Source organism: Puntigrus tetrazona, chromosome 17, assembly GCF_018831695.1.
Source record: "Puntigrus tetrazona isolate hp1 chromosome 17, ASM1883169v1, whole genome shotgun sequence".
In the NCBI taxonomy this organism is placed as follows: domain Eukaryota; kingdom Metazoa; phylum Chordata; class Actinopteri; order Cypriniformes; family Cyprinidae; genus Puntigrus; species Puntigrus tetrazona.
Window position 1 is genome coordinate 20725700 of NC_056715.1, and position 142318 is coordinate 20868017.

The window sequence follows — 142318 nt, forward strand, 5'->3', positions numbered from 1 at the left end:
ATCAACTGTACCCATATAAAGTACAGTTGAAACAGTGCCAAGGGACTCATTGCAAATGTATTAAAGTACAGTGTGCGTTTTTTGTTTCTTTTAAAGATATATTTATTTGTTTTAAAAACAAACAAAAACAAATTTAGATTCAGTTAATAAAAAAAGTAGGAACAAGATATTTTAAAAACACATAACATACAATTATAAGTCACTTTCTGTTGTATACATATTTATATTTCATACTCTCTGTTATATGCAGTTTCATGCACAAAATGTATGCACTTTTAAAGTCTAAATCTAAATTCATACTTTTTTTTTTAATTAGCTCTTATTTGATAGTCTTAAGTGTTTTTCCTTTGCATGTATTATATTTTTATTCCATTGTTTTCTGTGCAAAGTACCTTGAGGACCTGCTGGCACTTAATGATAAAATAAAGTTGTTGTTTTTATTATTATTATTACTATTATTATTATTATTATTATTATTATTATTAAATATAATTTCTTTATTTTGATTGTTGCACATTTGTATTTGCACATTCTTTAGCAGGGCATCCTGTAACAGCAATAGCACAAACATAAAGTTCACTCTCTGACCACATTGCAAACTCTAACACACATGCAAAACAAACACATGGAGCTATTCCTATATTAAAATGACATTACATAAGTGTAGTGTTTTTTATATTGTACATACAGTATATTTTATCCCCATACATACATACCTGTATAATCTTTAACCCAATAATCTATAGACTACCCATCACTTAAAACATTTTGTTTTTACATGTTAATCATTCTATGATGGAACTGTTACTGTATATATATCAACTGTACCCACTCTACTACTATATTTTACAAAATGCTACGTTATCCTTTTAATATTCATATTAGAAAACATGTCCATTAATAATGGACAGTTAAAATATCACAAATAGACAAAAGATCTTCCGTGGCACAAAATCATAAAACACGTCTATTTATAGACCACAGAGTAACATTTGCAATGATATATGTAAAGTTTAACAATCATTAACAGGGACATGGTCAAATTAAAATCTAAAATCTTTCCTTGCAAAAAAACCCCAAAAACTTTTGTCAATGCCTTCTGAGAGGAAAGAAGCAAACCTTTCAAACGTTCCACATTCAAAAAGGTTGCAAAAAGGTTATTGTGCATGCAAGTTAAGGTGCTTCTGTCACGCGTGTGGTAAGCAGGAGAGCACGCAACTCGTATGAGGGTAACAAAAAGGCTTTAATCTCCTCAGAGATTAAAATAAACTATATAATTACAGGCAGGCAGGCAGGCAGGCAGGCAGGCAGATAGACAGGACAAAATCACACACAAATAAAGACGAGATCGGACAAACAGAACTGAAATCACAGGACTTAAATACACCGGGTAAATAACTAAATTAACTACACACAGCTGAAGACAATAAACTAAAAGTAGGTCAAACAGAACACACGGCACACGACAAAAACAATAACAAAGTCCAGAGAACGTGACAGCTTCAACTGTACAAATGTCTCAAATGTACTCAGTCTACCCTAAACACAGTACTTGTGGACGTAAGCAAGTACTTCAGTACAACATATTTTGTTGTGAATAGTACATTTTCGAAAAAACGTCTTCCATTTGTTGCTACTATTTAAACAAGGAAATAAAAAATTGAATGTGCTTAATTCTAAATCGGTGGCCATGATATTTTCTCACAGTTTTACATTAATGTTAAACAGGCGATTTTTAAATAAGAAAAATAAAAGTACAGGATCACAATGAACACATATGTATCGATTTGTAGAGATTTTTATTTATTTGTTTTTTGGGCGTCCTTGCTTACGGTCTCTTCAATTGTCTGACTGGGGATTGTTCCTGCCCAGCTGGACAGAAAAACCACCCTCTATAAGACGTGCATGAACACCAGCATGTAGTATTTTGCACAGTTCCTCCTACACAAAGATCTTAGACCAGCATCTGCAATCTGTTTCCCAACTGTTTCCATGAAAGTACAGCTGGAACAGAAGACCCCCTTTCTAAGGACAATGTTCTTGAATAGCTCACAATACACAATGTATTGTGAAGCAATCTGGTTTTGAAATCACATGAAATTCCCGTCGTCTTGCATTGCTTCCATCTCTTCCATCTTTTTTTTTTTTTTAATTACTCACAAAGTTATTGGTCAAAGATGGTCGGAGTGATCTTGATTTGAATATCTTGATATCACCAGATTACAGTCTTGCCTATAGATCCATATCTGAAAATATATCCCCCCTAACATCAGTATCTTTTGAGATAGATATACGAATATTTAATAGATGCAAAAAAATAGTGGAGCTCTGCAGCCATCTACTGGTAAAAATGCTATTTTTTTTCATTTTAAAACTGCATTTTCCAAAAGATCGGCAAAACTTCCAAACATTCCAAATGACATTCCAAAAGACTTTTTTAATAAAAAGTTTAACTTTATCCTTGGGAGTCATTGTCGAGACATATTTCTCCAAACTCATGGGAGCAATATTAGTTCTATTTTATTAGTTCTACACAACTAAGAATTTTAGAAATAAATGGTATACTTGAAATGGGTCTGTTATTTACCAGTTCACTAGGATCTAGTAGTGGTTTCTTAATAACCGCCCTCTTGAATGGTTTTGCGACATGACCTAGAAATAATAATGAGTTAATAATACTGAGAAGCAGTTTTTCTGCTACAGGTAACAACTCTTTCAGTAATTTATTGGGTACAGGGTCTAATAGGCTGCATTTACACATTAACTTTAGACACAACAGGTATCCAGTGTTTAACTGTACTCCACAGGATGAATATTCAGTGAAATTAGTCTTTGAGAAAAGTAAGGTAAAATAAACTACACGACGACCTACATTAAGCACAATTGACTTATGCAGGTGCTTGCAGCATTTATTGTGGTACTGTCTTTTATAACAATCTGCATCAACATCAACAACAAATTTCTCTTAATCTGCTATTATTTATTATTACTGGTGTGTCCACTACTCAGAGACTTCGTTTATATATCGTTTAACATATTGTTCTACATGTTTAAATACTCTGTATCGTTGTACATTTGTTTATATTATAATTCATCATCAATTTTTATTTAGTTTTTGGTTTTTTTCCGCTATATTCCCTCTGTTTTCTCGTTTTTCTTCATCCCACTCTTTTTTTATTTCCCACCCCCAAACAGATTATTGCTCCCCAGTTTATTTATTGAAAGGATACACTGTCGACTGTTTTTTTAAAAATAGTCCCAAACACAGATTACAGCAGAACACACACAACACACAGAGCAGCGGTGTTTTGTTGTTGAATGATTCGCGGTTTTGAAGCTTGAATCATTTGAGTCAACGGTTCATTCAGGCACTTGCACTAGTACTGAATGTATCGGCCGTCTGAACAAATCGTTTGAGGGCTTCAATGACTCAGTTCCCTCAAGTTCAGAGAAGGGTGAGCGCGGTAACCCCTTTGAGGAGACGTATATGACTCGCAAATCAGACAGTATAGCGGAGCGAGAAGTGCCTCCCGGTTCCATGGCAGCTGCAAGCCATTGTTCACATTCAGAAAGCATGACTTCGCTGGATCGAGATTCCGAGGCAAGAAGTGTGCTGATAATAAACACCGGCGGAACCATAGGCATGACTGCTCATAATAATGGTAAACAACAACGTCAGCGCTCAATTTTACCTATTTTATTATTATTATTATTATTCATATTATTATTGCCATAATATGTGATGCATTTTAAACAAAGTGGCATCTATAAACAAATGATGTTAGGCATTGGGGATTGGGCAATATAGACCACCACCCAAGCCGAGTAAGATGATACTGCAATATTGGATGAGAGATAAGGGGACAACTAATAAACAAAATGTGTAATTTACTCTATATTTAAATTAGTGTTTCATACAAACTATAAACTTCATTTCATAGATAATATGCTCTGTTTTAATATTCGAAACAGAAATATTAATACGTTGAAAAGACCACGCCCAGTTATTGGAGTCGTTTCATAGCTACAGCTGTCTCTGACTCAGCAGCAGCTCGACCACATATAAGGAATAAAATTGTTTAGATGATTGAATAGGGATTGTAATCCGACTATTTAAACGTTAAACAAAAGCTGCAAAGAAAAGTTATACAAAAACATAGTTAAGAATAAATAAAGTAATTATAATACCACTGTACTAAAATTGCAGGGAGGCCTGTTGACATGCAGTGAGAAATTACTATCAATTCTTAGAAAAGGATTTATTATTAATGATTAAATTATTATGATAAAAAATAATCCTTTTAATTTCTTAAGAGAAAACGTCTGTGATGAAAACATATGTATTTGGATGTTTACCTCCCGATTTCTTTAGAGAAAAGTGTTATGAGAATTAGTGAGAACACATGAAATGTAATTCATTCATACTCTTTTCTAGACTCTTTTCTGCAAGATGATGTTTAGCGGTTTACCTTAAATTCGAATAGATCAGCCGATCGTTAATAGTTCTATAACTTTCCACTGATCTGATGATTTTCATACTACTAATATAGGCCACATCATTCCTCTTGGTGGTGTCCTCTCCTGAGTAATAGATGCTGTGGTCCCCCGACCGAAAACAACCCACTCCGATCCAATGAAGTTAACTTATCCTCAAGATATCGATCTTCATTTGGTGCATTTAATTTTTGACAATCTGTAACTTTTTAAAGATGATAGTTTGTCAAAATGAATTTGATGCATTTGTTACTATGTTGTTGTTATAATTTTTGTTGTTCTGTATTTGTAGTTCTGTCTCCAAAAGAAAATGCTTTTGTCGAATCTCTACGCCAACTTCCCGTTCTGCATGATGCGGAGTACGCACAAAGATTGTATGACGAGGCTCCAGGAAACACACTGGTGCTGCCGTAAGTTTCCCTTACATTATTAGAGTAGGAGAAAGTTACTTTTAAAAGTAATGCTTTACAATGTTCCATTACTCCTTTAAAAATAACTAATCACATTACTTCATTGAGTTACTCTTTATTTAAAGTAATCCTAAATCCTTAAATAGATGATCCACAAATAAATGTAAAGATATTAATAAAAAATGAAACATATTAACAAATAAATAGAATTAGATCCTGATAAACTTGATAAACGTGATATAATTTCAGTTCTATTGCTTTTATATGAATATAAATATATTAACAAGACACTCAAAGTGATATTTAAAAAATTAAATGCACATGTATCATCCATTTCTACTTTGATACAAAAATATATTTTAAACCTGTATAGAAATATGACAACGATAACATCTCACAATATTGGAAATATTCATGCATAATTTAAATGCATAATTGCATTAATAAAAAAAAAAATTAAGAAAATGCAGCATTGATTATCTGAGCCAGCGAGCATTAAGCTATGTCAGTCGACAGTCGTTTCCCATCATGCTTTAGGTCAGTGCAGTTGGTGGAGAGCAACTGCACTCAACTGCACAATCCAACACAGCCATATGTTAAGGAAGGATCAAGGTGGAATTAATTAATTCGGGCTTAATTTGAACCAGGAACAAGCCGGATCCAGATCCTACACCGCCTAAATCTGATCCGTCACCTCATTTTAGCGGCTTCCCCCTCCTCACGCACCAATGGAAAAAGTTCACTCTGATCTCTAGCTTGCATATATTCCCTGAAAATCTACATTTAAAAATAATAAACTTGAGCATGTAAAAAACATGACGTGGGAAACAAATGGGATGCAAATGCGTTTTTTTTCTCAACTGTTTACTTAACGACTGCATTTTTAATACCTTCCATGTCCTTTTGTGTGTATTCAGCCTTAACAAACTACTCAATGAACGGTCATCTTATCAAATGTTTTAAAATACAGTTTTAAAGATAAAAAAAACTGTCTTGTGAACAGTTGTGAAGATGTGAACTGTCTTGAAATCACTAGCTATGTTTATATGTTTTCACCCTGTTGTAATGCAAATTTTGAAGTATCGCATGAGAATCTAGTGATGAAAACGCTTACATTTTGATAAGCGTAATAACGAAAGATAGAAATGCATTTTGCAAATAAATTCCTCCAAGTGCACCAAAAATGCATTACTTTCTGTATGGAAAATGTTTTCTTAGTGATATTTAGTGCCAGTTTACCAGGAAGTGGTGTTTTTTTGTTGTTGTTGTCTTTGACTAGTTGGATTGAAACAAAAAATTAAATTTGCAATTTTGGATGTAATTAATTTTCAACAGCAACAGCATAAACTAATCTTACTGCACATGCATGCTTTTATGGCCTTAACTTCTGGTAGGCTTACACATAGAATCAATTACAACAGCCAAGGCCGTCTAGGGTAGAATCTTTTTTGATAGCAAGCAAAGTATGTTTAAAAAAATGCTAATTCATTCACTGCTAGCAGGAGGTGCATTAATGCAGGAGAAATAAAGTTTGCCCGGCAACAGCTGTAACCAAAGCAAAACTGACCTTACAAACGCTGATTTATTAGGCATATAACATTCAAAGATAAATGAAAATAACATAAAACTTTTCTTAAGACAGTCTTCCTTTAGGAAAACAGTGTTAGAAAAACATCCAAAGGCTTGAAAAAAAAACATGGTTGAACAATAATATAAAATGTGAAAGAGACATTTAAATATGACTGACTTAAATACATGACTTAATCATGAACACACTGAGCATCTATTATGTGTCTAATGTACATTTAACAATTCAATAACCATTTACTTAGACTTCCTGGCGCATAAATAACAATGATTTAATTTTATATATACAGTATACATACTCAAGAACAAGGTGTTTATAGATGCACCTGTAAACTGCTTACTAATGCATAATATGGTTATGGTTGCTACATGATTGAACAATAATGTTGCACATTGCACATGTATGCACATGTTAGAAATTTTGCACCAATCCATAACTTATATGCCAACAGGGTTCAAAAGTCTGCTGCATCCAAACATTTACACCCAATTTTTGCTTTAAATAAACGAGATGCCATCACAGAAAAATAATGCATTTAGATATAGCAAAACTTTATGTTTGCTTACAGTATATATGGTCACTTGTTTAAATAAGACATTTCATTTTACTTTGAGAGCTTGCTGTTTTTGTATTCATTAAACATAAAAAATTTTCAAGGTTGTTTTATTTTGGTTTTTTTAAACCGCAGACTGTCCAAACAGAACAAGAGGATTGTATACACAGTTTTAGAGTACTCTCCCCTCCTCGACTCCTGCAATATGACCACAGATGACTGGATCAAAATTGGAAAAGACATTGAGGTGCTTTCTCTTTTTTTACAGTTTTTACGCTTGGCTTTAGGCTGCACAGTTGCTTTTCTTACATTTTTTATATTTGGCTGTGTAAAACATAAATATCAACATTTCTGTTTTGCTTTAGTTATGTCCAATAGTCATTCAGTCCCTTGTTTCCTTTTGTATTTATACTTGTAACACCTAACCAGCAGAGGGAGCCCTCGTCCGAGTACTAGCTGGGCACCCACTTTCAGCTTCTTCTGGTCTCATTTCCTGTTTGAAGGCCTTTATATTCAGAGGCCCTCCAACAGAACGATGCAAAGTATTGCCAGTATATGTGCCTTACCGAGCGTTCTATATCTGACATTTACCGGCCTTGTATATGATCTTTGCCTGTTTATCTGTTTCACTTTGGACGTATTGGATTGCTGTTTTGATTCTGACCTACTGCCTGTTCACCCGTTAATGATTATTGCCTCAGCTCTAATAAAACTACAGCAAATGGATTCTAACAATGCCTCCGCGTCCTTGTTACGAATCTGCAAGTGGCGTTCAACTATCAGGGCAAACTCCTGAAGAGTTTTCAGGAACAACTCACCAAGCTGCAGTCAGTAAATTAACAATCTAACCCACATCATCCGAGCATTTCCTCCACCCTCACTAAAATCGGTAAGCTTTGCCCTACCTGATCATTTTGATGGCAATGCGGAGCAATGTCAGGGCTTTGTTCGACAAGTTAAGTTATACTTAGACCATCAAGGGGATAAATATGAATCAGAGGAGAAGAAGTGCGCCTACCTCATGACACTATTGACCGGCAGGGCTATTGATTAGGCTGCAGCTGTAGGATTCGGATTCCCGCTTAAGATATTCAGTTGAATACTTTTTCAACATCTCCAAGAAGGTTTTGAATACCCCTCCGGGGAGAAAGACATTTTGACTCTGATTATTAACCTGTCCCAGGGGAGTCGACCCGCCTCTGAATATGCCATTGAGCTTCGCTCACTAGCGGCACAGAGCGATTGGAATGATATTGCACTAAAGACCGTTTGAATCCTGATCTCCAAACAGAGCTGGCTTGTAGAGGAGAGGAATTGTCATTCTCCGATTTCATCACTCTCACTATAAAGATCGATGACATCATGAGGCAAACACCCAGCAAAAAGAATCTACTCACTACCGCTGTACCAGTTCTAGTTAACTCACGTCAAAAGAATGAGCCTATGCAACTCAATGTATCCCGAATCTTGAAAAGAAAGAGAGACGCCAGCTTAACAGTTTATGTTTCAACTGTGGTGTTTCAACTGCACAGGACATCGCAGCCTAGGATGTCCACAGAAGTCCAAAACTCCCATGGTGAATATTGATCACTTTGCTTTGCTCAGTAACAAAATCCTCACGTTACCCAATACCCTTAAGATTAACAAACTCTTCATTAATCTCACAGCCATGATCGACTCAGGAGCCGCTCTGAATCTGATTGACCAGAGTAATATCACCAAGTTCAATGTTCCTATCCTGTAATCCTCCCATCAGAATTAAAGCCATCAATGATTCCCTCATTGGAGGAGGCATCACTCACCAAACTCAAACCCCCACCCTTCACGTTGGAGTACTACACCAAGAATCTGTCTCTCTATATGTCGTAGACTCCCCTAAACATGAAGTCATCTTGGGATTTCTTTGGCTCTCCACTCACGACCCCGACATCTCATGGTCACATGTGTGAACTCAGAAAATGGTCTCCTATCTGTTGCGATCACTGCCTCCCTAGCAAGCCTACTCCATGTCTTACAACCAGTATTGAAAGTCCAGAGACCAACAAACCTGTTCAAATTCCTTCTTGTTATAATGATTTATCTGACGTGTTTAGCAAAAACCAATTGCCCCCTCACTGACCTTGGGATTGTGCCATCGACCTGCTTCCTAACGCCATGCCTCCCAAGAGCAAAGTCTACCCCCTTTCCAGAATTGAGAGTCAGGCCATGGAGGAGTACATATCAGAAGTCCTCAAATCAGATTTTATCCATCCTTCCATCTTTCCGGCAACAGCAGGGTTCTTCTTTGTGGAGAAGAAAGATGGAGGGTTGAGACCATGAATCGATTATCGAGGGCTCATTAACGTCACTGTCAAGTTCCATTACCCACTTCCTCTCGTGCCATCTACGTTGGAACAACTACGAGAAGCCACTATTTATACCAAGCTTGACTTAAGAAGCGCCTATAATCTAATCGGAATAAAGTAAGGAGACAAATAGAAAACAGCCTTCCTCACCACTAGGCACTATGAATATCAGGTTATGCCCTACGGACTTGCCAACTCTCCTGCCATCTTCCAATCTTTCATAAATGAAATCTTTAAGGACATCATAATCGAGTTTGTGATCGTTTACATCGACAACATCCTTATTTACTTTAAATCCGAAGCTGAATACATTAACCATGTCAGAATCATCCTATCTCGACCCCCTAAGACCTCCTTTCTGGGTTACCACATCAGTCACCACGAGAAATTACATTACAAATTACAGCCTAGTCGCTTCCCCACTAACTTCTCTACTCAAGGGAAAACCCGCGGAGCTAACCAAGCCTTTTTTGCATTGAAGGAAAAGTTTACTTCAGCCCATATTCTAAAGCAACCTGACCCTGACCTCCCCTTCATAGTTGATTTGTCTGACTGCAAGACAGCAAGGCAGATGCTCTTTCCCACCGCTATGATCACCTCATTGATCACCAAGATCCTGAAACCACTCTTCCTCTATTCGTAATCCTAGCTCCAGTGTCGTGGGACATTATGGAGGATTTACAACAAGCCAACCAATAACCCCCACCAGGACAATATCCCCCGAACAAACACTACATTCCCTCCAATTTAAGGCAGCGCATCATGCAGTGGGTCCATACCTCCCTCAATGCAGGACACTCAGGTATTTCTCGAACCATTCACCTTGTACAAAACTCATTTTGGTGGCCTGAGATAACTAAAGAGATCACAACAAATGTCAAGTCATGTCAGGTCTGCTCACAATCTAAAACGTCGAAAGAATTATCCTCCGGTTTCCTCAAACCACTCCCCATCCCATAATGACCCTGGTCTTACCTCTCGATCGACTTTGTTACTGACCTACCACCTTCCAATAACTTCACCACCATATTAGTCATCATCGATCGCTTATCCAAATTCTGCCTTCTGATATCTCTGAAAGGACTCCCCACAGCCATGGAAACAGCTCAGCTTACGGGCTACCGGAGGACATTGTCAGTGATCGAGGTACCCAGTTCACATATCAAGTTTGGAGAGCTTTTTGCAGACAGATCGAAATCATTGTCAGTCTCACCTCCGGTTACCATCCCCAATCTAATGGCCAAGTCGAACTCTTAAATATCTGCCAATCTTTTTTTTAAGGACATACTGCCGCAGAGACCAACATAGGTGGTCTGAGTTTTTACCCTGGGCTGAATATGCCCAAACTCCCTTACCCACTCATCTACAGGCCTCACTCAATGAGTCCTGGGGTTCCAACCTCCACTGTTCCCATGATCTGGAGAATTGTCCTCGGTTCCAGCAGTGGATGACTGGATACGTCGTAGTGAGAGGGTGTGGGACAGTGCTCACGTCCGGCTTCAATGAGCCATCAGGACTCAGGAATTTCAAGCCAATAGATGATGCCGCCCACACCCTCCCTACCAACCGGGTCAACGGTCTGGTTCTCTACAAGGGATATCAAGTTGCGGCTACCAAGCAGGAAGCTCAGTCCCAGGTATGTTGGCCCATATAAAATTCTAGAAAGAACTAATGACGTCACAAACAAGTTAGAGCATCCTGCTAACTATCGTATCTCTCCATCCTTTCATGTCTCACACCTGTGCCAATTGTTTGAGTCTTCATTTTGTGCTGCATTGGATCTACTGATTATCTTGTGTTCCCTGTGGATTTATTATTAAAAGACCATTATATATTATTTCACAGGACCATTATACTTTATTTATTAAGGCACAAGCATGACAGTAACAGTGTATGCGCATTTTCATGGTACCTATTTTTTTCCAAAGCTGCATGCAGTATTTGATAAATCATTTGATTCTGTTGTTATTGTAATTATTATTATGTAGATAATCTTTAAATTCATTCAATATATAGATTTTCAAACAATTTTTACAGGAAAACTATGAGAAATATGATGGTTTTGTAATCCTGCACGGCACAGACACAATGGCTTACACTGCCTCTGCCTTATCCTTCATATGTGAGAACCTGGGAAAACCTGTAATCCTCACCGGCTCGCAGGTAACATATTTTAAAAGCACAGATTACTCCAAAATCGTTTCTTTGTCCTTATGTTGTTCCAATGCCTTTTGCCTTTTTTATTTCAATAAGATCAGATTGAGGACTATTAGCTTCACAACCCTTTTTTATATGGCAGGTGCCCATATTTGAGCTGAGAAATGATGGGAGGGAAAACCTCTTGGGGGCACTGTTGATAGCAGGACAGTTTGTTATCCCTGAGGTGGGTTTTGTTTGTTATTTGTTTGTTTTGTTGTTGTTTTTACAGACACCATTCAACATTTTGGAGACTGCAGTTATAAAATGAAAAATTTCATTATGAAATAATTTTAGCATTCAAATATTTTGATTTAGATTATAATTATTTTGATTTATATATCATATATAACTAAAACTGATAAGATTATTGTAATAAGTATAATACAAAATTTTTATTGTAAACAAATGATTATTAAGCAATTTCATTTGAATGAGGTGCAAGAAAAAGCGTCGTTTCTTTCTTTCTTTCTTAACAGGTTTGCCTCTATTTTCATTATAAACTGTACAGAGGAAACCGTGTCACCAAAGTGGATTGTGAAAGCTTTGATGCATTTTCCTCACCAAACCTGCTGCCATTAGCCAAAGCTGAAGTCGACATCAAAAGTGATTCCAACACTTATACTTTTAGTCTTTTAAAATATTATTTTATGAAAAAGGGAAAATTTTGTCTACTAATGTAAGAAATAACAAAAAACATGTTACAAGTGTTGAGTAGATGTAATTTAAATTTGGCATAAAACAAAAAAAAAAAAAAAATCTGCATTGAGTATCTGACAAAAAATGTATTTCTTGCTCATTAGTTAACTGGGATAATGTGTGGCAGAACAATACATCTGGCAAATTCACTGTCAACAAACAGATGGACCGTAATGTGGGTCTCCTGCGACTCTTCCCAGGAATTACTGCTGAAACAGTAAGGCCGTGTAATAATGTCTGCCATTTTTTGCTGCATGTTTTTGACAAATCTTTTCATTCAGCACATGCTAATGCTCATTGTTTATTATTAATATAAATAATTACAATAACAAGTAACAAATAGCAAATACGTTTATGACTAATTATTCCTTTTAAGAGGGTTTAGATGTTTACATCTATTCTCTCCTCAGGTCAGTGCTTTCTTGAAGCCTCCTATAAATGGGATCGTACTGGAGACGTACGGCAGCGTAACGCTCCTGATAAGCATGCTGACCTCCTGGATAAAATCCGTAAAGCGACCGAAAGAGGAGTCATCATAGTAAACTGCACCCAGTGCCTCAGGGGCTCGGTCACAACTTCATATGCCACCGGCCAGGTATGGGTGTTTGCTTGAGAAAACACATGTGGGTGTATTCTAGCTGTATGTAAGCTTTTAATGTTCTCTCCCAGGCTCTGAGTGATGCTGGTTTAGTCTCTGGGTGTGATATGACCCCGGAAGCTGCTCTTTCAAAACTTTCCTATGTGCTGGCAAAACAAAACCTCAATACAGAGGAAAAGAAGAAGGTATGCAAAAATGTTTCTTAAAAAATACATTAAAACTACATACTGCCAGTGTCATTCAGTTCTGAGTTTGTTTTTGTTTGTTTTTTTCATGGTTTTTTTTTGCACTGTTTGCTTCTTTGTTCTCTCTGTTTCTGTTCAGTTTGTCCGGTCTTGTTCATGTTACCTCTTTGCTACCTGTGCTTGTATTGCCTGTGTGTTAGATTAAAGATTTTTACATTCATACATGATGAGTGGACCCAGAAGTGATTTACAGTGGCTGTTTTTGAGTGCCTTTTTGTTTTTGTTAAATGATTGTGTATTGAGCAAGAAAACACTCCCTCTGAGAACATTTAGAAGAATTTCTCCATTCTGGACCATCAGCCATCCTTCCCTACCAACTGCTTCTGCACATTTTTATTCATGGGACTTAAAAACAACACAAAGCAACTGAAACCATCAAATATGGGCCAGCACCAGTGGGCACGACTGAGTAGAACTTCAACTCAGCATCAGACTCACAGCAGGTGTGCAAGCAAGCTGCATTATTCTAGTGGCTTATAAAGGCAAGTTGGTTCCTGGACATGGGGATCCCTTGGCTCTGCCTCTGGCCTCAGTTCCCATGATTCTACCTTGACCCTTTTCCCTGACACAGCTGCCTTTGTTCCTTCTTCCCTTGACTCCAGCAGTGACCATCGAGCATCAGGCTCATACGGTTCAGTCGCTTCACCTGGGTCAGACATTTATTAAACCTCACCACAGATTTTGGACTATCTACTACTCTCTGGCCTTCCACCCCTTCAACTCTATCTCCATCCTCCCTCAGGCTCCATCTCTGATATCTGTTTTTCCAGCTTCACGTCAGCCCTCCAGTACCCTGCTTCCATCTTAGGGTGCTGCCACTGCCTCCTTCAGCATCACTCCTTTGGCTGTCTGTCAGCACTAAGGGCTTCTACTCCATTGCTCTGATGCCTCGACTCATCCCCATGGTGGCTTTGAGACCCTCACCATCATGGCTCCTCATCATGGATTTCTCTCTGTAAAAAGGCCTAATCCACAGGGGCATGGAGGTGGGTAAAAGGTTGGTGGTGTTGCCCCCCTTCGCACTGACCGATTTTGTAGACCAGGTTTTAAGCGGTTCTTAATTCCAGTCCTCGCATACCTCGCTCTGCACATTTTGTATGTTTCTCTTATCATTTCAAACGTTTGTTCTATTCAAACGTAAGTGCCTTGTGAAGTGGACAAGTGGACATTAGGATATTCTGCCATGATTGCAGTTTGAAGCAAACATATATACAAAGTGCACTGAAGCTTGCAAGAAATGAATTTAAATGTTATTTATTTACAGAGTATATGATGTCTCACTCATGTGTGAAGACGCTTATCCATGAATAAATTCCGAAATTACTTGTTACGAAGTGAAGTAAACGTTTCCTCTGCTCAGGGAGTAGGAAGCAAAGAACACTGTGTAGGAACCATGTGAACAGGAATACAGTTCATGCACAGAGCACACTTCTAACCATTTGATTTTCGGAATCAGGTGTGTTAAATAAGAGACATGCAAAATATCCAGAGCAGGGGTACGTGAGTACTGGAATTGTGAACCGCTGGTCTAAGGAGGTTTTCTCTGAACTCTAAAATGAAGAAATTAAAACTAATATTATTAATATCTACAATATTGAATGTTTAATTAAGAATAAGTTGACAATGTCAATTGTTTTTTTTATCTCAAATATTCTGGTGGGTCTCAAATAGATTATACTTGTCTAGGTGGGTCATATTTAGGAACCCCTGCTCTAGACCCAATCTCCTCACACCTTCACAAAGCAATCTATCTACATTATTATCAGCACTCACACACATCATCAACACATTTCTCCTCAAATATATTTTCCCCACCTCATTTAAACAGTCTTGGGTAACCTCACTGATCAAAAAAATTTACATTGTCCGCTTGTTCCATCCAGCCGCCCTGAATGCCCGCTGGTTCCGTCCAGCCGTCTTGAGTCCCTGTCCCCAAGGGCGCCCCCCAGAGACTGTTCCCCAAGGGTGCTCGCCAGAGACTGTTACCCAAGAGCTCCCTCCAGTGCCCGCGCAGCCAGCGCCGCCTCTAGTGTCTATGCTCCAAGTTTTTCCACGCTTACCATCCACTGTCGATGTCTTCCAGCAGCCCTGTGTCTTGTTAATTTAGTCAATTACTTTGTGTATTTATTCCCTGTGTGTCCCATCGTCGTTGTTTATATGTGTGGTTTTTGTTCGGTCTGCCTGCCTGTCTGCCTGTTTGTAACTATATTTTTTATTTTGTTTATAGAAGATTATTTACTTGTTTATAAAAGACTATTTACGTTATATTTTTGTCTAGCACTCCTTCTCTCGCAAATCACACCATGACAACAGGTTCCTCTGGGATCAGTTCTTCAACTTCTCCTCTTCTCCATATAAACTACATCATATGTACTGGGATCTATCATACAGGGTTTGAACTTATAAAAGTTTCAATGCAGCTTCAAAGGGCTGAATCTTAAAATTTTATAGGGAATTTTAACAGAATCTCAAAAAAAACGTAACAGTAATGGCAAGAAAAGAGCATAGGCTAAAAATCTAGGCTAAGAGTGCAAATTCTAATTTCTATTGCAATAATATGATACATTTGATTAAGAAATGATTGGAAGAATCTTTTCAAGCAAGAAGATTAAAACACACAAATACCAAGCATGAATATAGACCTATAAACCATTCAATGGTTATTCAAAATGCACAGTCAGTTGTTCTCCTGTCATGGTCCTCTTTGTGGAATTGTTCTGTTTGAATCTTAAATTTTCTGATTCTCACTGATACCTTACAGGGCTCTGAATAATCTTAACGAAGGACGAAAGGTCTCATTTATTTAAACTATATGTCATTCTCTAAAATAAAAAATATGTATTTTTTAACCTCAAATGTAAGGTTGTAACCCTTGTTCCCTGATGGAGGGAACAGAGACACTGTGTTGTATCGACAGACTGGGGTCTTGCTTGGAGCCCTTTATTAGCTCTAATAAGAGCTCTGATACTTGAAATTTGGCAAGTGGTTAATTAATTCTTTGCCCCTCCCTGTCATGTGGTATAAATAAGAGACAAGTGTAACCACTCATCAGATTGCTGAAAAGTCAAAAGTTTGAAGTTGTGGAAAGGGGACATAACGTCTCTGTTCCCTCCATCAGGGAACGAGGGTTATGTATGTGACCGAAACATTCCTGTCTGTCATTCGACAGACTGGGGTCCAATGGAAAATGCCACAAGAGGGTGCTAACCTCTTCTTTTTTTGATAGGTTGCTATGGAACCCACATCCTGACCGGGTGTGGGGGGTGGGTGGGTTGACATGTGGAAACTAATATGTACTGACCTCAGGATGGGGCAGTGAGCATACAACTTATCTCTGGTCCTATCCCAAGATAGAGAGGAAAGAATGGCAGCAGAAACAGAAAAGTCTGACAAGGGAAGACACGGGTCCACAAGAAGAAACCTTATCATGGAAGATACACATATAGGATGTCCTTGGAGAATCAGCTATATGTAGCACCTAACCAAGTACAGACGTGGACAAAATTGTTGGTACCCTTTGGTCAATGAAAGAAAAAGTCACAATGGTCACAGAAATAACTGTTATCTGACAAAAGTAATAATAAATAAAAATTCTATAAATGTTAACCAATGAAAGTCAGACATTGTTTTTCAACCATGCTTCAACAGAATTATTTAAAAAAATAAACTCACGAAACAGGCATGGACAAAAATGATGGTACCCCTAGAAAACACTGAAAATAATGTGACCAAAGGGACATGTTAATTCAAGGTGTGTCCACTAATTAGCATCACAGGTGTCTACAACCTTGTAATCAGCCATTGGGCCTATATATATGGCTCCAGGTAATCACTGTGTTGTTTGGTGATATGGTGTGTACCACACTCGACATGGACCAGAGGAAGCAAAGGAAAGAGTTGTCTCAAGAGATCAGAAAGAAAATTATAGACAAGCATGTTAAAGGTAAAGGCTATAAGACCATCTCCAAGCAACTAGATGTTCCTGTGACTACAGTTGCACATATTATTCAGAAGTTTAAGATCCATGGGACTGTAGCCAACCTCCTGGATGTGGCCGCAGGAGGAAAATTGATGACAAATCTAAGAGACGGATAATCCGAATGGTAACAAAAGAGCCTAGAAAGACTTCTAAAGAGATTCAAGGTGAACTTCATGCTCAAGGAACATCAGTGTCAGATCGCACCATCCGTCGTTGTTTGAGCCAAAGTGGACTACATGGAGACGACCAAGGAGGACACCATTGTTGAAAACGAATCATAAAAAGCAAGACTGGAATATGCCAAACTACATGTTGACAAGCCACAAAGCTTCTGGGAGAATGTCCTGTGGACAGATGAGACAAAAATCGAAGTTTTTGCCAAGGCACATCAGCTGTATGTTCACAGACGAAAAAATGAAGCATATCAAGAAAAGAACACTGTCCCTACTGTGAAACATGGAGGAGGCTCTGTTATGTTCTGGGGCTGCTTTGCTGCGTCTGGCACAGGGTGTCTTGAATCTGTGCAGGGTACAATGAAATCTCAAGACTATCAAGGAATTCTAGAGAGAAATGTACTAGCCAGTGTCAGAAAGCTTGGTCTCAGTCGCAGGTCATGGGTCTTGCAACAGGACAATGACCCAAAACACACCGCTAAAAACACCCAAGAATGGCTAAGAGGAAAAAATTGGACTATTGTAAAGTGGCCTTCTATGAGCCCTGACCTCAATCCTATTGAGCATCTTTGGAAGGAGCTGAAACATGCAGTCTGGAAAAGGCACCCTTCAAACCGGACACAACTGGAGCAGTTTGCTCATGAGGAGTGGGCCAAAATACCTGCTGAGAGGTGCAGAAGTCTCATTGACAGTTACAGGAAGCGTTTGATTGCAGTGATTGCCTCAAAAGGTTGCGCAACAAAATATTAAGTTAGGGTACCATCATTTTTGTCCAGGTCTGTTTCATGAGTTTATTTTTTTTTAATAATTCTGTTGAAGCATGGTTGAAAAACAATGTCTGACTTTCATTGGTTAACATTTATAGAATTTTTATTTATTATTACTTTTGTCAGATAACAGTTATTTCTGTGACCATTGTGACTTTTTCTTTCATTGACCAAAGGGTACCAACAATTTTGTCCACGTCTGTACATAGTATCACCAGAACTGGGCAAGCTACGTGTGGCTCAACCAACAGGACCTGTTCCTTTTCTTCCCTGACCTTGCACAGAGTCTGTGTGAGCAGTGGGTCTCACTGCGGGGAATGCGTATTTGCATTGCCACCATGTCTGTGCCAAAAGGAGTCTCAGTTAGGGAATAGCTGGAACATCAACAAATCAGCTGGAACATCTCAGAGTCGCCATTCTCTGGGGAAGGTGAGTTGTCATCCCCTAATCGTCGTCTCTTGGCCACTGACAATAGGGGGCACTGTGGGAGAGAATGAGGAGGAAGCTATGCGTCGCACACTGTCACACTACAGACCCGAGGGCCCTTGGGTGTGTGGCGGAACAAAAAGAAAATGAAACTCTGGGCCATTCATGTCAGGGTCTCTTTGTCGTCTTTCTAGAGGACTTGGAGGCTACCTGCGGCTGAACAGGCGCCACCCTCCTGCGTGATGCTTGGCTTGACGGCCTTGACGGGGTCTCAGCACGAGACGGAGCAGATGTTGTTGCCACTGGTGGTGCCCCCTGTGACAAGCAAGCAGAGGCGAAACCCGCAGTGGAGTGGTGGCAGCTGGAGGAACACGCCAGGGTAGGATGTGCTGAATCGCCTCGGTCTGCTGCTGTACTGCCGAGAACTGCTTAGTGATGTCCTCAACAGTGTCGCCAAATAGCTCAGCCTGGGAAATGGGAGCATCAAAGAAGCGAATCTTGTCAGCATCATGCATCTCGGCCATGTTGAGCAATAGATGGCATTCTTGGGCCACCAAGGTAGACATCGCCTTCCTGAGGGACCGTGTTGTGACCTTCGTTGCCTGTAGAGCGAAGTCAGTTACTATTATGGGCAGCACCCAGGAACCAATCATCCAGCTTATGGGCTCAGGGCTGTGGACACCTCCAGCCCAATACTCATGGCAACCGGGGCAAGCATGGCTAGCAGCTCCGGATCTGACTCTGCGGGAGACCCCCTGCGGGAGGAATGAGTGGTCCACGGAGTTGGAACCAGCATAGCGGCACTCGCTGTAGCCCTCAGTTCCCACAGTGTGTCAGCCAGTGATCCTCTGCTAGCCACAGAGAACCCCGGGTTGGGTGACAACAGTCCATCCTTTGGAATGCCGGTCCATCCCAAAGGATAGAAAGTCGGGATCACAGCACTGTCAGGGTCATGGCCTCGCAATGAGGACATGTTCCCACCCCAAACATGTCTTCAGCATGCTGAACCCCCAGACACTGAAGACATGAAGCCTCTTGAAAAAGACATGAAACCACCGTACACAGAAATTGCTCTTTTAGGTGAGACAAGGGGAATTGCTGGAACACATAGATACAGCTGATTGTGTTGTCAACGCCACCCAGAACAGCTTCTGTTTCAGCTTCTCCTTATTCTGTAGCACTTCAGGAATGAAATTCATGAGATTGTTGGCTCCAAAGCAAAATCTGATGAGGTTATACCTGTGATGGGGAGGGGCTCAGGATTAGTTAACCACCTACCAAATTTCATTGGTGCTTTCTCTTATCAGAGCTAATAAGGGCTCCAAGCAAGACCCCAGTTTGTTGTCATGATAGAACTCGTAGTGACTGACAGAAAGGGAACAGGATCCTATAGTCCCCCTACCCAATGCTTTTAGTCTTTCTACAGGTGTCTCTTATATGATGTGCCTCTCTTGTTGAAATATTTAAATACTTAAGATATGGTCAGGTGGGCTTCAGAATGTATTCACTACACAGTGCCTGCCTGAAGTGTATGTGGGTGCAGATAACTAAGGGAATAAATTTAACTGTCTGCAAAAAGGGGGAAAGAAAAGAAAAAGGTATACTCTGTTCAGTCCTTTTAAACAAACTTTGACAGCCAATGAGAATCCGTCCTATTCTCACGAGAGCGAGTGGCAGGCGCAGAGTGCGCTTAGAAAAAACTAAATATTGTTTACCATTGTGGACGCTTATATCATTATCTATACCTGTTAAAAATATGTATTGAATGTTATCTGTGTTTTATTTTAACTGCTGCAGTAATATGAACTTTTATAGACATCCATTAGGTCATTAACTCAATATTAACTTAAGCATCCTGATGCAGTTTTCAGCACGAAAGATTTACGACTAAAAGACCAACATGCTACTTCAGGTCTCTCCAATACGGTAGGAAGTTAAATAAAATATGGAGGATGTTAACTGTGACAAGATGATCGACATGTGAGTTTACAAAGTCAGGGTGCATGTAATAGGTGCAACATAGCGGTCAGTTAAAGAAGCAGTGGTGTGATATGACAGTATGTCCCAAATCCTGCGTACTCTCCTACTACACATTCAAACATACATACTTTTTCTTTACCAAAAAAGTACATACTTTAAGGAGGCGAAATGGGATGCAGCAAATCTTCTGTCTGCTTTTCTCAAGCACACATACTGAATGGTGGCCCCCCTTGTTAAATTATATGGATATTACATTGTATTGAGATATTTCCTGAAATGTTTTCCTCAAAAAAAATGATTTACAACTGAAAAAGGAAGACAAGTGGGTGAGTACATTATCTGTAGATTTTTGGTTCTAGAAGTGAACAATTTTTTTTAGTTTAGTTTAGTTTAGTTTATTTTTGTGATAAGCTGAAAGTTATTTTACTTTAATTAATGGTTAAATAAAACTGTTGTTTGTTCATAAGATGTTGAAGTGCAATCTGCGTGGTGAGATGCTTTCTGACCCAGGAGGAGCGAGACTTTCTCTCGATGACAGTCGCTTTGTTCAGGTCATCGGCAAGTCCTTCAGCAGTAGCTGTAAAGAGGTAATGAAATCTGCAGTTGCTCTGTTTCTGTCATTGTTTTTAATATAGGAGAAGGGGTGTGCCATATAGAGAATACAAACTAATGTCACCTGCCCACTGTGACATGACCCTAAACAGGACTGCGTGGCAAAACATCCTGCAACATGAAATTGTAAAATTGGAGTAAAATTATTCAGTATCTGCATAAATTAAAGACAGTTAAAGTTACATTTCAAGTAAAATTCTCCTCCCTCATCCAAAAACATACTCCCAAATATTATAGATTTAACTGTTTTGCTCCTATAGTGTGGTGTGCCACAATATAACAAGATTGTACACCCCAGACAAAGGGTCCCGAATCAGCTCGCTTTCTGACTGGATATCGTTTTGTTTCGCATGTTAATATTTAGTTTTAAATAAAAGATCAAAAGGATTGACAGTGCAAATTATTTTTCAAAGCCTTCTTATATTTACCAATAATATATATAATTATATAACATATATAATATGCCAATATCAATGATCAAAACTGTACAAGTATACTACTAGAAAATTCAGCTGAAAAATCAGCTTTTGTTTTATCCAGTCCCACAGTCTATGAAAAAAGTCTATGAGATCTCTTTCCTTAGTATATGATTTTAAAATTAAGTCACATTCTCATTTTTTTACTCTTGACTTTAATTTGTTATAATTTCATAATTTCATTTATTTTTTTATGTATTTTTGTGTGTTAAGTGTTTCGTTTCTTCTTTCCACAGCACAATGGTCAACTCTTGTGTTTATTTGTGCTCTATAAGTAAATAAATGAAATGAAAATGAAATGAAATACACACATTAAGAATAGTAAAAAGGAATGAAACTGCTCAGACGATGTTAAAACCTATTAAAATACAAATATACATAAAATCATTATAATATATTGAGCAGGTTAAAACGTGTGTCCTGTGCGAAAATAAACTAAATCAACTAAACAAAAAATAAATAAATAAATTCTTGTGGTACACATGCACAACTAATTAATAACTAATAATAAATATTAAAACAGAAGTCAAAGTTACAAGAAATTTGCAACGAAAACCTAATACCTGGAAACAAGAAAGAAAAAAGGGGAAAAGTAGATAACCTAAAAGAATAAATTGAAATCAAGTTACAAAATCAGCTGCAATCAGCCACAACCAGTATCCCAAACACAAAAAAAAAACTCTTAAAATATATACTAACATTCAACTAACAATGGGACGCCATGCTAAATTAATCACTCAAACTTGAAAAGAGGAGAAAATCTAGTTCTCTACTTACCAACAAGTTGTTGCGATACAGCAAACCGCTAACAGTAAACTGATACTGTACTGTACTAAAACAAATCTGTGGATGTCTGAAAAAAAAAAATCCTTGGAGGTTTTGTTGATGGAGTAAATCCCGTGTTTGCATCTGGCTAGTATTTTCTTTCCAACTATATGTGGGAATCAGTGGAGCTAAAAAATCCGCTTGCTTATATGTCAAATGGTTAGTTGAAAAAAAATGTTGATTTATCATTTAATGACCCCTTTACCTATAGGTTATGTGATTTGAGAGTGTTTGCACTTTTGAAGCATGATGAATTTAGTGCAGATCTGATGTGGGAATAAATAATGCTCTCAGAGGGCACGATTCATTCTCCATAGTGATCATCGATATTATTATTTATGTGCGCAGGAGCTTGAAGATGCAATAACGCCCAACCTGGCTTGTGCTTCTGCTAAGATCGGAGACGTTAAGGCTTTAGATTCCTTATGGGCAAAGGTAAGATATTGATACCTGTTCACACCTCAAAGGGGTTTTATAGGATTGAGAGAGAGAGAGAAAGAGAGAGAGAGAGAAAGATGACAGCTGTGTGTAGGTTACCTGGATTTGTTTGTTCACTTTACAACAGCCACCTTGCTGCTGACTAATATAATGAAGCGATAGGCTATTTTATTATTAAAATATGGGGGACACATTGACAAGTTTCTGTGTGCAACGCAATCTGCAATCTCTCTCTCTCTCTCTCTCTCTCTTGACAAATGTATTACAATTTGAAGGTGGTTTATGAGGACACTGCCTCGTAATTCAAAATACTTATTACACATCCCAGAAACATATTCCATTTTTTGCAACAAAAAAAAACTAAGTGCATAAAGTTTCCTATAAGGGGAAGGTTTAGGTGTAAGGTTGGTGGTGTAGGACAATAACATAAAAACCAGTACACCTATGGAAAGTCCTCATAAACCACAAATACCAATGTGTGTGTGTGTTTGCAAGTTTGTGTGCACCAGTTAAAGCGTTGAACTAATATAAAACAGTGATTACATGGACTTGGAGATTTGCAGACTAAGAATTCAGAGCTAAAAATCTGAAAATGCATTTTTATTACAAAATAATAACACATTTGTTTTCATTTTAAATATTTTAAATGTTCAATATTCAAGTATTCAAATGTTTTTTTTTTTGTTTTTTTTTAAATGTTATTCAGAACTATGGTTAAATGGCAAATGTATCGTACGAGTCGGACGCGTGCGGATCCATTTGTAGTATTTACACAATGTCGAACAGGCAGCGACATGGGCCACACAGAATATCCACACACATAAAACGGTAAGCAGGCTGAGGCCGGTGCAGGCATCAAACATATCCATATAGCCAGGCAGCAAACAATCAACACAAGAATGAAAAACGCTCTACAATGGAAGACTTCACGACGTGTGAGAGCGAATAACGGTTTACGTAGCGCTAATGAGCAACACCTGGGCAGATAATCAGTGTTAGCCGTGGGGTGATGTGGGAAATGGAGTTTCTGAGAGCATGGTAATGTTCTGGCGGGAGTGCCCTCTGGCGGAGCTTGTCGGGAACTCCAGCTGGATTTTGTGACAATTTATAGCATATTTTGTTATACAAAATCCGAATCCATTTAGGAAAAAGTCCAAAATGGATTAAATACATTATTTGGTAACACTTTATTTTGATGGTTCCTTATGAACATTCTGCTGGCAATAAGTAACTTTGCGCCTACATGTCAACTAACTTTCATTAGAGTATAAGTAGACTAATTATTATCTATTATTAACTCTTCATTGTGATGATCTCCCAACAGACATTCTACTGACTATAGGTAGCTTTTCAAGAACATGCCAACTCATTCTAACCCTAACCCTACCAGTCTACTAATACTCTACTAGCACTCATTATTTTCACTCAGATTCAAAACAATACTCCATAATGAGAGAAGTTTGTTTAAAATCTTTGCAAATCTATTCGAAATAAGTAAAAAAACATGTTAATAAGTACTCACAGCCTTTGTCATGACGATCAAAATTCACCTCAGGTGCATCCTGTTTTCTCTGATCATCTTCGAGATGTTTCTACAGCTTGTTTGTAGTCCACCTGTGGTAGATCCAGTTGATTGAACATGATTTGGAAAGGCACACACCTGTTTATATAAGGTCCCACTGTTAACAGTGCATTTCAGAGCACAAACAAAGCTGTGATGTCCAAGGAATTGTCTGTATTATATTGAGGCACAGATCTGCGGAAGGGTAGCGAAATATTTCTGCAGCATTGAAGGTCCTGCACTGAACCTAACTGAACATCTCGAGAGATTTTAAAAATGATGCTCCCCATCCAACCTAATGGAGCTTGAGAGGTACTGCAAGATGAATAATAATAATAAATTTGCAAAGATTTTATGCTGTTATGGGGTATTGTTTTAGAATTTTGGGGAAAATGGAATATGAATAAAAAAATTGGAATAATGTTGTAAAATGGGGGGACAAATGGAAAAAAATGAAGCTCTGGGAATGATTTTCATGTGCATTGTATTATATCATAATATACCATGTATAACAGTTAGGATCGATGCATTACATTTAAGAGGTTTAAGTATTGTATAACATGGGTAGCTCTCAGCCAGTATAATTTTTTTTTTTGAATGGAAAAAATGTTAGAGACCCTTGCCTCAATTGGTAAGGTTACATTCATTGTTGTATCACAAACCGTCTTCACTATGTATAAAGTTCTGTAAATGGATATGAATAAGGATTAATCCGATGATCTGAGTTTTCAGTTCTAAATTCAATCTAGCAAAACAAAATCACTCGGGATGTGATTCATGTCCTTCAGGGGGCTAACTTAAGCAATGCAGATTATAGTGGCTGCACTCCTCTTCACGTCGCCGCATGTGAGGGTCATCTCGAAGTAGTGAAGTATCTGCTGGAGAAAAGGGCCAATGTCGACGCCAAAGATCGCTTTGGAAATACACCTCTTCAAAATGCTGTTCACTTCAGGTAAGGTTGATTGAAACATAGATCACTCAAAATGAACATTTTGTCATCATTTACTCACCCTCATGTTATTCCAAACATGTTACGAATTTCTTTTATTCTGCTGAACTTTTGGAAAAATGATGGGATTATTTTGTCCATAATGGGACTTATTTGGTTAGAGTAAATGATGGTAGAAATGTTCCTTTTTAGATTAAGTATCTCTTCAAGCGTCCACATACTTCCAACGTTTTGAATGAACTATTTGCTGTATAATTTATTCATAAATTCAACATGAACCAGAACTAGTAATCTTAGATTTGGTGGAACGCAATTCAAAAATGAGTCATGAATGTGTTTTAACAGAGCTGTAGATGGCAGGGAAAAAAGCAATGCTAAATGCATCTTGCCATATACTGGGGTTGATCATAGTTTGGATGGCATTTATTCACCAAAACAATATGGCTTACTATTTCTGCAAGTCATGTTGAGACGCAAACGTTAACTGAACGGTTAAATCAATAAACCACCAGTTTCTCTATCACTTTTCTATATCCGTAGGCATGAGAATGTTGTGAAACTGCTGACTAAGTATGGAGCTCACTTTTCTGAAGATGATATGGAGGCTGCTGGAACAGAGTTGTGCAGGTCTCCTTTACCTACTCATTTCTTCACGATCTCTCTTTCTCTTCTTGCTTTTATTAACTTAAAGACACAGCAATTTGATCAATGGCTTAAATCTTTTATTAATATTCATTAGTTGCAATAATAGTATTACAATTTTTTTTTTATTACGACAGTTTATTAGTAATAACTTATAACTCGAATTACAGAAATTTGGGAAACTTTTTTCAAATTGCATGAGCCAATGTTTTATTCAAAACCGAACAGAGGAGAATGGGACTTTCAGGTTGGACATTGACAAGATGGCAACATAGAGCTAGCTTTTCCGATTAGAGTAGTTTTGAAAACTCATTAAGCTAGTGATCTAAATCACAAAACTTAAAGGGGATGCAATAAAAACTGGATGGGCAAAACAATTTGCAAATTAAAGAAAATTACACAATCTACAGTAAAAAAGACAAGAAGCCATTATGAACCATTAGAAACCATAATGTTTAACACAGAGAGATGAGGAGATGGACGCAATTCCAATCACTAAAGAGATACTATGGACTTAATCAAAGTGACTTCTATAGATATCAAGTGAGACGCTACACCTAATGCAATATCAAACCAAAAATTATGAATGGATTATAAAGTGTTCTCATCCGCACGTGAGGATCGATCATGTATAAGATTATTTCAAAATTCTATAATGGATTTTTCCAAACTGTATCCGAAAACACATTTTTATTTTAGAGACAAATGGGAAAATGGATGTGATTTTTAATGTTTCAGGTCAGGATTGAGGGGCACAAAAACAACTAAAAACTGTAAACACAATAGAAATCTTTGTGGCTCAGTGGTGTAAAGAGAATTTTGTTGGTTTTTAGGTTCTTTTCAGGTTCTTTTTTAGGACCGTTTCAATGTGAAAAATGTTCTATGGTCAGACAAGTCCAAATTTGACATTGGTGTTTGGACGCTGTCCATAGCTTGCACGTTTTGGAAGGCATTATAAAATATTGGCTCATCTGATTTGAAATTCTTTTCGTTTACATTTTACACTCCTTTTCAGATATGTCCCGGATCTCCGGAATTCGTATTATATAAAGTTCAGCAGATATGTCCTTGCAAATCAAATTTATTGAACGCATAAAGAACTGTCCGACTTCCTGTGTTAGGATTGATTCACGTACCCTAATGTGTGTTTTGCAGTCTTGCGGCAAGGGGAGACTTGGAAGGACTGAAGATTTGGCATTCAGCCGGGGTAAATTGGAAAGTGGTCGGTTATGATGGACGGACGCCCATTAAAGTGGTGAGTTAATGCAGATATTTGGGTTACACTTTAGAATACGGTTCCATCATTAATGAATAACTACACACACAAGAACATAGGAGTAATGCAATATTAGCATTCTAGTAACTACTACTAGCTAACAAGAAATTGATTAATGAATCAGTAAGTAATAGTACTTAGTCGAATGTAGTAGTTCACTATTAGCTAATTAATAAATTATTTTTTTTTCATACCGTCCCAAGAACTAAGAATTACTCTATAATAGTTCATAATTAATATGAATAATACTTCATGTGTAATTCATTCTAAACTGAAAGTTATGGTAATGACTCGAGTATTACAAAATTATTAGGATCGGTATTCTAAAGTGAAGATTGATTTCTGAAATCTTTGTAAGCTTTTGAGGTTTTTGTAAGGTTCTGGTTAGTAATTTACTGCTACAAGTAGGTTACCGTGATCTCCACTTCTCCAGATAACTAGTAGTTTCTTCGGAAGGATGTAGTAACACTTGATGCATCACTATCCAAAACCTTGCATACATCCCAAAAGCTTCAATTTATGTCAGCTCATATTACTGAATTATGATGATCTTCACTTTAGAATACCGATCCAAGTAATTCTTAGTTCCTTTTAGGAGGATTTGATAATACTTCAGTCATTTCTAGTGGGTTATTATCTTAATTTTGGAATTATTATGCATAATTCACATTAAATTATGAACCTATATACACAGTAGTTCTTAGGAGTTCTCCAGAATATATGAAAAGAAGTGTAGTTTTTCATTAGCTAATTGTGAACCACCAATTTCAAATGAGTGCTATTACTTACTAAATTGTTGAAGTTACTACAATGTTACTAGTGCACTATTCATTTGTTCCTGTGTATTTATTCATTAACGACGGAACAGTATTCTAAAGTGTTAGCGATCTTTGCGTGTGGAATACAGAAGTGTGACCAAACAGCTGATGTCATCAGTGATTTTATTCATTTTGGATGATTTAAAGTTACAAAACACTGGCATTTGGTAAATAATGTGTCTTCTGTGTCGTCTAATCAATGTCCTTATGTTAATAAATGTCACAACTGCATCCTGTGATCTTTCATGAATGGGTTTCTCTCATCTTCAGGCAAAAGCCACTAGACGTGAGGATGTAGTTAACTTCTTAAAGCAAGCTCCGCTCCAAAACGAGGTAGGGAAAATGAGCTAATATACGGGACACTGTCACTTTTTTTCCGTATCTATTAATTTATACTAAATTAAATGAGAATCCTCCAAACGTAGTCGTTCTTCCTGCAAGCACGTATGTGACTTTGAGCCTGTCCTCCGAGAAATCACCTTTTTATGACCTGTATTTAAATTTTAAAGTTAGGCGCCCTGTAGCGGGCTTAAAAATAATGAGAGCGTCGTTAAGTCCGTCATCATAAAATGACTTATGACTATCATTAGCGATTAAAATGGTTGTTTCGCTTAAATGCACTGTGTGGACTTTTTACACCAATCTTATGGTAATTATGCAATCTTATCATTTGTAATGCATAAATATTTTACACGCGTGTGCATTTTCAGAGCTCAAGTCTCATTGTTTAACACCGTGCTCTACCAACTGAGCTGACGCCACGGAGTACAAAACATTAATATGAAAAATGCCCTGTGGCCGACAGGAGCGCATTTGCGGTGTATGCTTTGATGGGTTGTATTTTGGACACATTGGTTGGAGGACGGGTTGTATGTTTTCTGGATGACATGAATTGTTAGAAGTGCATGCGTTCCATTAAAGCTGCATTTGTAAGGAATGTGTTGTTTGAAATATTTATAAAACCAGGACGTATGTTTCAGAATAACTGTTTTATGTACTTGTTTGTTTAATATTTGATTTGTTAACTGAGACTTTTTCAATTTTCAGCATCAGACACAGAGTAGCGAGGTAAAGACCATTTCATAAACGTTATTTTCATCACAGTAAGTGAAAACGCAGTAACTTTCTCTCTCTCTCTCTCTAACTACATATAGGCTATACAAATATCTCAAACACGTATTCATGAAAACTGCTGCAAAGTGACTTGGAATTGCTTGGCTTGTAAGTGAAACGGGAATCGTCGTGATAAAGACACGCCAGGTAATGTGCTCATGAAATGTTCGGTCTTTGGTGTATGATTGGCGTGTATCTGAATTTACCAAAGAATTTTAAGTTAACAAAATAATGCTCGTCTTTTTCATGCAGCCAGTATTTGAGGAGGATGAGGAGGTAAACCGTGCATTGAGCTGCTTTCAGCACACTTGATGTTGAGTCGTGCTGTGATCTGACAATGTTTTGACTAATTTCATGTTCAAGATTAAAAAAAAAAAACAACTAAACTTAAAGGTGGAAATTTTTTTTAAATGGGTTGTGAAAAAGCATTGATATTTTTTAGATTGAAACTCCGATCTGAGTGTTGAAAACGTGAAGGTTTTCAAAAAGATACTGGACAACTGTTAAACATTAACGCATGTATCCTGTCAATCCTTATTAAAATAACTTTTTATCACTGAAATCTGCTTTTTTTTTTCTCTCAATTTGGACGTATTACTGCTTTATCTGCATGAAAACTACAGACGTCTGCTTACATTTATTGTCTTTCTGTTTTTTCTTTAGAATGGCAGATATATCAAGTCCTGCTTTCTGTCACTTCCTGCCATTACTTGGATAAACATACTCTTAAAAGGCAAAGAGCTTAAGCCATGCTTTTTAACGTCGTCCCTCCAAGCAGTCAACAAAAAAAAAAAAAAAAAGTTACTTGAATGTATAGTGTTGTTGACAGTAAAATGCACGCCACTGATGAATAATACATACTACTCATTTATGCACAAGCATATTATTCAGACTCTGATATAGTACAGGAGTCTTGCTAATACAATATGATATGCCATAATTTCAATGTGAAGTATTTATTGTATCAGTCCAGAGTGAATATAGATATTTGAAACCGTTAGGACTACTAGCTGTTATTCCTTCATTGTAATGTTGTTGTTGTTGTTGTTGTTTTTTTTTTTTTTTTTGTTTAGTTTTTTTCCCATGTGTTTGCATGCTGAATCTGCTGCTACCTTTTTAAAGTGGAATTCGATGTTTAAAAAAAAAAACGCCAGCCGATTATCCTGTGAGTAACTATAACACAACTGACAGTAAACCAAAATGCATATTAAAGTAAAGGAACGTCTGTGTTGTTCCTTGTTCTTTAGTAAATGGTGGTTGTTGTTGTTGTTCCTATTAGTAATTTTAATAGTGTAACTTCCTCCAGCGCACACACAGACACAAGCTGTTCTCCTACTACAGGTTTATTTGAAGGCTTTTCTTCAAAATCCACCGTGAAAACTAAACAAGTATTTACAATAAAATAAAGTTTCACACAACGTAAAAAACTAAACGAACAATAACTAAATACCTGACTGCATGCTGTGAAAAAGAGAAACGGTCTTTAAATGTTCTTGGTAATTGTTCAAGTCCTTTTCGACGAGAGCAAACTTTTAGGAGACTATACGCGACATGTAGCTAGTTGAAAGAAAAATCTCGCACCCGCGTGAGCGTTTGCGTACATGCGCCAGAAACGAGATGTCAAAATAAAAGTCTCATAACGTACAATGGACGAAATGGAACATAAATGTACACATAACGAACAAAGAAATGTAAATTATGAAAGTGACCAAATATAATTACATAAATTATATAAACAACAAAAAAAGAAAGCAGTTACAAGTAGGGGTAGGCAATATGATCTTGTTTCAGGTTATAAAAATCGATATTACAATCATAAACGCAGCAACGTAAGAATGTGTTTATTAATTCAAAATACAAACAATAAGACATATACAATATAAATAAACAAATGAAATGAGATGACGTTTTTTAGCTAGTACAGAGATGGCTAAGATGAGCCCAGTACTGCAAAGTTTTGCTCTAGTATTTTCATGACTTTTAGAAATAAAAGTTTATTCATAATTTACATAATGTGAAAAATGTTGATATACTGCATTCCTGCCTAAAACAAATCGGACACCCTGTATTCAGTACAGGGTAATAACTGATTAATCCGATTGAGTAATTATAATTGTACATTATTATAATTAATTACAGTATATCGCAATGCTCACAATCAGAACAATACTGTACAGTAAATTATACATAATTTACTGAGTCATCCTAAATCTTCTTTGTAAATTCTTTTGTAACTTTCATGTAAATAAGTGTGTGATCTTTCTAAATGTTGGGTAAAAATAGCACCCCTTCCCACCCTTCACTACACAACCTCCATGTCCTAATTAAAGATGGGTGGCTTTCCCTTAAAGTGCCATATTTACATTTCATGTGAGTCAACCATGTGAACAGATGAGCTAATAGAGTTATGTGGCTATATGAAAAGACATATACTCTAGGAGGTTGCAGGCTTGGCTTTCTTCAGTTGAATATATATATATATAAATCCTGTAATTGCAAATCTGATATCTATCATTACTTCATCAGTACTGACAATGGTAGTGCTTCTCAATACTTTCAAGGAAAATTGGTTTATTGACTCCATCATATTTATTTTAGGGTCTATTTGAGGAACATTTTGGAAAGATAAAGAAATAGCTTCCTACTTGGGCTACAGAGGATAAACACCGCTAATAATGTTTGTTTATCCAATAAGGTCGAACTTCTCTGCAGTATCATTACAAACAGAATTTCAAAAAATAATGACTTCCGTTTTCGATCTGATTTATTGAACACTGCCCCGTCTTCCGCTGCAATACAGAACGAGCCTTTTCAGGACAATCGGCCTTTGCATCATTAGAGAATGAGACACGAGACATTTGTAGAAATTTATTGTACACTTTTGCAAAAGAAAATACTTTTTGCCTTTCATTGTCAAAAGGCCGTGCAGACATGACAGTCAAATGCAGCCAAAGCATAAACATATGCTTTTGTAACATCAAAAAAAAAAAAACATTTAAAAAAAATCTATTAAATTGAAAGCTTTTCTGAGGTGAACTAAAATTCAATTTTTCATTATGAAACTCAGAATTACAGACAAACACAGGAAAAAAATTGGTGTTCTGCAAACTTTTGGATTACAAACACATAATTATGTTAGCTGTGATATAACAGGAACACTCTCTGGGTGTGTGGATTGTCTGAAGCCCAAACAGACTTACATCAATTCATTGGCTGATGGTGAAGTCACCTGCTCCTCAGATTCCATTATACTGAGACGGTTTTTTTTTTGTTTGCTACAACCCTGTAAAACCATCCTTTCTCTTCACTGTGGTTACAACTGTAGTCGTTTTTTTTTAAAAACACATTCACATTTAGGATCACCATTATGACCACATTGAATCGGACGCATTAAAAACACTGAAGGACGCTTCAAATATCTGAACTTATTCTAAATCTAAACAATGAATACATCACATTCAAACGGGGACGTATTATAATGTTGGACATCATCTGAATCATTTGCTTGTACATAAATAGTATGTATGATAGTCACGATACATTCATAACTGATTGCTTACTGTTTTTGAGGTTTGGTTTGTGCTCTTTAGGTTTTGAGAGGATGCTAGTTCAAGTAAAATAAGAAACTTGGATGGACAATAGCGGCAGGAAGTGACAGCTCGTAGGACGGCCTCCTCAGGATCTTGGACAAGCTGTAAACTCCGTATACTCGACATTCTAGAGAACAGAAAAAAAAATGAATCATTGAAAGCACACAGTTATGCATCGTTACAGATTGAAAACACGGTATGTATTACTAGAAGAAATGATCTGGATGCACATTTGAATGTTTAGCAACTGTCCGATATCTTGCGGTTTCCAAAACTATTCTCTGTTCTGTCCAGACCACCGTCTCCATTTGTGAAGTATCAATGCGTGAATATTCATATGAACATAAAAATGGCCAAATATTGTTTGATGACTTCAAACACATGTCACAACGGTAAGACTGTACTTGAACAGTTAAACATCAAGTGCGCTGAATGCCATCCAGCTCAACACTCAATTTACCTCATCCTCCTCAAATACTGGCTGCAAGAAAAAAGACGAGAGGTTTCTTGTTAACGTCAAGCGGTTGATTTTTGCCAGATTCTCTTACACACCAATCATGCCACAAAGACATTTCATCAGCACATTAATTACAAGTCATCACAGCGATGGATGTTTTGGACCGTTTACTGATTGTGCATCTAAAAGTGAAGAAAGATGTCTTTCTGTATTGTTTTTTTTAATCAACTCACAACCATGCCATTGAGACATGCAGCATGCATATTTCTGAAGCATGCATTTTTTTAAAACAGTATATACTGTGTGTGTGTGTGTGTGTGTGTGTGTACTGGTTTTTGTCTGGGGAAACGGAAAAATGTGTTTAATGAAATGGTTATGACAGAGGTATTATGTGTGTCCATGTAAAAAAAAAAACAACATACCATAGTTTTTTTTAAATCTAAAAATCTAAAAAGGGGTAGGGTTAGATGTTGGGTTGGTATAGGATGATAGAAAATACAGTTTGTATGTAGAGTCCCCATAAACCACAAATACCAACGTGTGTGTGTGTGTGTGTGGTTTTTTCTACATGAAATGAAACAACAGATGTATTTTCATTTTACTCAAATGAGTAAAATATCTTAAACTTTTGTTACCTCATTACTGTCAGCATCTGTCTCATGCTGAAAAGTGAAGAGCATTAGTAAACAGAACAATATATATATTTAATATATATTAAAATGCCCCCATTATGCCATTTTTAAGGGTCCTGATATTGTTTTGGGAGTCTTGTACAACAGGTTTACATGCATGCAAAGTGAAAAACCCCTGCCGCCCGTGAACCTACTCTACTCTGATTGGTCTGTTTTGATTGGTCTACTACGTACAGCACGTTGGAAGCGTCTTGGTGGGCAGGGTCCAGTTGTTTGTGGCCGGCCAATGGAAAACACAGATGGGAATTATGCAAATGTGTTATGCTGTGATGCGTAGCCGTAACAGAAATGGGATTTAATTTACTAACGACTGTATATAGAGTTCATTCTTTATTTTGGGAGACAATAACTTTGTTTATTGTGCATTTTCAGATTTACAACTTTGCAGATTGTTTGCATTACACACTTTATGAAAGGTAATATTGCAAATGGCATAACAGGGGCACTTTTTTTTGTTTGTATTATTGTCACTGTTGGTATTCAGAATACCGTGTATACTATACAGTGTACCTGATAAATATTGCCTATTTATCAGAAGCATGCTTAATATTTATTAGTCTGTGGAAAGGTAGACATACAGTATATTTTCAGTTGCAAAAACTCTTTTGTGAGGTTGACGTATACATAACTTACGTTAGCTATGCACATGCTTTAGAAATAAACAGCATATTCATTATGCATGCAGCTATAATAAAAATACACACACTTACAAAGAACCATAAAATACCATATATACCACAGAACCAGAAAATTGTCAAAAAAGTAACTTTTATATAACATAACTTCAAATGGAATTTGAAATTGTTGTCTGAGCATCCAGTAAAAGATAATAACATTTTTATAAATGTGGGTATTTTTTAAAATGCCTTTTCATTTTTATAGTTTATTTTTCATACCTGAGCTTGGTACATAGTAGCCTGCTTTAAGAACTCAACAACCTCCTCACATCCAGTGGCTCTTGCCTGAAGATGAAAACACAGAAGAACTTGTTTTTGCCGATATAAATGTACACCAAAATGTCAAAAAATACAACAAAATAAGAAAACGTTGAACATATTCATCCTGATGCATCTTAATACATCATCTTACTTCCTTCTGGAGCATCAGTGAGCGTTTGAACCCGTTTTAATAGTTGTGTTTGAGTCCCTAAACTGTCCTCAGTGTGAAAAAATCATAAAGTTACTGCTGGAAATGGTTTAAACACGCAAAAGATGCTGGAAAACTGAAGAATTCACTCCAAATGGGGATATATTTTTTTTTTTTTTTTTTTTTAAATCCCTTTTCAAGAACTACACCAATGGCCTACAGAGGTTTGGACTAAAGAGGTGTTTTCCTTTATTTGTGATGTCTCAATGTGGTCCATTAGAATACCATTAAAGTAATTCCTGCCTACTGAAATTGAAATGGTTGGTGGTGAGGAGGAGTAAGGTTGTGGTCGGGACGCTTCAGACGAGACGGCGTAGCATCAAGTCATTACACATGTACGTGAATAATGTGTGTAAATATGAAAACGTTTTTAGAAAATCGCTGACCGTGAAGTAATCAGTATTTATCAGACCACCACAAATAAATTTTCCAAAAGGCTTTGACATAAGCACTACACAATTCAAAAAGCCACTGCGGGTGTTTTTAAATCACTGTATTTCTGAAGGAAACCGACTGTCTTCAGAAAATTTTGGATGCCATTTTCGTTTCATCCTGCATGCAATGTTTTACAAAAGTACAGATTCACCGGGAAACCTCTATCTCTCCCATTCCTGCTTGTAGAGAACCAATTTGCATATCCGCCGCAACGAACCGTGATTTAGCCAAGAAAAACGATAACGTTAACACTTTGATATGTCTTGCGATATTCGTGTGTGCAAAGGTTCTGCGCGAACCTCCTGTTCAATATTCTATGGGAGTTTTACAAAGGGCGAGCAGTAATGAAACATCTGAGCTGATTGGCCGATCGCAGTTCACTGGGGCAGCTAACCAATCTCAACACGTGAAGGCGGGCCAACATCAAAACCCGGAAATAATCGAGCCGTTTGTACCAGGCTGGGGAGGAAGGTATTGCAGTAATGTTAATTAGGTTTTCGAACCCGCAGGCATGAGAGCATTTTCTACTAAGCTCCAAAACAAACTTTGTAAAAGTCATACAAATACCCTGTTAACTCACCACTTCAATGGGCGTCTGTCCATCATAACTGCACATGGTCATATCCACCCCAGCTAAATGCCAAATCTCCAATCCTTCCAAGTCGCCACTTGCCGCAAGACTGGAAAACACACATGAGAAGCTCTAAATGGGCAATCATCAACCCTAACGTAATCACAGGAGACAAAAAGTTGATTTGACCTGATCATCATAAAAAAAATAAATAAATAAAAAAAAATTACTATTGTTAAACTGTATGTTAATGTGTCGTTTGCAAATACAAAGTGTAAGAATGGTATTAAAAATATGTTATTAATAATAATAATAATAATAACATTTGCTATCTATTTTTTTTCCCAAATGTTTGTATATGAAATGTGTATATGTATACGACACCTGCACAACTCTGTTCCAGCATCCTCCATTTCTTCCCAGGAAAAATGAGCTCCAGTCTTCCTCAGCAGTTTCACAACGTCCTTATGCCTACAAACATAGAAAGGTTACACATACGTCTTAATTGAACTTAACTTGTAATTGATCGTGTGTGTTTCATGGAAGAAAGTAAGTCATATTGTTTTGGATTGTCATGAACTATGAATGATGATATGGTGAGTTGCATTTGGCACTGCAAAACAGACTTTTTGGGTTACAACCCATCAGTTAAAAACTAGTCTAGTTTGTCTTAAAAACTGACTTACAAAAACTACTTCTGCTGGCCTCAAAAAGCATCAGTCTCACCTGAAGCGAACAGCATTGCGAAGAGGTGTGTCACCAAAGCGATCCCTGGCATAGACGGTGGCCCCTTTACTCAGCAGGTACTCCACCACTTTCAGATGGCCCTCACACGCCGAGATGTGCAGGGGAGTGCGGCCATCATAATCTGCCATGCTCAGGTCAGTACCCTAAATAGAAGAAAGCAGTTATGATCTGTATTGCATTTGCTGGACTGCGTTTCGGAGTATTTGCATTTTTAATACAATTTTCAAATACAAAATAAGAGGAATGGGATTAGGATAAATTGCAAGCGTGTCTAGAAACTGCATAACCTGAACACTGTTAAGGTCTAGAAAAGTATGAAAGAAAGACGTACATCAGAATACTCCATCTGCCATCAGCCGCTCAATACCAATGTTATCAAGCAACAAGAAAACTTTTTGTATGCGAAAGAAAAGAAAAATAATGACTTTTTCAACAGTTCTTCCAGTGCCATTTTGAAGAATATATATATATATATATATATATATATATATATATATATATATATATATATATATATATATATTAAAGCAGAAATTATTGTTATCAGATTATGTTTGTGTTTAAAAAATGTTAAATGATGTAAAATAAATCTAAATTTTGTTAATAATAACTACAAATGAACTAGAATATCAGCTTTGCATATTTAATGTAGGGTAACTTTTAAATGCTGAGGAAGATTTGAACAGGTGTCAATATCTTACCATTTCCCTTATGGCCTCCAAAGCCTCAATGTCTCCGATTTTAGCAGCAACACAGACCAGAGTGGGCGTCAGTGCATCTCGTATGGCTTCAAGCTCCTGTTGACATTAATACTATGTATAAGAAAATAGTAATTAATCATGACCTCTTCTTACTAAATGGGTTATATGATATTTTTCCTTTTCTTTCAGAGAAGGCTGATCCCGTCCAGGCTAAATTGCCTCAAACACGTCTCAAATCTACGCCACGATGTGATGAAATTTGCATAACACAGCATTCACGCAAAGAAAGAAGACATGGTTTCAGTAACTGCAGCATGTCAGGGAGACACTGTGTTTCTGTGCCAAAGCAAAAGCACTTTATTTGTCTTTCCAAATGTAGATGCAGTTAGGAATCATTATTTAGATTACTTGCAACCAGTGTTGGGGGTAACGCATTATAATTAACGCAAGTTAATTCAAGTAACTAGTAAAGTAACGCATTACATTAATTCTTCTCAAAAAAAAAAAAAAATTTTGTATTTATCAAAATGAATTAAAACAGCGAAAGTGCAAACTCAGAATATGACACAAACCTGCAATAATTAAATTAAATTAAATTATCCCATTTTATTAACCGATGTCTTATCCTATTATGATCCAGTTCAACCATACTAAGCAGCAAAAATGACTTTAGACAAGCTAACAATTGTGCTTCTTTCTTTTTTTTACTGCTGAAGAGTGTTAAACCTTCTTCTCCTGCATTCTACTGTACTGAGGTTTATTCATTACACTTTTTGGTACAAAAGAACTTTTCATTTGCTATAAAAATAACTTCTTATATTAAAAACAAGCAATCAATCCCTTCTTATACTTAAAAAGTAACACAAAGGTGGTGCGTTTGCATCTGGTGCATCTTAATCAGAAACTGTAAGTATTATTTAAGTATTTGCTGCTGACTGTCTGTGTGAGAGGGAGAAAGGAAGTATGACAGTCAGTCCCATGACTCTGTTCCCTTTTCAAGCTTGAACTGATCAAACCAACCAAGCTATTTGTGCAGAATAGTCATGTTTTTTGGGGGGGGGTTTTTACAATGTGCGAGTCAACATTGAATATGTCACTCATTTGGCAAAAAAAAAAAAAAAAAACATGATCAATAGTAGTCCACTCATTCTCTGCATTATGCGGGCTACTGAAATGCAGTTAGAATACCAATAGAAACAGGTCCAAATAAACACAGCGGTGAAATATTTAGTGCTGGTTCAAAAAAGCGTATTCATGCTTTAGAAGAATTTTGAACATTCAGACGGTTCAGTTTCATTTTTTACTTTAAAAAAAAAAATTAATAAATCACAATTCAATATTGAAAATGTTATTTTTAAACCCCCCAAAAAATGACCAATCAGAGCAGAGTTGGCTTATGGAAGGGAGGGGTTTACAGACCTTAGGATCTGAATTGATTCAAAACGAACTATATTAAAATCATTACAAAATTATTCTAATATAAAAAAAATTGCATAGCCTGAGAAAATTAGAATGTTTTGTGAGCTTAGATGCTTAGATCATAAAATACCATATCACCTGCTCTTTAAAACATAAGAGCTCATTTTTCTCATTACTGCTTATTTCCTTATAAAAATTTGTGAATGTCGCACACCCCCTTTGGCTGAGTGTCAAACACTGTTACAAAATAAAAAACGGGCACATTACCTCTTTACAGCTAATGCTGAGGGACCGAGCGATGACCTGAATAAAGCGACTGTCACTGAGAGAAAGTTTTGCTCCGCCCAGGTGCGCTATCATCTCACCACGCAGATTGCGGCTCAGCATCTTATAAACAGGTAATAGCTTTCATTAAAAATTCATTTTAATTAAAATGTCTTACAGGTCTTCAAAAAAAAACCTTATTAAGAGTTTGTGAGAAAAAAAATGCTTTACTACTTATAAATATTTCAAAAATATAATATAATATAAAGAATAATGTCAACATGCAAAAACATCTTAAAATACCAATATCTAAACATTTTGAGCATTCAAATTGTAACCTTTCAATTTTTGTGACTCTCCAATTAATAAATAAATAACATTTGTTTGCATATTTTTACTCATTTAATTGATGGTTACACTGCATGACTTTTTAAAAACATTTCTTCAAAAAATATGAACTAGATTATTTTTATTTTTTCTTATACATCAAATATGGTTTATATTTTATTTTAATTAACATTTTTTGCATACCTTTTTCTTCTCTTCTATACTGAGGTTTTGTTTTGCCAGCACATAGGAGAGTTTTGAAAGAGCAGCTTCTGGGGTCATATCACAGCCAGCAACCAAACCGGCATCACTGAGAGCCTGGGAGGGAATATTAAAGGATTACACACTCCTGGAACACAACCCCATGAGACCTTTCTCAAGCAGACACCCATACCTGGCCGGTGGCGTATGAGGTTGTGACCGAGCCCCTGAGGCACTGGGTGCAGTTGACTATGATGACTCCTCTCTCGGTGGCTTTACGGATCTCATCTAGGAGGTCAGCACGGTTATCAGGAGCGTTACCGCTGCCGTAGGTCTCCAGTACGATCCCATCCATAGGAGGCTGCAAGAAGGCCCTGACCTGAAGAGAATATAAATATGCCAATGAACATGTACACGTGCTGAATTAATGTTTTGGTCAAGGATACGTGGCAAATAAAAGCAGACATTACCACACAGCCTTACAGTAGCAGCAGTGATTCCTGGGAAGAGTCGCAGGAGACCCACATTACGGTTCATTTGTGTGTTAACAGTGAATCTGGAGGTTGTGTTGGCTCTCCACACAGTATCCCAGTTAACTGAAGAGAAAAAAAAGCATAATACTTAAAATAAAACTGAATAAAACTAATAACAGCATTACTAATGAGGCGGCTTGCATAACATTTCAAGCAGTGTCTGGCAATATGACATAATTACACATTTCTTTGTCCACTTTTTTTTTTTGAAGTGTGTATGTTCTTGCACATGCGGTCTTTGGATTATATTTGTGCAGTTGCTATTTATGCAGTATAATACTAATTGTAAGACAACATGGAGTATTTGTACTTTCTAATTAATTCTTCACACAATGAAATTTAAAAATGTACAGAAGCAAAAGAAATTACATAAGTGATTCACATAATTGTAACATTTGCATCAAAAATATCTTCCAAAATGTTCCAAAGACCAACAAAGATCTTACAGGTTTGGAACGACATGACGCTGAATGATTATTGACACAATTTTCATTTTTGAGTGAACTATCCCTTTAAATGTTACTTTTGTCCTTTTTGAATCTTGAAAGCCTCGTTATAATCGCATAGTAAAGCGAAACTAGTTGTAAAGCACTGGAAAAACCACTAAAAGGGAACAAAATAATCTACCAAATTTTCATAGTTGGGGGCAAAATAATCTTTTAATTTCATTGCCTCAAATGGGACTAAAACTGTGTATGTAGGCAGAAATGTTATCACTTTTGATGTCGACTTCAGCATTGGCTAAGGGCGGCAGGTTCGGTGAGGTAAACGCTTTGAAACTTTCAGCATCCACTTTGGTGACACGGTTGCCCCTGTACAGCTTATGATGAAAATATAGGCAAACCTGTGAAGAAAGCAAGCAATTCACTCGAACGGTTGATCTAGTGAACAAACGAAAAAAACCAATGTAGTTTGTGCATTTTTTACAGAAAACCAAAAAGCTCACCTCAGGGATGACAAACTGTCCTGCTATCAAAAGCGCCCCCATGAGGTTGTCCCTCCCATCATTCCTCATCTCATAGATGGGCACCTGCCATATACAAGATGGTTGTGAAGCTATTGGTCAAGTCGGCATTATTCAAAGACGAATGACTAAATGAGGAAGAGTAGTTAATGGCAGACTTTTTATTTCGGGTTGAACTGAATCCTTTAAATGAAATAAAGAAAGCATAATAACTATTAGTGTGTTGCACTGAAATCTAATTGAAACATAGAGACATAACTAAAATGCACATGTTATATAGTTATATATTCACTCCGTCCATTCCTGCCAAACCTGGAACTTCGGGTTACAGGTCCAACTCTCTATCCATTAGACCTCGACTGCCCCAAATTTACGGGTGAGCTGTTCCTTAAAAGCGTGTTACCTGCGAGCCGGTGAGGATGACAGGCTTTCCCAGGTTCTCACACATGAAGGACAAGGCAGAGGCGGTGTAAGCCATTGTGTCTGTGCCGTGCAGGATCACAAAACCATCATATTGCTCATAGTGTTTCTGTTGAGTTGAGAGAAAAAAAAAAAAAAAAAAAAAGTTGAAAGCACCAACTGACAATCTGTTCACAGAACTCTAATTCAAGAAGTTAGAAGATTAGCAACAATTACAAATTTGCAAACCCAGGGCTGTGGAAAACAATAAATGTAAGCTTCAAAATTGCTCAAAAGGGAGCACCTCGATGTCTTTTCCAATAGTGGCCCAGTCATCCGTGGTCATATTGCAGGAGTCGAGGAGGGGAGAGTACTCTAAAACTGTGTATACTATCCTCTTGTTCTGTTTGGACAGTCTGGGTGACAAAAAGAGAGAAAATGATTTAAAAAGGCATCAAAATTGTAATGTTTATTGAGAAAGACACTCAAACACCGACAACAAGCAAATCAAAACCCGTTTTTTAAACAAGCAAAGGCCATTATAGGCAAACACAGGTTAGTTTATCTAGATCAGCTAAAATAAAATAGCCTTGATTACTTATTGACAACGAGAGAGAGTTTGACTGATTTCAAGGGCATCTCCTGTAGTTAAAGTAAATACCATATGTACGTCAATGGATGAGTAAATATTATAAAGCAGCAGACTTCAGACTTCGCTCAAGGGGAGGCTCGTAGTCTTACTGTGATGAAGAACTCGGCATTGGGGTATTTTCCACTTTTAGGAAAGTGAGCAGATCAACGAGACCCATCTTCATTAAGAATGGGTAGCTTACCCTAAGCCACATTCATATTTCCGAGGCTGTAAAATTGGGCCACTCTTGTTAGGTGCATTTATATTAATAGAGATTTGTAGAAGTAACTGAATATTGGGTTTGGCATACAAATTTTGCATTGGTGCATCTCTAATATACTCTCATGTGCACAACCCAACCATAACATATAGCCATTACAGCATATATTATGCTTGCGAATCAAAATCAAACAGCACAAATCTCAGACCTTTAATGTGCTAACTAAGGAACCAAACATAAAACGGACTTGCCTGCCCCTTTCTAATATAATACAGATATTTTAATCAACCCAAATGTAAAATATAGACAAGTATACAGGTACTGTATATATAATATTTCACATTCAATCCACTTAAAATTAAAGGTTGTAATATAAAGTTACACATATATATCCTGTAGAACATTTATTGTGGCCCGTTTATTGTGTTTTACACATAAAAACTATGCTATATTGCAATTGTTTACATACCGGATATATAATAAAACAATAATTATTTTTGCATTTTATTTTAAAATGTTGACTTAATAAATAAATATTTCTTAATATTAATAAATGAAGTTAATACACATTTATTATATTATAATAATGACTCTGCATTCCAGTATTTTATTTATTTATATTTACATATTTTATTTTTTTATATTTCTTAATATGCTTGTTTAGCCATTTTTAATTATATCGGGGAGGTAAATAATGACAACTTTACTTTGGGAGAAGTATTGCTATTCTTGTGCAATAATAACAGAAACCAACAATCAACCTGGATTTTGTACACAAATAGCTAAATTAACAAATCTATGAATATGACAGCTCCTCCACAAACAAAGTCTTTTTGTACACGTGTGTGGGGACTTACGGCAGCACCAGCGTGTTCTCAGGAGGCTTGTAGTATTCATACAGTCTGGTCTGTTGTGCGTACTGCTCATCATGCAGAATGGGGAGCTTGCGTAGAGTTGCGACGAAAGCATTAGGTTCTGGAGACAGAACTTCAAATACAGAAGAAAAGTCCGTTAAAATTGTTATCAAACTATGAATTGTTTACACATAACTGTACTGTTATTTTAGTTTTGACTTGAAAATAAGCAAATAATCTTATGCTTAAATATGATTAAATATTCTACAAAAAGAAAAAAATATTTTAAAAATACAAATAATATTGTAATAATAATAATATTAAAAATACTGAAATACAACTCAACGAAAAAGATATCCAATCTTTGTGATAGTTACATTTTAAATTTGGTGTATCGCTAATTATTATTAATTGCAATAATTGTAATTGTATATATATATATATATATATATATATATATATATATATATATATATATAATGTTTAATATAAATAATTGAGGTAATGTATGCAAACTGAAATGTAACTGTCTTTGATGATAAAAACATTAGAATAAAAAAAGTGGTCTATAGGTGCATTTAGATGGCTGTGGCATATATGGCTCACCATCCTTTGTTTACAGATGCCACATTCCACTTGGAATAATATTCACCACACATAACGCCAATAATAACATAATTTTTAGCATGTCCAAATACATTTGGGATAGCTGTAGACTTATCCTTAAAATAAATCCAAAGACCAATGCATTAACGTGCACCCCCACCATTTATATTGCACCCATTGTTTTGTTGTATTGAAATATGTGAAGGATATCAACAAATAACGGCATAACCTGTCTGTAGTGCAGTGTTGTGGTACATACGTGAGCCCTCCCCAGTCAAGTGTGAGAGCCCTGATGCTGATGCAGTTTACCGTTATTATGATACGTCATTCCAATGGTTCCGCCGGTGTTTATGACCAGGACCCTCGCCTCGACATTTGGGCTCACATCAGGAGGAGACTCGGAACTGCTGGAGAACCTCCTGCGAGTCTGACCCGCGGCGCCCCGGCTCAGGGACTTCTGTGACTGAAACCCTTCTGGCTGACTTAACCTGCTGCGAGACAGCGCTCGACCCAGCGAGGTCATGCTTGCTGAAGACGGAGCCGACGTAGTGCGTTTCCATTCCGCCATATCCGACTCGCTTATAGCGTTCCCCAAACCGAGCGGCTCGGTTTCTTAAAGAGACAGAGCTCGCTTTTAAACATGCTGGAAACGTGCGAATCGTTTATTGTGGCCCTGGAGATAAGAGATGTCGTTATGAGCAGTTGTAACTAATGAATAAGCAATAATACTAACAATAAATAACACAAATAATTATTAGAAAAAAAAAAAAAAAAAAAAAAAGAAATTATATATATATATATATATATATATATATATATATATATATATATATATATATATATATATATATATATATATAAATTGACTGTTTAGTTCTTGCAGCTTTATTGGCCACGTAAAGATAACATTTACTCAATTATTTATTGAAGGCATAAATGTGTTTCGCTGTTGCATATCCAATTATTTTCTGTGTTTGTTCCATACTGTTAATGCAATGTATTGCTTATGTGAATTATTACGCCAATTACATTGTATACTGTTACATTGTTATACCAGTAGGAGGTGACAAATGACTGTCTTCATAAGTTAGTTATGGGTCTAAGTAGACTTACTAGTCTTCTATTTATGTATTTATTTTCTTGCAATCAGTGGTACCAATTTTGTGTATTTTTGTGTTCCTACAGTTTTGTAACAAAATGGGGGGTTAGGGAATAGTCAAATAGTCACTTTTATTTATATTGCGCTTTATACAAAATACAACTTTACATTCTGCTGAGTGTCAACGGAAAATAATTTATCAATAATGCAAGAGGACAAAAACAAAGAGCCATTTTCCTGCTAAAGTCAGTTCATTGATAATTCACTGACATCAAATAATGACAGAATTGTCACTTTTAGGTGAACTATCGCATTATCATTCCGTTTTCCATGTCCACGGTTTCCAATACAGACTTGCGAAACATTGTCTGATATGCGCGTATTTTAAATGCATGTTTTAAAAGTAAAGTCGAACAATTAATGACGTTTGCCAAGACCTTTATTGTGAAAATCTGACTGCAACGGCCATTTCCGCTAGTTCTCGTTGACGTAGTCAGTTTCACACTGAACTCGGCTGATTTTAGGAGTGAACACCGGGGTTGTGACTGCTAGAGAATGGTGGGCCTCCGCAGGTAACTAAAACGCATTTAGTCGCTCGAATGTGAATGAAAAAAATCGTTAATTTGTATATTTTACATAACCTGTCGAAAATATTTGTAAAAAGTGTGTGGTGACGATTTTCTGTTGGTTGTTCGGCCGGCTAAGCTAGCAGGCTAAGTTGCTCTTTTTGGCACTCCCTCTGAGCATCTCTTGTCTCTCAGGGGCACGTGAGACACAATTCGAATTCGGGACGGTTGAAATCGACGCGGCTCCGCTTCAGACGGACCAGATGACAGACCCGCCGGCCGGTCAAATGAACGCTTTTCCGCCGAGGCTTTGAACGACTTCAGCTGCTATCCGGTTACATTCTGGGGGGGAAGGACGCGAAAGAGCCCCCGAGACGGACATTCACACGCCAAGAGGAAGTCTTGAAAGACCGCAGGCTCTTAAAGAGGCCTCGCTGCACTTATCAGACACACAGGAAAAGCACTGAAAAATCGCTGCTTTTGTCGCTTTTCTGTGGATTTATTATCGAGGGCGGCGTTTTTCAAACCGAAGCAAAAGCACCGCCAATCGAGCTTTGACCTTTTCACTTCTACTGAAAGTTTTCAGTAACGTTTAATCCGCAACCAAGTGTGACCAGTGTCGGCTGGAACTGCACTTCATTCACTGTGACTTTGCGCCCAGTCTTTGTGAAATTGTTATCATACAAGCGTTACGTTTACTTTACAAATTTGACATTCCCAAGAGGGAAATCTTAGAGAGAAAGTGCTCGTTTCACCTTTCAAACCTTCACTTGTGTCAAACCTTTTTTTTTCTTTTTGGAGGGAAGTAACCATTTATGAACGGTATACAAGATGGGGAAGATGCTGTCGAAGATATTTGGTAACAAAGAGATGAGAATATTGATGCTCGGACTGGACGCCGCCGGAAAAACCACCATCCTTTATAAGTTGAAACTCGGCCAGTCCGTGACCACCATCCCGACCGTCGGTTTCAACGTGGAGACGGTCACCTACAAAAACGTCAAGTTCAACGTGTGGGATGTGGGCGGACAAGATAAGATCCGTCCCCTCTGGCGACACTACTACACGGGTACGCAGGGGTTAATTTTCGTGGTGGATTGCGCTGATAGAGATCGCATAGACGAGGCCAGGCAAGAACTCCACCGCATCATCAACGACCGCGAGATGCGGGACGCCATCATTTTGATTTTCGCCAACAAGCAAGACCTGCCGGACGCCATGAAGCCGCACGAGATCCAGGAGAAGCTGGGACTGACGCGCATTCGGGATAGGAATTGGTACGTGCAGCCGTCGTGCGCGACGACCGGTGACGGACTGTACGAAGGCTTAACTTGGTTAACATCTAACTACAAGTCTTAATGACACTGGCACTGACTGTTTAGGACAAATAAACTCAATATGGGGGGAAAAAAATCGTTCCCCACCGAATATTCGTGCTGTTTTGATTTAGAGTTAACTTTTATTTTTGGTTTCAAACGTCCTCTTTGAAACAAACTAATGGGTTTGGCTTGCTTTTAGTTTCCTGTATGCTGTGACACACTCGTGTCACGCACCATGGACTATTGCTTAACATGATAAAGCATTCCTGAATGAAGATTCTCTATTTTTTTTTTGTTTGATTGTAGGTTTTCTATTTGTTTTCTCTTCTTCAGCTACTTTTTTTTTTTGTCTCAGATATCAAAGAGTCAAAAAAATGGAGTCCGTCTCCAACAAACGATCCAATAGTGTGTTAAAGGCATTTTATACCGAGATGTATCAAAACTGTCCAGGCATCCACTGTAGCAAAGCACAGTTTTGCTGAGGAGGTTGTAGCATACTAATTGTAGGTAGCTATGTGGTGTAACAGGTTTTAAACCGTGCCATAGTTATGATATCACTGACATCCAATGATAATCAACATGTAAATGAGTCCATGGAATATTTTATGCAAAAATCTAATCGCGGAAGGTGGGCTTACCACAGACATAACTTATATTCACACAGCATAATCAAACCGAGTGATGTCTTGTGTTCTCGGAAGCTTGAAAATCCACAGAAAGTAATTTTTTTTTAAATTTTGTCTGCATTGCAATGTAGCCCAAAACAAGTTCGACGTTAAGAGACTTCATTTCTAAACATCGAGGGATGCCTTTTTTTTTTTTTGTAGCCCTTTTACCATTTAGGCTAATTGCATTGACCAGATTGTCTTTGACTTACACTCATGTGTCTCTAAAACGTGGGATTGTTACATTCTTGCATTTCAAGTGTAGTGCTTGCGGTAGAGTGGACCGGATTTGTCATTTTTGGGGAGAAATGTTCCATTCTATTCATTTCCTCTCTTTGCTTTAATCATTTTGAGAAACATGTACAGAAACAGCTATGTAATTGTAACTTGAAATTAAACTTAGTCATTTTAACGCTCTTAGTTCATTCTTGTTCTGACTAATTCATGCAGTCTTTGATGCCTATCGATGCACTGAAGTTTCCAGCGCCGGGTTCCCGAGCCAAACCAGAGTCGGATGGAAAACGAATTTAGCGTGCCGTCGAAATTCCTCCATTTTCTTTTTTTTTTTTTTTCTTTTTTTAGCTTTGTTCCAGGTAGCACACACGGAAAATCTTTTTTTTTTTTTTTGCACAATATTTTCCAAACCCAGGACTCCAAGCACTTTGGAATCCGCAGCAGATAAGATTACAAAGAATGCGTGTCGAGTTTAATGTTTGACCTCTCCGTTTGTTCGCGCACGGGCCTCCAGACACCTTTCTGACAAACGCCAACTGGCACGTTTTCGCTCGTTTCAGCCTCGGATCCTCCTGTACCGCCTTATCGGGGATATTTGTTATGTGAGCAATTTGGTTTAATCTCCCAAAATAAGCTGTGTCAGGATTGAGCTGTTTTGAAACGGGCCGCCCCCCCGCCCCCAGCAAATCCCACTGTAAAAACAGGATGTCTCCCACTTGCTCTCTAAAGGCCGCACAGCTGCGAAACTGTTGCACGCAGAGAAGAGTAACGGGCGGCCGGCACTGGACGGCTCAAATGCTTGCTCTTGCTGACACAGCTGTTAATAACAAGTGCCGTGATCACTTGTTGCTCTGCGCGCCATCTTGAATGATTGTTAAACCGCTAGGCTGTTTCTTCTCCCTCAAGCCAGCATTCAAATCGGTCACAGCCACATCAGCTCGCATTGCCGGAAATGAGCTCGACTGCTGACATATTGATGATTGTTTTTGGGGGGGGTTTTCTCTTTTTTTTTGCTGAAGCTTTGGTGCGCTTCCTTTTTTTTTTTTTAAAGTGAGAAATACTGTAGTGGAAGTATTGGAGCGGGTGCAGGTTTCCTGACCGTAATCAGTTCTGTGGGATCGAGCAGCTACTGCAAACTTGTCGAGACCTGCTGTTAAACATAAGAGAGACTTTTGAGTGTCATGTTTACGGGGTCAGAGCCGTTTGATTTACAAAGCAGGTGATTGTCTGACACACACGCCGCGTTTTACGGCTTAGTCTTATCTTTCTTATTATGTAGTCCGACGAAGATGAGTTTATGAATAACTGTGCAGGTCACAAGTGTGAATGATCTCATTTATTCCCTCTTCATATACATTTAACTTCTTTTTTACGTGCATCAGAAAGAAGTCACTTTCTCATAAAGGATTCAAAATACTGAAAAAACTATTATTTTAACATATAACCTAATTTATTCCTGTGAGTTTTCAGCAGCCATTACTCTGGTTGTGCAGCTTGTTATGAAAATGTGCTGCACTTTTCTTTTTTTTTTTCACCATAGAACGCATTTGTTTAAAAAGATTTTGATCAATTACACGTGTCCCTGCTGAAAACTATATATTGAGTAACACAGATTTTCCCCTTTATTTTCATATCAGCAGTTTTTCATCACATTCTTTGCGCTCGCGCGCGCGTGTGTGTGTGTGTGTGTTTGCCTGCTCAGGAACTTTTAGTGCAGAGCTGCTTTCATTGTAATGCCTAAAAGGGAAGTGGTCGGTGATGTCAGGCTGTATTGTAGGAGTTTGGGTGGTGCTCGTGTGGCTCTGCTGATGGTGGTGTTCAGCTAATGACACGCATGCTATTAATAGTCTCCTCTTGTGTGTAAGGCAACACAAAATGCACACCTCAGAACACTTGTGCAGCCCATGTGGCCTTAATTATTCTTTTAAAGAGACTTATTTCACTTTAAATATAGACTCAGACACACTTTCTATTCCTATGCGCTGCTTGAGCTATTATTCTTGAGTGCAAAAAAAAAAAAAAATGACATCCTTGTGCCCTCATGTTGTTCATCCACCCTCATGACTTTCCAAACCTGTGTGACCTTCTGCTGGACATATTTTGAGTAGCACATTCAGTCAGAATTAAATGAGAGGGTAAGTACCTGATGATTTTTATATATATATATATATATATATATATATATATATATATATATATATATATATATATATATATATATATATATATGAGAGAGAGAGAGAGATAGTTTTAAGTGGTTCTCACATTCAGTCTGACATCTGTGTGTTTTTATAGGACTATAGTGTTGATTTATTGCTATTTTAGAATTAAATTATAAAAGTACATGGCAAAGGCCTGTTCCAGCAGGTTGCGTAAACTAAGGGTTTTATTCGGCTGATCCAGTCAGGCTTGCGGCTGCTTGGATTTGTAATTGATTCGCTAATATATCGCCTGGTCCCACCTAAATTAAATAATAAAATTAATTTAAAAGGGACGGAAAGGGCCGTGTTTATCGTCTAACAATAATATATATGAATATATATGTCATAGGTTGATAGACTGGTGGCAAAATGTTCCTGAACAGCACAAGATTACATTGTTCATAGTTGTGGTCATAATTGCGTGTCCCTCGGAAAATCTTCTCAAACAATCTAACATACTAACCTCTTAGTCGGTATGAGTAAACACTATTGTTTGTGCAGCTTGACTATATGCTGCTGCATGTTAGTTTCTGTAGGACAGGTTTGGTAACTGCACTACTTCTACATGCAAATTAAGAAATGCTTTCGTTTTTTTTCTCATAAATCATTGTTGTTTTGTTTATACATATATATATATATATATATATATATATATATATATATATATATATAGATAGATAGATAGATAGATAGATAGATTTTTTTTTGCCAATAAAATAATAGGTAACACTTTTGCCTTATTAATAGTAAGGTAGTTGTTAAGTTTAGGTATTGGTAGGATTAGAGATGTAGGATAAGGTAAAGTAAGGCATGTTCTTAATTACTAATGGCTAATATTCCAATAATATGCATGCTAATGAGCAACTAATAGGTGTACTGAGTGTTGCCAACTAATATGTATTTTTGTAGACCGGCACCATCGTCCTGACATCAGTGAGGTTTGAATGGGTTTGTGGTTAAATGCCTGACATAAGGTAGAAGCCAGGGAGAAGCTAAATTCCCATTTGCCCTACAAAAGCATGTCCTCGCTGTAGCGCTCTACCGACGCTGATTACGTGGTGGAAATATTTGCTTAATTTCTCGAATTAGTATCACTTACATCAGTGTCGGATCGGATGGTTGGTTACCGAGCTCGCATGTTATGCAAATCGATCCTGGTACTTTTTATTTTTACATATTCCAAATAACCTTTTAAATATTTCATGAAGGCGCTAAACGGGCTCTTTGGAGAAGACCCTATACAAACATAATGTTTGCGTGCATTTGTTTTGTATTGTAAATGTGTCTTGGTTTTGACGGCAGGAAATGAGCACAATGATGAACACTGACACTCTTATTCATTTAACAGCAACAGAAGTGTACCTCGCATAAATGTGCGTTGAGCACAGTGACGTATTGGTGGCTCTGTGCGGTGTTTACATTCTGTGTACTCTGACCCTCGTGAACCTAGCTGCAGATGTTCTCAGATAACACTGGATACGCAAAAGCGAATGGTGAGAGAGGTCAAAGGCCGACCTCTAGGATCAATATTAGCGATGGCGACACAGGGAACCGCCAGCAGCGTGGAGTCAGCTCTCAGGAATCCGATGAACATTTCGTGATATAGTCCTCTAAAACCAAGCCCAGAGTGTACACAGAAACTCTTTTACCGGTTATTGCCATTTCAAAAAGCAAATCCGATTACCATTCATTCTCAAACAAGCTGGAATCACTCTTTCATTACAGCCTTGCCTATAGGGTTGGTCGCATTATGCAACAACTTTTTTTTCTTTCTTTCTTCTCCTTCTTACAGTTTGTTTGACTTACGTTATGCAGCTGGAGGAATGCCGGCCGGCGGAAGCATTCCTATGGGAATATTTGGAATTCTGTAGCTGGGTTTCCTGAGCGGAAAATAGGCAGAGGGAAAGTGAAGTGAAGATGAATGGGAAGGTGGAATGTGAGAACTGTTGTTGCACTGTTCAGACATGATGGATGGATTAAGTAACCAATGGGGTGCCTCCCATGATGACTCACTGATAGATCCGTTAACCAGTAAGAGTTGAGAGGGATGAATTATTAAAGAACTGTTAAAAGGCCATTCCCGCCACTATATATAAAAAATAGATAACAGACTTTTTATCGGACAATTTTGACACTTTTTTTCAGAATTTCTATAAAATATCCAATATAAACCATCTTTAATCAGATACAAACTCACAATTGTGAGACAAAAAATTTATTTTTTAATATGAGGCAAAAAAAATAATTGTGAGCATATATCATAATTAAAGGGCAGAAAAGTTGTGAGAGGAAAAAGTTACAATCATCTTTTTTTATTGAAATGCATTGTGTTATTGTATTTAATGTCTGTCAAAGACTGACACAGAAGATAAGGTAGAAAAAAAAGAAATTGTTAGTTATATTTGTTTGTCTTTATAACATCACAGCTGAACCACTGGGCCTTAAACATGTCAGCTGTCTATGCAGGTTCAGAAGACTCTTACATTTCAATAAAAATACCTTAATTTATTTTCTGAAGACGAATGAATGTCTTACAGGTTTGGGAAGACATGAGGGTGACTAATTGATGACATCATTTTCATTTTCGGGGGAACTGTCCCTTTAAGATCCTATAACTACTACCTAAAGCAAATCATTGAAACAAACAGCTATTGCAACCCTCCATATTTTTTTTCAACCTCTAAGTCTGCAGTCTTTACAAACATAGATATAAGTCAACTCGCTGATCCAGAGTGCGTCAGTTAATTCGGTTGGCGTTCCTTTCGGTTAACTCACTCTGGTAAAAGGGTGTAACCACGGGCACAGCGCAGACCCACCCATTCCACACTAGAGCGCACCAGACAAACTCATTCAAAGGCATGTTTGATTTTCTCGTTGCTATGACAACAGTCTTGCGACTCTCACTGTAAAGCGTGAGTATACCTGAGTCAGATCTCTTTCATTCTGATGAGAGGACTGATCAGGACAAACCTGTCCTACTGAGTCTATGTCAGATGCCATCATCTGAGCTAGAACTTTGACTGTGACTGTGCTATGCGCATGATTACACAAAATCCCATTTCACAGAAACATGGCTGAACTCTTTTGATAGGACATTAGCAACCACAGAAATACGCTGGAAAAAAACCTAGAAAACCCTGTCATGGTAGTCACCCATCTATGTTTTGTTTTGTTTTAAATACAATTTCTTTCATTTTAGTTTGTTAAGTACGACACAATACAGCTTTGTTTTATTTTAATAAATATTTTTTCTAGTATGTTTGTTTTTTAGTTCTTTTTCTAAAACCCTACCGTATTTTGTTATCTACTGCTTTTATTTATTTCTTGTTTCTTTGCAAGACTCTATTTTTTGTTTTGTTTTGTTTTGTTTTGTTTTTCTAATACAGTTTGTGTTTCTTTGAGACCTGATCAAGTTTTGTTTTGCATTCGTTTGTTCCGCTTTTTTAAATTATCGTCAATGTTTTACAATAGTTTTTTAAGGCCCATTTATTCCTTCCTTTCTTCAGTCATTCGTTTGCTTATTATTTCAGGTTTATTTGGTTTTAGCTTTTGCTGAGGTACTTTATTTTCTGCCCCATGTATTTGCTTTCGTCTTGATAAGCTTAGGGCCATATTTAAAATCTTTTTACTTAAGATGCACTTCACAAATCTGATTAGACGTATCACTTAATTAGATATATCATCTGTATGCTGACATGGCTTCACAATCTGTTTTCAGAGTTCAGCAGTAAGTGCCTTGCCCTGCTCAAGCGCTCATAAACACTACATACCATTGCTCCTCATTTGACACAGGAAGTGGTTTATAGTTAGCGCTCTTCCTGTTGTGGTTCAGAAGACTGAATGGAGCCATCTGTACTCACTGAAACCCCATAGCAGTCCATAGGCATACTGAGCTTTTACTGATTTAAAAGAGGAGTTAGGGCTAGATCTTTCACTCCTAACAACTCGTAATTACAGACCTTTAAAAAAAAAAAAAACTAATCCACATGCAAAGACAAGCACTGAGAACATTTAAGCCCCCCGTGTTTGCTTTCATGTCAGAATATTTCATGCGCATTGCAAACTGGAGGTATTAAATCCATGCAGATGATGTGTAAATGTTGCTTGGGGGTAAATAAGTGGAAGAATTTATCAAAAAGAGTATCTGAAATTGGCAAAAAAAAAAAAAAAAAAAAAAAAAAGATCTGCCCCCATTTATTCTGCATTCTATACTGGCACATTCCAGTCTGGTACCCATGCAAACATAACCCAGTTTATAGACGTTGATATATGCCAAAAGTCACCCACAAAAAGCTTAGTTCAAACAGAAGCCACAGACAGGAAGGGAGAAGGGAGTTGACTCTTTGCACTGACATTACTGTTGCAGAAGGAAAGACTTCTGACTGACTGACCTAGAATACAGTATTTTTATTGAAATTCTGTTTTGGCCTTGAGAAAGGCAAGTCCTTTGCTGCCAAGTGTTTGTGGACTATGAAAGAAATCTGTATCCAGCTGAGAATTATTTTATTATTTATTGTTTGTATGCTGTGCATAATCAAGAGCAGTCACCTGAAAATATTTGAGAATATATACATATACATACATAACATATACACACACACACACACACACACTTACGACATATTTCTAAATTGTAGCAGGTTTAGATTACTCTTGGCTTTGCGGTTATTTTTAAGCAACAGATCTCAGGGTTATTTTTAGTGGACATCTGAAGTCAGTTCCTCTCAAGTTCACACAGGTGTCTAAGCGAAGTAACATTTGAAGACCAAATACATTTGTTTAATTAAGACTCGTTCCAACATACTGTGTGAAAGGTTCTTGAAAAATGCAGCTGTGTGTTTTTCTTTTCTAAAGGAATAACCAAAGGACCTTGGTTTGAGACGTTATAACAAAACATTAATGCTCGGCTTGTAAGTATCCACATATAGTTTTTAAGGTTATTGTAAGTATAAACACGTCGAGCAGTTACACTTCGCTCTTCAAACAAAAAGCATAATAAACTAGGAAGAGAAACTGAGTTTTATTTCCCCTATGGACGTGTCATGTCATCGATGAGTTGGCCAACCTGCAAGTGGAAAAAAGGCTCATTTGAGCTGTAAGTCCCTAAAGAAGAAGAAGAATTACAGTACATAACCAGTTAGTGTATCCGTTATGACTTTCAGCTCAAAACATTAACTCTTCAGAATACTTTCTGCTATGCATATATGACCATATACAAAAATAAAGATCCAAGCCTCTGGTTTCTTTATGTGTTTATGTTTTATCATCACTTGCAGGTAGGTTTTATCAAGAGTACAACATTTGGACAAAAAACTGAGAAAAATATATAATGTATACACGATCTGTTATGATCTTTATTGTCTTTGATCCTTCTGTTTGTGACGATTGTCAAAGTTTTTGAGCCGGTAGACACGGGAAGTCCCGTGTCTCAATCAGAACATGCGCTAGGGCTTCCCTTACCGTAATACACCTAGAAAATGCGCCTTTGGAGCATTGTAATCTAAATTACAAGATATGTCATCAATGGCCGGGAAAGAATCAACTGATGCGGTTGTTTACTGGAGTAGTGTACAGTAGATTATTGTGATGTTATTGTCAGCTGTTTGGACTCTGACGGCACCCATTCACTGCAGAGCATCCACTGGTGAGAAAGTGATGCAATGCTACATTTTTCTAAATGTGTTCTGATTAAAGAAATAAAATCGTCTTCATCTTGGATGGGCTGAGGGTGATACAATTTTCAACTAATTTAGATTTTTTTTTGCCAAATTTTTATACTTCCACGTTATTCAAACACCACTCACTGTTTTTTTGTTTCATTTTGTTACATTTTCAACATGTCTTTAGCCGCTGTGATAAGACTGGCGCTGCGTCCGAAATCGCATACTTCCCTACTATACAGTACGCAAAAGTGAGTAGTATATCACAGTAATCAAAAAACAGTAGGCGAGAAGCACCCGGATGACCTACTGCTTTCCGCCTGAATTCTGCAGTACGCATACGATGGACACTTTACTATCCCATGAGGCCACAGGAGAGGAGGCGTCATATTAGCAAAAGAGTCAGAAAGAAGACACAGATCTTTAAGTGTAAGTAACGTTACCTTAGAGAAAAAAGTGTTTCTAATAATGTAAACGGCTGGCTTATTAGAAGTTTAAACATTATAAAATGATGTTTTTTTGTGAATCGGATGTAAAAGTTAGTTTTAATCATTAATGTTTTTCATTTAAAGTTTTTTTCTTTCTTTACATTTTTGCCCCGTCGCGACGATGCACGTCACGTGACAACATCAACACAGCAGATGTTGAATTCCATTCATACCACCCTCATTCACGCTCTACACAACGCACGGTTTTAACGGTAGGGCAGTACGTTCGAATTCAAATGTAGTACCTGCTCAAGTGGTACGCGATTTCTGGCGCAGCATGGGAGTCAATTTGAAAAGACGAAAACTTGCGAATTGTACAAAATGACCACGTTGACGGCCCAGGTGCGTAGCAGTGTTTTATAGCACAGTTGAATTCAAAACTGACAGTTAGAAATTACAGTTTTGAGGATATATCAACCACTTCCTTTAGACTGTGGGTTAAGTTTCACGGCTTGATTATAACTCCCTCGCCCCCACGCTCTCACGAACGTAGAGCATCATCAGGCTTTGACAGGCCTCAGCACACTTCCTAATGTTAGTTCACACACACCAGCAGCGGTCTGTGCGTGACAGCAGCTTTAGATCCGTCTGCAGGCCACCCACTGACAGACATATGCAATGCCACACCGACACCATCTCTTTGTGAAATCGGCCACCTCACAGAAGCCTGAAACTTTGTTAGCGCTGCCTTAGTTATTGTGCTTGTCTTGTAAGTCATCTAACTTATTTCTTTCTTCGCAGGGCTGCTATTATGAAACTCTCTCCCCTTCTTTTTCGAGGGTTGCGGCCTGAAGGAAGAACAACGTATTAGAACATTTTCTATACAGTAAACAATGGCTTCGGTGTGTTGTCAGACTTGCAGGCGGCTTGGGGCTTTAATGCCCTTTACCGCTAACCTTAGACCAACAAAACTGTTTTGGGTACAGCCGCAGTGTTGCTAGGAACGCTTATGATAAGCAACTGTTTTCGGCTGCTTATTTTTTTCTGTGAAATCTGGCAACACTACATAACGGATGAGGCCCTGTTTGGGTGTGGCTACTTTGTCTGTGGTTGACAGTTTTAAGTCAAGCCAGTGTTCGAGTGGATTAAGATCTCGATCAAAGCTGCTTCTCATGTTGTTTTTGGGGGGCACTTACTGCATGCTTCACTTATAAGTCAGTTTATTAGTGCTGCATGCTAATGCCTTTAGTTTAGGTACCAGTTCTCACTATTAACTGGTTGCTTATAAGAATGCATATTACTAGCATATTGGCTGTATTTTTATTACTTATAAAGCATATATCGCTGCTTTATTCTGCATGACCATATTTTAGGTCCCTACCAATATCTAAACTTAACTTAATATTTTCTAACTCTTAATATATAAATTCAATATTAACAGCAAGCCCTGTTTTTATAGATTGTTTCTTAGAGCTTACCTAAATATTAAGCATTGCATACTTTTTATCAGTGCTGTAAAACGATGAATTGATTAAAAATTTTACATTTATATATATATATATTATATATTTATATGTAAATATGTAATTGACATTTTATGAATATAAATATATTCATATAAATATTTTAAAAAATTATGATGCTTGTTAATCATGCTTGTGAATTAATCGTTTGACAGCCCTAACTGTTTATAGATTGTTATGTAGTGCTTTTTTATAATATAAAGCATTGCATAAGTGATTATTAAGCTATTAATTTGGTCCGATAGTTAAGATCAATCATCAACAATTATTTTACGCAAACATAGTTGCACTAGTCATTTTATTTCAGGATGTTGTAAAATCAAGCTAACATTCATTATATATCTATATTATGTAGCTATAAATATTTGAGTATTATAAGGTTAACCATTGGCCGCCATTCACTTCTATTGCACGTGCCTTACCCTTTTTTTTTTTTTAAAGAATACTTTCTGGTTCTCAACATTACGCCACGCGATAATCTTATAAAAAGATGTGTTATGTGTTTCTAAGAGTAGATGCGTTCTTTCAGTCTAACAAAATTAATTTGTTTGGTTTTTTATTATCATTTTTTTGCACTGTAAATGTATGCCTGGCCCTTTTTACACCTGCCTTCAACCAGTCCGCTGCCAAACAGAATAGAACCACTCCACATGATGTCACTGTCCACCAATCAGAGGCCCAGATGGCCCGTGATGTAAAGCGGTATGTCACAGATCCTTCCCCGCTGCGCTGAGTAATCTCATTAGAAGTCACAGTGTCAAAGCCAGCCATCCTGATGGTTTGTATTATTAATCATTCGTTTTCAACCTATCAGTTAAGCATCTTAACAGCCTCTGTTTGTACACACGGTCTTTAAGGGATCAATGAATATTCCGCATGCGTGTAAAAGGAGCCTTTTATTGTTGAGCTTCTCAGCAGTCAGCAGTCCTTGGCTCGTGTCTAATGAACTGTGAGGCACAGTTTCACTAAACTATTAAGGTCACTGCCTTCAGCTAAGTGTGTTTCAGAGATGCTCTGAAGTTCCAGCGACTCTGGAGTGTATTATACGGCAACATTTATTTTCCACTAATATCTTTTGCGTCCCATGCATTAGGTGGCATGGTTTCTGTAGTGAGAATACCGACATCAACTTTTAATGCATTTTTTTAAATTGGTTAATGTGATTTTCCAAGATAGCTTGACATCTGTGTTTAACATTAAAATTAAATAATAGCTTAAATTTTAATTTTAATCTTAAAATTAATCAAATAATTTTTGATAATGATAATCATTTGAAGTAAAATATTGTAATGAATTAAAATGTAGTTAAATATCCCTATTCATTTTAGTAACAAAATAATTTATTGAGTTTTTTTTTAGTTTTAGATAATTATTAGACTAATTAATCTGAATTTAATATATCTGTGTCCTGCATTTTGTGTACAGTCTTGAAAGTCTAACAGTTTAACTCTTTTTAAGACTTTATTATCGCAAATTATGCATTCTGACTATTGATTATTGTATTTTTATTGTGTTTAATACATTCGTCAAGCAATCGTTGCCCAAGTTATTGTAGAAAATTGTAGAAAGTTATTGTACAAAACCGGTAGTCAACCGTTTTGTTGTTTATTTAATACTAAAAGTTTAAAAACCACACATATAAAATAAATTATGAAGCACCTCTTTGAAAAAAACCCCCAAAAAACCCCCCAAAAACCCTTTAATCTACTTTAAGAGTTTCAGGACCTACATCGTACCTTTTTTTGTATGAAGTGCCTTTGACTTGTGGCATGATTAGGCCGGAGAGAAAGAGGAAGTGTGGGTTTCCCATAGCAACTGTTGCAGGGGAAGTGAGGCATCTTCTGCGTAAAAATGTGAGCTGTTATTGTTAAAAATGAGAACTGGTATTGCGCCATGGCCATTAACATGAAACCAGAAAATTTCACTCCGAATTTGACCTCATTTTAATCTTTAAAAACGATCTTCAGTTCTGTCATGTGCAATTCAGTGTAATTCACGTCTTTTGAACGTGTGCTTTTTTGTAGGCCTGTCAGTCTGTACAGTGCCACCTGTTGGTTATCTTGGGAAAAAGCACGGGGAGAGGTGGATACTTTAGTATTTATTTCTGTATTCCTATTGTTTTTAATTGTTATTTTACTTGTGTATTTTTATTCATTCCATCCAAAAATGTAAATGGTAATATTACTTACTTACCCTCGTGTCGTTCCAAACCCGTAAGAGCTTCGTTTATCTTCAGAACACTCATTAAGGATGTAATCAGCGTTTTTGGCGCTCGGGAAAAATCGCGCGCTGCTTATGTTCTGAAATAGCCTACTTTCCAAAATGGCGGAAGACGGCAATTCAAGGAGAAGAAATGTCATATAAATGATGTTATTATTAGTGCCCAACGATTAATCTCAATCAATGACATCCACAATTTTACTATGTATATAAATACACACACAGTATATATTTAGAAAATATTTCCGTTTATACATTTCCTTGAAAAAACAGCATATGCTGGTTAGGTGTGTTGTTTTTTCCACAGGGTTATATATTCGTATATGTTTATATTATATATAAAATATATTTAGTATAGAATCTTAATGAAGATGAATGAAAGTCTTACAGGTTTAAAACGACACGAGGGTGAGTGATTAAAGACAGTTTTTTTTTTTTTTTGTTTTGGGTGAACTAAACTTTTTGTGTGTTGTGATGTTACCAGTTCATAGTTCATATTTAAAGGCATAGTTCACCCAGAAAGGAAAAATCTGTCATCCTTTGCTCACCCCAAGCTGTTCCAAACCTGCATGGATTTCTTTCTTCTGTTGAGCACAAATGGAAATATATTTGAAAAATGTTGACGGTAGCCATGGACTTGGTCACTGCCAACTGAATCATCATTTTCTGGTGAACTATGTCTTTAACGTTTCAACAACTTGTTGCACTGTTGGGGATAAGTGCGTATATATATCGATAATAAGTGATGGCACAGTCTAGCCAGGCTGATGAGTTTTTGTATAAATGATTTTTGTAAGTACAACAGAAGCATTAAAACCTGAAAGGTCAAGTTTATGGGATTACGCTGAGAATCAGCTGCGGTGACACAGCACAGATGGCTCCACGTGGGCTTTTAATGGGGTTTAACCCCAACAAACTCCATGATCTGGCAGTCCTTTGCAGGGCGCAGAGAGAGAGATGTTAACAGCTGATGTCCAGCAGTAAGAGCCTGAGGGCTGACTGGTCACATTCTGAAGCACTGTACTGTAAAATTACATTTTTTTAATTGCATGTTCTAAAGCTAACACAACCACGAACAATATTAAAAGGAGACTTCATTGTAATTTGTTAATAAGATCAAATATGCAAAGCATAACCTAATTTAAACTAAACAGCGTAATTGCTAAAACTCATTTCAATTTAATCTCAGAATTTCCCTCCAACCAGAAGTACCAAAAAATTGAATGTTACTGTACCGTGTGATTTCGTCACATAATATGCCTAATCAGTTTCCTTATGAAGTAGGTCTGGAAATCCTCATTCATATAGATATCCTGTTTTTTTTGCTGATGTTGGCAGAGGATGTCAGAGGTCACTGAGGGTACGTGATCTGAGGACATCCGAGGGTCAGACTTTCCGAAGTCACATCAAACAAGGGAACAAGACAAATTAAGTGTTTTGGAAAAAACGACCAACTGTGCAACTTTAAGGTACTCAGAATTGCATTGATTACAAAATTTGAAACTTGAAAACCAGTAAATGCTGTGCACATGCAGTGGCTCATGGGCTTTGTGTGGTGTATCATCATACACAGATGGAAGGCTTTAGGTCTGTAAAACATCATCTAGAGTTTAGAATCCATCCTTACACCATCCGTTTGACTATAAAATATATGTTGCTTTGTTTCAGGGTCTCTTAGTTGCTTATTAGCATGCATATTACTAGAATATTAGCCATTTATTAGCAGTAATTAAGCACATATTAATACCTTATTCTACTGGTTTTACACTTGGGTCCATATGAGGTGAATATTTCAAGCCCTTCCATAATTAATCTATTAGTGTCTATTTATTTACTTTAGAAAAATGCTATAGTTAAATTATTTATGTTGCATCAAAACAAATGAATTCATTGCCCTGTTGTTGATTACGATTGCTTCCATCGTCCTCATTTGTAAGTCGCTTTGGATAAAAGCGTCTGCTAAATGTCTAATTTGTATTTTTATTTCTTTATCATACTGTGGTTAAGAGGTATCCAATCCTGCAGAGTTTTGTTCCAAATAACTCCAACCCACTTGCCTGGAAGTTTCTTGTATTTAATTAGTATTGGAGCTGAACTCTTCAGGAGAACAGGTGCAGAACAGAACTGCATACCAACAGGGGTCTGTGACAATAACCAACCAATCTAGATTCAGTGATGATTTTGGTACAAACTAAGGATGTTCCCTTGAAATCCAACTCGTGGCTCGGTCTACCAAGGAGACACATTTGAGGCTCACGTTACAGATGTACACAGTGATGCTTCTCAGCTAACTACTTGTGTTTGGTTCACAAGAATGGGATCTCAGTATCAACAGTAAACGACACTCCTGTGCTCTCATGTTTCTGTTGTGACGGCCATTATTTATTTAGTAAACTACTGCCCTCTAGTGTAAGAAAACCTACTGTGTTACATTCTACGTATGGAGTAAAACACGACTATTTTAGTAGATTTTGAACAATACAGTTTGTACAATCTTCTCCCATAAGTCAATTGAATGGTAGAGTACATTTCAGAATTTTTCTGTACCGCTTGAAGACATACTTAAATTTAACCATTGAGAAGCATGTGTATTATACTTTATTCATTAATTCTGACTGCACTGAAGTTTCTCTTACAGTGACCGATTGATACCGTTACAGTGAGACAGAACATCAAAACCTGTTGATGTTAGTAAACAAACAAACAAACAGCAAAGGTAGCAATTATTTCACAGCTCACAAATGAACAATATATTGAACAGAAGGGTCGCAGAAGAAAAACATTGCAGCTCGCTTACTCCAAATCCTATTTGAGTTGTTACTTGTTGGCAAGAGGGTAACCAGACGATGATCTGCTGAAGTGCTAGAAGATAGTTGAAGCATTTATAATAACCTCACACATATGTCATAGCTGGTTTCTTTTTACTCCTATGCGATTCAGCCTTTGTGAAGATGGACAGCGTGAACTTTGTACACTCATTAGGATGGAAAGTAGAGGGCACAATGAGATACTCTCCTGGTTCAAGCTTGAAGAATTTCATCACATGTCTTGAGTTAATGAAGTTCCCGCTATCTTCCACGGAACGTCTGCGGTAGAAGAACTTGGCAGAGAACTTCTCATCTTTACTCTAAAGAATTAAATAGTTTTAGTTTATTTCACACGTCAAGTCATTTATTTATTGACAAAGCAAAGCACATGTTGTTATAATAATAATTGTCTGTAATAATTGTATTTTACTTGCCTCTGGTGGTATCTGTTAAAGTAAAAAAAAAAAATGGAGCACACCATTAATAAGTGAAAATCAAAATCTGTGAGATGTTCTATGAGTCTACTAGAGTTATTGTTAAAACTGACCAGATAAACATTGAAACCAATGGAGAAGTTAGAAACTAGACTTCTGTATCTGTTCTCATGGAGCTGCATGAGGGACACCAGAATGTTTTCACGACACTGGCCACTGGCACATTCCTCATCAAGCTCCTCGATCTTTACTCGATACTGAGGGTTTGTCCAGAAGGATTCTACAAGACATCCATTAAATCAGACCTCTGTGTTAAATAGAGTACAAACACATACAATACACACACACACACACACACACACACACACACCATATGGCCCAATCATTTAATTAAAATACCCTGTATTATGTCATGCTGTATCTAATATTTCTATTAATAAAGTATTTGTGCTAGTAGTCAAGTCATCTCTATAGCACATTCACAGGCAAAGTATTCCAAAGCTGTTTACTAAACCTAAGTGTTCTTTGGGGTGAGTAAGGAATAAGAAGACCACTAATGGATTTTGGTGCAAAACCAGATTCAGTCTTGTAAACAAAATCAATTCAAAACATTAAAGAATGTCAACGTAACCGTTTAAGTTTCAAAGTTGACCTCAGATGGACGAAACTGCCCTTTACCACTGCACTAATTTGTTTATGAATAACAAATCAAATGTAACCCCAAGATGTCTTACATAGGGTTGTACAGTAGCAGAGAGAACAGATGAAATCAAAACAGATGAAGACCTAGAGTGGCCTAAAATTAGAATTTCACTTTCGCTTTTTCTAATTATTAGCCATCCAACATTTTAGCTCCTCAAAAGAGTCATAGAGCATCAAGTTTTAGCTGGAAGATACATCATCAGCATAGCAGTGGTAAGGAGATATTTTTTTAAAAAATGGCACCTAAGGGAAGCATTTAAAGTGAAAAGAGAAGAGGGCCTACAACTGATCCTTGGTGTATCCCGCTTGACAAGAGAATAACAATTCTAACTAGGAAGGATCTGTCTTTGAGGTTATAGAGCAACACCCTGAATACCCACCACCTTTTCCAACCAATGTAACAGATTACTATGATCAATCGTATCGAATGTTGTGCAATAAAACAAGTACAATAAAACAAGCACACTAACCTTCAACAAGGCAGTTTCCATGCTGTGCAGTGATCGAAAACATTGGACACACAAATATAGGAATTCAACTGTCTGCATGAATATCTCTCTCTCTCTATAAATGTATATATGAGCTACCTTTATTATTGGTGCAGCCACCAGCTGTAGTCCCAGATTCCCAGATACCATTGTAGCATGTAGTTGTCCAAATACATTTAGAGGAATTGTCCAAAAAATCTGGTTGGAGGCAGCAAATATCAACCTCTTCGAAGTTTTTGGTGAAGTCCTCCATTGACATCCTGCAGTAAAGTATGTCAGTGAAAACATCTGATTCATGTTTAATGCAGTGAGGTCACTTTTACAGTTAATACTGACCAGAACTCCCCATCATTGGCCAAGGAACGACACTTTATTTGCTCCTTCTCGCTTACTTTGTTCCACAAAGTTGACCTGTAAGCATATTAAAATATTACATAGGCTTATGCTACACGAGTAAAGAGTAAATAACAAGTAATAATGAAGAAATAGTAGCAAATAAGGGTGAAAAACTCCTGGATATCAATTGAGAGTATATTCAGTTGAGTATTAATGCAAATACAGCATTATTTGACCTTTTCATCGCTTAAGAAATGAATAAGCTTCTTATGTATTTTGTATTAGTAATTCTCTAAACGTTTATAGCTGGCTTTTCAATGGCACATTAATGTCCTGAATACCATATTAATGTTTTGTTTTTTTTTTTACTTTTTTTCACAATTTTCCACAATTTTAAAGGTTTCACTACTGGGGATTTGTGTGGATGCTAACCATATTTTAGGTGTTCTTTTTTCTCAAACTTTCGTCATAATTCAAATAAATAATAATTGATCATTTTCATGGAATTTGTCATTACAGTCTGGTTAATCAGCATTCACACTAACAGAGATTAAATGGCAAAGCGCTTACGAACAACAAAGTTCGATGCATTCATATCACCTGGCTTTGCTAACCCTCATCCACTGAATGACTTTCTACTGTCTTTGTGACAGGTTCCCTTTAGTCAGTCTTTTGTAATAGGCTTTCCTTTTATCAAACAAACACCAGTTCTGTCGTGACATCATTTTTTTGGCGGGAAAAAGCACAAACACGGATTAGTTCTAGGAAAAGAGGCGTTGTGAGGTTTTGTTCTAAAGTCTTCTTAAAACATTCCAGTCTGTTAAATCGACAGAAGCCTGTATGACAGTTTCAAAGATTGTTAAATGAGCTTCATTTCATAGTTTGCTGTGATTCTTACTTGTCACTCCAGGCACCGTTCCACTCGCCTCTTCCCCACGGATTCAACACTCTCACCAGCTTCACTGGCTTTTCTTGGCATGTTACCTGTTACAACGTGACATGACACTTTTTATTCAAAACTCTTCAAGCCCTCATTTAGGAGTTGCTGTTCTCAATGTCATCTAAACTCAGAATAAGCCATAGGTATTTCACCAATATCATTATGAAATAACCTTTTACCACAAGACTGAACTGTCTGTACATAATCCTTTGGGGACAAACATTTCTAAAAAAAACTACTCTTGCAAAACCACAGAGTTGACGTAAGAGGCACACAGGTATGAATACAAAGAACGTACCAAAGGGTGGAGCTCATCTGGAGCCGAGGGCAATTAGTAAATGAACACTGGCGTACAATATTATAACAATAATTAACATCGGAACAAAGCACACCTTTTTTGGGGTTTTTTTGTGTTTTTTAAATAAGCCTGTCGATACGGATGGATTATAATTAAAAACTATTAAAGAATAGCTAAGTATTAATTAGGAAAATCGACCTCATTCTTAATGAAAACATTCCCATTTCATGTGAAGACAGGTTCCAGAAAAGAGCCTTGAGGACACTACTTGGGAATCCAACCGAAACGTGAAATACAAGGAGTTTTAAAATGAAATCTCAGTGATTATGAAATGATTATATGACGTTAAAAATTGAAAAGTGACATTAAACTCAGAAAAGGTAGCAGACTAACAAATCACCTTTTTGTTTTTTCAATTTGTACCTTAAACACTTTTCAGAAAGGACTTATGCAAATATGCAAATGGCTGAGAATAAATTGCTTGATTCTGAATTGTAAGAAACTAAGGGATGGGTTGCTAAAAGCTACATTAAAACGCAGTTGATCTAACCTGCTAAAGCTTTGGTTATTTTGAAAGCTATATAAACTGATGGAACTGTGACCTGACATTTAATTCTGTGCAGACTTACCTTAAAAACCCCCGTCACTGTATACGCGTGGCCTTGAACAATACCATTGGGTAATATATTCTCAGATTTGTCCTGATAGGGTATGGAAAACATACATATCGTATTAGTAATGCTGCCAAAGTGAAATATGTAGCAAGAAATTTAAGAAATGATTGTTACATTGTTGTAATAAAAAAACTGCATTCATTTAGATTTTGTTAGACTTTAATGCAAAACCTGACAGTGACTTAAATGGTCATGAGGATAATGTATGTTACAGTATTGATAAGGTCACCGCTTACCCCCTGACGGGTGCCACAGGCCATCAGACCCTTAGCTTTAGCTGCACGGTCCATCAGGTTCCACAAATCAATGGCAGGTTTTTCTAGTTCAAGGCACACGTGGACACCACCGGTGAAGTCCAGCAGAGCCTCCGATACACGACCAGCATGCAAGTCAGCATAGGAGCCGCACACCCTGTAAGAAACATTATATGACTTATTTTTGTGACAATGTAAAATGGCAAAAACTTTAATCTGTAAAGCAGCTTAAAATCAGGCTACATACAAAACATTTAAATGTAGTCTTGGTGAAATAATTTCATTTGTTGCATAATTTGAAGAAATATTGTGTTAACACAACATACTGGTACCTACTTGGCATAAGCTTTCTCCAGTAAGGCAGGCCAAAACTCATTAGTTGTTTTTGAATGAACAAAAATGAGTCCGCCATTGATTGTTGGCAGCTTGTCGTCAATGACAACATCAGTCCATTTACCAAAGTGCCAGAACTATACAAAATAAGCACAACATGAGGTTTCAGGGCTGATGTAATTTTAAACAGCATTCAGTTATACTGAAAATACCAAAGAACTCACTCTGAAGTGGAATATCCCTGCATAATCTTTACCAAATGACTGGTCAGCTGGCATGACCTGGTCCACGATGTCCTTCTGAAATGTTAAAGCCCCAACCGAAGCTAGAAACCAGCAGTTTCCTAAAAAAAAATTTGCAAAACTAATGTTTCAGTGATTTGACCAAATGTGTTTATGCCTACTGGTATAGAAATACATAAATAAACATACCTAAATAAGATCCTTGGGAGTAGTCAAACCTGGACACCCCCTGTACAATGAGCTGAGGGTCTGACACTATTTTCTAAAAAAAAATAAAAATACAGTGAAACTTGGCCCAAAGATTTGGCAATAACAGAAGACATTTAAATTCATATATTGCCCTCTGGGTCTTCTCTCAAGACACTTTTGTCTTGTCTTCCCACAATTGTAAATCAAAAATGCTGAGAAATGTCACAGATGAACCTGTTCTGACAAGCCCGAGACATTCTGCTGTACTCTGACAATGATTCTTTCAAACTAGTTACTGAAGGACTGAAGATGAAAAGTGAATACAGGTAACTCACTGATGGTCTCAACCACTCGATTTGGTTCAGATCTAATTTAAGTTTCTTCTGTGGGTCAATGGAGCTGCCGTCTGGAGGGAACTGTTCATCAACAAATCTTGTTTTATTGGCGAAGCAGCTTTTCTTTAACTGCTGGTAGTCCTGATCCAAGAATTTCACAGGGTCGTCGAGAGTGCCCGTGTTTTCATTTGCGGCGGATTCATTCTTGGCTTTCTTGATTACACGAGGTGGAGGCATTTTTTCAGTTGCAAAAGTCTGTTTTTCAGGATATACTGTAATAAAGAACAGATGAAGGTGTCGCGTTTGGTGATATGTGATGTGTTTTGCTTTCGAAGACCTAAAAGAGACTCTATACTTGTTTGACTAGTTTGAGATTGTAATCTCACCCCGTTGAAAAATATATATCTTGATAAGTTATTCAGAGACATAAAATATAGTGGATAAACTCAGTTTTGAAGATATAGTATATTTTACCTTCAAGAATAACAACTCACCTGAAAGAGCAGTCTTCTCCTACTAGCTTTGATTGCTGTCTTTGTTCTGCCCTAGGCTCTGGAATTCTGCGTTCACATTGAATGATGTTTTCAGGAAGTGTGCAGTGCTTTGTTTTGCACAGTACGTCACTGCAAAGGTATACCTTCGCGCAAAACATTCCAAATTCCTCCCACCACTGTTGTGTAATTGCTTAACAGTAAAATGTACAGACTTAACTCAATATGCAACTAAAAAAAATCTATATAGGCAAATAAAAGCAGTTTGAATCTCAAATGTCTCATAATTAGCATGGAATGAAAAGCCAATGTTTATATAATTGATCATTAATAAATAAAATGCATTTGGTTGGTCTTTAAAACTGTTAAAATTATATATGATATCATGAAAATACAGAAACCCAAGATACTGATCTCTTCATAATCCTAATTTTGAGGCTTAAGATAAAACCATAATCCACCTATCGATTATTTGAAATTAATATTTTACTTTATTTTGTCTATATTTGTTGCAGAAGAGGGGATGTCATGCATGATCAGGTTTTCTATGGGAATTCTTGAGAACATAAGACAAACAACATAAAATTATGTGACAGTTATAACAATGCTATAAACCCATTGTGGGTTATATTTGTGGTTTGGTTTCTTTCGTTGATTTTTTTTTTGTGTTGTACATAACAGGTTATGTAAGTGACTGTAAGTTATGTAAGTCACTGAGGTGTTTCACCAGCATTGTGGCTTATGCAGAAAACTGAGAGAAGTCCATTTTTGCTCGGAGATCATCTATTGCTCCCGACTGAACTGATATGCTTCCAAGACAACTGCTCTACCCACAGTCACCACACAAAAATAAAAAACGACATTACACCAACTTCCAAAAGGAAACCAAGCTGTTACACCTAACAAGAGAACACAGATACTAATCAAAATTCTCCAACATCACAAAACAAAGCACTTCCAAAATATGTCGAAAACACAGGAAAAGTCTATTTTTATTATGTTTTTTCACTAACGTTTTGCAATAATGTGACAAGACAATAAAATAACTAATACAAGATCAATGCACTGGTGTCTTTCCATTCAACTGGTGTCCCACTGATTGTTCCCTGACAATGATTTTATACAATGCCATGACAGATTTTTAATTCTTCTTATGAGACCCACTCTTTGTGGAGATGGACAGCATGAATTCTGCAGACTCGTTAGGATTAAAAGTGGATGGTACAATGAGATACTCTCCTGGTTCAAGCTTGAATAATTTCATCACAAGTCTCACTTGGGTAAATTTTTCGGTAGCTTCCACAGGGTGTTTATTATAGAAGAACTTGGCTGGGAACTTCTCCTCTTTCATCTAAAAGGGAAGGAAAAATAAACTTGTATTTAAGCAACCACTTTATTTAAAGATACATACACTTAACCGAATAATTAAATTGATGAATGTATTTGAATTTACTTGCCTCTGGTGGTATCTGTTAGAAAATAGAATAATAACACACCATTAATAAGTGAAAACAAAAATAGCCGTATGCTTTGACCTTTGACAATACTGACCAGATAAACGCTGAAGCCAATGGAGAAGTTAGAAACAAGACTTCTGTATCTGTTCTCATGGAGCTGCATGAGGGACACCAGAATGTTTTCAGGACACTGGCCACTGGCACATTCCTCATCAAGCTGCTCAATCCTTATTCGAAACTGAGGGTTTGTCCAGAAAGTCTCTAAAACATCCAAAGAATCAGGCCTTTGTGTTACACATATACACACTAAATCACCATAAGTATATAGACACCCAAACATGTTTCATAATAAGGCCCTCAACACATTTAGATTTCACTCAATCGTCACTTGCCCTCACTATAGACATTAAATACCTTTATTCCTGGGACGGCCACCAGCTGTAGTTCCAACATCCCAGCTGCTATAATAGCATGTGGAAGTCCAGCTGTATTTAGAGGAACTGTTCAGAAAATCAGGACTGAGGCAGCAAATAGTAATATCCTTGAAGTTTGCAATGAAGTCCTCCATTGACATCCTACAGTAAAATATGTGTTACTGAAAAATGTTTAATGAAAGATCAGTCTGAAAGTACAATCAATGCCCACCAGAACTCCCCATCAATGGCCGAAGAAAGACAGTTGGATTGGTCACTTTCACTCACGTTGTTCCACAATAATGACCTGAAAGTTAAAAAAGCATACACAATAATAGAATAATAGATTGGGTTTTGTTATAGCACAATAACGTTGGTTGTGTAGAGATATCAATTGAGTGGTGTGAATGAAAATATATATTCTCTACTAGGGATATAGCACTGAAAATAAAATTATACTGAATATATACTTATATAAAAAAATTAATAGCAAAAGATAACAATTACACAACAAGAATTGATAGACTGAGACTTAGCTTACGCAAGTGTCAACTTTAATATTTTAATATTTCTATAATTTTTAATTTCTTTTTTTTTTTAACAGATGCAATGTTTTACATGTTTACATGCTTAAATTTTTCCTGAATGTGTTATATTTGTGCTTTTGTTCTTTCCCCTCACCAAAACAATTATGTAATTTCCTAGAAGGTGACGTCACTAAAGAACTGTCTTTTGTTCATGAAAGGGACAGCCTATTACAAAAGACTGACAAAGACAACCTGTTAAACAAAAGACAACAACAACTGGCTTTTGTTGACAGGTGGCGATATGAATGACAGTGACCGTTGGTAAACGCCTTCTAACAGGACTGTAACTCCATATTGGAGTTTTATATTGGGTAAAACCATTCTAAACTGATTACCAAGTATTAATTAGTATACATTTCATTAAAAATATCTTAATCTGTGCTCGAAAGATAAACGAATGAATTACAGGTTGTGATTGGTGAGTTTCTTACTTGTCACTCCAGGCACCGTTCCACTCGCCTTTTCCCCAAGGGTTCAACACTCTCACCAGCCTCACCGGCTCTCCTTGGGATGTTAGCTGCCAAATTTACATATACGTTCAATTCAAAATTCTTATAATGAAAGTCTATGAACCATTAATGTGGGCTTAGCCATCATTTGCCTCTTCCCAACAGCTCTAGGATTATTAGCTGTTAAAGAAGGTTCAAACACTTACTGATGCTCTGGAAGGAAAAGTGATGCATTAAAAAGCCAGGGGTAGAAAACCTTGTGAATTTGTATGAATTGACTTTTAATGGTTAGGAATTAAGTTGATTTGTACTAACATCTACTATACCCAAATTGATGGGCTAGTTGAACAAGTTAGGACTTGGGATGTGCCTTAAGCTCTTGTTATTCACAGTCAAGCTTCTCCTATTTCACTTACCACTCACCTAATTGCATGACAATTAAGTGACATTCTGTACAAACTTACCTTGAAAACCCCTGTCACTGTATATGCATGGCCTTGAACAATGCCATTGGGTAATATTGGGTTTCCAAGGGTATCCTGATATGAAATGAAAAAAGAAAATAGTAATGACACAATGCATAATCAGTTCTCTGCATTGTTACTGCTGTTTATATTTACTGCTTACCCCATGAGAAGTGCTGCAGCCCATAAGGGCCTTTGCATTGACCGCACGGTCCATCAGGCTCCACAAATCAGTAGAAGTTTGATTCAGTTTGAAGTACACGTGGACACCACCGGTGAAGTCCAGCAGAGCCTCCGATACACAACCAGCTTGCATGTCAGCATAGGAGCCGCACACCCTGTAAGAGGCATTGCAAACATGCTTATAGCAGTGTTACAGAGTGCTACATATCATATCATATCATAAACTCTTTTACTTAATGGTAAAATCTTATTTTTGTGTTCAATTAAACTTTTAATATATAAACATGGTCACGTACTTGGCATAAGCTTTCTCCAGTAAGGCAGGCCAAAACTCATTAGATGTTTTTGAATGAACAAAAATGAGTTTTCCTTTGACCGTTGGTAGTCTGTCATCAATGACAACATCAATCCATTTCCCAAACCGCCAGAACTAGAAAATGTGAAATTTGAAGAACATAAGGCTTAATGGCTGACACGAGATTTTAGAATTTGTAATCAATTTATGTTGAAAAAGACCAAAGAACTCACTCTGAAGTGGAATATCCCTGCATAATCTTTACCAAATGACTGGTCAGCTGGCATGACCTGGTCCACGATGTCCTTCTGAAATGTTAAAGCCCCAACCGGAGCTAGAAACCAGCAGTTTCCTGAGGAAAATGCAAAAACATCTTTCAATAAGCTGATCAATTCTTTTATATATTGTATCATTTAAAACCCAGTGATTACTGGAGATATTTTAAGATAAATACACAATGAAACATACCTAAATAAGATCCTTGGGAGTAGTCAAACCTGGACACCCCCTGTACAATGAGCTGAGGGTCTGACACTATTTTCTAAAGAAAGGAAATAAATTAAACAATATTTGGACTATAGATTTATGAATACCGTAGAAAGACATTTTCTCTTAAAAATGTATGTTAGGTCTGCTTTCATGACACTTGAGATCGTCAACCAAATAGTGAACGTGTTTTGACAAGCCCTGACAAGAGACATTTTTGCAACATTTAATGGCAGGTTATTTTCAGCACTTTCAATCAATAATGCCTATGTATTTTGAGATCTTTTTTTTAAGTTACTGAAAGGTAGAAAGTCAGTACAGGTAACTCACTGATGGTCTCAACCACTTGATTTGGTCCAGATCCAGTTTAAGTTTCTTCTGTGGGTCAATGGAGCTGCCGTCTGCAGGGAATTTGTCATCAACAAATCCAATCTTACTGGAGATGCTCGTCTTCTGCAGCTCCTGGTAGTCCTGATCCAAGAATTTTAAAGGGACGTCAAGAGTACCTGTTTCATCTTTAGTGGTGGATTCATTCGTGCGATTTTGGTGGTTCAAAGGAGGTGGAGGCATTTTTTTTCCGTTTGAAAAATCTGTTTTTTCAGAAAAAAAAGATTAATTATTATCTTTAAATATATTATCTATAAATATATACTCTTTTTATTACTAAATTCTTTAGATATAAATGATATACTTTACCTTATAGGATACGGCAGACGACTCTGCGAGTTCACCTAAATGAGCAGTTATCTCCTTCGACTTCTTTCTGTTCTGCCCTGGGCTCTGGAATTTCATTCCAACCAAAACCAGTTTTTTGGAAAAGAGTGCAGCAGTATGTGTAAAACGTTTCTCCTTCCACCTCCTGTAAAACTGCGTAACAGTAATTACCACCAAATATAGCCCTGAGTTTGAACATAAGAGTGTTGGTAAACCAGTACATGTTGTTTATACCTGCATTTAGGGTTAGGTTATATATATATATATATATATATATATATATATATATATATATATATATATATATATATAATCATACATAATAAAATATATACATAATAAAAATACATACCATCACTAAATTCAGTGCAAGCATTATTTTAAACCAAATTTTTTAATGCTTGTAAGATCAGGTGGTACAAAGAATCAGTTCGAACATTACAGAATCTGTTCAGTATTACTATTAGCATTTGGATAAGTTCATGATATTGACTATAATTGACCATAAATTTTATTTAAATTTTTAAAGTCGTTTGTATTTTACATTTAACTCAAAAATCGAATTATTTCCAAGTGCCCCAAATTTGAATCACTGAATTACATTATAGTAAACTCAAAGTATAAATTATGTCACATCTGCATCTGTAATTTATAACGTTCTTAATGTTTAAATACAAACATGAATAGGAAATAACTAATCTAATACAGTCAAAGTATGTATGCATCCAGGTGTAGCTCTTTAGTAACTCTAAAATCTGCATTTTGAAATGGTCCCATAAACACCCCCACTGTACACTGCAACCACATCGACATCCCTATAACACCTTAAAGAACTCCAGATGAAAATAGCCAAAACTGACCGTCCTGTAAAAGAAGCTGCCGCTACACCAGTCTTAGTTTAGTGATACTTTTCTAGCATTTTCAAATAATTTAGCACCAACAAATTGTTCATTTTAGAAAGTGTTTATTTGCAGATAAATAGGCATGTAAAAAAAAAACACACATTCGGGATTTATTTTTGCCAGTTTAACACGCACAGAATGATTCAATTAAACTTGTTTGTCTGCAAACGCAGGTAAGCGCTCGCATTAAGGCCGACCTCCCATACCACGTGAGCACTTAAAACGGTGTGTATTCAGCATCTGACCAACAACACCACAGTCCATTGAAACACGAACACACACGACCCATCTTCGACATTTCAAACAAATAAAAGCCATTCAGTGGACTCTTCGCTGTAGGTGGAGAACGTGAATGTCAGGACTGTTGAACTCGGGGTCTTGTTTCTCAGATGGGATCTCCTCCGACTGGAATTCCTGCAGAAGTAGCTACGAAACATAGTATTTAATGAGGAGTGAGATAAAAGCACATTTAGCGTGGCAATGCATTTAACTGCTTTTAACTTATACAATTAAATATGCATGTAAGCTAAAGGGCCGACTGGTCTAAAAACACTAAATATGACATTTTAAATATTTTTTTTTTTTACGGTTTGAAGCTTTTACCTCAAAGAATCTCTTTTCTATTTCAGGATTTACACCAACAGTGCGTTGCTCATAGCAACAGATGATACGCGTCTCTGGTCCAGCCAAGAGTTTCAGAGTCTCCACCAGTGGCTCCACAGACTATAAAACATATAAAACACTGAGGCTATTAAACCTAGTATTATTAATTATTCAGACCTGACTATTGCTGTATGGGAAACACAGATTGGAGATTTTAGATTGGAGAAAGTTGTGTTATTATATAATATCCACTGTTACAGTACCTGCTCATAGTAGATACAATCAGCCATCAGAATATAATGAGGATGAGGTAGAAATCCTTCGACATTTCCTCCCCTTTTAAAAGGAAAATGTTTATTAGTATGTATAAAACTTATATTAAATGCCTTAATCTATATGACCGTATTTTAGATCTCTTAATCTGACCTCATACCTAAACCTAACAACTACCGTAACAGCTATTAATATGCAGCAAATGATACGTTTATTGAGGGAAAAGTCACAGTTAGAAGTTAATGTGTTCCATAACTTCAATTGTACTGAAACATTTTCAAATATATTTTTTATGAAGTTGTGTGTGTGGTTCACTGTACAAAGCAAGTCATACAGGTTAGGAAAATAAAACGGTTCATTTTCATTTTAGGGTGAACTGTGATCATGGTAGCTATAATGTAGTGACGACACACTGTATTTGAAAGAAGGCCTTAAAATAATAATAATAAATTATTTTATAAGAAAGGAAGCACACACCCACTCCAGTGTAGGATAAAATGCAGTACAAACCATTTCAGTACCTTGGCTGTGATTGAGCCTGTATGGATGAGGTGCTGGTTTTTCTTAATGTTTAGTTGAAGGAGAGGCTGCAGGTCTTCTAGATCGGTCACCGTGACATTTGCCCTATAGGTGCACATTATTAAAATACTTTTAAATGAACCACATTTGTGAATGCATTTTTATAAGCATTAATCAAAAGCCTACAGGACACGCATTTCCTCAAGTTGTTTAAATGGCCATATAACACATCTCGTCGCTTTCACCTACAGTGGAGTTGATCTGGCACAGAGAACTCACCCCAGGGTTGCAGCCACGAGACCCACGAGTCCCGTTCCTGCGCCCAGCTCGACGATGTTCTTAGAGGACCAGGCACTAACACCAGACTGAACACCGCTAAACTGTTCCGTTTCGAGGTATTTTGACAGGACAATAGCAGCGTCCCACACCACACAGCCCACGTCCCCTTTGCTGCACTGATACATTCTTAAAACAGACCCGTCATTTTTCTCTATTTCTCTAACGAAGTAATCTTCCGAGTCCTCGTCAGTCGCCATGTTTTTTTCGTGACTCGCTGAACATTCTACGTCACGCGTCTACGTGACGTCTGATTCGAGATATTTTTTTATTTTTATTCACTACTAAAATATACAGCTCTTCTGGTTTTTCATTTCTGTATGAGTATTTATGTATTGTTCGGTATTCTAAAAAATATAGATTGTTTTTATACGAATATCCACCATGAAAATAACCTAGTTGGTTTTTGGAAGCTATTTGCTTCAAAAACAAACAAACAAACAAAAGAACACGATACGCTAGTAGCTAATTTAATTCGTCGGAATTATGCTATTTGTACGCTCTTTATCAAAGTAATTTTTATTGTTTGTCGTTACATTTAAACTTAATCTCCCCAAACCACAAATAATCCAAATTAAACTAAAGTTTAGTGAAGTGTAACATTTTGCAGACAAATATAAAAATATAAGAAGTTATATACGTTATACGGTTAATACATATTTGTGACTGATGTGAATTAGGAAGTAAAGATTTTTTTGTTGCTGTTCTTCGTTGTATTGTAGTTTTATATAATGCCACTGGATGGCAGCGCAGATGCATTCATACAGGTTTGTAGCTATCATCAATTTCAATTTTAGTGTGCGTTTATTCCATACTGTGATGATAGTTACAGCACATCTCGAAATTCAAAGTACAAATACAGAAAGCTCACTGAATACTGTACTGTGGTGGCTTTTCTACGCTGAAAAGGGCCACGCTTTTTGATTATCCGCACTAATATAAATATTAGCATCACTGCGGTGGAAGAACACTGGTTTACCTTTCACATCACATCTGCATTTAAGTTAAGCCAGCTGCTTGCTGATACTCCATTTAGGGTTATAGGATATATAGGAGAGTCTAGCAAGGCGTTAGTCACATCCTATATCAACAACACCTTCATTGTCAGGAGGCTATATAGACACTGTACTGAGACTATTTTGGGAACATATTTCCCTTGGTCAGCCGTTCCCATCCCTCTTTCTTGAAGCCCTTGCATGAAACTGAAGCAGGCATTTGAGTCTCTGTGCTGGGCAGCAGGGTGCTGAGTGAAGCTTTTTCAGGGGATAGTCGTTTCTTTGGCATCAGCTCTTTAAATGCCTTCTCAATTATCACTCGTGCATCATCTCCTGAATCAAAAATATTGTGATTTCTAGACTATTTTTTATTAGCGTATTTTAGAGTGCTAAATAAGTGTCATAAGGCATGTCATAAGTAAATCAGATTTAAATAATAGTAATACTAGTTTATTTGAGAAGAAGAGAGAGAACACAAGCACAGCGTTGCAGGAAACATATAGTACACTGTGAACTAAAATATTGTAAAAATGCCATGGTGTGGTTTAAGAGAGAAGGAGCGCTAGATGACAATATAACATAAATAGTCTTAATTTTCTACACATGAAATAAACAATATAGCTGCAAGCAGGCAGAACAAAAACCACACATATTAAAGACGACGATCGGACAAAAAAAAAACTGAAATGTAACAAACTGGACTTAAATACACAAAGCAAATTACTACATTAATGAGACACAGCTGAACACAATAAGACAATCAACTGAAACGAAAAGTAGGGCAAACAGAGCACATGGGACAATCAAAACAAAAGACGTGACACATGGATATATATGTGTCAAAATGTGTCAATATATATATATACACACACACATATATATATATATATATATATATATATATATATATATATATATATATATATATATATTATTATATATTTTTTAAATAACAAATCAACATATAATAATTGAAAAACCATAAACAAATGTCCCTAGAACTATGTTTCTTCTTTTTTCATCAGTTATATATATATTATTTTTAATAAATGCTTATTGCATTTAAGTGACAAGTGTTTTACCATGAAGGTGTTTCATGCTTGCGTGAACTACTCTGTGCCCGTTTAATACTTCAGCTTGTTTATTCATAGCGTTTCAGAAATTAAATTACACTAAAGGTTTAATGCTTTATTGAACTTGTACTCAAGTGAAGTGCTGTGCTGCATGATATACCAAGCAAGAAACTATGCAAGCAAATGTATGGAGCTATACGTAATGCAAATGTCAAAATGTATTACCTTAAAAATCATAACAAGTTTCCAAGGGATAACAAATTTTGGTCTGAAAAGCAATAAAAGGTTATTTATTTATTTGAACTAGTGTTTATTTGAAGAAACTGTAGTAAATTGAACAAGAGAAGTTATAAAAAAAAGAAAAAGAAAGAAATAATGTTGTTCCACACATGCTGTCAAAAGATCTGTCAGCAAAATATTGAGAGTAAGTAAGAGTTAGTTGTTAGCTGTTAAAAATAGATGCATATATTCCCCAGATATTGAAAGGGAGTGTGTCAAATAGCTGTTTAAGTCAGCCAACATTCATTTAGGCTTATTGCCAAATATCTATAAGTTAGCCTTGCTTTAGCAAGCTTTTAGTTACACTTAAATGCAATTTTTATTTTTAATCATCTGCAATCAGTTCTGGCACTAAAATTAGAAATTAGAAATAACAGGTGTCATTCCACTGAAAGACAAATATACAATAGATGCTTGTTGGCATCAAATAGTGGCTTGGGACAAACACCACAACAAAACCGACACTCGACTGATAAATTACATAGTTTGTATTTACATTTATTCATTTTAAAGACACTTTAATCCAAAATTACTTATACTGCAATCTAGGTCTAATTTGTACCTTCATAAGCACCATGTGCTTTGAGCTTAAGAAGCTTCACTGACAGATTTCTAAACAGACATATGATCCTCTGAACTCATGACATATGGCTTCTCTAAACAGGTGACCAATACTTATAATACATTCTACCTTTTTTATTTTTGCTTTGATGCATCAAAGCTTTTCATGCATATATGCCTGCAGCAGTATAAATTATTTGGAATTGACAAAAGAATTACATGCACTTTCTGATATAATGACACACTTTCATTCTTTTTTTTTTTTTACAGTAGTATATAAACTATTTAAATAATTAAAACTACAGTAGCAACTGGGCTACTGTACTACTCTCCCAAAAGGTTTGCTTTACAAACCAAAAAAAAATATTTGGCAAATAAAGGTAAACCTCTTGAATAAAACAGTACATTTCTCTTTTTTTCCCTATATTATTGACTGAGAAAAAATTAAAGCAGAACATACTGATTCCTAGTGATTCCTAGCAATAAAGATCTACAGACTCTAAAATGTTCACCTCACCCTCATCAAGAAGGTCTCCATTCTACTCTGGATTTTCTTGAATATCTCTGTCGGAAAGAGAAAAACTTAAGATCACAGAGCTGTAATTTCAGGTTACTCTGAACAATATATGCCTTAAAGGAATAGTACGCCCAAAATATGTTACTCCCCCCCAAGCCGAACGCCGCTTATGTCATATGTCATACGTCGAGTCAGAAGTCAGCCAAGATGCGCACTCGGAGATATGCATGCCGCCATTGCCAGAAGCCAGTTATTTAGGTTATAATTTTAAAAATGCATCAATCTGCTTGAGAGGACATGTGATATCCCCCGAAGGCATATAGGTTTACAGGTGCTTCTTAATAAATTATAATGCTGTGGAAAAGTAATTTCAGTAATTCAACTCATATTGTGAAACCTGTGTATTAAATAAATTCAATGCACACAGACTGAAGTAGTTTAAGTTTTTGGAATGACCATGGCGTTGGTGTTCTTGGCTGGTCAGCAAACTCACCAGACCTAAACCCCATGTGGTATTGTCAAGAGGAAAACGAGACACAAGAGACCAAAAAAAAAGTTGAAGGACACTGTCAAAAACTTCCATACTGTCTCAACAGTGCCACAAACCGATCACCTCCATGCCACACCAAAATGAAGCAGTAAATAAAACAAAAGGAGCCCCTATCGAGCAATGAGTACATGTACAGTAAATTAACATACTTTTAACGTAATTTCCAGAAGGCCAACACTAAATATGGTCTTATGAAGTATTTTAATTTGTTGAGGTTTGGGTTTTTGTCAAATGAAATCGATGAAAATCATCAGAATTAAAAGAATCAAAGACTTAAACTACTTCAGTCTGTGTGTATTGAATTTATTTAAAACACAAGTTTCACAATTTGAGTTGAATTACTGAAATAAATTAACTTTTCCACAGCATTCTTATTTATTGAGATGCACCTGTAGTTTTATGATGCAGAACTGGGTGATATATCCTATTTACGGAGCTTCAAAATAATGGCCACTACCCACCCACATTATCAAGCTTGGAAGAGCCATGATAAATAAAAAAATATATTAAAAATACCTCCCAACTGTGTTTGTCTGAAAGAAGAAAGTTATATACACACAGGATGGTTTGGGGGTGAGTGAATTTTGGGTGAACCGTTCCTTTAAGCACACCCAGTTCTTTCTGCTGCGTCACGACTTACTCCAAGTGTGTCTCATTCTTTGAATAAACAGACAGGATGAAGGAAGCCATTTCACCCGGATTCTCTGTGCAAGGTACGATCAAATACTCTCCCGGCTCCAGCCTGAAGAATTTCATCACCTCTCTAAACCATATTAATTCATCAGTCTGTGCCACAGGTTCTCTATCAATGAAGAACTCGGACGAAAACCTGCCGCTTTGACTTCTCATCTAAAAAAATAATAAAACCTGTCTTTAGTCACGAATGAATACATACAAACTTGTCTTGAAAGGGCCGTTAAAGTGTTACATTTAGGTTTGTTTCCACTCGCCTCGAATGGTATCTGTGAAAGAGAGGAGAAAAAAGGCATAACATCATCGAAGGTATTGCAGTTGATGCATAAAACATGTCACTGAAAACGCTGAGACCATCACAACGTTCAAAAAGCAGCTGAAGGCACACTTCTATGACAATGTAACCCACAAAATCCTCTTTTTCTTTACAATTCACCTTTGCTTCAGCTTGTTTCTTAGTTTGGCTTTCTAATAAACTCGCATTATACTATACTAATATTGTTGACTTCGTGACCAATTCTCAATGTAAGTGGATAAAAAGCACCTACTAAATGCATAAATGTGTTATAAATATAAATAAAAGCACCTTCAATTCATAAAGAAACTTAACATTAAACTGCATCAGATTCGGACATACATAAATACTATACATGACTGGGCATATTTATTATATGTAAATACTGACCTCAAAAACATAGAAGCCAATATTAAAATTTTCTTGGCTATTTCTGTTTCTCTTCTCGTGGTTCTGAATGAGGGACACCAGTATATTTTCAGGACGCTGGCCACTAGCGCATTCCTCATTAAGCTCATCAATTTTCACCCGAAACTGAGGGTTTATCCAGAAGGTCTCTATAAGATTAAAAGAACATTTGTACATTATTTTCATTTTCCATGCATTCAATCCAAGTTATATTTGTCTTATACTTTAAGGTTATCAATTTAATTGTACTGGTGTCATAAATCTGGTTTGTGGTCTTCTGTCCACTCACCAGCCGAGGTTGCTTTCTGATTGATAGGGCTGTGTGTGCAAATATATACATATGCATACAGTTATAATACCTGTCTCATTTATGTCACCACCCGCTGTAATCATAGCATTCCATCTGCCAAAATGCCGTTTTGAGGTCCAGTGACATTCAGCAGAGTCGTCCAGAAAATCAGGACAGAGACAACAGATGTCGATGTTTTCAAAAATGTTGGTAAAGTCTTCCATTGACATCCTGCAGTTCAATTATGTTTTTACTTAAATGAGACTTTGTATATGAATTAGCCATTTCTCACTTCAAATGTGAGAGGGTGGGTGTATATAACGTGGTCACGCTCACCAGAACTCCCCGTTATTTAAAACTTCATGGCAAATTTTGCGGACTTCCTCGCAAACAGTGTCCCATGCGGGTGATCTGTAAAAACGTATAAATAAACCATGGGTGCTATTGTGCAGCAAATACAAAAAAAGAACTTTAAGCATGGGAGGTGATACGTCATCGTGTATTCAAGCAATGCACAATTTTCTGCTGAGTTTGTCTGACTAAATAAAGCTAATACTTTAGCCGTTACCCATCACTCCAGTCTCCTCGCCACTCTTCTTCGCCCCATGGATTTAACAATCTTACCAGCTGGACTGCATTTTCCTCACTCATCACCTGTAATATTAAATTGATGGATAATTAAAACGGATTAATTCTTTGTATTGGTCTTAAGTAATATTCAAATTTTCTAAAATACTGAATTTGGGATTTTTATTAGTTTCAATAGTTATAATCATCAAAATTAAAAGAAATAAACACTTGAAATGTATCAGTCTGAGTGCAATATATAATATAATAATATACATTTTGAATGAAATTAGTGAAATAAATAAACGTTTTGATGATATTCTGATTATATGACCTGTGTGTATGTGTGTGTGTGTGTGTGGGTGTATAAATAAGTGTAACTTGTAGGCTCCTGGACTTAGAGTGTGCTTTTGGTCTGGACTCAGGGTTGCTAGACTGGAGCGGGTTCATGAGTGGACTCTGAGGGCTCCTGAACTGGAGTGGGCTCTAGAGTGGACTCTGTGGGTTCCCTTACTGGAGCAGGTCCATGAGTGGACTCTGAGGACCACCGGACTGAAGCAAGCTCTGGTGTTGACTCTTGAGAGCTGCTGGACTGAAGTGGGCTTTGGAGTAAACTCAAAGGACTCCTAGACTGGGGCGGGTTTATGAGTGTACTCTTGAGGGCTCTGGAGTGGATTCTGAGGGCTCGTGGACTTGAGATAATGTGATGGCTGAAGATCGTGACGTAACTTTCAAGAAGGCTGGAGTTTTTTAATGTGGCGACCATAATGTAAAGAGTAGAACCTCCTCCATAGCAGTGATTTTCAACTCCAGACCTCAAGGCTCACCGCTCTGCGCTTTTTGTATGTCTCTCTTATCTGATGCACTCAGTTGGCTGTGACAAAATGCCACGTTTTTTTCAGCAAAGGCATTTTTAGTTACTCTATTTTAATTTTAGTTAACTTTAGGGAAAAGTTTAAAGCGCATGATTTTAGCAATCCGAAAATAACATCACAAATGACAAAAGTTTTCACATATGATTACCATTTTAGCTCCAATCGCCCATTAAATTTCCAACTTCATGAGTACGCACTAACATACAATCAGATGGTAAAAATAAATAAAGAGTAAACATATTTGGCACACTGTCCTGCATATCATTTTGGAGATATGTTGCCATATCAATATAGAGGTTTGGGGCCAAAAGCATCGGCCATCAGCCTAAAGAAGTGTAAATCCTCTATTATCTTAAACTCTTACTAATTTGAGGTTGTACACAACTTTGTGTAACTGAAATCCACTCTGACTCTCTTCCTCATTACACTGAGCATGTCGCATCCTGACTGCGTTGTCCTTGAAAAAGCAGGTATCTCATCCACATTCACCCTTCTCAAGCAGAGATACATGTGATGGCTGGGACAAAATGAAGGGTGCAAAGAAGTTTGTACTGTAAATGAGATCTTAAGGCCCTCCAAAAGCAACCCACACTCTCGGGAAGCTGCTGTCTCAGACAAACTAGAATTGGAAATATACTGTGTACAAAAGCCTCTACAACTTTGTGGAGACTTCAAATAGCAGTCTCAGGCTAAGCGGCTACGAAGAAAGGCCAGGACTCAACCTATCCACCTTTCTGATTTATGCTTATACTGCTTGCCCTGAAGTAAAAAAGGTAAAAAATGTTTCTGAATCTCAATTTCTTATTACCACAAGTAATAATTTAAGAATAACCGAAAATGTCAGATGCTTGTGTGGTCTTACCTCAAAAACCCCTGTCACCGTGTAAGCATGCTCCGCAACTATGCCATGAAGTAACTCGTTTTCTTCAGGTGTTGTCTAATGTTACATACAAAAAACAACAAATGTAAACATTTAATAAAAGTGCAAATTAACAAAAGAAAAATCTATTCTAAGAAGTTCAGTATATGCAGTCTTTGTGAGGAGCTAATGATCTAAAATTTCCAATTACGATGGCTCTGTGATTATACAGTACGGCCACAAAAGTAATATTTTAAAAGCGTAAGGCACAACTATTCCGCAGTTTAAACACAAAAATAAACATCAAGAATCAGTATACGAATCACAATAATGCTGAATTAAAAGCTTCCTGCTGCAATGCATGCTGGGTACCTAAAGTGCAGTAAGTGCACTTTGACCTCACATTAGTATGAGCACACACTGGCTGCATTGCACTTCAAAATGGCACCAGAAATTTCTGGGAAGTTCTTAGGGAAGTTTGCGAGTGCGTGTCTAAAAGTGGAGTGGATTGTACCCACTGAGGGCATTGTGAGGTTACACTTTTAGCTCACAGTGTCACCACATTGTGACCTCATCACGAGTTTCATGAGAGCTCATGATGACATCACTGTGAGATCAAATCGTTGACTGGGTAGTCATCAAATTTGAGCTGACCTTTAACAAAATCATAAGGAACATTTATATTCGATCTAAACTATTCAGTCATTGGAAAAACCTAAAAACTATACGGAGCTTTTTATCCAGGATTCGGTGAGGTCTTTCTTACCGCTGAATTAGAGCCACAGCCAATAAGTGTTTTTGACTTGAATGCACATTCCATGATTTTCCACAAATCAGCAGGAGCCGTATTCAGCGTATAATACATATGAGTCCCGCCAGTGAAGTCCATCAGGGCCTCAGATATGAAACCAGCATGCAAGTCAGCGTAGGATCCACACACCCTGTAAAGAATAAATATTTGAGCTCACAGTCAGATAATGAAAAGGACACTTTTTTTTTCAAAATGATGGCACCTACTTTGCATAAGCCTTCTCCAGTAAGGCAGGCCAAAACTCATTAGATGTTTTCGAACACACAAAAAGTAGTTCATCATCAATAGTTGGAAGGTGGTCATCAATAACAACATCAACCCATTTACCAAATCGCCAAAACTGTGATAAATTACAGACATAGAAAACATTACTTTTATTGTGCTTAAGAAATTATAATGTGAGAAAATTAATCAACGTTGAAATATCGATGAGCTGTTATAGTCACCCTAAAATGAAAAATCCCAGCATAATCCTTGGTGAATGACTGTTCAGCTGGCATGACTTGTTTTATGATATCCTTCTCAAAAGTTAGTGCCCCAATAGCAGCCAAAAACCAACAGTTTCCTAAATAATTAAATTCAATTAAATTAATTCAGTTAAATTAAGAACAGACATGAGTTGATACCTGGGTTGAAGACAAAAAGTGGTCCACGCTAGTTGACATCTACATTATGACACCAGAATACACTCAAACTTACCTAATACACTTCCCTGTGCATAGTCAAACCTGGACACGCCATCTACGATTAAATTAGGGTCTGACACCAACTCCTAATAAGAGAAAAGAGTATAAGAGAATAAGAGTGCAATTCCTTCAGTATCAAAACATGGGCATGTAGCCACTATATTTATACACAAAGAATTCTGTAATGAATGCATACAGCTGGCCGCTTCCACACAACTTGAGACATGTCAACCTGAGGTGGCAGGTCATCAAACAAGCCAATAGAGCTGTTGTCTGGAGGGAACAACTCATCATTGTAAAGTGTGTTTTCAGTGAGGCAGTTCTGGTGCAGCTCCTGGTAGTTCTGATCCAGGAAGTTCAAAGGACTGTTAGGAGAATTCACATCATCTTCATTTGAGTTGTGGTGGTATCCATCGGGGGGAGGCATTTTTCACCCAGAATCGTTTTGCCTGAATGGCAAACACAAACACATTTTTAGCATTATGCTTGTGTATCAACATGAGCGCAGGAGGCTGTCAATGACAGATTAGCAGTGATGCGCTGGTGATACAAAACTTTATGTTCATTTACAAATCAAAACAAATAGAACTATAATGACAATTTAGAACTGTTCCCACTATACCAGGGGTGTCAAACTCAGTTCCTGGAGGATAGATGCAACCCTAATTAAACACAACCAGCCAACCATTAAGAGTTATTTGAAAACTACACTATATGCAAGTTGGAGAAGGGTTGGAATTTAACTCTCCAGGGCTGCGGCCCTCCAGAAACTGAGTTTGACTCCCCTGTACTATACTGTACAGTATATGAAATGATAAGATGTAGGCTACTCAACCCACAACTTTTACAATGTTAGCTTATCATATGCCTTTAATGCTCAGTGAAAACATGCAACTCAAACATCAGTTAAATTTAGTTATATTTTTCAAGGTGGATCCACACATCTAAACCACACGTAGCCAAAGGCTTATCTGTGTAAAAAAAATGTATATCCAATGTCTCACAGAAGTTCTTGATTCCCTTATTCCACCTTTTTCATCCCACTTTTTCATGCATTTAAAAATGAGGGAAAGGCCAACCCCCAACCACCATTTTCTTTCAAGCTAATCAGATTTAGGATTAAAAAAATAAATAAACTATGCAAGAAAATAGACCTCAAGGGCAATAGATAAAATCATGTACTCTATACAATCATAATTAATTAGAGTTAGTAAAGTAACTTAGAAATTATGGTACGGATCGCCACTGTATATGTAAAGTTTTAGCACGTTTTATACAGCCACTGAATGACTTTGCAAATTTTAGTCTACACAATGTGCACAAAAGCTGACCCACAGACAAACACAAAGCAGCTTTGATTTCCAGTCTCTTACTGTGAGAGATGGAAACAAAAGTGCCTTGTGTTTGTCTCTGTTTAAGCTGACCTGAACTACAGCCTGTGAAATATGTCAATATCCAGACCTAATAGAATAATAATATATCCTTTAGCAGAATATACTGACAAAAACACAGGGATATCTTGTAGTACACAGTAGTTCATCAGAATTTAATTATTTGAAGTCCCAACAAACTACTTCAAAACCCTCCATCAACGTATTTTCAGAAATAATATAAGCAGTAGTAGCTACTGTTTGTATCAAATATAAATAACAACTAATTATATCTTATTTGCATTAAGTGCAAATAGTTACAGATGCCATTCGCACAGTGTTAACAGTAGAAATAGCATATTACAGTGCTTGCAATACTACAATATTACTATAAAATCATGTGGGCAACAGTGGACGTGGGCTGAAATAGCTTTCTCCGACAAGGTTTGCACTTATTGGGAATTTAATGTCTAAAACATCAAATGAAAGTTTTCGTTTGTTCACCACCAAGAAATTTCCCTGAATCTGTTGGGACATGCACCTAAAACTGAACAAACAAATCAGACAGATGTAGCATTTGCATAAATTCTGTGCCTGGAATGACAAATCTCTTTTCAGTTATTCCACCCGACTCTTATTGCCAAAATGTCTGGTTCTTAAGTTATGATAGCCGAGATCAAGGTGATGGGAAAAAAGTGGGAGTCAAAGTTTTGGGAAGCAAAATTACCTATTTATCTTTACTCAGATGGTGCATATATCATCAAAAACACTGTCCTGCTGAAGAACAAAAAAGTCTACTTTATCAAATAACTAATCTGTAAAATGACTGAACCTAAGCCCACATGGAGAGAGCAAGAACAAGTGAAGGCTTGAAAAGAAAGATCCAGAAACGTCTATCCACTCACAGTCAATAGATTTGTTCAATGAAGTGTGTGAAATAATAATAATAATAATAAATAATAAAAAATAAGATGTAAAAGGCAAAAAGGCCAACAGACTTAAACAAACTTGGTTAAAGCGAGTGATGGTATTGCATTCTGTAGTATTAGCATATTGGCCCTGTCCTTAAAATATGATTTCCAATGGATCAAATACAAGCACTACTGTTGCTAGCGTGCAGCATTCCAGTTCAGTGCTAGAATCAGACAAGTGCAGGGTGAGGCTGGTGCTGAGACTCTTGTGTCTAAAATCAGTCAGAATCAAAGCAAACTTACCGCTTTTTGACCTGCTCCCGTCTCCACCGAGTTCAAAAAACAGAGTGCAACTGCAAATCCACTTGGCCTGTTTGCAGATTGAGTTACTTGAGTTGTTTCTTAAAATAGAGCAAGTCTGATAAGCAATTGACACAATTACAGTTGCTGCGGTAGCAGCTGAAAAACAACCAGTGCTGAGGTCTTCACTATGTTTCCAGTGGTAGTCCCTCCCCCCATCCTGCTTATTGGTCACAGACAGCCAGACCCAAGTCATGTAAGGTTCCAGCCATAAATCAGTGCCAACTACTGTCATGATATGGCACAATTTCTTTAAATGCAAAATATCTAAAATGTCTTTAAAAACCAAAAAGATAAAGCAAAATAATGTTTCTAATTGTCAAAATAGTCATCTAAGTCTTCAGTATTGTTTCCATTATTAGTTCATATATATCATATATTCTGAAACTGAAAACAACATTGCCGTTGAAATGGCTGTTGTCATATTGTGCTGATGCCAATAACTAAAACTATTCCCTAAAACTACAATTATGTGTAGTTAATTCATAATCTTTATCTAAAAAGTAACATGTCCGTATGCTGGGTTATTGCAGGACGTGGGAACTGGTAGTTGATAAAAGAAGATTACCATGCAACCAGCGAAGGAATTCTGTTTGAAAATCGTTATACAGCCCTGCATTGTGGGCCCCTTGGCACGGTGCTCCTGGGCACATGCCCAAATTCCAAAATGATGCTTTTAGAAGAGGACTGAAGCTCAGGTACCGAAAATATTATTTCTGTGTCCTTTTTGTGATCAAATGTATGAAATAGAAAAAATAGAAAAATAGAAAAATAAAAAAAGGAACCAGAGTAAAGGGACCTTAAGGCTATTAGTGCCAGTGCTATCATATTCCACAGCATTAGCTTGTTCTCTGTAGTCCTTGAGAAATAAAATGCTGATTTCATGACAGTGCACTGTACTGTACTCATGCTCCTGTACTATGTGATCACTTAAGAACATGAATGGCTGAGCAAAAGGCATTTTCAAAAAATAGGGGGTGCAGTCATTGATAAAACACGTCTTGACACTTATAAATATATGATACAAATCTCTAAATATACCAGTCTTTGACCAATCAATAGATTTGCTCTTAACTTCAAAACATGTCCCCAGGAACTAGCAGGAAATCTCAGCGATGCCCGTGCTTGCTCAGTTGAGTCCGTGCAACTTAAAGCATGTCAGAAAAATATCTCCATCCCAATAATAGGCCATCAATAATAAATCACTCTTGCAGATAATTTCTCCCAGCTAAAACCAGCCTGGCAGGCTGGTAATGTGGCCAAAACCCAGCCTGCTGACCATCTTAAACCAGCTAAGTCCAGGCTGGTAGACCAGTTAAAACCAGCCAACCAGCCTAGGCACCTCACTTTCATATGGATCACATAGTCAGATAATATTCATTTTTTATTTAAATTTGTTCATTTAAAAGTAGACACTTTAAGCTGTCATATATACGGGAACAACCCCAGACAGCAAACAGTGTTGAAACAATAAATAAATTAATTTTGTCTTTATTACACAGCATCGGCTGGCACCTACTTTGCATAAGCTTTCTCCAGTAAGGCAGGCCAAAACTCATTAGATGTTTTTGAACACACAAAAATTTGCTTGTCATCAACTGTTGGAAGTAGATCATCAATGACAACGTCAATCCACTTCCCAAATCGCCAGAACTGTAAGATAAATTACACAATGACAAATATGAGACAAATATGAAGGAAAAGGGTTAAGGATTAAAAAGAGAAACCCTGTTTTCCTTATCATCAAATTCATTAGCGTTTAAATATAGACTTTGACTCACCTTGAAGTGAAATATCCCTGCATAATTGTTGCTGAATGTCTGACCAGCTGGAATGACTTGGTTTATGATTTCTTTCGTCATAAATGATGTATTCTCATCTTTTGAGGTTAAAGCCCCAATTGAAGCCAAAAACCAGCAGTTTTATTAACTGGAGAATCTGAAGTAGACTCAATGACAAACATTGACAAATCTAACATTGAATTTGTTGTTTAATCATACTTTTCATCCATGGTTATAGTTCATCCACGGAGATAATGACCACTTAGAGCCCGTGTCCTACTGTATTCAAATAAACCCAAACCTACCCAGTTTAGACCCTTGCTCGTAATCAAACCTGGACATTCCATCAACAGTGAAGAATGGTTTTTCAGGTGACACTAACTCCTGTTCAGACAGAATGAGTGTTCTGATCAGCACCTCAAAACATGGATGCAAAGAGAAATCCATAATTTATTATTGTTTAAAATGATTGTTTACACACTGCTGGTCTCTTCCATATAACACGATTATAGTCCAGATCAGCTTCTTTATTCAGAGAACAACTCATCTTGGTACAGTTCCTTTCTTCTTAGAGATTTCTGGAGGAGCTTCTGATAGTCCTGCTCAAGGAACTTAACAGGATTGGTAAGAGAACCCTCATCATGTTCAGTTGTCCTTTCATGGCGCTCATGAGGAGGAGGCATTTTTCACTCAGAGAAACCTGTTATCTGAAAACAAACTAGCAAAATTTCTCAAAACCGGTATTTTTTAAGTAATGTATTTAAATTGAGCTGGTACCTTCTACAATACTTTCATATTGTCCCGTCCCTATTCCTGCCCAATCTCACTGAAAGACTAAATACTGTAGATAATAGTCTAAAACCTTACCTAAAAGCATCACGGTGATAATAGATTGTGAGCTATTGTGTATCAATAGCTGCATAAGTACTGTGTGCTGCTTTTAAAATTATGACAGATAAAGTGAAACACTAAACCTCTTTTCTGCCTTGAATTATATTTAGTTATATTGAAGGCTTTGCATATATCAGGCTTTCTTTATAAAATGGCAAAAGCACAAAAAAACTAATTAAATGTTCGTCATCAAGTCCATCAGATAATTATTTAGAAGGTGGTAGGTGAAGACAAACTACACAAACAGAAAAAATCTCTTAAAATTGGTATTCTTTAAGTCCTAAATTGAGCTGTGATCTTCTGGACTACTTTTATATTATCCTGTAATACTCAAGTATCAGTAAAATAAAACTGTTAAGGTTTTGTGCCCTAAACTGTCCACTTGATGGCACTTTCTGGACTAATTTTTTTTTTTTTCTTGACTTCAGTGACAAACTAGTGGTTCTGGAGGACCTGACTCTGGTGGTCCCAAGTCTGGTTGTTCTGGAGGACCTTACTCCAGTGGTCTCAGAGGTCACCAGAGTTGCCTGATTTCAGTCCTGTTGTCATAATCAAGAACATCTTATAGACCTGCAGTTTAGAGGAAAACCACTTCATATGGATAGATCTGTATTGTAGACCTAAAAACCCTTTGTATTATGTTTTGTTGAGAAATATTTTTGCTTACAATCTTGCAGACAATTTCAAAAAATTAACGAGCATCTAGTATTAAAATAAAATATGCTTGAATATTCTTTTCTTTGCACCAACAGTGTAAAATATATTACAAATACATATATTACATGCATAACGTTCCAAAAATTGTCATCAATCATCAAGAATTTTTGCAATTACTACAAACATTTAGCTCATTTTAAGATGATCATTTTATGAAAAAGAGAAAAGCATTTTAACGGAAAGATAAAATGGCAAAAAAATAAGTATTTCATAATTTATTATTTTGATACAAAAAAAATTTATATAATGAAATAAATATTTGGTTGCCTAAATCAATAATTGTTTTAGAGCACTGTTTATTTTCACACTGCTTCGTGCATTTGTCGACAAACCTCCTGAGATAGTCCCTCATGAGTACATGGCAAGTCCTATCCACTAAAACACAGAAACACAAGTAGACTGTAAATGTATGAACTATGAATGAAAAAATCACACAGAAAATGCTTTAGTAGTTGCAGCAAGCTTCAGAAACCATTCCCCATCTCCACCTGTATAGATCTGCTACTGCGCAATTTTTAATGCATATGTACACAGCAGCAGTATTTCTATAGACATAACAGCAGCATGTCTGTGGACAGATCGGCAGTGGCAAGTCCGAGTATGGAAAAAAAAAAAAGCATCAAAATAATGCCCTACTATACTGCAGTGCACCAAAGCACTCAACAGAGGACAGTTAAATGTATGTAAAGTTGAAAACTATTCTGCATAATTCAGTTTGTCTTATATTTTTGCCCATGGATGTTTTTGCTTATTAACAAATGCTCACGATTTGATTATTACTGTTGTCTCTAGTAACGTTGTGCTTTTTAATTTCCATCCTTATTTTTGGTTCAATTCAAACCAGCAATTTTCTATCAATATATGAGTAAATTAAAACAACCCAGCATGTTGGGTCACGTATTATGTTTATTTTTAATTTTTTGCTTGTGTGTTAGCCTGTGCTACCTACACCTAAAGGCCTTTTAAGGGCCACACCACTAAACATCTTTGGCTTGGTAAGTGTATGTTTTGACAGAAATGTTATATAAAGACATAAATACATGGTTCTCACAAAAATATGATACATCCGACCTCTGTGATTTTCCATGTTCAACATACAGATTAATCAGTAGTCATTAATGAAAAAAATTCACACAGACATATACAATATCTCAGTCCAACCATCAAAAACTGTTATGTTGCCAAAAGCAGAAAAGCACTTTTAAATGAATGAAGCTGCTCACAGTGTCACAGCTAAAAAGTCAGTAAGATGTAAAGTCAAAAATAATAAGAAAAAAAAGTTTGAAGGGTCATAAAGTTACTCAGTTTACACTCAGGCAATTAATGACGTTTACTGACAAGAATGTGAAAAAAGCTATACTATTTAAATACTATAAATGTAATTGATGTTGACACATGGACTCAAGTCACTTCTCTGGAATTTATTCAATTTAATAGTATTTATGTAAAATATTCCAAATAAAGATTTTGTATAATAAAGTGTGAAATAAATTACTTTCAGCAAAACTATGTCAGTGTTATACTGCAGTAAGGGTATCATCATACTGTAAAATGAAACTGCGGTAATGGCATTATACTGTAAAATAAAAGGCCATTATACTGTAAAACACATTTACAGGTAAACTACTGTAAAGGTGCATTTACAGTAACTTACGGGCAATAGTGCTGCCACGAAGTTGCTGTAAAAATACAATAAAGTCAAACAGTGCAGTGTAATAAAAAACTTTGAACATTTTGGAGTATAGATCTGTTTTCAACCAAGAGGAACTCATTGATTTTCATCTTATTCCAAGCATAAATAAAAGTCTGTCTATTAGTCCTTCATGCAACTTACTGAATGTGGATTTAACTTTTGCAGAGAATGGACAGGATGAATTCTCCGCTCTTATTGGGCTGGTATGTGGATGGTACGATGAGATACTCTCCCGCCTCCAGCCTGAAGAATTTCATCACCTGTCTTGCATCCTGAAAGGGCCTGCTTGTTACCACAGGTTTTCTTCCATGGAAAAAGCTTGATCCAAACTTTCCCTCAGATTTTATCTAACAGATAATGAAACAAAAATTATTTTCCTACTAGTCCTACTACAAGTTATTTCATGACGACATTTGGGGTCTTACATGGGAGCTGCAATCCTTTCTGAGTTTAAGAGAAAACTGGTAAATGGATTTCGCATGCCGAGCCGTAAACAAAGAAACAAACAAAGCAGTGCTTGCTTACCATTTTGAATATCAGTTATATTGACAACTTTCTTAATTTTAAGCAGCTCATGTCATGAAAATATTTGCACATTGGGATGCTTTGGAAAGATCCTGTAACAGTAGAACAGCGCTCTTGTCTGTGGTGCCTTCATTTAATTAAATGTTCGTCATCAAGTCCATCAGATAATTATTTAGAAGGTGGTAGGTGAAGACAAACTACACAAACAGAAAAAATCTCTTAAAATTGGTATTCTTTAAGTCCTAAATTGAGCTGTGATCTTCTGGACTACTTTTATATTATCCTGTAATACTCAAGTATCAGTAAAATAAAACTGTTAAGGTTTTGTGCCCTAAACTGTCCACTTGATGGCACTTTCTGGACTAATTTTTTTTTTTTTTTCTTGACTTCAGTGACAAACTAGTGGTTCTGGAGGACCTGACTCTGGTGGTCCCAAGTCTGGTTGTTCTGGAGGACCTTACTCCAGTGGTCTCAGAGGTCACCAGAGTTGCCTGATTTCAGTCCTGTTGTCATAATCAAGAACATCTTATAGACCTGCAGTTTAGAGGAAAACCACTTCATATGGATAGATCTGTATTGTAGACCTAAAAACCCTTTGTATTATGTTGTGTTGAGAAATATTTTTGCTTACAATCTTGCAGACAATTTCAAAAAATTAACGAGCATCTAGTATTAAAATAAAATATGCTTGAATATTCTTTTCTTTGCACCAACAGTGTAAAATATATTACAAATACGTATATTACATGCATAACGTTCCAAAAATTGTCATCAATCATCAAGAATTTTTGCAATTACTACAAACATTTAGCTCATTTTAAGATGATCATTTTATGAAAAAGAGAAAAGCATTTTAACGGAAAGATAAAATGGCAAAAAAATAAGTATTTCATAATTTATTATTTTGATACAAAAAAATTATATAATGAAATAAATATTTGGTTGCCTAAATCAATAATTGTTTTAGAGCACTGTTTATTTTCACACTGCTTCGTGCATTTGTCGACAAACCTCCTGAGATAGTCCCTCATGAGTACATGGCAAGTCCTATCCACTAAAACACAGAAACACAAGTAGACTGTAAATGTATGAACTATGAATGAAAAAATCACACAGAAAATGCTTTAGTAGTTGCAGCAAGCTTCAGAAACCATTCCCCATCTCCACCTGTATAGATCTGCTACTGCGCAATTTTTAATGCATATGTACACAGCAGCAGTATTTCTATAGACATAACAGCAGCATGTCTGTGGACAGATCGGCAGTGGCAAGTCCGAGTATGGAAAAAGAAAAAAAGCATCAAAATAATGCCCTACTATACTGCAGTGCACCAAAGCACTCAACAGAGGACAGTTAAATGTATGTAAAGTTGAAAACTATTCTGCATAATTCAGTTTGTCTTATATTTTTGCCCATGGATGTTTTTGCTTATTAACAAATGCTCACGATTTGATTATTACTGTTGTCTCTAGTAACGTTGTGCTTTTTAATTTCCATCCTTATTTTTGGTTCAATTCAAACCAGCAATTTTCTATCAATATATGAGTAAATTAAAACAACCCAGCATGTTGGGTCACGTATTATGTTTATTTTTAATTTTTTGCTTGTGTGTTAGCCTGTGCTACCTACACCTAAAGGCCTTTTAAGGGCCACACCACTAAACATCTTTGGCTTTGTAAGTGTATGTTTTGACAGAAATGTTATATAAAGACATAAATACATGGTTCTCACAAAAATATGATACATCCGACCTCTGTGATTTTCCATGTTCAACATACAGATTAATCAGTAGTCATTAATGAAAAAAATTCACACAGACATATACAATATCTCAGTCCAACCATCAAAAACTGTTATGTTGCCAAAAGCAGAAAAGCACTTTTTAAATGAATGAAGCTGCTCACAGTGTCACAGCTAAAAAAGTCAGTAAGATGTAAAGTCAAAAATAATAAGAAGAAAAAAGTTTGAAGGGTCATAAAGTTACTCAGTTTACACTCAGGCAATTAATGACGTTTACTGACAAGAATGTGAAAAAAGCTATACTATTTAAATACTATAAATGTAATTGATGTTGACACATGGACTCAAGTCACTTCTCTGGAATTTATTCAATTTAATAGTATTTATGTAAAATATTCCAAATAAAGATTTTGTATAATAAAGTGTGAAATAAATTACTTTCAGCAAAACTATGTCAGTGTTATACTGCAGTAAGGGTATCATCATACTGTAAAATGAAACTGCGGTAATGGCATTATACTGTAAAATAAAAGGCCATTATACTGTAAAACACATTTACAGGTAAACTACTGTAAAGGTGCATTTACAGTAACTTACGGGCAATAGTGCTGCCACGAAGTTGCTGTAAAAATACAATAAAGTCAAACAGTGCAGTGTAATAAAAACTTTGAACATTTTGGAGTATAGATCTGTTTTCAACCAAGAGGAACTCATTGATTTTCATCTTATTCCAAGCATAAATAAAAAGTCTGTCTATTAGTCCTTCATGCAACTTACTGAATGTGGATTTAACTTTTGCAGAGAATGGACAGGATGAATTCTCCGCTCTTATTGGGCTGGTATGTGGATGGTACGATGAGATACTCTCCCGCCTCCAGCCTGAAGAATTTCATCACCTGTCTTGCATCCTGAAAGGGCCTGCTTGTTACCACAGGTTTTCTTCCATGGAAAAAGCTTGATCCAAACTTTCCCTCAGATTTTATCTAACAGATAATGAAACAAAAATTATTTTCCTACTAGTCCTACTACAAGTTATTTCATGACGACATTTGGGGTCTTACATGGGAGCTGCAATCCTTTCTGAGTTTAAGAGAAAACTGGTAAATGGATTTCGCATGCCGAGCCGTAAACAAAGAAACAAACAAAGCAGTGCTTGCTTACCATTTTGAATATCAGTTATATTGACAACTTTCTTAATTTTAAGCAGCTCATGTCATGAAAATATTTGCACATTGGGATGCTTTGGAAAGATCCTGTAACAGTAGAACAGCGCTCTTGTCTGTGGTGCCTTCATTTAATTAAATGTTCGTCATCAAGTCCATCAGATAATTATTTAGAAGGTGGTAGGTGAAGACAAACTACACAAACAGAAAAATCTCTTAAAATTGGTATTCTTTAAGTCCTAAATTGAGCTGTGATCTTCTAGACTACTTTTATATTATCCTGTAATACTCAAGTATCAGTAAAATAAAACTGTTAAGGTTTTGTGCCCTAAACTGTCCACTTGATGGCACTTTCTGGACTAATTTTTTTTTTTTTTTCTTGACTTCAGTGACAAACTAGTGGTTCTGGAGGACCTGACTCTGGTGGTCCCAAGTCTGGTTGTTCTGGAGGACCTTACTCCAGTGGTCTCAGAGGTCACCAGAGTTGCCTGATTTCAGTCCTGTTGTCATAATCAAGAACATCTTATAGACCTGCAGTTTAGAGGAAAACCACTTCATATGGATAGATCTGTATTGTAGACCTAAAAACCCTTTGTATTATGTTGTGTTGAGAAATATTTTTGCTTACAATCTTGCAGACAATTTCAAAAAATTAACGAGCATCTAGTATTAAAATAAAATATGCTTGAATATTCTTTTCTTTGCACCAACAGTGTAAAATATATTACAAATACATATATTACATGCATAACGTTCCAAAAATTGTCATCAATCATCAAGAATTTTTGCAATTACTACAAACATTTAGCTCATTTTAAGATGATCGTTTTATGAAAAAGAGAAAAGCATTTTAACGGAAAGATAAAATGGCAAAAAAATAAGTATTTCATAATTTATTATTTTGATACAAAAAAAATTTATATAATGAAATAAATATTTGGTTGCCTAAATCAATAATTGTTTTAGAGCACTGTTTATTTTCACACTGCTTCGTGCATTTGTCGACAAACCTCCTGAGATAGTCCCTCATGAGTACATGGCAAGTCCTATCCACTAAAACACAGAAACACAAGTAGACTGTAAATGTATGAACTATGAATGAAAAAATCACACAGAAAATGCTTTAGTAGTTGCAGCAAGCTTCAGAAACCATTCCCCATCTCCACCTGTATAGATCTGCTACTGCGCAATTTTTAATGCATATGTACACAGCAGCAGTATTTCTATAGACATAACAGCAGCATGTCTGTGGACAGATCGGCAGTGGCAAGTCCGAGTATGGAAAAAGAAAAAAAGCATCAAAATAATGCCCTACTATACTGCAGTGCACCAAAGCACTCAACAGAGGACAGTTAAATGTATGTAAAGTTGAAAACTATTCTGCATAATTCAGTTTGTCTTATATTTTTGCCCATGGATGTTTTTGCTTATTAACAAATGCTCACGATTTGATTATTACTGTTGTCTCTAGTAACGTTGTGCTTTTTAATTTCCATCCTTATTTTTGGTTCAATTCAAACCAGCAATTTTCTATCAATATATGAGTAAATTAAAACAACCCAGCATGTTGGGTCACGTATTATGTTTATTTTTAATTTTTTGCTTGTGTGTTAGCCTGTGCTACCTACACCTAAAGGCCTTTTAAGGGCCACACCACTAAACATCTTTGGCTTTGTAAGTGTATGTTTTGACAGAAATGTTATATAAAGACATAAATACATGGTTCTCACAAAAATATGATACATCCGACCTCTGTGATTTTCCATGTTCAACATACAGATTAATCAGTAGTCATTAATGAAAAAAATTCACACAGACATATACAATATCTCAGTCCAACCATCAAAAAACTGTTATGTTGCCAAAAGCAGAAAAGCACTTTTTAAATGAATGAAGCTGCTCACAGTGTCACAGCTAAAAAAGTCAGTAAGATGTAAAGTCAAAAATAATAAGAAGAAAAAAGTTTGAAGGGTCATAAAGTTACTCAGTTTACACTCAGGCAATTAATGACGTTTACTGACAAGAATGTGAAAAAAGCTATACTATTTAAATACTATAAATGTAATTGATGTTGACACATGGACTCAAGTCACTTCTCTGGAATTTATTCAATTTAATAGTATTTATGTAAAATATTCCAAATAAAGATTTTGTATAATAAAGTGTGAAATAAATTACTTTCAGCAAAACTATGTCAGTGTTATACTGCAGTAAGGGTATCATCATACTGTAAAATGAAACTGCGGTAATGGCATTATACTGTAAAATAAAAGGCCATTATACTGTAAAACACATTTACAGGTAAACTACTGTAAAGGTGCATTTACAGTAACTTACGGGCAATAGTGCTGCCACGAAGTTGCTGTAAAAATACAATAAAGTCAAACAGTGCAGTGTAATAAAAAACTTTGAACATTTTGGAGTATAGATCTGTTTTCAACCAAGAGGAACTCATTGATTTTCATCTTATTCCAAGCATAAATAAAAAGTCTGTCTATTAGTCCTTCATGCAACTTACTGAATGTGGATTTAACTTTTGCAGAGAATGGACAGGATGAATTCTCCGCTCTTATTGGGCTGGTATGTGGATGGTACGATGAGATACTCTCCGCCTCCAGCCTGAAGAATTTCATCACCTGTCTTGCATCCTGAAAGGGCCTGCTTGTTACCACAGGTTTTCTTCCATGGAAAAAGCTTGATCCAAACTTTCCCTCAGATTTTATCTAACAGATAATGAAACAAAAATTATTTTCCTACTAGTCCTACTACAAGTTATTTCATGACGACATTTGGGGTCTTACATGGGAGCTGCAATCCTTTCTGAGTTTAAGAGAAAACTGGTAAATGGATTTCGCATGCCGAGCCGTAAACAAAGAAACAAACAAAGCAGTGCTTGCTTACCATTTTGAATATCAGTTATATTGACAACTTTCTTAATTTTAAGCAGCTCATGTCATGAAAATATTTGCACATTGGGATGCTTTGGAAAGATCCTGTAACAGTAGAACAGCGCTCTTGTCTGTGGTGCCTTCATTTAATTAAATGTTCGTCATCAAGTCCATCAGATAATTATTTAGAAGGTGGTAGGTGAAGACAAACTACACAAACAGAAAAAATCTCTTAAAATTGGTATTCTTTAAGTCCTAAATTGAGCTGTGATCTTCTAGACTACTTTTATATTATCCTGTAATACTCAAGTATCAGTAAAATAAAACTGTTAAGGTTTTGTGCCCTAAACTGTCCACTTGATGGCACTTTCTGGACTAATTTTTTTTTTTTTCTTGACTTCAGTGACAAACTAGTGGTTCTGGAGGACCTGACTCTGGTGGTCCCAAGTCTGGTTGTTCTGGAGGACCTTACTCCAGTGGTCTCAGAGGTCACCAGAGTTGCCTGATTTCAGTCCTGTTGTCATAATCAAGAACATCTTATAGACCTGCAGTTTAGAGGAAAACCACTTCATATGGATAGATCTGTATTGTAGACCTAAAAACCCTTTGTATTATGTTGTGTTGAGAAATATTTTTGCTTACAATCTTGCAGACAATTTAAAAAATTAACGAGCATCTAGTATTAAAATAAAATATGCTTGAATATTCTTTTCTTTGCACCAACAGTGTAAAATATATTACAAATACGTATATTACATGCATAACGTTCCAAAAATTGTCATCAATCATCAAGAATTTTTGCAATTACTACAAACATTTAGCTCATTTTAAGATGATCGTTTTATGAAAAAGAGAAAAGCATTTTAACGGAAAGATAAAATGGCAAAAAATAAGTATTTCATAATTTATTATTTTGATACAAAAAAAATTTATATAATGAAATAAATATTTGGTTGCCTAAATCAATAATTGTTTTAGAGCACTGTTTATTTTCACACTGCTTCGTGCATTTGTCGACAAACCTCCTGAGATAGTCCCTCATGAGTACATGGCAAGTCCTATCCACTAAAACACAGAAACACAAGTAGACTGTAAATGTATGAACTATGAATGAAAAATCACACAGAAAATGCTTTAGTAGTTGCAGCAAGCTTCAGAAACCATTCCCCATCTCCACCTGTATAGATCTGCTACTGCGCAATTTTTAATGCATATGTACACAGCAGCAGTATTTCTATAGACATAACAGCAGCATGTCTGTGGACAGATCGGCAGTGGCAAGTCCGAGTATGGAAAAAAAAAAAAGCATCAAAATAATGCCCTACTATACTGCAGTGCACCAAAGCACTCAACAGAGGACAGTTAAATGTATGTAAAGTTGAAAACTATTCTGCATAATTCAGTTTGTCTTATATTTTTGCCCATGGATGTTTTTGCTTATTAACAAATGCTCACGATTTGATTATTACTGTTGTCTCTAGTAACGTTGTGCTTTTTAATTTCCATCCTTATTTTTGGTTCAATTCAAACCAGCAATTTTCTATCAATATATGAGTAAATTAAAACAACCCAGCATGTTGGGTCACGTATTATGTTTATTTTTAATTTTTTGCTTGTGTGTTAGCCTGTGCTACCTACACCTAAAGGCCTTTTAAGGGCCACACCACTAAACATCTTTGGCTTTGTAAGTGTATGTTTTGACAGAAATGTTATATAAAGACATAAATACATGGTTCTCACAAAAATATGATACATCCGACCTCTGTGATTTTCCATGTTCAACATACAGATTAATCAGTAGTCATTAATGAAAAAAATTCACACAGACATATACAATATCTCAGTCCAACCATCAAAAAACTGTTATGTTGCCAAAAGCAGAAAAGCACTTTTAAATGAATGAAGCTGCTCACAGTGTCACAGCTAAAAAGTCAGTAAGATGTAAAGTCAAAAATAATAAGAAGAAAAAGTTTGAAGGGTCATAAAGTTACTCAGTTTACACTCAGGCAATTAATGACGTTTACTGACAAGAATGTGAAAAAAGCTATACTATTTAAATACTATAAATGTAATTGATGTTGACACATGGACTCAAGTCACTTCTCTGGAATTTATTCAATTTAATAGTATTTATGTAAAATATTCCAAATAAAGATTTTGTATAATAAAGTGTGAAATAAATTACTTTCAGCAAAACTATGTCAGTGTTATACTGCAGTAAGGGTATCATCATACTGTAAAATGAAACTGCGGTAATGGCATTATACTGTAAAATAAAAGGCCATTATACTGTAAAACACATTTACAGGTAAACTACTGTAAAGGTGCATTTACAGTAACTTACGGGCAATAGTGCTGCCACGAAGTTGCTGTAAAAATACAATAAAGTCAAACAGTGCAGTGTAATAAAAAAACTTTGAACATTTTGGAGTATAGATCTGTTTTCAACCAAGAGGAACTCATTGATTTTCATCTTATTCCAAGCATAAATAAAAAGTCTGTCTATTAGTCCTTCATGCAACTTACTGAATGTGGATTTCATTTTTGCAGAGAATGGACAGGATGAATTCTCCGCTCTTATTGGGCTGGTATGTGGATGGTACGATGAGATACTCTCCCGCCTCCAGCCTGAAGAATTTCATCACCTGTCTTGCATCCTGAAAGGGCCTGCTTGTTACCACAGGCTTTCTTCCATGGAAGAAGCTTGATCCAAACTTTCCCTCAGATTTTATCTAACAGATAATGAAACAAAAATTATTTTCCTACTAGTCCTACTACAAGTTATTTCATGACGACATTTGGGGTCTTACATGGGAGCTGCAATCCTTTCTGAGTTTAAGAGAAAACTGGTAAATGGATTTCGCATGCCGAGCCGTAAACAAAGAAACAAACAAAGCAGTGCTTGCTTACCATTTTGAATATCAGTTATATTGACAACTTTTTTAATTTTAAGCAGCTCATGTCATGAAAATATTTGCACATTGGGATGCTTTGGAAAGATCCTGTAACAGTAGAACAGCGCTCTTGTCTGTGGTGCCTTCATTTACTTATTAGTAGTGCTCCGGCACTTCTGGTCAACTATAAAAAGTTGGACTCTGTTGACATTACAGTTCAACTCATCAACGATCCTGCCTAATTCATGCTGAACTGAGTTCTTTTAGAGGCAGGATGGTGGTAAAGTCTTTTCCTTGACTGGAAAAGTCTTGTCACTACAGATGCCTCCAGGATGGGCTGGGACACTACATGCAATGGGCAGGCAGCCTCAGGGTTCTGGGCAGGACTTCAACTCCTTTGTCGCATAACTGCACGGCGTTGGTGGTAGTGCTTTTAGCTTTGCAGAGGTCCCAGCTGCAAGGCAAGCACATGTTGGTCCGCATTGACAACAGTGTGGCTGTTTCATACACCAAAAACACAGATAAAAGAATACAAAAATATAATAAGTAAATAGGGAACAACAATATGCAATTTCACAGTTGCATGTACAGTTATATTACAATAGACAGTTTTGTATGTACAGGTATATCATGTGCCCATTAAAAATATAGACAAAGTATGTGTGTTAGATAAATAAGTGTATAAATAGTGTTGTCTGTTCCACGTTATTGTCAAGACTTCATAAGAAGGATTGCCTGAGGGAAGAAACTTTCAATGACTGGTCGTTCTGGTGCTCAAAGTTCTGTAGCAGACCACACCCAGAATATCAGCAGCTCTGAGCAGCTCTTTGCGTGTTACAGAGGACAGCAGAAGGTGAAGACTCCCTAGAGGTGAGGGCTGACTCCACCCACATTGTACCCTCCTCCTGGGCTTTGGAACACAATGATGGCAGACAGAGTTGCAGGCTGCATAATACATAACACCTTCGCAAGGTTCTACAATCTTCGCATAGACCCAGTTTCTTCCCATGTGTTGGGTAATGGGTAAATGGCGAGAAGAACAGTTTCCCTCACAAGGGGACGCAAACGCCTTTTTTCAACAGAAAGCAAACGCTGGTCAAGCACCCCCAGCAGTCAGACTCGGGGGAGAAGTCTAATGGCTGGCCAAATACAGATGTTAGCATATCCAGAGCTCTGGTAAGCCCATGTACTGTGCTAGGTGTCCCATGTGATGAAACTGCCTTTGGGCAATTCCATATGTTTATTCTTCCATGGTATGTTTTCCCTGTGTATTTCCTCGACAGACCTGCTCTGTTAGTCTTTGTTGAAAGTAGATTCATCCTACTACCAGGTAGTTCCTGCCTTAGAGACCCATTCCATGTGTACAGTAGTACTGCCCCCTAGGTCTGCCTATAGAAATGACACCTCACAACTTGTAGGATGTGGTCTCCATAGTAACCTTGGAGGGCATTTTCTCCAACATTTCTCTAGCCAAGATATGAAACAGGAAAGATATGAAGCAGTCTTTATCTGAGGGTTGAAAATTCGTTCTGCTGAGAAATTTTTGTGAAGGTAGCATGGCCTTCTCCAGGCATTATGTCCCTTTCCCACAACTCCGAACCACTAACTAAATGCAGTGACAGTCTCTGTATTTGGCATAAACCTGAATCAGTAGATGCATGCTATTGCCTTCGTATTCGGTGAAAAGATGATCACTGTAGTCAATCAACACTATATGGGGATGCGCAAAATCCACTCACTAATTCTCTTTGGTGTTGGAGTTGATTGAGGCGCCTAAGTAAGACCCCAAAAATCATCACAACATTATGTCTCAGTTGTCTCCAGCAGGAAACAAGGGTTATGTCAATGTAATATGAAATACACATTATAATTTTAAAACCTACGCGATTAACACTGAAAACTGTGATGAAATTTATATAGTTTACTTGCCTCAGGTGGAATCTGTGAAAGTTCAAAATAAAAATAAAGGTTAACTTCAAACACAAAGGCATCATACATGCACAGTACAACTAAATTTTTTGCCTCCTTGGTTAATACTGACTGCAAACACGTAGAAACCAATGCCATGGTGTGCAGAGTGGCGTCTATGTCTCTTGTCAGGTTTCTGTATGAGAGTCACCAGAACATTGTTCTGGCCCTGTTCACAGGCCTTATCCAACTCATTAATCCTCAGCCAAAACTGGGGGTTTTTACAGAAGCTGTCTACAATTAAAGGAGAAGAGGTATAAGAAGAAGATTCAAATTCACAACCAGCTTTATAATTCAGGAAAAGCACCTTCATAATTCATGCAGCCTCCATCTGTGCTCCCAGAAACCCAGCTGCCATGGTGGTACTTGGAAATCCAGTGACAAGCAGATCTCTCTTCCAGAAAATCAGGACTGGTACAGCAGATATCCATGTTGTCGAATGTTCTAAGGAAATCTTTCATTGACATCCTGCAAAAAATAAATAAATAAAATAATTCCTAGACAAATTGTATTTTAAGACATTTTAAAAATGGATATGAAACATGGATCACGCTCACCAGAATTCTCCATTTTCGTTCACAAGGAGTTGTTTGCGGTCCTCATTGCTCACTGTGTTCCACAAAGGTGATCTTAACGAATTGTGCAAAATAAATGTCAGGACAAAGGATAACTTTAACAGTTTCACAAATTGTACATTTTGTTAATTTGTTGCTTTTGTTTTTACTGGCATTTGTTCTGCTCTTTTGGTTATCTGCTATAATGTTTAATAAAAGCAGAGCTTACTTGTCACTCCAGTCTCCTTCCCACTCACTGTCTCCCCATGGGTTGAACAGTCTAACCAGCTTAACTGGGTTTCCACCACTCGTGACCTGTTGAGCACATATTTAGTGGTTTATAAATGTGGCAGGCAACAATTTTTAATAGTGCATTTAATAGACTATTGCAAACTGTAACATTTTTGTTTATACTTTCACATGGAGTAAAGTATGTTTAAAGTAAAATACTTATTGTTAACTATGTGTGTACTTAATGGATGGTAAAAGATTTTTTCCCAGCAAGTTCCCACACACTTTCCAACAGGAAGTCTAGAAAGGTTTTAAAGTCCATGCTTGATATGTTCCTCACACTGTATAAATGGGTCTTAATACATGAAATTATATATCTAGCATCAGTCAGGGTTGCCAGGTACGTTTAACAAAGTCTTCCCAGTTGCTAATTAAGCTAAATCACAGTCAAAACATGCACAATTGCAGTGTTTTTTTCTGCAGTAGTAGTGTAAAAGTAGCCTAATTTCATGGGTAAACTGCAAACCTGGCAACACCACAATTATATTTTATGAAAGGATCCACTGCAAGAGGATTTTAGCTTGAACACCCCAGATTAGATTTTTTATATATTTCTACAAAATATTCAAACAGATTTTATCTTTTCTCACTTCTGTCTTAGCAGAACAGTTGCTAACACGAGCAAAAAGGCAAGTATAAACTAGTGAAGAGTGGGTGTGTTGAATCAAACTGGCTGGACTCCAGGCATTTTCTTTTGTCTTTAAAATATTATTCTTGGTATCTTTTGACATTATCTGACGCACGCTAAGACTTGAATCTGTCGGTCTTACCTTGTAAACCTTTGTCACGGTGTAAGCGTGGCCCAAGACTATGCCATTTGATAACCGCGTCTCTTTCTGATTATGTGGAAAAATACAAAAATCATCAGGAGACAGATAGCACCATGTAAAAGTGTAAAAGTTGCTTTAAAATAGTTTGTTTTTGTCTTGGCATACAGAGAAAAGATATCGAAAGGGGTTTGAAGGTATGGGGGAATTTTGGGAATTTCAAAATAATCCTTTATTTAAAATATTACTTTAATATATAAGTTTGATATAAGTTTTTAGTTTAAGATGACAATAGGTGAAAGATATAATTACTCTTTGCCTACCCCTGCTGGAGTTTCACAACCCATAAGGACCTCTGACTGGTAAGCACGGTACATTATCTCCCACAAGTCATTAGGAGCCGTATTCAGTTCATAGTGCATATGGACCCCACCGGTAAAGTCCAAGAGGGCCTCAGATACTCTACCACTATGCATGTCAGCGTAGGAGCCGCACACCCTGAAACAGTCATTATAACTCAATACAACCACTGCACATGAACCACAGGTCAAATTACAGCCATGCTTGCACTGAATACAACAGCGCTATTGTTTATTATTATTGATGAGACTTTATAAAGTCACAGAAAAAGATGTGCATGCACTTACTTGGCATATGCTTTTTCCAGTAAAGCAGGCCAAAACTCATTAAATGTTTTTGATTTCACAAAAATCAGCTGCCGTCCGATTGTTGGCAGTTTGTCATCAATCACAACGTCATACCATTTTCCAAAACGCCAGAACTGTAAATTTATACAGTGATTGAACGACTGATACAATGAAACACGAAATATACTAACTATTGCATAGGGTTTTGGAGGGGTAAAGGATTTGTTTACCCCAAAATGAAAATTCTGTCATTAATACTCACTCTCGTGTCGTTCCAAACACGTAAGACTCTTGTTCATCTTTAGGACACAAATTAAAAGAATTTTGATAAAATCAGAGATCTATCTGACCTTCCACAGACAGCAACACAATTGAAATATTCTCAGCTCCAGAAATATAGTAAATACATCTGTAAAACAGCATTTGTTAAATCAGTGACTTACTTACTTAATCAGTGACAGAAAGACATTACTCCGGGGAGAAGAATGGTTGAGTAAATTATGTTAATTTTGTTTTATTTGAGCAAAAAAAGTATTCTCCTAGCTTTGCAAAACTGAAGTTAAGTTACTGAAGTCACATTCTGTTTTACAGATGTATTTACCATGTTACTGGACCTGGATAATTTCAGTTGTATTGCAGTTTATGGAGGCTCAAATGGCGTTCTGATTCAATAATATCTTAATTTGTGTTCTGAAGATGAATGAAGGTCTTGGAGAGTGAGTAATTAATGACTAAATTTTCATTCTGGGGTGAACTAACCCTTTAGTCATATGGTCAAAACAGAAGTAAATATTCCGTAGGAATTTGTAAGAACTTACTCTGAAATGAAATAAACCAGTATAATTGTGGCTGAATGACTGTCCGTCTGGAACAACTTTATGTAATAGTTTGTTTTGAAATGTTAGAGCCCCGACAGAGGCCAGAAACCAGCAGTTTCCTGAAGGGGGGAAATAGAGTATTTAATTGGATTATAGATTCTCAACACTTTTAAATCAACTCCTTTAGTTCCTTTTGTAATGAGGGTCTTTTGATTACACATGCCAGATTTTGTGCAAAATTCTGTTGGGCCACCTAGCTCAGTAATTTGGTCCCTAAAGGGTGGAGCTAGACTCACTGCAGAATATTGAACAGGATAGGGAAATTAAAACACAAAGGGAATAAAGCATCTTCTTCACTGTTGGGCTTGTTTACAGTTTATGAGTATATGGTTTTTTTTGTCATTTTTGAGAATGATGTTGATCGCTATTTTTCCGGCATACACCATGCTAAGTAAGGGTACTGTTTGCAGTGGAAACACAAGCTAGCTCAGGATGTACTATACTGTATTGTACTGACCCATACCACTCAAACCTGCTCCTAGGGCCACTGTCCTGCAGAGTTTTGTTCCAACCATAATTAAACACACCTAAACCTATTTAAGGTCTTCAGATTCACTCAAAACTTGTAGACAAATGTGTTTGAGCTGGTTGCAGCTGAACTCTGCAGGATATTGGGACACTCCTGGTCTATAACAACAAAACTGAGGTTGTCCAGACATACCTATATTTCCTTGGGCATAGTCAAACCTGGACACTGTCTTTACAATAAATTCAGCCAAATTTGGATATAATACCTGAAAGAAATTAATTAATAGAGCTTCAGTATTGATCAACAAAACTAAACCTTTCAGCAAAAATGCTTCTATTATATATATATATATATTTAATGCTTCTTTTTGATTTTGTGCAGTATTGTCAGAACTGGCAAAAAACAGGACTGCCTACATACCGTTGGTCTTATCCACTCCACCCTGGCCATGTCATCTTTCTCCAGCAGCCCTTCGCCAATAGAACAAGCATCTGGTGGGAAAAACTCATCAACAAAACTCTGATTTGTCTTGAGACAGTAGTCTTGTAGAAAGTCGTAGTCCTGATCCATGAACTTCAGAGGATTTGTTTCAGAGCCCATGCCGCCCTTCATGTTGCGGTTGTTCATGACTTTTAAGCACATGCCGTGTGGAACCATTGGAGGAGGCATCTTGAAATCTGTCTGGATTATAAAAAAAGGAGGAAGATACAGTATCAATAAAAATATATTAAAATGCTATGATAAAAGTTAACTATGTCCAGCAAATGTACCAAATGACATTACCAGACCTAAACAGTTTATATTCATTTTAAAGTCATCTACTGTTTATGCTTCAGCTATACACCCACAATGGTTTATAAATCCTTACAGAACAGCTTAAATTATTAATTATTACATTAATAATGTAAATATGCAACATATACACAAATTTATACAAGTTCTGATACAATTCGGTCAGTTTTCATTCATATAAACTTACTAGTTTGTATTTACAATAAAAATAGAGTTTATCCATTCCTATTAGACTAATTAACTTTAACATATTCCATTACTGAAATTAATAAGATGTATATGTACCTTCAAGGCTGCAACAAATTACTGGAACAAGAAGTTTTGCCCAAATTAATGGTAGTGTTTTCTGTCTGTGACTGGCTTTTCATGCTTTTAAAGCACCTGCAGAAGCCCCACCCAACTACCAGCTTATGTGTTTGTTCACAAAGAAGTGTTTGGCAGAGTCTTTGTCATCCTGAGAAACACTTGGCACAGAAAAAAAAATGTTGGTCAACATGTTTCACAGCATGGAAATTATTATTTTTGTCTTATTTGCAAATAAAGACAATTTGTGTTATGAATTATTAGTTTCGAAATGGCATGAGGGTAAGTAAATTTTTATATATTTACATATATTAACTAGTCTTTTTATATTATAGCACCTCTAGTCCTTCAATCCGACTGGTCAAGCAATGTTCAAGAGTGGACTCCACCTGTCTGATTCAGTCTATGACTCTCAGTTCTTAGAAACCCTTTTGTAAATCCTAAGCACATGTATTTTCATATCATTGCTTCATTGATCAATAAAGCATTGAATCCAAGATTATGTGGTGTTACCCCATGATAAGGAGCACAGTGCATGTGTTTTTGTGACTTGGTAGCATGATCCATAAATCCATCAGGTCTTCAGACATGAATCCTCCATCTAGTTCTGCGTAAGATCCACAAACCCTGTAAAGGCAAAACCATTTTTGATGCAGTAGATTTTTTGCTACAATGTCACAGACATGATGTAATATGATGTGAGTGTTTATGGATGTTACAGTAACATACACATCCATTAAGAAGGATCAAAGGTAAGATCATGCACGCTTCACACATCAATATTCTAGAGACAAGAAATAATAAGTAAATTCATTCCGTCTTTATATCACAGCATCTGCTGGCACCTGCTTTGCACAACATGCATGTTACCTGTTGTGGGAGACTCTCAAAAAAAAAAAAAAAGAACCTTTCAGTACCCCTAATAGGGACACTTTAACAATGCCTTTGATTTAGTTTGCGTATTGGGATTCTTAAACATAAGAGGTAATTATTTAGTTTCACTTTCAACCTCCACAAAAGCTACATTGTCTGTATTGTTTTTATATTACCAGTTATTAACTGCTTTTTTTTGCCAATTCAAGATGGCCGAGCTCCATCGGTTTCCAGGTCATGGAGGATGGAGGAGTGAGGAAACAAGAAGGGATATTAAGAAGCAGCACTTGTTTTCATGATATGCCTTTAGTGTTTTTGACTGAACTTCTGATTTCTGCTACTAGCTTGTTTCCAAAAGATCTTTATAATGTTAAACAAGCAAAACATCTTCATCTCCATCCTGAGCAGCGAGTCTAGTGACTGAGAGGACTGAAAATTGTTATTTTTGTCACGTCTTTGGACTCTTTCGTTGTTGTTTATGTCATGTGCTCCGTGTGCCCTACCTTCAGCTTTAGGTAATTGTCTTTATCGTCTTCAGCCGTGTCTAGTTAATTTAGTGATTACGTTGTATATTTAAGTCCTTTGTGTTTGTATTCAGTTTGTCCAATCGTCGAGGTCCATAGCTGTGGTTTATGCTCTGCCTGCCTGCCTGCCTGCCTATATATTATTATTTTTCCTGTTTCAGACGATTAAATCTATTTAAGTTTATTTTACTTGTCGTGTGCTCCTTGCGTTAAACCACACCCATAACAATTTTCCTGTATTTCAGTCAATTGTGGTTTATATCGTTTTATTTTAGCAAGAAATGGCTAGGTTTAGGTTGGGGGTAGGTTAAGGGGTCTAAAAATCTAAATTGCTTATTGATAAAAAATGAAATATCAATAAAAAATGCTCTGATATGAAAATCCTATTATATATAATATATGTGAATATTTTAAGTTTTTAATAAAAAATATGTAGAAAAATTTGTATGTTTTGTTACGTATTAATACGTAACATATTAATTACAAATGTAACTAACACAAATATAAAGGAAAAAGGGTTAGGGTTAAAAAAGAGGAATTCTGCTTTTCCTAGTTTTCAAATTCATTTAAAAATTCATAAACGTTCTGATATCAGATGGGCATTAAACCCTATTTTATGAAATTGTATCTTCCATCATATTTTTTCATCCTAAATGATGTCTCTTAATCTTTTGAGGTTAGATGTTTAATGCTACCGCTTAGAGCCCATGTCATAATTTCTACAGATAAACCCAAACTTACCCGATTTGGAGCCTTGTTCATAATCAAGCCTGGTCATCTCATCGGACGTGAAGAATGGTTCATGAGGTGACGCTAATTCCTGTTTAGGCAGAATCAACAAATCACATTTTAATAAAAAAAAATTAAAAATGTATTAAACATTATTATTTACCTACTTAAGGGAGCAACTCATCTTTGTACAGCTCATTTCTTCTGAGAGATTTCTAGATCAGCTACTGATAGTCCTGACCCAGGAACTTTACTTTACTTTACAATATCATCAAAATATACAAACAAAACAGGTCTCACATTTCAGTTAAAGTTATGCTTTCGTATTATTCTAAATGTTACTGAGCGCTATAATTCTCAAGTATCAGTACAATAAAGCAAAATTAAAACTAAACAACAGTTTTAAAGCTTATCTAGTGTTCTTGAATCATGTTTTTAAAAAAATGGATTAGTTTAAATTAATTATTTGAAAGGATAAAAGGAAAACATACATCACACCTGCAAGGATCTGGCTGGTCAGAAAGTATGGTTTTGTGCAGCTGTGGAATACAGTTTTCTTCTCTCTTTTTTTTTTTTTTACTATCCCACCCCTTGGTTTGTGTAGAGATAGTTTTTCCTGCTATTCAGGCGACTACATAAGGTTCAGCATGTCAGGGTGTAAAGAATATTAAAATGCCTCACACCCACAGTATGTGATGTCATGGTCCAGAATTACAACATTCCTAACTCAATCTCACTAAAAGACTAGGCTAAAGTAGATAATAGTCTAACATTCGCCTTTCACTTATGCAAACACCCCCCAGAAAACACAAAGAAAACAGCAAGATTCACAATCTTGAAAGTAGTTTAAATCTGCAAATTTATTTTAAAGATTTTAAAAATATTTCATGACTTTGTCAAGTCACCTTTATTTACATTGCACTTTTATCAATACAGACTGTGGCAAAGCACTGAACAGTATCAAATATGAGAATAGAGTGTCTATGATGTAATATAACAAAAAGTTAAAGGCGTCAGAGACGTCTTTGTCCAGCTCAGTTCAATATAGAATCTGTGCAATCAAATCAACAATCAACCACAGCAACGTCAGATTGTCAAAAGCACTCATCTGATACCAGTGGTCATGTCCCAATAGTCTTTACCTGACTCTGGGGGTCATCTAGTTGTCCTCGTCTTTGCTGACATTCAGGGCTGTAGACATTATCTCTAGGTCCACTATCTGATCTGGATACGGACTGGAACTGGGGTGACTATGGTGGCATCAGAATATGAAAGAAACAGACTAATATTAGCCTAGATGTCATTCCTTTTACAATGTAACAAGTACATTATGTGTTATGGGGAGTGTTCCTGGTTCCGGTTGATCTAATTAATTTGAATATTAGAAACATATTAGCAGGCTGTGTGTTAGCCAGGTTAAAGAGGTGGGTCTTTAATCTAGATTTAAACTGACAGAGTGTATGTCTGCCTCCTGAACAGTGTTAGGGAGTTTGTTCCTAAAAGTTCCTAAATAGAAAAAAGGTTCTGCCATCCATGGTTGATTTTGATGTTCTAGGTATTATCAAATGCCCAGAGTTTTGAGAGCACAGCGGACTTGGAAGACTATAATTTGGTAGGAGTTCACTCAAGTACTAAGGAGCTAAGTCATTCAGGAATTTATAAGTAATTAACAAGCAGGACGTCAGAACCGGGCTAATATGGTCATACTTCCTGGTTCTAGTGAGGACTCTACCTGCTGCATTTTGTTTATCAAGAGTGAAGAAAACCCACCCCACAAAAAAGTCTAACCTCAAGGTCATAAACACATGACTTAACACTTATTAGTTTGACGTTGAGATAATAGGTCACAATTTTTTGAGATGGAAAAAGCAGTTTTACAAATGCTAGAAATATGTCTTTCAAAGGAAAGCTAGCTAAACCAGGTTCCTAACTAATGAACAGGAATTGGCAAGTGTCAGATAGCATCCTAGATTATTACATATGTGTTTTTAGGTTTGATAATTAACACCTTTTTTTCAAAATGTATCAGTAAGAATTTATTCAGTAAGATATTACTCAGAGAGGTAATATGTAAAGCATGAAAAGTAACGGCTGTAGTACTGAGCCTTGAGGTACTCCTGCTCTACATTTACTGCTACGAACTGATGCTAGTTAGTATAATCTGAACCACTTCCACTAATGCCAACAAAGTTTTCTAGTCTATTCAAAAGAACAGTGTGGTTGACAGTGTCAAACGCAGCACTAAGATCCTGTAGCACTAATAAAGAGATACAACCACAATCAGATGATAGGAGCATGTCATTTGTAACTCTCATACGGTCCAAATACTGACTGGAAATCCTCACAGATACCTTTTTTTTTACCATTTCTAGTATATTTGACAGAAAAAGGAGATTTGAGATTGGTCTGTGGTTAACTAGATCTTTATCAGAAGTATGGAGGGAATTAAGTTATATTTTATTACTTTAAACAGAGATAGTAAGACAGTCTCAACAGAAAAGCGAAGCTACACGGCGCAACAATCACAAACCTCCCAGCAGTGCGGCTTTGTCAGGACTGGCGAAATGAAATGTAGCTAGCAAAGGTAAATGTAACAAGCAAATTATCAGCCAGCAACTTTTTAGCGAATGTTTCATTGTTTGTGACAAGTCCATCTGATAGTTTTTTAAAAGGCAATAGCAAAACAACACAGACGACAGACTTAATTTTGTCAAACATTTATAAGTATAAAATTCATGTTCATTTAAAAATCAAGAAAGTTTATTGAAATATCCCTAATATTAGCATACTCTTGAATTGAAATTATTCACTAAAACACTAAATTAAAAAAGAAGACAGAGCAATTATATAGGTATTAATACAATTATAACAATTTTCATTAAATATGGCTAATATCAGATATTCCTGGCAGGTTAATCATGTTTCAAAGTACTGCAGGACACAAATTATTTGCCATTTAGATGAAAATAACTGCAAATAGATAGATATTTTATTGTAGACCTACATGTGGCCTAAAGTCCCCTTACATGGTGTAGAGAAATATTCTTACTTCACAATCACAGTATCAGAACTAGTATTATATCATCAGTGTATACAATGAGAAATTCATCACATGCATCATTTTTTTAAACTCGCAGTTGCTACAAAGAGTTAAAACTGGCATATCAAATGGCATTTAAGAAAAAGAAAAAGGCATTTTACTAGAATGATAAAAGGACAAACACGAAATGGCACATCATCACAATTTGTTCATCAGTTTGAAATAGAAATATAAAGGGAGATAAAGAAATGTTTAGATCACTGCTTCTTGCATTCATTGCTAAACATCCTGGCAAGAAGACATTCCCTCATGAGTACATGGTTAGTCCAATCCACTGAAACACAGAGACACAGAAACAACTTGTAAATGCATTAACTATTAAGTATGTGTACGTGTTTCGAAATATCTGGGAAAAAAAGTCACGTTCACACCGGAATTACCTCACTCTCATCGAGAGTTATCTTTCCATTTTCACACAGTCTCTGGAAAATCCCTGATGAAAAGAAAAAGTATGTTCATGTGTAATAACTCCAAAACATAATACCCAGGGGCAGGAAGCTTGGGTGTATGAAAGGATTGAACAAGAACTTTTTATATAGTTTGTGTCCAGTAAACCGGAGTCCTACTCACTGGCCATGCAGTTCAAACGCATGACAAGGCATATGAAGCCCTCCAGAGAGATCTGTTCAGTAGCTCCTCCATAGCGGACAAACATGAGATTCAGGATGTCTTCATTTAGATGCAGTCCTGTAACCAGACATACAGTCAATACAGTACATTTGCAGTGTGTGAATGAACATGTTATATCAATATATTAATATTACATTAATACCTCTGTGTTCTGTTTTATGGGTCACTGGACACAGAGGTTGGCTATTATGCCGAATGTAACATTTGCAGAAATATTAAAAGTAATGTAAATATTGAATACTAACCTACTCTTAAGAAAAGCACAATATTTCAAACAACAGTTCTCTAGAGGGAAGCATAAGTCTTAACCTGTTTTCTCTAACGCATTTTGCAGTTCGATGAAAGACAGAACACCATCTTTGGAAGAATCCATGCTGTAGAAGATATTCTGTAAAAAAAATGAATGCATTGCTAAATTTCTTGTCTATATATATAATAAAAGTTTGTTTCCAATAAATAAACATTCCTGACTTAAATCGGCTCACCCTGTATGTCAAGATACTGTTCCATAGGCGAATGAATTCTGGTCCAGAGAGTCTTCCAGTAACATTGAGCTATTGTTATTGTTATAGTCATGGAATATTTCTAGAGTTAAAACACGGTTCTTTGCAGTATAGATGCAAATAGAAGCTGAACCTGGGAGATAAATCACCATTCAAAAAAATAATTTTTATGTTTTTTAATTACATGCTTAAAGAATAAAGGATACATCTGACATGGCTATTATGCTTCTACAGGAATCCAGGCCAAATCCTTCAGTGTTTTTATGCCCTAAAGGTATAGGTCACAAAAGATACATTAGTGAGATTTCGAGGCTAGCTACAGTATATTTCACACAGAATAGACAGGATTTTTAAACACTCACGTCCGAGCAGGTTTTCATGAAGAAGCGATTGAAGTTTCTCAGCATCGACAACTTTATACTGTTTCCAAAGAAGGCATTCAAAAGAGTGAAGTGTGTTATATTGATGCACAGCAGCTGCAGATTAATTACATTTTTGATAACATATTAGCCTTCATATTTACTTGATCAGAATATTGCCGAAACAGTGCTTTAGTTTTCAATCTTTCATCCGCTTCTTCAGTGTAATGAACCTCAAGGTGAGAAAAGATAATAAAAAGAGTAAAAAACTACTAAAATGACAACTAATTTTATAATTATATATAAATCTAAACCTATACTGTACCTATATAGTTGCATTATCAAAAGCAGGGCAAAAATGAATTAGCTTTCCATAATTGCAGATTTTTTGTATCATTACCTCGCCTAAAAGATCCACAAGAAAATCTTTCTCCATTCTTTCTGTGTCCTTTCTAAAAAAAAAAGCATTTAACCACATTTTTCCAAGCATCAGTAAAAGTCTGTCTATTAGTCCTTCATGCAACTTACTGAATGTGGATTTCATTTTTGCAGAGAATGGACAGGATGAATTCTCCGCTCTTATTGGGCTGGTATGTGGATGGTACGATGAGATACTCTCCCGCCTCCAGCCTGAAGAATTTCATCACCTGTCTTGCTTGTTGAAAGGGTTCACTCGTTACCACAGGCCTTCTTCCATGGAAGAAGCTTGATCCAAACCTTCCCTCAGATCTCATCTAACGGATAATGAAACCAACTTTAGTGTCACTGAACATGGAAGAAATTAATGTGCCAGAAAGGTACAGTATAACAAACAATGCAATATGCATTAATACAATCTGAAATGCACAGTGCATTTATTAAACCAACGTGACCAGCTGAAGAAACTGTGATATAATTTATATATGTTACTTGCCTCGGGTGGAACCTGTGAAAGTTCAAAAGAAAAATAAAGGTTACACAAAGTCATCATGCATGTACAGTATTTTTAGTGCTCTATTTGTTAATACTGACTGCAAACACGTAGAAACCAATGCCATGGTGTGCAGAGTGGCGTCTATGTCTCTTGTCAGGTTTCTGTATGAGAGTCACCAGAACATTGTTCTGGCCCTGTTCGCAGGCCTTATCAAACTCATTAATCCTCAGCCAAAACTGGGGGTTTTTACAGAAGCTGTCTACAATTAAAGGAGAGAGGTATAAGAAGCGGATTTATATTCACAACAAGCTTTATAATTCAGGAAAAGCACCTGCATAACTTATGCGGCCTCCATCTGTGCTCCCAGAAACCCAGCTGCCATGGTGGTACTTGGAAATCCAGTGACAAGCAGATCTCTCTTCCAGAAAATCAGGACAGATACAGCAGATATCTAGGTTGTCATAGGTTCTAAGGAAATCTTTCATTGACATCCTGCAAAAGAAATGCAATAATAAATATATATGTATATATAAAACTTAGACAAATTATATTTTGTGAAAACAAGGATCACGCTCACCAGAACTCTCCATTGTCGTTCACAAGGAGTTGTTTGCGGTCCTCATTGCTCACTGTGTTCCATAAAGGTGAGCTGAAAGAATTGTGCAAGGACAAAGGATAACTTTGACGATTATAAAATTTGTGGAACTAAGGACTGCATATCTACTTCCCTTTGCTTTTTGCCAATGATTCTGCTGGTTATCTGCTATAATGTTTAATGAAATTAGAGCTCACTTGTCACTCCAGTCTCCTTCCCACTCACTGTCTCCCCATGGGTTGAACAGTCTAACCAGCTTAACTGGGTTTCCACCACTCGTGACCTGTTGAGCACAGATCAAATGTGGCAGACATTTAATATTTTTAATATAAAATAATATAGTATGATATTTTTAATAGCGTTAAATTTTACAATTTTGCAAAGTTTGAGGTAAAAATTTTTTTTTTTTTTTCACTGGATGGTAAAAGATTTTTCATAAGTTCTCATACTTTCCAACAGGACAACGCTTGTAAAGTCAGTAAAGGGTTTTGACAAAAAATCTCCCTGAAGCAACCCGTGGTTAAATTCCATGCTTAATATGCTCCTCACACAGTATAAATGGATCCTAATACATTAAATTATATGGTTGGTGTCAGTCATCAAGGTTCCCAAAGAAAAAAAAAATCCTCCCAAATGCTAAGACAAGCCCAAACATTGTCAAAAATTGTGGTGTCTGTGGCATTAAAAAGTTAAGCTTTGAATTTGACTTTGAATTTTTCTTACCTGGTAAACTTTGGTCACGGTGTAAGCGTGGCCCAAGACTATGCCATTTGGTAACCGATTTTCTTTCTGATTATGTGGAAAAATATAAAAATTATCAGCAGACAATTGGCACTGTGTTCCTGGAATCCTAGAGAATTAATTTATTTATTATTTTTAAATAGAAAAGACTTTGTGTGTGTGTGTGTGTGTGTGGTTGATGGCAATTTGGGGTTTAGTTAGTAAAGTAGATATCTATATAATCAAAGTAATCACAATAATCCTTTATTTAAATTATTACTTTAATATGTTAAACTTTAAGATGATAATGTGTGTAAGATATAATTACTCTTTGCCTACCCCTGCTGGAGTTTCACAACCCATAAGGACCTCTGACTGGTAAGCACGGTACATTATCTCCCACAAGTCATTAGGAGCCGTATTCAGTTCATAGTGCATATGAACCCCACCGGTAAAGTCCAAGAGGGCCTCAGATACTCTACCACTATGCATGTCAGCGTAGGAGCCGCACACCCTGAAACAGTCATTATAACTCAATACAACCACTGCACATGAACCACAGGTCAAATTACAGCCATGCTTGTACTGAATACAACGGCGCTATTGTTTATTATCATTGGTGAGACTTTATAAAGTCACAGAAAAAGATGTGCATGCACTTACTTGGCATATGCTTTTTCCAGTAAAGCAGGCCAAAACTCATTAAATGTTTTTGATTTCACAAAAATCAGCTGCCGGCCGATTGTTGGCAATTTGTCATCAATCACGACATCGTACCATTTTCCAAAACGCCAGAACTGTAAATTTATACAGTGATTGAACGACTGATACAATGAAACACGAAATACACCATTGCTTGGGGATTCGATGGTCAAAACTAAAAATAAATATTTTGTAGGAATTTGTAACTTACTCTGAAATGAAATAAACCAGTATAATTGTGGCTGAATGACTGTCCGTCTGGAATGACCTTTTGTAATAAGTTGTTTTGAAATGTTAGAGCCCCAACAGAGGCCAGAAACCAGCAGTTTCCTGAGAAAAAGAAAAAAAACACCAGTTGAGTTAATTTGAAATCTTTCATATCTCTCAACTCATATCAGAATTGCTAGTTGTGCTAGGGAAACCATTTACTTTGTTTTCAAGAGATTTATTTACTGTATAGATTTTTTTCTTTATTTTATTACTAGCTCCAACCCTAATTAAACTAGCTCCGACCTTAACCAGCTAATCAGTGTCTACAGATTCACTAAAAACCTCTAGTCAAGTGTGTTGCAGGACAGGTGGATTAGAAACCCTTGGTAACTCAGACATACCTACATTTCCTTGGGAATAGTCAAACCTGGACACCGTCTCTACAATCAGTTTAGCTGCATTTGGACACAATACCTGAAAGAAAATAAGTAATACAGCTTCAGTACTGGTAAAATGATCCGTTCTGGGAAATAATAAGACCTGAATTAGCTCTAATATCTAATTACAGATGAAGTTTATTATGTCTTTTCAATTTTGTTAAGCGTTTAGCTTGTCAGCTTTAAAATAAGATATATATATTTCACACAATTTTGTGCAATGCTGTCAGAATACACACACCAAAACACAGGACTGCCTACATACCGTTGGTCTCATCCACTCCACCCTGGCCATAACCTTTGGGTCCAGCAGCCCTTCGCCAATAGAACGGGGATCTGGTGGGAAAAACTCATCAACAAATCTCTGATTTGTCTTGAGACAGTAGTCTTGTAGAAAGTTGTAGTCCTGGTCCATGAACTTCAGAGGGTTTGTTTCAGAGCCCATGCCGCCCTTCATGTTGCGGTCGTTTATGACTTTTAAGCACATGCCGTGTGGAACCATTGGAGGAGGCATCTTGAAATCTGTCTGGATTTTTTTTTCAATAACAATAGAAATATATTACAACGATGAGAAAAAGGTAGCCCTGTCACATTCATGTCCAGCAAACATGACATTCTCTGCCGCCAGAAATATCATACACAAACTATGTTTTTAAAATGTCTATACATCTGACGCAGCCGTCTGAAAACTGATGCTTTTGAACGTATCCAACTTCGTATATATCGGTAGCTCACGTTCGAAAAAAAAGAGTTCAAATCTGAGTAAAAGGCAGTTTAAAATGGCATGGCTGCATCAAAAAAATGCCTTTTGATATGAGTTTTGCATTTGGTGTAGGGCATACTTCCAACATGATAGAGAATTAGCTTTTAGCAACAGTCCAGATATTCTGTACTGTCGCAATTTGTAACTGAAGCAAGGTAATAAAAACACAACCTTAGTTTTAGCACCGCTCAGTGGATATTTTTTCTATGAAACTGCGCCTCACTGCAGAACAAAAGGTCCAGGGATCTGTTTGAACCCATATCCAGGGGGTGGAGACTGTTAGTTTTAAATATATGTAAGGTGGAAGGAGTTGGAGCTATATCCAACCTCACCCCTTGGATCTTGTGTTTTGCAGTGAGGACCATCTGCTAAACATGCAGTATAGTACATAAAACGGCGTTGCACAAAAAGTGCACAGAGGTATATATTTTTTCGAGACCAGGTTGGTTATAGCTGTCGTTATTCATTATTAAACCTAAACAAATTCCATCATGTTATTGATTTTTCTGCGTTAGCCTTGCATTTACAATTAGCACTTGAAGCGTTTATCCAAATCAACTTAAACTGCATTTACAGTACGCATTTTATCTATTGTTAGTGCCATTCTCTAATGTTAATGCTTTAGGTATGCACACACAGTGAAATGTAGTTAATTTACGCTAGTACTCAAGTGCTTCGCTTTGCATAGATTACAGCATAAATGAAAAAATATACATAAATGTAAATTAAACCAGTTTATAGCTACGTTATCTAAATAGTTTGCATCCCTTCCTATTAAACTAATGAGCTTTAACTTATTGCATTATTGAAATTAAAAAATGTTAACGTACCTTCAATTATGCAACAAATGACTGCAAGAAATTTCGCCCCAAAAGCCTGGTTGTCCTCTCTGTCCGTGAGCGGCTTTTACGCACGTTTGCGCTACTTCATGCTTTAAAAACGGCAGAAGCCCCACCCAGCTCTCAGCTTAAGTGTTTATTAACAAAGAAGTGATTGACAGATAGTCTCTCAATGGCATTTTAAGAAACTAATATCCTTCACACCTGCCACAGAAAAAAAGAAATGTTGGCCAACATGTTTCACAGGATGCAAAAAATTATTTTCCCCCTCAGAAAATAGTATTTTCCCCCCTGTTCGGATGTGCACAGTTTATTTCTGCGAAAGCATTATAAAATGCATACAGTTTGTTAGGATACGGTCACAGTGTGATAAGCGTGTTAGCGCTCTTTTGGGTTTTTGCTAAGCCTCAAAAGCCTCAAAAAATTTGCAGCAGATACCAGTTAGTCATGTCTGGACTTGTTTTGAATGTTGCGTTCTACTCATGTTCTACTCAGTTCATTTAAAGTTCTTGTATATAAACTACGGCTATTTTAGTCAAATTTTCCTGCTGCGCTTAATAATATGCTGTCATGGTTTAACTTGGCCTCAAGTAACTTTACAGCCTTTGATATTTTCTTGACAAGTGATCCCTCATGACCTACATAGGTATGTAAATTACATGTCAGTTCCTTAAATGCAAATGAAACCCTGTCACCTCAGATGATCACTGAAAGATTAAAGTACGAGCGCTGAAACATTAAATGTAGTTTGATATTGCTAGGCGTTAAGAATTTGAAACCGTGAAAGTAGTCCCAAAGCAAGTTAAATGGTTGCACGAATTTGTTGTAATATTGTAATATTAAATGTCGCTAATGTTTAATTATATAGTGTTGGAAATATTCCCTACACCGAACCCAACACAAAACCCACCCTGAAGTGTTAACAAATGCATATGTGTTATAAAAAATGACGCAGCCATCTATTTTGTCAAACTGTAGTTTTACGGGGTTCGTACCAGAGCCCTTTATCACTAAGCAAATTGACTAAATTAAAAAAAAACCCTACTTATGAAGCTGAGCAAAGGCTGTTTTGGGCCACCATTGATTTCCATAGTATTCTTTTATCCTACTATAGAAGTCAATAGTGACTCTAAACAGCCTGGTTACAAACGTTCTAAAAAATATATTCCTTTGTGTTCTGCAGAAAAAAGAAACTCATACAGATTCGGAACTACTCGAGAGTGAGTAAATGATGACAGAAATTTCATTTTGGGGTGAACTATTCCTTTAAGTTCTGCATGCTTGTTTTCAAGCACTTTAGCGGAGATGGTTCTTGGTTAGTGGTCGTTTTTTCAGCACATTTATTTGTGAATCGCTTCACCGCAGTTTCACCTTCCAGTTCGGCTCATCAACCATAACAATTACAAAAACAGCCAGAAACCGTGGTGCTGTGATTGATGATAAGCTGAATTCTTCAGAACACTAAAAACTACTAAAACTTACTAAAACTGCCCGCAAGCTCTTGTTTTGTCCAGACTTGACTTTTACAATTCTCTTGGCAGGTCTTCCAGACACTTCCATCAAACCTCTACAATTAATCCAAATTAATCTTCAATGAGCTGAAAGAATGCATGTCACCTCCGTTTATCAATTTGCGCTGGCTCCGAATAGCTGCTCGCATAAAAGCATTCATTTTTGCCTACAAAACCACCTCGGATTCTGCGCCCCCTTGATATTAATTACTTCAGACTCGACTCATGTGCCCTCAGGAAGCTTGCATTGTGCAAATGAAGGATGCATTACTAAGGATCTAGCTTGTTAATCGTCAACTTTTGTGAACTGGAAGATGTCAGTGAAGTTGTTATTTGTGTGTCTTTTTACACGTTTTTGCTCCAAAGGTGGTGCGAGTGAAATTCTATGTTCATTGTAATGTCGAAACGTCTCTTTGATTCTGATATTGATAGAACACAGCCTCATTTGGCTGTGGTGCCCGTTCTTAAAATTGTCTTAAAGGCACTAAATTCAACTGGCTTATCATACGATTACACATCTCAAGATTAACCTCTGAGCAAAAGAAGCATGTGGAGGACCATTGTGAAGTTTACTTTGTGCACATCAATGCTATCTCTTCCAGTATAAAGAAGAATCTCTGCTTCAGGGTCAAGTGGGAATATCTTAGGAGCTATTCATTTGAGATGAGTACTCTATTGTGTAGAGTAAATCAACAGCCAATAGATTCATTAAATGATAAAATATTTCTTTACAAAGCTGTTTGTTCAGCTACTTGTCCATTGACATCCATGCAAACAAAACAGCGCCGCTTTCAATCGAACACACCTAATGTTACGTCACAGGCGCAAGAGTTCACTCACGTGCAGCAGCTCGCGGCAGTGCATGTTGCCAAGTATTCATTCGCAGGGGATCAAAAGCCGCTTATAAACGGGTCCACTTTTATTTTTTCTTTGTCTGCAATCGAACCTTTTTGCGGCCACTGTATAAAAATTGCCTAAAAAGCGCAACCGCGGCTCCATAATTTTTTCCCGCGATTGCATTTTCAAAATAGCCCAACTGTGCGGGAAAAGCGCGACCCTGGCAACACTGCGAATGCCGCGAAGCTCCAGCAGATCGAAAGAGAGGTGGAGACTTCCTGTGTGTCCGGAGTGGAGTTATAATATTTAATAGCTCTCAATTTATTTCCGCAACATAAGTTGGTTAATAATTTGTTTTTGTTTTTAAATAGCATCAATTTGTGAAAAATATAAAATTGACCAAATTTGGTCATAGGAGGTTTCCGCTCCACATCGACGATTTCTTAGCATAGATGCTATTTAACAAATAGCACTAAGTGCAAATAGCAATGGATTTGATTTACCCCAGGTAAAAAATACCAATATTCATAGTTATATGCTATTTACGCTAAGTGAAAACAGAATACAGCATACATGCTGTTTATACTAAGTTCAAATAGCAATGGATTCTATTTACAATAAAATAGCAGCATTAAATGCAAATAGCATTTTCTGCTATTTATACTACTTATTGCAAGATGCAATTATCTGCACCTCAGTAATGAAGTATATGTATATGTTAAATTAAATTATTAAATAGATGCCCTCATTTGGACAATAAAGCCCTCCCTACACCTACCCTACACTTTATTTTCAACATTTTGGATTCAAACCCACACAAAAAAATCCTTATGAATAATTTTTTTAATAATTTGAAAGTGTTCTGTCTGTGACTGGCTTTTACACACTTTTACCTACTTCATGCTTCAAAACACCTGCAGAAGCCTCACCCAGCTTTGTGTTTGTTAACAAAGAAGTGATTGGCAGACGCTCCGAGTCTGTGTCATTCTAAGAAACTGAAATCCGTCACATGATCCACAAAAAAACAGTGTTGGCAAACATCTAGAATGCATCGCGGTTTAGTTTTACTCTTTTTAAAGTATGGGTTTATGCAAAGCCTCTAAAATTGCATTTAGAGCAAATGAAAATCTAGCATCTGATCTTTTTGGATCTCCTTTCAGCTTTGCATTCTGCTCATGTTTCGTCATTATAATGGCCATGAATTAATAGTCTAAATCTATAAATTATGGCCATATTGGCCCATTTTACTGTTGAACTGCATAATAAGTTGACAGTTTAACTTTAAAGTGTTTGACATTTCCTGGTAAATAAACACTCGTGACAAGTAGACTTACTTAGGCGTGCAGATCCTTGCAATGCCAGCGAAGCATATGCCGCATATGATCACTGTGCAAAGTCTAATAGACAGTAGACTACAAGAATTTGTAATCATTGTGAAACAGTGAAGTAGTCACAAAGCCAATGTATTAGTTGCATTGCAGGACTTTTTTAAATTAACAATAGTCTCAAACAACTTAAAAGTAATTGTACATCATTTCCAAGTATAACAGTCAGAGTGTTACCGAGTGTAACTAGAAAAAAGAGTCATTAAAATGTATGCAGTAATAAAACGTTTAAACTGGCTTATATTCAGTACAAATAGTCGGCTTATGGGTGGAGTAAAAAATAAACATATAAAAATGATCAACCAACATTAAAAGATGCCGTATTTATTCCCAATTAAATCTACTCCGCGCTTCATTCCATCGCTAATTACATAAAGAACGTGTTAGAATTAATATTATAAACTATTATAAACCACTCGCGTCATGTCACCGGTTCTCCACTAGATGTCACTGACACTAAATTATTCCCTTTCGATCACTTCACACCTGTATTTTTTTATATTTACGTAGTATCGAGATTTTATTTCCTTTTTAGAATAAAGTTTATTAAAAAAAAAAAAAAGAAACGCATCATGTTAAAAGAGTTTTTGGTTAGTTCTTTTATTACAATTAAAATGGAGTGTGTGTGATGCATTTTGTGCAATATGTTTAAGAGACTATAAGGATAAACAAATACACAGTAAAGAGGGAGAAAACTATTCACAAATCTAGAATCAGAGCTCACTGGACAAAAGCAGATGTTTCTTTGTCTCTGGAAGGTTTCTATTTTAAAAGAGAGAGAGAGAGAGAGAGAGAGAGAGAGAGAGAGAGAGAGAGAGAGAGAGAGAGAGAGAAAATTGGTGAGAGACAATGGTTTATCTGTTTAATGACTCGTACAACACAGTAATTATGATTATGAGCACCAGCTTTATTGTCATGTCTCATGTTTACATTATGTGTGTGTACTGTGTATGTTTTATATATATATGTGTGTGTGTGTGTGTGTGTGTGTGTGTGTATATCACAATGAGTATATGCTTATATGCTAACTTTGCCTGTTCAGTTAAGACAATGTTAGGAAAGAGCACAACTCCCAGTTACTAAGAAAAATTATCGACTTGTAATGCACTGACACTGGGTCTAAAGGGCCCACCGGAAGGGTGTCTTGGGTCCTTTCCTGCCATTCAAACACAGGCGCTGTCCTGCTCAACACAAACACAGGATGTGATGCTAGATTTATCAGCGGCAGGCAGGAGACAGACACAATGGCAAGACATGCTGCATGTTTGTTTCCATGTAAAATACAGTGGAACAAAACTTAACTTTAGTAAGTTTTAGTAAGTTTAGTAACTACTTAACTGTGTTTAGTAGCCAAGCAGTCCGTCTTCAGATTTGTCGCTATATGGTTGTAAATAATAAAAAATGGTTTTATATGTTAGTACCAATTTAGTTTATATTTGTGTATGCTATCCTTTAATATTCCGGTATTTCAGACTCAGTGTTTCTTTAATGTCTTTGGTATACACACTGTTATATACGATCGGTGAAGTACAAAATATATGTAATAGGAATACATAAATACAATTATTATCTATATCCTAACTTAAATTTGTTATCGTGAATTCTTGAAAATCTGATTTTCTTCACGTTCCATCTCTCCTGGCTTTGTCCGATTCAAGATTATTACTGTTTAATCGTTATATAAAACGCTTTTTAACATGAAAACATTTTTTTGTTGTTGTTGAATAGGTTAAACTGCTCAATAATGCGTTTGTGTGGTCATCTCTCATACGGAGTGAATATGATTATGCATCCTAAACCTCTATTTAAACCTGTATTTATTCTCCTAAATCAGATGCAGCTAACGCTGTGCTGGTGTCGCGTCGTGAGAAACATCTGGGGATGTAGTCTAAACAATAAGCAGCCTGGGCAGTTGTTTTTTTGTTGGCGGCAGGAACTCGCTCCGAGAAGAGACAAACGAAACCTGCTGCTTAAAAATGATTTCCTTTGGAGGTTATTGACTAAACAGGATGCGTCGGTTCGAGTCTCGTTTTGGTGCCTGAAAGGACAATTCCTCCCGCGCTCCCTGAGATGAACCGAATACTTTCTCTTCGAAACGAGTAGCATTTGATCATTTTACGACACTGGCGGGATGATGCTCGCACTGATTCTGGCGCTGTCGTGTTTTGTCGCTGACGGGACGGATCGAGTGATCACGACGTGCACGGCCGAGGCTTGCCTCACGCTGCATCTGGAGGAGAAACGCTTTAAAAACGCCTCGGACGACTGCGTTAATAATGGCGGCAAACTGGTCACCATGAGAAACGAAGACGAACTTCAGAGCATCAAATCGGCTCTTTCGGGAGCGGGGGGGTTCAGCGTTCACTCGAAACTTTGGATCGGACTCGCGTTGCAGAAAAGACGCTGCACCGATTTCACCGAGGAGCTGCACGGCTTCAGGTGGACCTCAGAGCCGGCCGACTCCAAATATTCCTACTGGAAAAAGAAGCCTTTGGGCACGTGCACGGAGAAGAGGTGCGTGTCGATTTCGCTGGCGGACGGCCTCAAGTGGACAGACAGCTCGTGCAGAGACAGCGCGTTTTTTATGTGCAAATTTCTCTTCAAAGGCATGTGCAAACCGATGGCGCTGGAAGGACCGGGAGACGTCAAGTACAACGTTCCGTTCCTGTCTGAACCGTTAACTCGCAACGAAAGGTTGGCGATGCTGCCGCACGGGACGGGGGCCGAGGTGCTGTGCGGCGGCTCGGAAGACGCGGAATTTTTCTTCTCTCTTTGCGACAGCAAAGACGGCGTTTTCGGCTGGACGAATTCGGAGAGTTTCTGCGCGCGCCGTAAAAGCTGCAAACGCAGAAACGGAGGCTGCGAGCACCGCTGCTCGGAGACCGGAGCGGGCGTTCGCTGCGAATGCCGTGACGGTTATTACCTCAAGGACGACAAAGCGAGTTGCGCTCTCAGGAACAGCTGCGAAAATTCACCTTGCGCGTCCAAGTGCGTGCCGACCGCCGCTGGGTTTGCGTGCGCGTGCGCGGAGGGGTTCGACCTGGCCGAAGACGGCGTCGGTTGCGTCGACGTCGATGAATGCCGGCGAGCGACCTGCGGGGAGCAAAGGTGCCGCAACACGCCGGGGAGCTACTTTTGCGAGTGCGAACCCGGCTTCAGGCTCGTGGCCGGCAAATGCGAAGACGTGGACGAGTGCACCGAAGGCAGATGCGAACAGGGCTGTCTCAATTCACAGGGCTCGTTCTCTTGCTACTGTCACGCGGGTTACAGCTCGACGTTGAACGACAGCAGGAGGTGTGTGGACATCGACGAGTGCGTCGGCAGACCGTGCGAGGACCTCTGCCTTAACACTTTGGGCAGTTTTAAATGCGCCTGTAGGGAAAACTTCATTTTGGCTAAAAACGGCATCGGCTGCGTCCCGGGTCCTACGGAGAAACCGCTGAACTCTCCACCTTCGGGTCGTAGGGAAGCGTTCGCCACTAAACCGAGTCGGTTACCAGGCACTTCCGGACCGACGACGGCCAGCCCCCTCGCGTTCACGAACGCTAAAACGGACTCCAGCAAACACCAAGAAAGTTTTCTCGGGGGCTCTTGGGTGTTGGCGTGCGTCGTCGGTTCGGTCGTCCCACTGGTCGCGGTCATTGTGGTGATATCAGTGTTTGTCGTCTACCGATGGAAACGCGCGAGAAAAGCCGCTTTAAAAAACGCCACCGCCGACAACTACTGCTGGGTTTCATCTGGACTCGACAAGGAGCGCAAAAATGCATTCAACTGACTGATTAAATAAAGGAGTGTTCATTTTCTGTCAGCATCTAAACATTCAAACGTTCATTTCCTCTAACGCTGTTTCCCGTTGCCTGCACATTTTTTTTCTGTAAATGTTGGACAAATTAATGAAAATGATAAAACCGCTTTAAGTTTAATTGATGCTGTTGGATATAACCAATGCGTTAGTGTTGTCGTTTTTTGTCATTTACCTTTCTGTCTTACATGTTAAATGAATTGCTTTTGTTTCACATTTCGCCGATTATGTAGAGACGTTTGCATAGCATAGTGGACTTTGTGTTTCTTTCTGGTAATGTTAGTCTGTAGCCACGAATGCAAGGTACATAAACTTAAATAAAAAGGAAAGAAAATAACTTTTTCTGAGATATACGTGTATCCATTGGAGAAAATTGGAGACAATATAGCCCACTCCCAACCTTTTAAAAGCCCTAAGCACGTGATGTCCACCAGTGCCACTAAACGTGATCGTATATTTATTTATTTTATTTTTTTTTTTTTGTTGCTGTTGTTGTTTTTGATTCACGATATTGTTGCAAAAAGAAATCTCTACATTTTGGTAGAATTAAAAAAAGAAGCTTGAAATAGTTTGTGTCCATCTCATTTTTGTCGAGGCAGTTTGCAACCCACCTAATAATCAACTTATCCTTAAAAACGTCTCGGGGAGCGTTATCTGAACGAGCTTTTAATGTGCGTGAATGGACGAGTGCTGTAAAGAGTTATTAACCGTGAGTCATCTTCGTCGAGATCGTTACGCGTTTCGCGGAGCTCGCCGTGCGTGCATCACATTTATCAGAACAAACCGTGACTGGTCACTCGGGTATTTCTTGGCTCGAGTTCAGGCGGGGTTTCCTTCCTATGTTTACCTTTATCTCTAGAATGGAAGGTACAAAAATTTAAAGCTCTAAACGCCGTATCCTCGTGCCGCTCGAGTTGCCGTAGCCTGCCTTTTGGGATGGATTCTCACAAACGAACGATTTTTTTCACGGTGATCATTTCGTCGTGCGCCGGAATGGTATACAGCTGTGCCTGCACAAAAAACGTAAAACACTGCGCAAACGTTTACCAAATGCCGGTGGACTTCCAAACGGCTGAACGGGTTTGCGGAGAACGGGGCGGTCGGTTACTCATCCAGGCTAACGCATCTGATGAACTTGTGGACTATCTCCTTAATAACCTGATCGGACACTTTTGGACCGGGCTCTCCGTGTCAAGCGAAATGTGTTTAAATAATACGGGCTCACGGAGCTCAGACTTCACCAACTTGGAGACCGAAGGAAAGTCGTGCGTCCCGCTCTGCGCGTCCGTCTCAGCCGACGGGATGCGGACGCCGAGACCGTGCGCGGAGAAACTGAACGGGTTTCTGTGCGAGGAAACTCGGGGGGAACTTTGCAAAGGAAGCGCGGTCGTTCTGGATAGCGCGCGCTGTATGTTCGCGCCCTGCGAGCATAAATGCGCTCCGGTGAAAAACGGATACCGGTGCTCGTGCAAGGAAAGCTTCCGTTCGAACGCGCGAGATCCCCGCCGCTGCGATTTCTACTGCTCGGAGAGGGTTTGCCAGGCGCTGTGTTTGAGAGGCGGGTCCGCGTGTTGGTGCCCGGCCGGTTTTGTTAGAAGCGAGCAAACCTGCGAAGATATCGACGAATGTGAATCGAATCACGGCTGCGCGCACAAGTGCGAAAACACGATAGGGTCTTACGGATGCGCTTGCTACGAGCCTTTCATCCTCGTCAATGAAACCGAATGCACTCTTTCTTCTAGTCTGTATAATGCTAAACTGTTACCAACACCGTCATCGAATTATATAGCAAGAGGGGCACTGTCGACCCCAGCAGAGTATGCTGGGCTGATAGTATTCCTAGTAGTGGCTCTTTTTGCTCTGTTAGTGCTCGTGTATTATTTGCGCGGTCGTAAAGTAACTGTACAGGAACGCAATCCACCGGATCATGAAGAGTTTCAAGAAAGTGCGTCCAAGTGAACAATAGCTGCATAGCTAGGTGTTTTTATAAAAAGCAAAATCTCTTAATATGTGTGTAAAACTGAAATGTTAAAAGTTAAATGATTTCTTATCTGGCAGTGGCCTATAGTGCCCATGGTTCTTATAAAAAATCATGTAGCTTGCCCTTTAAAAATTACCAGCAACCTAATATGGTCGCATTTCTCTGTGCGGATGTTGGGAGTTACTGGTTGTGTGTGTGTGTGTGTGTGTGTGTGTGTGTGTGTGTGTGTGTGTGTGTGTGTGTGCGCGTGTGTGTGTGCGTGTACTTGGTATTTATGGGGACCCCCAAGGATAGGTATACCAGTACATTTTAACCTTGTGGGACGTTTTAGGTACCCATTAGGAAACAAGGTTATAAAACATACAGAATTAGAAGTAGGACAATAACACATACAGTCTGTACAGTATAAAAACAATTACGCCTATGGAGAGTTGCCATTAAACATGGCAAAACAGTGTGTGTGTGTGTGTGTGTGTGTGTGTGTGTGTGTAAAAACAAGCAAATCAGCCTAAATTTCCCATGTTATCCTACATATTTTATCTTCTTTACATTTAGGCCTTGATATCTGACAAGCTTCTCCAACTGAATATATTCAGTGGTCTAGCTTTGTTTCTGGAGAACGTTACCAAATAACTTAATTTTACAGAAAACACATTTGAATGGATGAGATAAAAACACCTCTGACATGTTAAAATATCTTTGCTAACATATGTTTTATATTGTTGTAGCCTATGCGCCCTAAATTTTCAGTGTAAAACACAATTGTTTCTGGTGCCATTAGCACAGCTAGACTGTCAACTATTGTATTTTCAACTATAAACAATAGTTATTTGTTGGATATGTATGCATCTATAATCCACCAATCACTGTAGTTATGTTTTCATTGATCTATTCTGTTTCAATGGTTAACTCATCAGTTATTTGACTGAACGATGAAAGAAAAAGGTCTATATACTTGTGTTAAAAAAAAAAAAATGAAGTTAATTTTAAAATTCAAATAAGCTGTGCATATTTTTATTGGAAAGCGTTTTAAAGGTTTTTCATTTGTGTTCAGTCAACTATGCACGTGAGTCCTGAAGACTCTTTGGCGACATATTTGATGACCTTCATGAACACGCCATATTCCTGCTGCAGATTGTTGCCAGGGGCAACGAAAACTGCGATGTCTGTGCTGTAAGAACCCTCAAAAACTGCTGCAGGAAGTTGGATCTCATTCTGTAAGAAGCGGCAGATCTGATTCAGTCCATGAGAATAAGACACACAGTGTAGGCTACTGTGCTGTAAGCGGCTGGTAGACAAACATACTCACTGCAGGTTTTTATGATAACTGGTCCGTTATGTACAGACAAACGTTTTCAATTGTTGTAATATTTGAAAGTATGACTTGTTATGTGCTGTTGTGCTTGCTTTTGCTAGTTATTCCCCTGTCAAATAAAGTATATAGCTGCTGTCAAAATATTAATCATAATTGTATACAATATATACACACACACACACATATATATATATATATATATACATACATTTATTTGCATAAGATGTTTTTGTTCTGTTTACATGTATTAGGTATTTTTAAATACACACACACACACACATTGCTTTTGTCACTCCTCTGTCTTAAAACGTTCCGTCTGTTATTCTGTTACTCATAATAGTTTAGTACATTAGTACTTTGACCTGTATAATAACTCATCTACACGTCACGAGATAGCCTACATACAGCACCACAGGCGGGAAACTTTTGCTTTCAATAGGCTACTTTCCAGTTTCCAGTTTGGAACGCATCTAGAACTTAAGTCACGCTGTTATTCCATTCTTTGCCCAGATCAGCTCGACTGTCTTCTAAGGAAGAGAGAGAAACAACGGCAGAACCGATTTTCAATGTGCGGCATCAGTGGGTAGGTTTGAGAAGAAATCACGTGTGTGTGTGTGTGTGTGTGTGTGTGTGTCTTGAAAACAGCAAGCACTATTTTTAAGACAGCAGCATAGCGTTTTCAGCTGGGAAAGGTAGACCAGTGACGCGTATGACGCATTTTCATCATCATCATCATCATCATCTCCCTCGTCGTACATTTAGTCGGCGTCGTTATGTTGCGCGAGCTTTATTCCGATCCGCCGAAGACATTTGAATAATGCATAATAATGCGTGCTGGATACGCGATACACGCGCTCCCGAAAAGACTATTTTGGTATTTAGGAACTGATATGGGGATTTGCTGGCCATCATGTTCCGCGCGTCGGCGAGGAGATTCTGCAGGGCTCGCAATCCATGATGCAATCCCAACAGATTTAACATTTTCACGTTTCACCTAGCTTTTTGTCGCCGTCGTCATAATTTCAGAGCATTGTGACCCGATGAATTTTATTCAGTGAAAGATGTTTCATCATGACGATAAAGAAGGCAAGAAATCTGCGTTTGGACATCCCGTCTACGGCCAGATTCTTCTCTCGATCGTCCTCCTCCTCCTCCTCCCTCCTATTCTGGTCACCGCCTTCCCTGTTAACACAGTAGGTAAGAGATCTGCACAAAAACCGCACTTATATCATTCATATGTGGAATACGAGGGGCTTGATTGCTTTTGGCTGCACCCTGAAATTGTCTGAAGAACCTGGCCCATCATCTTCATTAAAGATTCTGTTATAACAGTCCCTCTGTGATATGCTGCTTTACAACTATAGAATAACCTTTGATCGTGACTAAGCAGAACATTCAAAACAAGCAAGAACCACACTCGTAAAATTCCAGACACCATCTAGGCCCTAAAGACCTCCGGGCTGTAACAATATTTTGCGAAGGTGACACTATACTGTACTTAACACCGAGTGAAGCAACATCTGAGAAGAAAAGTGCTTTGATGTGGAATGAAAATGCCATATTGAGTGTGATGTTGAGTTGTAACAGTTTCACCCAACGGAAATGGGCTACGGGTGACATCACTGCCGTGCGCTCGTCACCCTCCTGAGGTGATAGTAGTTGCAAGACAAAGTGTAAAAATAGAAAGATTAACAATAAAGCATTTAAAAAAAAAGATGGATAAGTTGCTGAACTGGTATCATAATCGTAATGTATAAGCAGAAATGCCATTAATGGCCAGACAGAGAATGCTGTAACTTTGTTTTTATATAGAAGTTAATAGTTGCAATAATAACATACATACGTTTTGTGTTTGTTTACATCTTAACGGGACGGTCACAAGCCTCCTGGTTTTCATCCAAAATATTTTTAATTGTGTTCTGAATATTTTGACCGACATTGGGGGTAAGTGACTGATGACAAAATGTTCGCTTTGGGGAGGAGAAACCCTTCATGAAGCCACTTTGTTTGCTTTTAATACCAAAATTGGATTTCTTTTTAAATGGAAGTTTTGAGAGACATGGAACAAACCGCAGATACCAAGATCAAACACTGATATCTGAACAACCGTTAAATGTCGTCTTCTCTATGCGCTTTCAGTGGAGCAGTTCTGCAGGGATCCTGGTGTTCCTGATCACGGAATCAGAACTCCGAGCAGCGGTGTGTTCTTTGAAAACTCGGTTGCCAGGTTCTCTTGTGTGGATGGTTATAGTTTAAAGGGGCCAGCCAAGATTATCTGCGTGCGCTTCCATAATGGATCAGTAGGCTGGAAACCAAGCCTTAAACCAGTGTGCCTTTCAGAAGGTGAGCATATTCCATCTTAACCTTAATGTTAGCATTAAATGCCATTATAAATCTTTTTAGCGGGATCCTCCCTCTAGCAGATGGTGTCAAGTGTCAATATTGCCAAATGTCATTTTTTGCTATAATATATAATAATATCAAAAACCTCAATGTGGTATAGAACTTATTGGTAACATTTTGAATAAGTAACACTCATTTATTATTGACTATGACTTTTCCCTCAACAAATTCCTAGTTTGCTGCTTATTAATAGATAGTAAGGTAGTTGTTAAGTTTAGGTATTGGGTAGGATTAGGGATGTAGAATAAGGTCATGTAGAATAAGACATTAATATGGGCTGAATTAGTACTAATAAATGGCTAATGTTCTTGTAGTATGCACGCTAATAAGTTAAGAGACCCTAAAATAAGTAACTAGTTAAGAGACCCTAAAATAAATTGTTATCAACCTATTTAGACAAATGTCTTTGGTTTTATAGCAACTCAGATTCCTAAATATTTGGGAAAATATTTGACTCCATCAATAATCTTTAAAAGGAGATTAAATTTAGGTCTTCATTCCAAAGCATTCATGAACTACAACAATTTAAGTTTGGATCCATTTAAACAGAGCTTGAATAATAAAATATTGAACTTAATAATAATAGGTACTCTATCTTTCAAAGATTGTCTTCCTCCATTCATCGAGGATGCCGATGTCACGAATAAGACGTACAGGCCTGGTGACAGCCTCATTATTAGCTGTCATGAGGGATTTCAGATCCGATACCCTGACACAGAAACTATGGAATCGGTCTGCCAGGCAGATGGGACATGGGATAATCAGCCAACCTGTCAAGGTTTGACGCAAGCCATTTTTCGCCAATTATTCAAAACGAACCCACTCCGTAGCTGACTGTGATTTCACAAACACCACGCTCTTGAAGATAGTTTGCATAGTTTTCATGCACTGTCCTCTGTCTCCGCAGGCTGCCTTCGGCCGCTGATACCTCCGCACAGTTACATGAACATCTCGGAAACAGAGTTCTCTGTGCCCGTTGGGACCGTGGTTCACTACCAGTGTTTTCCTGGTTACAAGCTGGAGGGACCTGAACTTCTGGAATGCATGTATAACCTCATCTGGTCGAACACGCCACCCCGGTGCCTTGATGTTGAGGGTGAATAGAAGTACAATTTATCACCTTTAAGTTAACAGTTAGGGTCAAAAGAAGAGATTTAATTAATGACAACTCTTGGAAGATTTTAGCATGTTGATGGATATGGCAATGTTAAATGTGTTTGGTCTTGGTGGAATAGATCTGCTGCTATAGTTGTAGAGTACAGGAACTTGCTACCGCCAGTGCATTTGGCGATTTGCTGCTGTGAATATTTAAGACTTACTGCTGCTGCACAAATAGTATTTAATGTAACCTGCAGCACATCTATACAGGTAGAGCTGGGGAAGGTGGAGGTTTTCAGAGACACTCTAAAAGCGCACTGATTGCTAGCCAAGCCGTATAAATGCAAGGCAGTAAGCTGATTGGCTGCATATGCAGCATGAACCAATCAGCTTGTGCCAATTAACTGTCTAAATATCATCAGTTGGAAGTATATGTCAGTTTATTTTACTATCCTAACCTACTCTGAGAGTTAGTAGACATGTAGTTGCATATTAATGAGGATCGGTTGACATGAAGTTACTGAAAGTTAGTAGAATGTCTGAAGTGGGTGATCAAAATTAAGTATAACCATATTATTTTTTATAGATTCATTTTATAATTACAAATCATTTTATAAATATAATCTTTTGGAATCGAACCCTAAAAATTCCTTGCAGCTTAGAGTATATAGCTTATACACTTTAGCATTCTCTTAATGAAAGAAAAGTCAAAATCTTTAGTAAATTAAAGATTTAAAATTTTCAATAATGTAAACAGAATGTTACTGTAAGTAATTATGTTATTCAGGAATGCATAAACAAACACAGGGACAAATATTAAAATGTGGTCTGGGGATCAAGAAGAAGAAGTGAGTTATCTGATTAAGATGTCTTTTTCTGCGTCTCTGTTGTTTTACAGCATGCTCTTTACCCCCGATGATAGAACATGGAGATTACATGTGCCACCCACAGCCATGTGACCGCTACATTCACGGGACGGTCGTAGAGTACTACTGCTATCCTGGCTACTCTTTAGCGAATGACTACAAGTACATCACATGCCAGTACGGACAATGGTTTCCACAAATGCAGTTTTACTGCATCAAAGACGGTAAATTAGCCTGCGTTCATTTTAGTTTGCAAACTATTTTATCTGGTACATCATAATCAGACGAGCCATGTATATTGGCTCAAAGAACGTACAATGAGAAATAATAATCATAATAATTTTGTAATAATGTTGCTAGTTTTTAAAAAGATACCTATAGTTAAATATGCATGTACTATTTCATCTTAGACATATGTTATATATCACACTGTACAAACACACACAATAATTCGATTTTTGTAACATTATTATAGCATTATATTCTCTTAAAACGTCTTTTTGGGCAACAAATCATCATTTTAGAGTGATTTCTGAAAGATCAAGTGGCACTGAAGACTGGAGTAATGGCTGGTGAAAATTCAGCTCTGCATCATGGAAATATATTACATTATAAATGACTTTGTTATGTGAGGGAACTCTGTGGCTCTGTGGTATCAGGCTTATACACACACACAGACAGTTTATATAAATATGATTTATATATTGCAAATATGACTTTATCTGAAGCGGTATTTAAGCAATATCAGTTTTCTATCAACTATGACATAAATCTAAATCTAATTTTTTCCAAGGGCATTATTTTTACCCTTTAATACATTAATTTCAAATTATTACATTTGATCTATAAATTCAATCATCATAATGTAATTGTTATTATCTATAGCTTACCTTAACATATTAAATAATTTTGACAAAAAATACAACAGCATTCAGTTATATTATGATATTGTTTCAATATATATGTATATATATATATTTTTTTATTAATAATATAAACTAATTAATAGATTCACTCATTAAACACTACTGGCACCTTCTAGCATTTTAATTTAGTTGTTAATGTCTATGATCATTTCTTGTGTGTTAGTTAGGGAAATCATTACCAGTAGTGATCTTTACCGAGTGAGTCATTGAGTCATTCTTTCAATCGATTCATCAGATGCTCACGCATGGGCTAATGAAACTTTTAACTAAACCGATTCTTTAAAAACACTGAATCATTCAGCAATGAATCGACTGGTTGATGTGAGATGCTGTATAATAAATGTAATCATTTTATATTTGCCTTTTGAACTGTTTATAGAATGCCTGGCATTAATGAAGCATTTTTTTATAAAAACATTGGGGTCAGTAATAATATATCTGATTCCTTCGTATCAAAACGTCAAAGATTCATATTTCCTGTATTAACACAATGTCAAACTTGGATGTACATGTTAACAAGCAGTGCTTTATTCCCGTAGAGACAACCTGGCCTGGTTTTCAAGACTCTCTACTAACCACGTGGAAAGTAGTGGCTTGTACGGCCACCAGTGTGCTGCTAGCTCTGCTCTTGGTGATCACAGGCAAGATGTTCCACTTCAAATGCAAGTCCCAGCAAAGCCCAAGGTACTGCTGACACTATATTCATACATTGTAGTCTGATCTACTCTTACCTTACACTTTAAAGGGTTACTCCAACATTACAATGAACATTGTCGTTAATCACTTACCCCCAAGTCACTCCGAAAACATAAATGCTTTGTTTTTTTGGTGTATTTGTCTTCGAAACACAATTTAAGACATTTTGGATGAAAACAGGAGGCTTGTGACTGTCCAATTGACTGCCAAGTGAATAAAAGTATGAAAGACGCCATCAGAATACTCCTATCTGCCATCAGTGGTTCAACCGTGACGTTATGAAGCTACGAGAATACTTATTGTACAAAAACAAAACAAAACAAACATTTCAGCACCATAGCACCATAGTGGAGTGTATGCGCTGAATGCAAATAGCGTATGCTTTTCTGTGACAGCTGCAACGCTATTTTCTTCAAATCGAATCGTAAATATACGTAGAAAATACATCTGTTGACACAGAACTACGTACATTATTCGCATCCAGTGGATGCTCTCCAAAATGGCGATATGGAGCCAAATTGTTTAATAAAGTAGTTATTTTAGCATACAAACATATTCTTGTCACCATCATAATGTTATGGTCGAACCACTCATGCCAGACTATACTGACGATGTCTTACATACTTTTCTGGACCTGGATGGACAGTGGCAGTTGTTTGTCAGGAAATGGGACAGTCAAAAATATCCCGGTTTTCATCTAAAATAACTTTGTTTTTCACTTGGGGGTGGAGTAACCCTTTAAAACATTTCATTCTCTTTCAGTGAGGAACAAGATGAAAGTCGGGATCCTAACATCTTGGTTGTAGACGGTGTCGCTGTGCCACTTCCCTCTTACGAAGAGGCCGTTAGCGGCACCTACTGTCAGCCCCCAAACGATCCGCCCCCTGCTGGCCTGGGGAGCTCACAGCATTCAGAAGAACAAAACCCGCCTTCATATCCCGGACATGCAGGGAGTCCAAACGGCGTGCCGTTGGACACCGGTGAGGCTGAGACCTGTGACAGCATCTCGGACACGTCAGAATGCCTTCAAGGCGTACAGCCGTCTTCTTCCCATGCTGGTGGACTCAATAACACGTCTGAGAAAACCAACGCCATCACCTCTATGGAGGAAACTGCCTCCACAAGCCCAAGCATAGACATTGCAGATGGTAAGGCTGTAGGCTGCCGTCACCTAGTGGCGGAAACACGCACTGTTTTATTACATGATTGGTAGAATATATCAATTCGATCACTTACCATTGTATTGCTTTGCATTTTCCAGAAATTCCTCTCGTGGAGGATGGCGAAGCAGACTGCTGATTGTTACCTTTAACTGAAAACGGGACACTTGAGATTGTTTCACTCCACTGTTGGTTTTTTCATTGCTCATTTCTGATTTTGTTGAACAATACGGTGCAGGCCAAATTACTGCTCATAAGCAATTATTGCACACTTATATTTAATGAAGAGCACACCAGGGATAGGCAATAAAAATAATAATAATAATCAAAAAGTAAATATATTACCATTTCCTGCTCATGAGAGAACTATGCATTAGACCATTGCATATCGTTAATTTGACTTTCCCACAGTACACAGCATCTAAGTATTAGAAATTATTTTTCTTGTGACTTTCACTTGGCAACCGCGCTGCATCCTGGCCAGCTTTCAAATGGTATGGACTGTAACGATGATGAACATTTCCTAAATAAATAATATGTTAGCTTTACATCGGAGTTTATCTTAACTGAGGTTCAAGTGCGTTCATCCAGGCGAACCATTGGATGAAACTAGGTGCAAAAGGCAGGTTCACTGCATACATTATGACGGGCTGACAATATAGCATGCAAATTTGGACTAGTTTGGTTAACACACGTGAGATCGTTTGCTTTTAACCACAAACATAGCAGATGACACAGCTCTAAAAATATGCCTTTTTACAATGATTTGGGAAAAGAAAAGGAAACAAAACATGGTAAGACAAATGTAACATTTACATTTCAGTTTCTTAGAGGTAAATGAAATACAGAACGAGACGTCGCTTTAAGTGCAGCAGCACAGTTCATGCGGCTGAATCACTTGCATATGGATTATATGAGGAATGTCATAAACTGAAAGCTATCTTTCAATGTGCCTGTCATTGAAGCAACAGATGGCTTATGCATGTGTGATACAGACTTTATTCTGAAGACATCAGCCTACGTATTAAAACTGCAGCTTTGAAAGTAAGCCAACTGGGAAAGAAAGAATTTGGATTGCTAAGATCTGTTAAAAAACAATATGCTTCTAATTTTAATGGTTGAGATGGTGAAATATTTTATATTTTAATGGCCAATGACTATAACAGTCATTTATAGTTACTGTCTATTAAGTTGCAATAGTGATTAATTTCATAGTTGCATTATTATCGCTGTTGTCATTATTATGATTATTATTATTTTGGACATTCATGCGTCTTATTATTTCTGTCCACTAGGTGTCATACATGAGTTTGTTTTCATCGACATAAGCTTCATTTATTAACATAATTCTTAATAATTTATAATTTATTAACAGAAGGTATTAACAGAATTAGTGTGTGTGTGTGTATATATATATATATATATATATATATATATATATATATATATGTGTGTGTGTGTGTATATATATATATATATATATATATATATATATATATATATATATACACTAATTCTGTTAATACCTTCTGTTAATAAATAATTATTAAGAATAATATTATATATATATTATACTTTATACTGATGTTGTTGAATACATTTGTGATACTAAAAGCCTTAACAGAAAAAAAAATCCATAAAAATAATTTCGGTCAAATTGTGTAAATCCGCTCTTTTTTATTATTATTTTAGACGCGAGCTTTATACAGTGCCAGCAGTTTGCCGAATTAAAAGAAAAAAGAAAAAAACTTGCTTATATTTAACCAATTATTGAAAAAAAAAATATGTACAGTGTTAATATTACGTAGCTATAATTTTAGTATATGGCAAGTATATAGTGAAGTGTCATCAAATGACAAACGCGCACATTAAACGAAGAGCGGGGCAGGCGCGCGCACGAACGCACGCACGCACCCACGGCATATGCTTGCTTAAGCAGACATACTGTACACACGTTTAATAGCAAACACACTCCTTCACTCTTAGGCACATGGCAAAAATGCCGAGAGAGCCGGACTCACTCAGTCATCACCGTGCAAAATGCCCTGAGGAAAGATTCCTGACCAGGAGGACCGAATGGCTCCGAGGACCCTTCAGACTCGTCTTTATAATAATTTACTTCTCTTATCTGAGACATACTTTGGCGCATCCTCAGTGTCTGGACTACCAGCCACCTTTCAAACCCCCTTACCACCTTGAGTTTTGCAGGCACTATGAGAAATTTGGTTGCTGTGACCAAAAAGCAGACAACAGTATTGCAATGAGATACTGGGATATAATGGACCTGATGGGTGATGAGGCGTATGCAGCGTGCGGTGATTTGGTAAAAGACATTATGTGTCAGGTATGTATGATCCTTTATTAACAAATGAGTAAAAAGTAATAAACTGCATGTTTTATATGTTTGGCTATTTATGTTTTAACAGGTAGTTTTTGTAATGTTTTATTAGAAGGTATCTGAGAAGTTGCAATTTCATATTATAATATTAAACAACAAATTTAACAATTAATAGTGCCTAACGTTATATTTTATAAGCTTATTATCCTGCATATTGCTCTCTTACTGTATATTAAACAGCTTAATACCATATCTGAAATGTAAGGGATGTAAACAGGATTTATTAGTTTATTTGTAATAGCTTTGAGGAGTTTGTTTTTGACAGCAGAATAAAGTCTAGTCTACATGACTTATATTTTTAATACATTTAAATGATTTCAGTTTTTTCTCAGTAGCTGTCGATCACTGTTGTAGAAATTGACAGTAAATTATTTTATTAGTGGTAAGACTATCATCAGCCTTCTTGCACATATATTTCATTAGATGTGAATGCTTTTAAAAAAAACTTTAAATCTAAAGATTGTATAGTGCGTTTGTGTTGCAGATTAATGACGATCTTGCTCTTTTAAAAGTTGTACAGTTATGTTTTGAAATGATTTTACATGTAGTTTTCATTGGGGCAGATTAAGTAAAATTCAGTCCATAGTGCATGGGTTCCCGATTCTGCAGTTGGAGTAAAACCTTCCAGGGAACTTAAGCTCCAGTCATAATTAAACACACCTGAACCAATTACGCTCTTCATGAACACTTGATAACTTCACTTAATTACAATCAGATGGAGCGGGGTCAGAACTAGTGTTGTATAGTCCAGATCAGCTAATTCAAGTTGTAGTTCAGGCCAAATCTGACAATGTTGAGTAAGAGTTTAATTCCAACCAGCTCCAAAATACTTGCCTATAAGATTCCAGTGCAGTGACCCTCAAATCTGGACCTCGAGATCCATTTTCCTGCAGAGTTTAGCTTTAACCCTAATCAAACACACCTGAGCATGCTAATCAGTGTCT

The 142318-nt window shown here is 37.0% G+C and overlaps 13 protein-coding genes across 25 annotated transcripts in view; 6 read left to right on the forward strand and 7 right to left on the reverse strand.

Annotated features, from left to right (window-relative positions):
• Positions 1-3433: 3433 nt before the first annotated feature.
• On the forward strand, positions 3434-30484 carry LOC122361553 (60 kDa lysophospholipase-like). The gene is given in 19 exon segments (XM_043262346.1): positions 3434-3662; positions 4787-4904; positions 7181-7292; positions 11428-11553; positions 11690-11773; positions 12066-12192; positions 12390-12502; positions 12696-12750; positions 12753-12880; positions 12955-13068; positions 20921-21040; positions 22715-22801; positions 25154-25317; positions 25855-25941; positions 27112-27211; positions 28321-28383; positions 29098-29118; positions 29205-29310; positions 29827-30484. Coding segments are annotated over 18 exon segments (1869 nt in total). The 5' UTR covers positions 3434-3487; the 3' UTR covers positions 29280-29310; positions 29827-30484.
• A 1532-nt stretch (positions 30485-32016) lies between these two features.
• aspg (asparaginase homolog (S. cerevisiae)) lies at positions 32017-44530 on the reverse strand. Of its 7 annotated transcripts, none has more exons than XR_006252988.1 (18): positions 44230-44530; positions 43318-43447; positions 41914-42025; positions 41614-41739; positions 41193-41276; positions 40964-41090; positions 40197-40309; positions 39907-40092; positions 39717-39830; positions 39189-39308; positions 37503-37598; positions 36781-36944; positions 36439-36525; positions 36064-36163; positions 34799-34864; positions 33846-33872; positions 33214-33392; positions 32017-32880 (listed from the first exon to the last, which is right to left on the reverse strand). XR_006252988.1 is itself a non-coding variant. In XM_043262439.1 (18 exons), the coding sequence occupies exons 1-18, from the start codon at positions 44486-44488 to the stop codon at positions 32839-32841; spliced, it is 1974 nt and encodes a 657-aa protein (XP_043118374.1). In that variant the 5' UTR covers positions 44489-44530; the 3' UTR covers positions 32017-32838. The 7 variants fall into 7 exon arrangements, 6 of the variants coding, with proteins under 6 accessions (XP_043118374.1, XP_043118376.1, XP_043118375.1 ...); XM_043262439.1 differs by having other exon boundaries at positions 33214-33234; XM_043262441.1 differs by lacking the exon at positions 33846-33872 and having other exon boundaries at positions 33214-33234.
• A 944-nt stretch (positions 44531-45474) lies between these two features.
• On the forward strand, positions 45475-47989 carry arf6b (ADP-ribosylation factor 6b). Its single transcript, XM_043262446.1, has 2 exons — positions 45475-45591; positions 45781-47989. The coding sequence occupies exon 2, from the start codon at positions 46417-46419 to the stop codon at positions 46942-46944; it is 528 nt and encodes a 175-aa protein (XP_043118381.1). The 5' UTR covers positions 45475-45591; positions 45781-46416; the 3' UTR covers positions 46945-47989.
• Positions 47990-62410: 14421 nt separating this feature from the next.
• LOC122361586 (calpain-2 catalytic subunit-like) lies at positions 62411-73278 on the reverse strand. The gene is made up of 22 exons (XM_043262391.1): positions 73023-73278; positions 72675-72747; positions 72440-72558; positions 72208-72341; positions 71892-72066; positions 71729-71803; positions 71247-71332; positions 69910-70099; positions 69816-69827; positions 69523-69709; positions 67868-68139; positions 67533-67605; positions 67326-67444; positions 67105-67238; positions 66751-66925; positions 66470-66541; positions 65501-65586; positions 64603-64677; positions 64366-64526; positions 63190-63356; positions 63077-63088; positions 62411-62962 (listed from the first exon to the last, which is right to left on the reverse strand). The coding sequence occupies exons 1-22, from the start codon at positions 73260-73262 to the stop codon at positions 62729-62731; spliced, it is 2871 nt and encodes a 956-aa protein (XP_043118326.1). The 5' UTR covers positions 73263-73278; the 3' UTR covers positions 62411-62728.
• On the reverse strand, positions 69322-71685 carry LOC122361898 (calpain-2 catalytic subunit-like). The gene is made up of 6 exons (XM_043263076.1): positions 71247-71685; positions 70461-70535; positions 70230-70390; positions 69910-70076; positions 69816-69827; positions 69322-69709 (listed from the first exon to the last, which is right to left on the reverse strand). The coding sequence occupies exons 3-6, from the start codon at positions 70387-70389 to the stop codon at positions 69500-69502; spliced, it is 549 nt and encodes a 182-aa protein (XP_043119011.1). The 5' UTR covers position 70390; positions 70461-70535; positions 71247-71685; the 3' UTR covers positions 69322-69499.
• Positions 73279-74353: 1075 nt separating the features above from the next.
• vcpkmt (valosin containing protein lysine (K) methyltransferase) lies at positions 74354-76274 on the reverse strand. Its single transcript, XM_043263075.1, has 5 exons — positions 75983-76274; positions 75695-75808; positions 75175-75247; positions 74912-75031; positions 74354-74734 (listed from the first exon to the last, which is right to left on the reverse strand). Exons 1-5 carry the CDS (start codon positions 76237-76239, stop codon positions 74627-74629), a joined length of 672 nt encoding a protein of 223 aa, XP_043119010.1. The 5' UTR covers positions 76240-76274; the 3' UTR covers positions 74354-74626.
• Positions 76275-77457: 1183 nt separating this feature from the next.
• Positions 77458-88247, reverse strand: si:ch211-202f3.4 (calpain-2 catalytic subunit). Of its 3 annotated transcripts, XM_043263073.1 has the most exons (15): positions 88082-88247; positions 85694-85946; positions 85511-85583; positions 85258-85376; positions 85018-85151; positions 84767-84941; positions 84004-84078; positions 82268-82353; positions 82036-82110; positions 81770-81930; positions 81393-81559; positions 80965-80976; positions 80655-80863; positions 79465-79511; positions 77458-78375 (listed from the first exon to the last, which is right to left on the reverse strand). In XM_043263073.1, exons 2-14 carry the CDS (start codon positions 85922-85924, stop codon positions 79487-79489), a joined length of 1542 nt encoding a protein of 513 aa, XP_043119008.1. In that variant the 5' UTR covers positions 85925-85946; positions 88082-88247; the 3' UTR covers positions 77458-78375; positions 79465-79486. The 3 variants fall into 3 exon arrangements, with proteins under 3 accessions (XP_043119008.1, XP_043119007.1, XP_043119009.1); XM_043263072.1 differs by having other exon boundaries at positions 77458-79511; XM_043263074.1 differs by lacking the exons at positions 77458-78375; positions 79465-79511 and having other exon boundaries at positions 80669-80863; positions 80943-80976.
• An 11031-nt stretch (positions 88248-99278) lies between these two features.
• On the reverse strand, positions 99279-111846 carry LOC122361695 (calpain-1 catalytic subunit-like). Of its 5 annotated transcripts, XM_043262567.1 has the most exons (17): positions 111717-111846; positions 111238-111316; positions 109613-109726; positions 109082-109260; positions 108425-108685; positions 108197-108269; positions 107476-107594; positions 106658-106791; positions 106334-106508; positions 106014-106079; positions 105182-105267; positions 104956-105027; positions 104706-104866; positions 104472-104632; positions 104360-104371; positions 102063-102268; positions 100495-100601 (listed from the first exon to the last, which is right to left on the reverse strand). In XM_043262567.1, exons 5-17 carry the CDS (start codon positions 108671-108673, stop codon positions 100595-100597), a joined length of 1521 nt encoding a protein of 506 aa, XP_043118502.1. In that variant the 5' UTR covers positions 108674-108685; positions 109082-109260; positions 109613-109726; positions 111238-111316; positions 111717-111846; the 3' UTR covers positions 100495-100594. The 5 variants fall into 5 exon arrangements, with proteins under 5 accessions (XP_043118501.1, XP_043118502.1, XP_043118499.1 ...); XM_043262566.1 differs by lacking the exons at positions 100495-100601; positions 109082-109260 and adding an exon at positions 99279-99371; XM_043262564.1 differs by lacking the exon at positions 109082-109260.
• Positions 111847-113926: 2080 nt separating this feature from the next.
• LOC122361693 (calpain-1 catalytic subunit-like) lies at positions 113927-121133 on the reverse strand. The gene is made up of 22 exons (XM_043262562.1): positions 120988-121133; positions 119660-119920; positions 119359-119431; positions 118959-119077; positions 118709-118842; positions 118385-118559; positions 118049-118114; positions 117523-117608; positions 117308-117379; positions 117062-117222; positions 116829-116989; positions 116731-116742; positions 116346-116551; positions 116218-116269; positions 115982-116050; positions 115821-115878; positions 115665-115726; positions 115441-115509; positions 115265-115343; positions 114896-115012; positions 114706-114758; positions 113927-114599 (listed from the first exon to the last, which is right to left on the reverse strand). Exons 2-22 carry the CDS (start codon positions 119906-119908, stop codon positions 114573-114575), a joined length of 2100 nt encoding a protein of 699 aa, XP_043118497.1. The 5' UTR covers positions 119909-119920; positions 120988-121133; the 3' UTR covers positions 113927-114572.
• Positions 121134-125700: 4567 nt separating this feature from the next.
• On the forward strand, positions 125701-129086 carry LOC122361694 (complement component C1q receptor). The gene is made up of 2 exons (XM_043262563.1): positions 125701-126035; positions 126564-129086. Exon 2 carries the CDS (start codon positions 126861-126863, stop codon positions 128502-128504), a length of 1644 nt encoding a protein of 547 aa, XP_043118498.1. The 5' UTR covers positions 125701-126035; positions 126564-126860; the 3' UTR covers positions 128505-129086.
• A 166-nt stretch (positions 129087-129252) lies between these two features.
• On the forward strand, positions 129253-131968 carry LOC122361697 (fibrillin-2). The gene has a single exon (XM_043262571.1). It carries the CDS (start codon positions 129468-129470, stop codon positions 130488-130490), a length of 1023 nt encoding a protein of 340 aa, XP_043118506.1. The 5' UTR covers positions 129253-129467; the 3' UTR covers positions 130491-131968.
• A 242-nt stretch (positions 131969-132210) lies between these two features.
• Positions 132211-139524, forward strand: susd4 (sushi domain containing 4). Its single transcript, XM_043262570.1, has 9 exons — positions 132211-132410; positions 132883-133024; positions 133967-134170; positions 134835-135008; positions 135138-135326; positions 136227-136418; positions 137660-137804; positions 138579-138964; positions 139078-139524. The coding sequence occupies exons 2-9, from the start codon at positions 132889-132891 to the stop codon at positions 139113-139115; spliced, it is 1464 nt and encodes a 487-aa protein (XP_043118505.1). The 5' UTR covers positions 132211-132410; positions 132883-132888; the 3' UTR covers positions 139116-139524.
• A 992-nt stretch (positions 139525-140516) lies between these two features.
• Positions 140517-142318, forward strand: part of hhipl2 (HHIP-like 2) — an 8449-nt gene continuing 6647 nt past the window's right edge. The window contains exon 1 of the mRNA XM_043262384.1: positions 140517-141320. Coding sequence (XP_043118319.1) covers positions 140967-141320 — 354 coding nt within the window. The 5' untranslated portion in view covers positions 140517-140966. The remainder of the gene's footprint in view (positions 141321-142318) is intronic.

Coding starts and splice junctions, on each gene's coding strand:
- aspg (XM_043262439.1), bottom strand. CDS start 44,488: ATGGCGGAATGGAAACGCACTACGTCGGCTCCGTCTTCAGCAAGCATG. Junction 41,277..41,613: donor TCATCCTCACCGGCTCGCAG/GTAACACGCTTT, acceptor TGTATATGGCAG/GTGCCCATCTATGAGATGAG. Junction 40,093..40,196: donor CAGGAATCACTGCTGCTACT/GTAAGGCTGTGT, acceptor TATTCTCTTCAG/GTCAGGGCCTTCTTGCAGCC.
- arf6b (XM_043262446.1), top strand. CDS start 46,417: ATGGGGAAGATGCTGTCGAAGATATTTGGTAACAAAGAGATGAGAATA.
- LOC122361898 (XM_043263076.1), bottom strand. CDS start 70,389: ATGTCAATGGAGGACTTCATTGCAAACTTCAAGGATATTACTATTTGC. Junction 70,077..70,229: donor TGGCCGTCCCAGGAATAAAG/GTATTTAATGTC, acceptor TGGATGTTTTAG/AGACTTTCTGGACAAACCCT.
- LOC122361586 (XM_043262391.1), bottom strand. CDS start 73,262: ATGCCTCCACCTCCTTTGAACCACCAAAATCGCACGAATGAATCCACC. Junction 66,926..67,104: donor CTGGAGAAAGCTTATGCCAA/GTAGGTACCAGT, acceptor TGTTTCTTACAG/GGTGTGCGGCTCCTATGCTG. Junction 63,357..64,365: donor TGGCTGCACCAATAATAAAG/GTAGCTCATATA, acceptor GATGTCTTGTAG/AATCCTTCTGGACAAACCCT.
- vcpkmt (XM_043263075.1), bottom strand. CDS start 76,239: ATGGCGACTGACGAGGACTCGGAAGATTACTTCGTTAGAGAAATAGAG. Junction 75,032..75,174: donor ATTGTATCTACTATGAGCAG/GTACTGTAACAG, acceptor TATGTTTTATAG/TCTGTGGAGCCACTGGTGGA. Junction 74,735..74,911: donor TAGAAAAGAGATTCTTTGAG/GTAAAAGCTTCA, acceptor TATGTTTCGTAG/CTACTTCTGCAGGAATTCCA.
- si:ch211-202f3.4 (XM_043263073.1), bottom strand. CDS start 85,924: ATGCCTCCCCCCGATGGATACCACCACAACTCAAATGAAGATGATGTG. Junction 82,354..84,003: donor CGGTGACAGGGGTTTTTGAG/GTAAGACCACAC, acceptor TTAATATTACAG/GTGATGAGTGAGGAAAATGC. Junction 82,111..82,267: donor CGAGGAGACTGGAGTGATGG/GTAACGGCTAAA, acceptor ACGTTTTTACAG/ATCACCCGCATGGGACACTG.
- LOC122361695 (XM_043262564.1), bottom strand. CDS start 109,666: ATGGATCATGCTACCAAGTCACAAAAACACATGCACTGTGCTCCTTAT. Junction 105,268..106,013: donor CCGTGACAAAGGTTTACAAG/GTAAGACCGACA, acceptor TGTGCTCAACAG/GTCACGAGTGGTGGAAACCC. Junction 104,867..104,955: donor AACGAAAATGGAGAATTCTG/GTGAGCGTGATC, acceptor TATTTTTTGCAG/GATGTCAATGAAAGATTTCC.
- LOC122361693 (XM_043262562.1), bottom strand. CDS start 119,908: ATGCCTCCTCCAATGGTTCCACACGGCATGTGCTTAAAAGTCATAAAC. Junction 116,051..116,217: donor TTGTGGATCTTTTAGGCGAG/GTAATGATACAA, acceptor TCTCACCTTGAG/GTTCATTACACTGAAGAAGC. Junction 115,013..115,264: donor AAATGCGTTAGAGAAAACAG/GTTAAGACTTAT, acceptor GTCTGGTTACAG/GACTGCATCTAAATGAAGAC.
- LOC122361694 (XM_043262563.1), top strand. CDS start 126,861: ATGATGCTCGCACTGATTCTGGCGCTGTCGTGTTTTGTCGCTGACGGG.
- LOC122361697 (XM_043262571.1), top strand. CDS start 129,468: ATGGATTCTCACAAACGAACGATTTTTTTCACGGTGATCATTTCGTCG.
- susd4 (XM_043262570.1), top strand. CDS start 132,889: ATGTTTCATCATGACGATAAAGAAGGCAAGAAATCTGCGTTTGGACAT. Junction 135,009..135,137: donor TAATCAGCCAACCTGTCAAG/GTTTGACGCAAG, acceptor CTGTCTCCGCAG/GCTGCCTTCGGCCGCTGATA. Junction 136,419..137,659: donor GTTTTACTGCATCAAAGACG/GTAAATTAGCCT, acceptor TTATTCCCGTAG/AGACAACCTGGCCTGGTTTT.